Source organism: Dromiciops gliroides, chromosome 1 (genome assembly GCF_019393635.1).
Source record: "Dromiciops gliroides isolate mDroGli1 chromosome 1, mDroGli1.pri, whole genome shotgun sequence".
Lineage (NCBI taxonomy): Eukaryota > Metazoa > Chordata > Mammalia > Microbiotheria > Microbiotheriidae > Dromiciops > Dromiciops gliroides.
Window position 1 is genome coordinate 385293344 of NC_057861.1, and position 144179 is coordinate 385437522.

General features: G+C 40.2%; 1 protein-coding gene across 1 annotated transcript; it reads left to right on the top strand.

Moving 5' to 3' along the window:
* The first annotated feature begins 390 nt into the window (after positions 1-390).
* On the top strand, positions 391-64759 carry TNFRSF11A (TNF receptor superfamily member 11a). Its single transcript, XM_043995971.1, is given in 14 exon segments — positions 391-420; positions 1048-1182; positions 7910-8015; positions 8595-8620; positions 8623-8638; positions 9397-9522; positions 18597-18740; positions 32872-32962; positions 34803-34894; positions 39749-39862; positions 45638-45702; positions 49620-49707; positions 49710-50432; positions 63235-64759. Coding segments are annotated over 14 exon segments (2166 nt in total). The 3' UTR covers positions 63645-64759.
* Positions 64760-144179: the final 79420 nt, after the last annotated feature.

Consider the following 144179-nt stretch of genomic DNA (forward strand, 5'->3'; position numbering starts at 1 on the left):
TTGAAGATATAAACTCCCAACCTCCTAATATCTAGCATATAATCAATATACAATAAGGGCTTAATAAATGTGTGTTGAATTGAATTGTTGGTAGACATCTACCTGATGCGCTAAAAAAAAAATCTCTCTTGTTACCTGTCTACACATGCTTAAAATATCTGTTTTTTTCTGGGTTTGAACAGACAGTTATTTTGGAAAGGGTTAACACAGTAGCGTCCTAGCACATCTACAACGATTATTTCACCACAATCAATATCTTTTGAGTACTCTTTGTAACTTCAAAGAGAGCACATCCCTGAGAAAAATAAGGAAGGAAAATAGGGAAATGGAACACCCAGAAGTTGGAGGGGGTGAGGGAAACTTGGAGAGTTTTGGAGGGGTACTGGGGACATGGAGTGGGGTGGACCATGCTTGAAAATGGTAGGTGCGGGCACTAAAAATAGACATTTAAAATTCTGTCTAGAGCTCTCCTGAATACTAAAATTGGTCCAGATTAACAATGCTTCCAACTCACTGTCAAATGTTTCAACCTCAGCAACTGATATGATTTAATCAGTAGAAATGCTATTAAAGGGAAAAGACATCACCATCAGCTTTGCCACTGCACCCTTAGGATCATGGGACCTTTTTATCTAACTTGTAATTGAAACCTTCCACATGTGTTGCCTCCCCCATCAGAATGTGAGCTCCTTGGGAACAAAGTCAGCCTTTTTTTCCTCTTCTATATGTGTCTCCAGTACTTGGCACAATGCTTTTCACATAGTGAGCACTAATAAATGTTTTATTTATTCATTCAGTATTTCATAAAATCCACAGGGAGTCATGCATTTCTTAGCTGTACATACATACATACATATATAGTATGTGTTACACACACATCACCCTATAAACTAAGGGTTTTCCCATTGAAGGATATGATCCCTATCCTACAGGAAACCATAAAATGAGTAACTTGAGGGAAGGACAAAATATTTTTTTTTGTTTTTACAATACCTTCAGAATAGAAATGTGGATTGTTCCACTTTATGTTGGAGAATTGACCAATAGCAAAATTGCTGCTGCTGCTGCTACTGCTGCTGCTGCCTGGAAAATGATCTTTCAGATCTATCCATCTGCCAATACTACTATACTTTTTCCAATACATATGATCTCAGTGAGAAAATCCTGGTCTTCCATATGGAGGTACCATTGAAATATCAGTAGTAATAATGATAATTTCTAGGTAGCTGTTAATGGGCATCTAATTATTACTAAAGGCAATAATTCTTCCCCGTTTTTACCCATCTGTGTCATGTTAGGCTATTGGTGTGAGCCTGTAAACATACTGAATGAGTCATGGACACAGGCTGGGGAGTTCATGATCAACATATTGAAGTCAGGTGATGTTTTACAAGCATTGTGATTTGATGTCACTAAGATACAGTCAGAAGTGTTTCGCAGAATTTTTCAGATGTGTTGGGGTCAGTTCTTTTACCAAATTCCCCCAGAAAGTACCTTCATGTATATAAAGCACAAGACAATATAATCTTATCTTATAAAGACTCTTCTAAATTTCTTATGAGTTATATAGGCAGTTGGTAACTTTTAACATCTGAAATACTGCTATTAGTTTGATATTTTGGAGGGGATATGAGCATCACAGTAATTTTCAAAAATCTGTAGGTCCAGAGCAACCTTATTAATCATATAAAATTTGCATTGGCCCCAACCACGTTATCATTCTTTTCCTACTACTGTTTTTTCTTCTGTTGTTTCCAAACACTCCTCCCTAATCATTGAATTAGACTGAGAAAAAATGGGCTATCTACATAACGAAGAAATTTACCTTACCATGAAAATGAGGAAAAGAGGGAAAAGAGGCAAAGGCCTTGACTATGTGAACCAATACACAATTTTTACAAATGTGAAAAAGACATAAAGTTAATATTTGCACATGGATTTACATGCAAGGCATTAAATAACACAGCCTCTGGTAAATCTTGCCACTGTCCATTTATCTGATTAAAAGTGTAAATAAATCCTTTTCCGATTGCAAATTTTGAAAGTAGTATGTTGGGATCTTCCTGTATCCTCAGTGTCTGGCATATAAATAGACACATAAATGCTAATGGATTGGTTAATTTGATTGAGGTTAAATTACAATATAGTAATCCTGGAGGAATTTATAGGGTCCCCGAGGAAAGGTGATAATCATTGTAGAGGAAGCACTGGATTGTTTATAGGATACTATGAATACTTTATGTGTTTTCTATATTTTCTGTGGGATGAATTTAAGGGTGTCAAACTCACATAAACTCAGTCAATTCAGTGGTATCAAAGTCAATAAGAATTCAAATTCAAACTCATTCAGACTCAGTGGTGTCAAACTCAAATAAACCAGGGCTACTGTTCCATACATAAGGATCCCTAGTGGCCTTATATTAACTTAGAAAACCACATATTAACATTGTCTATATTTTATTACATTAAATAATCTCCCAATTACTTTTTTTTGTAGGGCAATGAGGGTTAAGTGACTTGCCCAAGGTCACACAGCTAGTAACTGTCCAAGTGTCTGAGGTCGGATTTGAACTCAGGTCCTCCTGAATCCAGAGCGTTACTTTATCCACTGCGCCCCCTAGCTGCCCCTCCCTCTCCCCGGCCAATACATTTTAATCTGATTCTAGCCTTATGTCAGGTTCACTCCTTGACTACCTTTTCCTGGATACTGTAAGCATTATAACCTGAGTGTTTGTGTGGGAGCTGGGGACCTGTTTTTCCACATTAAGGGAGATCTAGAAATGAGCCATATAGTCAAGCTATATTCAGAGATTTCCCAGAAGGATCTTTCAATTGATGAAAAATGAGCCAAAGAAATATGTTTTGTTATCAAAACTTAACTTGGTCCATGTAAACCCAGAATGGACTACAGCTCACTGGGTCATAGGTTATATATGTCAAGTGCTATATACAGTTTTGCTATTATTCTTGTGGTGGAAAGATGGACAGAAGTGGTGGTTTTCTAGAGAAAATTAATGAGTCTGACATTGATTACATTTTTCATTTTATTTGTTTTATTATACTGGACCTTATTTCACAAATTGCTCTATCCTGTTTAGGTAGTGTTTGTTGTAGAATCTGGAAGAGATCTGATTGATCCTTTAATCAAACCCTATACAATACATATATGAGGAAAATGAATTACTGAAAGATGAAAAACATCTTATCTGACACTTTACCATATGCTCAAAATATCCCCAGTTTTCTGTAGAGATTACAGCTTAACTAAAGTGACACAGCTAGTTGGTAGTAAATCAAACCAAGAAATCAGGTCTTCTAACCCCTAATAAACTCACCAAGCCAGAAGTGGTTTGTGCTGCTTAGCCCATGTTGTCAAAGATATTCCTTGGCCCTATGTAATCATTAAATTCCTTTCCCTTCCTCCCCGACTATTTATGTTTCTGTGATCTTATCACCAGAGTATACCATATATTGGTCTTATGTTGACTATGAAGTAATGTGATTGAGTTTGAGATGTGATTCAGTAAACATTATATTAAGTATCTCCTGTATGTAAAGAAAGCAGCTAGGTGCTCTAGGGCATAGAGTACTGGGCCTGGAGTCAGACCTGAGTTCAAATCCAGCCTCAGATACTTATTGGCTGTGTGACCCTGGGCAAGTCACTTAACTACTATTTGCTTCAGTTCCTCATCTGTAAAATGAGGACACACTGGGAAGGAAATGGCAAAACACTCCAATGTGTTTGCCAAGAAGACCCTATGGACAAGTCCATGGGGCCATAAAGAGTTGAACATAACTGAACAATTCAACGACAAACAATGCTCAGAGAACTGTGCAAAATTCTGAAGATACAAAGTCCAAATACAGTCCATGCCTGTGTGGAACAACTAGTAGGCCAGTTCAATTTTGTGTGTGGTGTGTGTGTGTGTGTGGTGTGTGTGTGTGTGTGTGTGTGTGTGTCTATATATCCATAGACATATATAGATATATAGATAAATGTATTCTAACGTATCGATTTATATATATATATTACATATATAATCCCAAATACATTACCTTACTTATGATTAATTAAAAATTTTCTTTTTTGCTATGAATGTCACAATTACAAACAAACATTTCACATACAAAGAACATGTACAAATAAACACTAAATCTCTACTGCTTACAGCTATTAAAAAAAACAAACAAACAACCACCTATGTATTAAATGTAACATTGTCAAACCAAAATAGCCGGGTTTGGTGTGAGGACCCCTTCTGAATCTCCTTCTGTTTTCTTTTGTCATTTTTAATATAGCAGCATACTACTATCCAACTGTAGATAACATCTCTCAAGTTATTTATCTTTATTTCTGTAAAGACTGTTGGGGGCAGCTAAGTGGCGCAGTAGATAGAACACGGGCCCTGGAATCAGGAGGACCTGAGTTCAAATCCAGCCTCAGACACTTGACACTTACTAGCTGTGTGACCTTGGGCAAGTCACTTAACCCTCATTGCCCAACCAAAGGAAAAAAAAAAAAGACTGTTGTATAATTGTATTCATATAATTCTTCCGTGTTGTACTTTGATTAAGTGGACTCCCAGATATGTTATACATTCTCTAATTTTAAAAAAAAATTATTTTTTTGTGTGTGGGGACTGCAGTGAGGGTTACATGACTTTCCCAGGGTCACACAGGTAGTAAGTGTCAAGTGTTTGAGGTCATATTTGAACTCAGATCCTCCTGAATCCAGGGGCCGGTGCTTTATACCACGCACCACCTAGCTGCTCCTCTAATTAATTTTGAATGGACTTTTTCCCCTGGATTTTGTTGGTAATATACAGAAAGGCTAATGATTTTTGTGGACTTATTTTATATCCTGTGTCTTTACTGTAGTTTTATTTCAATGAATTTTTAATTAAGCCCTCAGAATTGTCTAAGTAAACTCTTATTGTTTGTGGGTTCTGCTGCTCCAGGAATTGTCATGGCATTGTTTGGAGGTTTGGGGCATGATCGTGTGGGGAGCTCCAAGAGGTTACTGCCTTTCCTCCTCCATCTTGGCTCCACCCCCATCTTTATCAACTCTCTTAATTGTTTGCAGAAAGTGATAATTTTGTCTTTTCTTTACCTATGTTTATTCCCTCATTTTCTTTTTTTTTTCTTCTTTCGTTGCTGTAGCTAATATTTCTAGAACTTTATCCATTAATAGAGGTGACAGTGGCAATCTTTGCTAAACCCATTGATCTTATTAGAAAGGCTTCTAACATTTCTCCATTATAGATGATGCTAGCTCTTAGTTTTAGAACGATACTTAGATGTTTATAATATTAAGAAAAACAATCTATTCTCATGCTTTTTAATCACTAATGAGGGTGGAGGGGCAGCTAGATGGTGTAGTGGATAAAGCACCATCCTTGGATTCAGGAGGACCTGAATTCAAATCCTGCCTCAGACACTTAACCCTCATTGCCCCACAAAAAAAGAAGAAAGAAAGAAAGAAAAAATTAATGAGAAGGACAGCTAAGTGGCACAGTGGATAAAGCATGGGTCTTGGATTTAGGAGGACCTGAGTTCAAATTTGGCTTCAGACACTTGACACTTACTTGTTGTGTGACCCTGGGTAAGTCACTTAACCCTCATTGCCCTGCAAAAACAAAACAAAACAAAACAAAAACAAAAACAAAAACATTAATGAGTGGTATATTTTCTGTAAATATAGATTAAAAAATCATATGATTCTGTTAGTAATATAGTCTATTATGTTTATAGTTTTCAGTATATTTAAACAACTCCATATTCCTGGTGTAACTCCTACTGGACAAAATTAATAATCTTTTTTATATGTTGTTGTAGTCCCTTTACTAACATTTCATTCAATATTTTTGTATCAATATTCACTAGATATTGGTCCTTGTGCCATAAAAGGCATTTGATATAATGCCTTTATCCATTTTTGCAAACCATTTATATAGTATTGGAGTTGTTCTTTGAACATTTGATAAAATTTACCTACAAATAATATAGTGGTAGGGTTGGGTTTTTTCCTTTGGGAGTTCCTTTGTGTTTTGTTCAGGGTTTGTTTGTTTTGGTTTTTTCCTTCCAAAATTGAGATTCTGAAATTCTCTATTTCTTATGTTAACTGGATTACTTTAGATTTAGGTAAACATTCATCTATTTCATTCAAAGAATCAATATTGTTGACATATAATTTGGCAAAATAGTTTCTAATCATTTCCTTTATTTCCTTTTTATCAATTTTGCATTCTCCTTGGTCATTTTTTATTTTTGGCAATTTGTCCCCTCTTTTTGAAGTACCAAATTATGTGATTGCCTGTCTATATTTTTTAGTTTTTAAGTGAAAGGGCACATAGTTTTAGTTATTGATTCAGTGTTTTTAAATTTTTAATCTCTTTTTCATTTTTAGAATTTCTATTTTCAGATTTAGTGGGATTTACATTTTTTGCTTTTCTGTATTTTTAGTTGTATGCCCACTTTATTAATCTGTTAATTTTCACTTTTGTTGATTAATATTGATGTAGTTTTTGATGAAATCTATTTTTTGTTTTTATGATTTGTTCTTTGACCCACATATTCATTGGGACAATCTTATTTATTATCCATATAAATTTTCTTCAAATGTTATTTATTGATTATAATTTTTATTATATGGTATTTAGTAAAGGATTGATTTAATATTTCTGAGGTTTTGTATCTCTTTAAGGTGGTTTTAATGTCATAGTGCATGATAATTTTCCTGTAAAAGTGAGAACATATATACAGTTTAGAAATATGTATATACATAAGTAAAGAATTAATATTATTTCATTTTTAAGATGCCTTTAAAACATAATGTTATTTTACTGCTTATCTCCTTTTATCATATCCGTTTTCAGTGTTTCCTTTTCTGAGATCATGATTGCTACTTTTGTTTTTTTTAATTTCACCTGAAGCCTAATACCCTTCATTTTAATGCTGTGAATATTTGTGTTCCAAGTATGTTTCTTGTAAATAACATACTGTTGGGTTCTGCTTTCTCATCCATTTTGTTCCTCTCCCCTGTTTTACAAGTGAGTTGACCTCATTCATATTCAATTATGATTGTTGTGTTTTCCCTCAATTATAGCTTCCTACTTTTCCTCTTTGTCTTCTATCCTTCTATTTACAGAGAAGAAGAAGGTGGTGAAAGATAAGGAATGAGCTCAGTGCTAATAATCTATAATGTAAATACTGTGATCCTACTCCTCTTCCTAAGCCAAACCCTGTTCATTTGCTTTTTTCTTTTCTTTTAATTACCACTTAACGAAATTTATTTTGCTTGTAATTAACCCTCTCCACCTTCCACTCTGCACTTCCTCTTAAGTCTCCTCCCTTTATCACTGTCCCTGTCAATTTAACTGTTGAATTAATGTATTTCTGTACCAAACTCTTTGTGTGTGTGTGTGTGTGTGTGTGTGTGTGTGTGTGTGTGTGCATATAGGAGATTAAGTGTGCGTGGAGGTTTAAGTGTGGATGTGGGTTATGAAAGTGTGTATTCAACCCTCTGATGGTTCACTGGCCTTGGTCTCTGATGCCTTCTCCTTTCACAATCTCCAGTCAGAAGATGGATCCATCACCTCTTGTTGCCCTGACAGGCCCCAGTCAGATGTCAAGAGTAGGTGTTAGTCTCAGTTTCTGCTGTGGCTCCCAAATCTCCAAAGACTATTCTGCCAAACATTTTCTCCCTGCCTAGTGAGCGACTTTGGGGTTCTGACTCTTTTCCTTGATCTCATTTCAACAGGCCTGGGCCCAGCTCTTTTTGGCTTTGAGTTTCATTGATGAGATCTTATATTGGCTTCATGCCACCTCGGGGCATCCCCAGTCTGAGCTCCATAGGCTTCAGAACCCATTTCCCTGAGCTCATTCTCATTTCTGCCTTTCCATGGTATAGGCCTTCTTTGGGCACCAGCAGGCTCTGGCTGTCTTCTTGCAGAGCCCAAGACTAGATGGAAGAGTAGTTGATTCATCTTTGATCTTTTTGATCCGTATTCCATCTGGTACCCTCGTAGATCTTTGATGAGGTTTTTATGGGAGAGCTAGTATCTCTAGGACCTTTCATGCTGTTATCTTAACCATGTTTTATGTATTGTTTTAAATGCTTACGCTGACATAGAGGGCCATAGCATTTAACTTAATACATTCTTAGGGAGAGGATGGGCACATCCTGGAAATTATATATCAATTGTGGGGGGCAGCTAGTGCCACAGTACATAAAGCGCAACCCTGGATTCAGAGACCTGAGTTCAAATCTGGCCTCAGGACACTTGACTTACTAGCTGTGTGACCCTGGGCAAGTCCCTTAACTCTCATTGCCCCGCAAAACACACACACACCCACACACACACACAACACACCCACACACACTACATCAATTGTAATGATGCACTCAACAGAAAGCAGAATTTAGAGTCATTCCGTGTATTGCATGGTGTTTCCTTGTTAGGAATGTAACAAAAGGATAACTTTTTAGGTTTTGATCTGAAATAAACTGCTGTACAATCTTTTATCTAATGTAATTCTCTATTCTCATTTTAGTTATACTCTCCAAATCACTCTTCGGTTGCAGCAGTGAGAAGATTACGAGCACCTTGGACGATGGTTGACACCAAATGTGATCCAGGTATATTACTCATTTATCCTTTCATTTTCCCCAAACATAATTGCTTTTCAATCTAAGGAATCGCTATGGGGCAGCTAGGTGGTACAGTGAATAGAGCACTGGCCCTGAAGTCAGGAGGACCTGAGTTCAAATCTGGCCTCAGACACCTGACACTTACTAACTGTGTGACCCTGGGCAAGTCACTTAACCCTCATTGCCCCGCAAAAAAAAATAATAAATAAAATAAAATTGGGATAGTCAACAAGATTGTTAATTGCCTCCTATATGAGAGAGAGGTGATGGTCCACCTCAAATGCACTAGAGCATAATTTTAAGTGAAGTTATCCTTTGGGTTTGAGTATGACAAGGTGATTTCACCTTATAATATTATCTTATAGGTATTTCACTAACAAAACCCTCATAGATGAACATCTAAAATATCATGAAATTTTGCTGTTTAGCAGATAGTGTTACCACAGAGTGTTAGGGAAAAAGACTTTCTCCTTAACCTGAAAGAACTTGAGAATGTCTGAGATTATACCAAGGATGTTGGGCTGAGACAAGAATCAACTGGTCAGTGATACATGAATGCAGTTTCACCCATTACCCAGTCTAGGTGACATAGCCACCAGTTACAAGCTATTGTCATATTTCTTAAGTATCCTGTCAAGCCATTCCAACTAACTCATAGTGTTTATCAAGCTTGAAGAAAAGCCTTTCCTGTGATGCATCTTGGGGCTTTATTGATAATCTCATGGATTTTTTGTTTTCTTTTTAAGGAAAGTATATGTCTGCAAAATGCACTGCCACCTCTGAAAGCATATGTTTACCTTGTGGCCCAGATGAATACTTACATACCTGGAATGAAGAAGATAAGTGTTTGCTGCATAGAGTTTGCGACAGTGGTGAGTTGGTCTGTATTTCCTCTGAAGTAAAGCAACCAACCCAACATTCAGCTTTTGCTCTCAAAATGATCTTATTGGGACATACTTTATTCCTAGGATCTATCAAGATAACTTCTTTCACATTTCTGTAGATGTATTATTTTTTTCTAGCATTAATGAATTATGACTGTTATTGACCAGAGATCTCATTTGGGGTCACCATCAAAAAATACACTGTATTTATTTCTTGTGAAAATTTAGTCCTGGAAATTTAACTTAGGTTCACTGACATTGGTTCTAAAGGGCGTTTATGTCTCCACCTAACTCCAGTGTCTTTTAAAGGGTGAGAGACTATTAAAAACTAAAACATCCCAAATTACATGAGTACCCTCAATAGATGCAGAAAAAGCCTTTGACAAAGTACAAACACTCATTTATGCTAAAAACTTACAAATAAAGACATAGGGACTTTTCTTTAAATATCATAAAAAGTACCTCTCTAAAGGATTAGGGAGAGCTTATAGGTTTTTGGCAGAGAAAACATGAACATAGAAACTCCACCTCTGTGAAAGCACCTGATTTAATTTTTTTTTATTCCTCATTGTCTAGTAATGACTCTGACTCATTGCTGTCTTCTGGAAAATGACGATTCATTCAATTCATCACCAAAATTAATGGAAATAAAGCATAATAATAACTAGCATTTATAAAGTGTTTTATGGTTTGTAAGCTTACAATTTCAAGACCTTTCATCACTAGTTCACTTCAACAAACATTTTATGAAAACTCTTAAGAGGCAGGGGATGTTTTCATGTTGTCTTTGTATCCTACGCCCTCATCAAAGTACTTGGCACAGAGGCATTTGATAAATGCTTGCTTCACTGAATGAATAGCACATACTGGGAACAGAGTGCTATGCCATGTCTTGAGAGAAATATAAAATTTACATGACACATAGCCCCTCCTCTCATGGAATTACAGTCTAGTAGGGTGTTATGACATAAGTACAGCTATACAATTACACATTACATGTACTAAAGAAAAGTAAAACAAAAATACTGGATAAGGTCCTATAAGATCAAAGGAAATTAACAGAAGGATCAGGGAAAGGTTCAGGGAGAAGGTGGCACCCGGTCTTGGCTTTAAAAGATAGGTAGGAATTCAGCAGGCAAAGGTTGGTGGAAGGGAAAGCATTCTAAATATTGGGTACTGTGTTATTGAAATATTGTGGGGACTAGCCTGTTTCTGTCTAAATTATGAGGAACTTGTCTGGAGTTTCTAAAATATTGCTATTTATAAATTAATGGCTATTGCACCCATTTAGGTAGTAAGCATTATTAAATCATATTAAATGTTAGGAGGGCATTGACTGCATTTAACAGAAAACCCCCCAGCACCATATTGTCTCTAAGAGAGAGCACATGGCCCCAAGCAGAGTTCAGAGGCACTACATTACTTAAAGAGTGAAGAGCCGCTACAACCTGGACAGTCTTCCCTGCCTAGTGTGTGATCCAGAATGGTGTTGCTTCATGGTCTGTCTTTTTCATCTTTTGATAGAGGTGGCTCTTACACACTCATCAAAGCTAATTGGCTGGAATCATTCAATTATGTGACTGAGGGTGGCCCATATTAAAATGAGTTTTACCTATGACCTAATGGGAAGTATTGCAAAAAGACCACCTCTGAAGGGCAAGGCAGATGAAGTCCAGGTGTGGCTAAATCTCATCTAGTTAGTCTCCATTTCTTTTGGTCCACCCCATGGGGCTCCTAGGCTGTCCCAAAAGAGATTAGCTAAAGTTTCTAAGAATTATGCTTTCTGAAGTTGGGGGTGAAGAGAAAGCTAAGACTAGGTCCCTTTGTTACCCAAGAAATCCATTATTAGTAATTATTTTCTCACAGTACAGCATGAGCAAAGACAAAAAGGGGGAAATAACTGGTCATATTGAGAGAAAGAGATCTCTCCAGTTTCGAAGAATAGTAGTATTAGATTAGGGCTGGAAAGGGGGAGTGGTGCCAGATTGTAGAGGGGTCTTGATATCTCGGGGAAAGGTTGAACTATACTTAGTAGGCAATGGAACCACTGAAGGTTTGGAGTAAAGCATTGCATGACCAAATGTGTGTATGAGAAATTATATTTTGATGATGGTAAGAAGATTAACTGGAAGGTAGAGACAGGAAGACCTGTTAGTAAGCTATTGCAATAAATCATGCAGGTAATAATCAGGGCTTAAACTCAGATGATAGATCTGATAAAAATTTTCTATTTCCAGAGATGGGAAGATGTGGGTGTGAGCAGAGCTGGAATTAGCATCATTTGATGAGTCATAGATAATACCAATGTTTTGAACATGGTAGTGCAACAGATCAAAATAATAGTCAGGGGGGCAGATAGATGGTGCAGTGGATAGAGCATCGACCCTGGAGTCAGGAATACTTGAGTTCAAATCCGGCCTCAGACACTTAACACTAGCTGTGTGACCCTGGGCAAAGTCACCTTAACCTCAATTGCTCACTAAAAAAAATAATAGAGTCAGAAGGATGAAGAAGGAAGGAAAAAGGCATTTATTAAGTGCTTACTATTTGCCAACTCTTCAAAAATATTATTGCATTTGATACTCACAACAACTTAGAGGTAGATGCTATTAGGATCTCCATTTTATAGATGAGGAAACTGAGATAAAGAAAAGTTAAGTGGTTTGCCCAGAGTCACACAGCTAAGTAAGTGTCTGAGTTCAGATTTAAACTTGGGTCTTTACCTGGCCTAGAGTCAGTAGGACATCAGTTCAAATCTGGCCTTAGAAACTTATTAGCTGTGTGATCCTGATCAAGTCACTTAACCCTGATTGTCTCAAAGAAAAATTAAATAAAAAAAGAAAGTTTGAATTTAGGGGCAGCTAGGTGGTACAGTGGATGAAGCACTGGCCCTGGATTCAGGAGGATCTGAGTTCAAATCTGACCTCAGACACTTGACACTTACTAGCTGTGTGACCCTGGGCAAGTCACTTAACCCTCATTGCCCTGCAAATAGATAGATAGAAAGATAGATAAATAGATATATAGATAATAGACAAATTAAAAAATTAATGAATGAATGAACTCAGGTATTCCTGACTCTAGGCCCAACACTTAAGGACTAAAAGCAATGGGCAAAAGTTGCAAGCAAGCAAATTTAAGTTCTTAATATAAGAAAAAAAACTAATAATTAGATCTAGGTTGCCCCTGAAGGTGCCTAGGCAAAGTCTAGTTGACCATTTGTCCAGTGTGTTGAAGAGGACATTCTTGTTCAAGTATAGGTTGGAGCAAATCATAGATCATACATTTTTTAAGTTGGAAAGGATCTTATAGATCATCTGATCCAACCTCCTCCTTTTATGGATGAGATAATGTGACTGAGTCCATTAGAAATGAATGTTATACAACCTCAACTGGGCCCTCACTGCTGCTAGGCAATTTTACTATACCTTCCTTATCAATCCCACTCTCCAGAGGCTCTTCAAAACCTTTTAACCCCTTCTCAAACCTCTCCTGGCTCTTCCTCCCTTCACCCATTAAGATGAGGGCCTTGCCTCATACTTAAGGGGGAAAAAATTGAGAACATTCACTATTAACTCACTCTTCTCCCCTCTTCCTCATCTCCCATCACTCAGAAGCCTTTTGCCACTATTTCCTTCACCCTTGTCTCACATGATGAAGTACCCTTACTTTCTTACCAAAGCTAACCCCTCTACCTCCTTAAGTGATCTCATTCCATCCCATCTCCTCCAACAGATTGCTCCCTCTATCATCCCCACTCACTTATTTTCATTCTTTCCCTCTCTATTATCTTATTTTCTCCTACCTACAAACATCCCCGTGTCTCCCCCATCCTGAAAATACCCCTCACTAGGTCCTTCCATACCATTTCTCCTTGTTCTTTTGTAGGAACTCCTCAGAAAGGCCACCTAGAGTAGGTGCCTCTACTTTCTCTCCTCTCAATCCCCTCTTAACCTCTTTGCAATCTGGTTTCCAACGTTATTAGGTAGCACAGTGGATAAAGCACCGGCCCTGGATTCAGGAGTACCTGAGTTCAAATCCAGCCTCAGACACTTACTAGCTGTGTGACCTTGGGCAAGTCACTTAACCCCCATTGCCCTGCCAAAAAACAAAAAAACAAAACAAACAAAAAAAAAGAAAATATAATTGAGAATATTATATATACATATATAAAATATTATATTACATATATGGTATCCCAAAAGTCTTAATGCAATTTTAAACCCTTATGGTTTAAACCTACATACACTAGGCTTCTAGGATACCCTGTATACTTCAGAAAAGGCTGGCTTACTTCTCATCTGAGTGTGCAGTTCAAAAGCACTCCACCCCTGAGCTCCAAGTGTTTTATCAATGTCACATTAGGGGAAGAAGTCAGGACCCTTACAACCTAAGTTATGGATTCACTTCCATGTCAATAGGTAGCAGCAGGGCTGAACCAGATACTACATTATGAGAGCAGGTTAAAAACGGGAATTCCCCACAGCCCTAGCATGACCCAAAGCCACAAATGGAAGCAGGGATTCCCCCACCACACCTAACATAATTTCAAGAGTGTGGCATTTGGGGACAGGCTTCTCTTTTCAGCTATAATTAAGACTTTTAGAACTTAGGGTACAAGAGTTGTGTGGCTTTCATTGGGGGAGTGTAAGGCAGGCAGGAGAAAGCCTCCCTTTCTAAGATCCCAGACTGAGAGGAGGGGAGGGGAAGGGAATAAGCATTGATACAGCTGCTACCGTGTACCAGACACTGTGCTAAGTGCTTTTTTTTTCTTTCTTTTTTTTTTTTTTTTGTGAGTCTATTGGGGGTTAAGTGACTTGTCCAGGGTCACACAGCTAGTAAGTGTTAAGTGTCGGAGGCCGGATTTGAACTCAGGTCCTCCTGACTCCAGGGCCGGTGCTCTATTCACTGCGCCACCTAGCTGCCCCCGCTAAGTGCTTTTATAAATATTATATTACTTGGTCCTCACAACAATCTTGATATAGGTACTACTATTATCCCTATTTTGCAGATGAGGAAACTGAGAGAAACAGAGATGAAATGACTCACCCAGGGTCACACAGTTAATTAAGTATCTGAGGCTAGATTTAAACTCAGGTCTTCCTGACTCCTGGCCCAGCACTCTGTGCACTATGGTGCCACCTACCTGTCTCAGGTCATCAAGTCCAACCCTTTTAAAGACAAGTTCTTGTTCCTCCTTCATTTTCAGAGGCCCAGTGACATCATGGGTGATGTCCAAGTAAAGTGTGGCCAGGAGAGATTAACTTCCTCACAAGCAAATAGGTAGAATCAGAGCTAAGATTTGAAGTCAGGTCCTCAGATTCCAAATCCGGTGGTTTGTTGTTTGTTTGTTTTGTTTTGTTTTTTCCCACTGAACCACATTGCCTTTGGCTTTCTCTCAAGGATTAGTTTTGCTTACAGTCATTTATCTCCAATCTAAACTCTGCCAATGCACAAATTGTTTCATCTTTTGGCTTTTCTCTCTCTGTTGCCTTGCACCTGGTAAGTGCTTAATCAATATTTATTGAATTGGATTGTTGAATTCTTATGTCCTTCGCATAAATATCAAGGCCATGTACTCATGAAGCTTACTACAGCAAAATTCAATTTATTCAAAATATAAACAGTCAAAATCAAATTCCCAGATTTTTAAAAAGCATTTTACTCTATAATTTGATGGAATAGATTCAGTGGAAAATAGATATCAGGAATTTAGGCCAAAAAAATGTAACTCAAGCATATGTCATGTCAATAAAATTTTAGCTTTATGTAGTTTAAGATCAATAGATCCTAATCCAGAGAATTGGGTTCATATCTAAGCTCTGCTCCTTTCTACCCTTGGGCAAGTCACTTAATATAACTATTTAATCTTTGGGACAAGTCCCCCCAACCTCAGTTTCCTCATCTACAAAATGACATATTAGGCCAGATGATCTCCCTTGTCCCTTCCAGCTCTAATTATTCTAATGATGCCATATTTTATATGTACACACCTAGGTAGTGATTAGTAATGAAGTAGAACATCTCAGCCTGAGGCAGTTAGTTGTAAGATCCTGAAGGCCCAATGTATTTTTTTCTAGCTCATTTTGAATGTTAAATAGAGAAACCTATATTAAGTACATACTACGTGCAAACACTAAGGATTCAGATGCAAATACAAAATCCCAATAATCCCTGACTTCAAGGAGTTTATATTTAAACTTAATCAAAATTGGATCTTCCCATTTCCCATTAACCGAAATGTTGGTGTAACACCACATTCTCTAACTAGTTTGAACAAGGGATACTTTAGCAAGGCCTTTGCTACATCTTGCTTTTCTTTCCACTCTACTCTGACTCTCTTCTACATTATTTCTCTTAGTGATTATCTTATCAAATCTCATTCTCCAACCCCAATGCTTATAGCAGCCTCCATACTAAGCTTTCTACTTCACTGAGAAGTTTAAGAGAAACTTTGATCAACTCTCTTCCTTGATACATCAAAACTTCCCAGCATCATCACCCACTCTTTTTCTTTCCCAGAAGTCATAGAAGAGTTATCCTTACTCCTTGATAAGGCTAGTCCCTCCCCCTATGCCCTTGATTCCATTGCCTCCCACCTCTTCCATGTTCTTACCATGATCTTGCTCCCAGAATCATGCTCTCTTTTTCATGCATCTTTTATTATATCTCCTCCACTGACTGTTTTCCATGTGCCTACAAATATGTTCATTTCCCCAATCCTAAAAAAATGATTCTGACTCTTCTACTCAATCTATTGACTGTCCCATCCCTCTCCTCTTCTCTCCTTCACAGCCACACTTTATCATCATTTAACTTGTGATCTCACTAAAGTGGGTACCACATCCACTGTGGCAGGTCACAATCCAACCATGCCTTCACGTGTTATTCTTGTCTGTCTCCTCTGTGGAGGATCTACCCAAGTAGCTAGAAGGCTTTGCACTAAGCTTTTTGACACAGTGTCACAAATTTGTTCAGGAGCACAAATTAAGTGTCAGAGCCAACATTTGAAACTAAGTCCTTGGGTTCTAAAATTTGTACATAGCACATATTATTTTTATAGATGATCTAAAAACTCTGTGTACCTTCCATCTCTTTTCTGTCATCAAAGGGAGATACATAGAACCAGGGACTTTTTATAATTTTCTTTGATTCATAGGTTGCCATGGCCAAAGAATGAACCACCTGAGTGTCAAATGCTTCCAAACCCCTCTTCTTGTTCTCCTCCTACCTATTTATCTATTCTCTGTCTCCTTTGGGAGTCCTTTATTCTCTTTCCAACCCTCCAAGATGGGTATCTCATAAGGCTCTGCAGTTCTGCTCTTGACTCTCTGTCTCTGTCTGCCTGGCTCTTTGTCTCCTTTTTCCTCCACTCCCCTCCCTTTATCTCTATCGCTTGTTGAAATCTCATTTGTTCCCATGGCGTCAACCATGAAGGCTATAAGGTTAATAGCCAAATCTAGATTTCCAAATTTCTCTTCCAAAATAAGGTCCACCCTTCCAAACTTCCCACAAGAAATATCTACTTGGATGTCCCACAGGTAATTCAAACAAACATGACCTAAACCAGGCATATCACTCTTCCCCAAACTCCAGGTCATCCTCCCTTCTTCACTATTTCTGTGAGTGGCACTACCATTTACTCAGTCTCTTATGTTCAAAACCTTGGCATTACCTTAGATACTTTCTTCTCCCTTATCTCTCATTTCCAATGATTTGCCAAGTCCTACAAATACTACTTCTGATATACCTTCTACATTTGCCCCCTTCTCTCTGTTCTCACTGCCGCCACTCTAACTGGAAGCCCATGTTACTACACATCTGGACTGTTGCAACAGTCTCCTAACAGGTCTTTCTTCCTTTGCTCTCTCCCTTCTCCTATCTATGATTTACACTACTGCCAGACCAGTAATCTTCTTAATTTATGTTAGGTCGCTCCTCAAAATTCTTCAATGACTCCTTTCCGTCTACCAAGTCAAGTTCAAGTAACTTTGACTGGCATGATCTGTTAACCCACCCTGTTTCTCTAGCCTTATTTCATTTGTTCCCTTCAATGTCCTCTTTGTTCAGCCAAACTAGACTTTTATATGCACCCTCTTCCAAACCCCCAATTCTGTGCTTTTACTTGTTGTATTCTCTGTGGCCTGAATGTCTTCACTCATGGTCCCAACTCTTTCACTACTTGTTGAATCTATCCCTTAAAAGTCCAACTCAAACGCCACCACCCCTTTAACCCTGTAAAACTTTCCCTAGTAATACTTTTCCCCATTCAGACCTCACACTGCACTTTGTACCCCCTTTGTACTCTTACCATATTCTGTTCTCTATTCCAGTTATTTGTATATGTGTCCCATCCCTCTTTTGGACTGTAAGTTCCATGATGGGCGAGGATCACATATTACCTGAAATTATTATCTCTTTATTTGCCTAGAATACTATACTCTGTTCAGATTAAGCACATAATAAATGTTTGTTGAATTGTATTGCGGTGAAAAGAGCACTGGTGTTGCACCATTCTTGGACTGAAGAAACCTAAGTTTGAGTTCCAGCTCTTCCACTTACTTATTGGGCTAATCACTTAACATCTCTGGGCTTCTGTTTCTTCATCTGTAAAATTGGAACAATACTGTTCTCCCTTCATTATTTTTCAAAGTTGTAAGAAAAGCACTCTGTAAACCTTAAAATGTTATATAAATATGAGGTAGTGGTAGTAGTAGTGGTGGTCATAGTGGTGGTGGTGGCAGCAGCAGTAGTAAAGTAGTAGCAGTAATGTTGTTTTAAAAACTTAGTCTTTTAACATTGGGGAAAACATTTCTGGAGACTTTTACAACAGAAAGTGTGAGGAGGTCAAGAGAATTTGAGTGTCTTAAATACAAACATATTGAATCCTGAAGCATTCAAGCATGCATCCCGTCTTCTAATACGGACTGGGGCAGCCTGCTTTTTTTTGATGGTTTTAGTTTGGGATTTGCAGCAATCGTAAAGATGCAGGAAGAATCCCCTTCTCCCCTCTGCAAAGGTTTGACTGGGATCCAGCCTTTACATCTTTTTCTCCCTCTCAGGAAAAGGTCTGAAAGTAGTTCATCCTGGCAATCGAACCTTCCCACGGCAGTGTGCCTGTACTCCTGGGTACCACTGGAGCGATGACTTTGACAGCTGCCAACGCAATGGAAAATGTGGCCCAGGCTTTGAAGCTGAAAATCCTTGTAAGACCATTTTATTTTATGGAATTGCCTGTTCTCGTTTTATAACAATATCATTGGGATACACTTGAAAAGCGGTGGCAATGACAGCCAGAGGTGGGCAGTGGGAGTTGGAGACCCCCAAGTGTGTTCCCTTGGGGGGATGATGGAGGAATAGATCTGAACAAAGGACAGACTTCAGAGATTAACTCACCACACCCCTAATCTAGTTAAGTTAGTTAAGACAAGCTCCAGTTAAGCAGATGGTCTGGGAATCTTTCATCTCTCTTCAAGGCTCAGTTGAAGTCCTTCCTCTTGATCCTCCCACTTGGTACTCTCTCTTCTAAATACAAATAGCTTTGTATTTATTTGGTCTCCATTTAGCATTTACTTGCCTGTACATATGTTGTCTTCTTCTAGTAAAAGGACTGGCAAACTATGGCCCATGGGCCAAATCTGGCTGCCATCTGCTTTTGTACCACTCTCAGCTAAGGATGGTTTTTACAATTTTAAATAAAGTTTTATTATATTTTAAAATGTAAAAAAAATTCATAATTTTCAGGTTGTACAAAAACTGTACTACTCTAGCAGATTACAAACTCCTTGAGGGCAGGGACTGTTTGGTTTTTGTCCTTATATTTTCAGTGTCAAACACAGAATCAATATTATTGAGTTGAACAAGTCTTGATAATGCCTCTTTGCTCCACAGCTATAGGAATCTTTCCCTTAGCACCTCCACATCTAAAGAAGTGAAGCCGATCCTGGCTTGCAAAAAGCAATAAAAGGCTTACAAATGGATATCTTAATTAAGCCTGTGGAAGAAATCTTTTCTCAAAATTCCCTGGATGTTTTCCCATACTTTTCTAAGTCTGGTTCTACATTAATTCAATTAAATTCAGCAAGCTTCAATTATGTACTTTTGATGTTGAAGGTGCCAGCATGAGGTACCACAGGGTATAAAAAAGTAGAAGGTGGATTCTAGTACTAGGTCTGGCCCTCATTAGTTAGCTATGTTACCTGAAAATGACCAACTAAGCTCCTCTGGATTTCCAGTGACCTCTGAGTCCACCCTTGGGGGTAATCTCTCCAATGTACAGAGAGCAAGTCATTCACACCTTTGCTCATCCTTTGCAGTTGCTGTCTACAACTTCCCCAGGAAAATCTACTCTAAACATTGTAGGCTGCCTTCTGAGACTTTTTTAGAGGCTTATGGGTTATGCAGAGAGAGTGCAGCACTTGGAATCAGAAAGATCTGAGTTCAAATCCTACCTCAGTTATTTATTAGAGGGAAAATCCTGGGCAAGTCACTCAAGCTCTCTCAGCCTCAGTTTTCTTATCTGTAAAATGAGGATAGTAATAGCCCTGCCACCCTGGATTGTTGTGAAGATGGAACGGGATGATAATTGTAAAGAGCTTAGCACAATGCCACCAGGTGGTAAATGCTATATAAGTGTTTTATCATCATTCTCATCAATATTATTATGATATTATGTTCTAGGTACCAGTACTGCTGGTACTTTCTGCTATCCTTTGCTGTTATTACATGAACGACCTATCACCTATTCCAATCATACATACATATCTTTGTAATGTTTTTCACTGCAGAAAATTTGTTGTTATCTTTTATTTTTGTATCACCTTTATTTCTGAGCATGCCCCTCATCAAATGTCCCTTATCACAAAGAACAAAAATAAAACAGGAAAAAAACAATTTAGCAAATTTAACCAACACATCAACTAAGTCTAATATTATATACAGTGTTCTATATATGTCTTCCTAAAGTACAAGTCTAACTATATTGCTCCCCTACTCAATAAACTCCAGTGACTCCTTGTTGTCTCTAGATTAAAATATAAATTCCCCTGGCATTTAAGGGCTTCTCCCTTTCCATTCTTACTACACACTACTCCCTTACACACACCATGAACCAATTAAATCGGCCTTCTTACTTTTCTTCATCCATGGCACGCTATTTTCCATATCTGTGCCTTTGCATTGTCAGCTCCCAGGGGTGTGCTGGAGTCAGCTTTAATCAACTTGCAAGAGCTAATTATTAAAATTTTGGTGTTTGCACCTCAGAAATTGGGCTACTAATTAGGGCTTGATTTGTTTTGTTGATTGTCCAGACTTAAGAAAATTTTAATAACATAGATAAAACCTAAAAATATGTGTTCATAAACTCCCCTCCCACTCCCCAGAACCTGATTGTTAAACATTTTCCAGCATACCCTTGTATTGCCCTATAAACCTTGCTTGAGCATAGCAGGAGTTCAGTAGAAAACTCAGACAATGATTGGATGCTAATAATAATGTTAATAATGATGATTATGATGATGGCAGTGGCATCCATTATCACTTTATATCCATTATCTCTTTGAACTTTAGAAGACCTCTGTCAGTCCATCTCTCTCCTCACTGTTATGTCTTAGAATCCCTAATTGTCTTTGGTGGCTCAGCTCAGGGAACACCTTCTTCACAAACCTTTCATGAGTCCCCCCAAGCTTTTAGTGCCTTCCTTCCAAGATAACTCTGGAGCTGTTTTCTGTGTTATATATACCAATGTATGTACATTCTGTCTCCCCTGCATGGATTGTAAACTCCTCATAGTCAGGAATTATGGCACCTAATAAATGCTCGTTAATTGATCCATAATCCCCCACTTCTGCAAGGAAGAAAGGGAGGTGCATTTTCCCATCTCTTTTCTGGGGCCAAACTTGGTCACTATAATTCCATACTATTCAGCTTTTTCTTGCAATTTATATCATTAGAGAAATTGTGTTTATTATGGGTTTTTTTTCTGTTTATTTCATTCTGCTTGCTTACAACCTGTGTAAGGGCAAGTCATTTAACTTCCTGGTGACTCAGTTACCTCATCTGTAAGATAAGCCCTTTAGTCCTCGAGGTCCCAATTTATTATTGTATGAGCTTAGGTGTCTTTCCATGCTTCTTTGAATTCTACAAATACATCATTTCTCGTGGCAGAGTAATAAGTAGCCTTTCATTGCATTCATATACCACTTTTATTTAACCACTCACAAGTTGATGGTGTAAAAAATTAATTATTAGCTTGAAAAGTTATATAATAGGACTTATGAAAAATTATAATTATATTAAAAATTATAAGTCTAGAGAAATTATAATTGGGCCATAAGTCCCTTCATAGTCGCCATTCAAATGTAAAAATATTTTAGCTAGTTTGCCTAATTTGGGGGCTAATCTGACTGGGGTACTTAATCTGGGACTTTTGACTAATTGGCTATCTGACTGCTATTAATTTAATATGGGCCATTTATAAAGTTCCACCACACTGCTCCCAAATTGATAAGCAAAATATTTAGAAGCCTCTTAACTAAATAATCAAAGCAGAGTTTATTTATGAGATACAATTTAAAATTAAGAATACAGGGAAATAAAATGTACAACCTGACTGCATTCAGGGTCTCTTTCCACCTGCTGGGCCTGGAACTTTTTTAATACAATAAGGGCCATAGCTGCCTCTTGCCTTAGGGTATGTTCTGCTTTCCCTTCTCAGCTACTTTCTTCTAACTGCAAGCCCCTTTCACTTTGTAAATCCCCCTGCTTCTAAATTTCCTTTCCTTACTGCCACTGCTGAACCCCTATGTTTCTCTCTCACCCTCCTTCCATTCTCCTAGTGCTCCAGTGTCCTGTTCTCTTAATCTTCACTTTCTCCAACCTGTACCCTGTGCTGACCGCTTCTGTACTCCGATGCCTCCTGTTCCGTCTGTCTGTCCGTCTGCTCCATCAGTCTGCCCTCTGCTGCCTTTGCTGCCCCTCTATTCCATTCTTCTAATCTTGTCAGCCTCCTTTAATCTTGTCCACCGGCCCCCCATCTTGTCCTTCCCCCTCCCCAAGTCTAATTCCCAGGTCTCTCTCTCTCTCTCTATATATATATATATTTTTTTTTTTTCCTTATCTCCATTCAAATCTCGGGGCTTTTTGCGCCCCCCCCCCCACACACATACACCAGGCTAATCTGCCAGCCAGCGCTGCGGCTGGGGCTGTGGGGATGCTTGAGCATCCCGTGCCTCAGCACAGGCTACGCCAGAGCCCAGCTGGGACAAGCCCAGGATCTCTGGGATAGATCCGCTCAGGTCAGAGGGAGCTGGGGGCTTTTCCCCCCAACTGTCTGACCTGGTGTCTCATACAGCCCATGGGGCTTTTTGGCTCAGCTGAAACGGGGGGGGGGGGGGGCACCAGCACCTCCCACACAGAAGAGACCCTGAGGGCCTAAGGCTTTCTAATCTCAGCCCAAAGGTAGGGTCCTCAAATCAAAATAAATTTCCACAATGAGAATCTCCTTTACTTTGTTTCCAATTTCTTGGTCTCAGAAAAAGTTCTCCCATGTGTATTGTGGTGCATATGGGAACATTGTTTTTCACTGGCTTATTTAACCTATATGCCTGGCAGTGGGATCTCTTATTTCAAAGGTTATGGACTGTTGTTTCTGTAACTTGTTTTCCTTGAAGGTATCTTTCATTCATGCTAGTTTATCACAGGCACATTTATATCCACCTTACATTTCTTCCTTGCCCTTGGGCCATCTGCAATTGTAATTGTTTCTGACATTTTGGTGCTTGGTGATTTGCAGCCATATAGCATCATTGAGAGTCTATTAGTATAAAATAGATGAGGGGTTTTTTTCTCTCTCAGGGAGCAGGCTATATCATTGAAAACATTCTACACTTTCTCTACTGCCATTCAGTCCTCTTTTTTCCCTATTATTTCCTATTAGTCTGAGTACAGTTTAAAAAATATTCTGGTAAATGTTGAACAACCATTTCCTCAAAAGAAAAAGTATGTATTAGACACTTTTAATTTTAATCTGCACTATTAACATTTTCTTAAGTCTAGATAATTTACAAAATAATAATAAACCCTTTTAGGTTTGTTGATTTCTGAGTTCTAAATGTTCATATTGAAAATTTAACAAAATTTGACATTTGACTCTCATGAGCTGGTTTGAGCTGCCTCAGCACATACCTGGTGCAGGTGTATACCTACCCAAGGTATATGTATTGATGGACTAATTTAATTAATTGTACCTTGAACCAAATGTCATGATCTAGATTCATCCACTTGCTTTTTCCTGTGTGTATTGCTAGGCTAATTTCTTTTGAGTAATCGTGGCTTTGTTGCATTCCAGGGCTTAGTGCAATTATTTATAATACCATCCAAAAATAGGACCATCTGTAGAACCTCTCCATTTCCAGGAAACCTCTTTTCTCTACAGATCATTTCTCTTAACAGTGGAGAACATATTTGGTGAGCACGTTTCCAGATTTTGGTTGCTTGGTGTTGAGAAACAGAGCACTATGGGACAAAACTCTCTCTAGTTGCAACTATCGAGGAATTTCATGTGACTATCACATTAGAGAAACTGGATTTTTTTAAACAGAGATTCTCATTTTGTATCATAGACTTCTTTGGCAGCCTACGAACCCCTTCTCAGAATAATATTTTAAAATAATTGAAGAAAATGACAAATTTCACTTAGACATTAATGAAAATAAATATATATATGTATATGTATGTAGGGATGTATATGTTAGAATATATGTGTATATGTGTGTGTATTTTTGGATGGGAATATATATATGTGTGTGTGTGTGTGTGTGTGTGTGTGTACACATATATTCCCATCCAAATTCTTAGATTCCATGAAATCTATCTATGGGCCTCTTAGGGCCCTATGGACCCCAGGTGTTTGGCTCTACTCAGTCAAATTCTTTTTGTTTGTTTGTATGTTTGTAATTAATAAGCAATAAAAAGTAGAAACTTGTATTCTCTATAATTTTTCAATCAATTGTGTTACTATGGAGATGCAGTTTGTTGTAAAAAATAGTCTATGAAAGCCTGCCTATCCCTATATTAACTAGTCTCATATTTTCACTGATAGATGGATACATGGCCCCTTATAAATACTTTATAGAAGTAAGAGAGTAGGCCTTCTATGGAACTCTTTTATTGTAACATAGATTTGGAAATGGAAAGAAAGGTCCTTAGAGGCCTTATGGTCCAAAACCCTCATTTTACAGATGAGGGAACTGAAGCCCAGAGGTGTTCAGCATCTTACCCAAGGTCAGACAGGTGACCAGTGGCAACAAGATTTTAATTTAAATCCTCTTATTTCAAATTCAAGTATTCTCTCCATGGCACCATCATAGCTGATGATGTTTTCTCAGTCACCTTTTGGAGTTAATCATACTGTCTATGATTTTTTTTTCCCTTTTCTATAGTTATCCTTTCCCCTCTGAGATTTTTTTTTTTTGGTGAGGCAATTGGGGTTAAGTGACTTTCCTAGGGTCACGCAGCTAGTAAGTGTCAAGTGTCTGAGGCCGAATTTGAACTCAGGTCCTCCCGAATCCAGAGCCAGTGCTTTATCCACTGCGCTACCTAGCTGCCCCGAGATAGTTTTTAAAAGTGATCCTTTGGTGCTTTCAAAATTGCATTGCATTATAACAGATTTCTTGGTCCAATCTATGTGCTATTCTCAGCTTCATTTTTTAGATGCTATTTCCATTTCCCCAAATTAGAGTTGGAATCCAAATACTTAACTGTCATTAAAGCATTTAAGAAATTGCTTTTGGGGCAGCTAGGTGGCACAGTGGATAGAGCACCAGCCCTGGAGTCAGGAGTACCTGAGTTCAAATCCGGCCTCAGACACTTAACACTTACTAGCTGTGTGACCCTGGGCAAGTCACTTAACCCCAATTGCCTCACTAAAAAAAAAAATTGCTTTTACCAAGTCCCCATTTTTCAGAGCTTGCTTACATGAATCAAGTTGTAGCTTTTGTAATTCCATATGGTGTCTTCTTAGCAGTCAAAGGACCTGGGTTCAAATGCTGCCCATGATGCTTTGTGACCTTAGACAAATTACTTTACCTTCAGAGGCCATAGTTACTTCATTTGTAAATTAAGGAGTTTGGAATAAATGGCCTCGGAAGTCTCTTTGTCCTATATCTATGACCCTATGATTTTAACTTGGTATCAGTTGTGATCTTTGCTCTAAGTGGTTGATGATCTGACTGTATACAGACAGTTGATTCTAAAATGACTCCCACATGAGTAACCACTACTTCTGATTTTCTGTGGGGGTGAACTGGTGAGGGATGGGAACCATCTGTGGGACTGAGGAGAGGGGCTATTTTATGGAGGGGATTTCTGTTCAGGAATGGGATGGATTGGAGTAGACAACCCCTGAGGTCTCTTCTCTGAGATTCTATGATACAAAGGAAGTTGACACTGGCTTGTGAGAGACACACTCCTGAACTATATGCAGACATAGATAGCCTGGAGTAGACCCTCTGATTTTTAGACAAATGGCACATTTTAAAGTTCAATATACTGTAATTATAATTGAGAAAGTATGCAGAGAAATCAGAAGTACCTTTCTGAAATCTTCTGAGACTCAGTTAGAAATGAGAACCAAAAAAAGTGCCAGTAATTAATTCATTTTAATGCCTCATTCATGAAACTAGTGGTTCTTTTTATGATTTCTTTTCAAGAGTAATTTGTGGCTTTAGCACCAGATAATTGCCTGGTTGCATCATCACATAATGCTGTTGTAATTGCTGTAGCTTGTGATTTTTTTTCCAGCAAAATTACATAGTGCTTACATGTGACATGTGTTGTTTGCAAAAACTTGTAATTAATTCACATAATCCTAGAAATCTTCATTTTTGCATTCCAGCTTTTGATAAATAGCAGAGAAATATATATCACTTCTTTCCCAGATGTGCTCTTGGTTTGTCCAGGGGAGCATAGGAGTTAGAGACAGAAGGGAGTTCATAGAGCCTTTAGTCCTCATTTTAAATATGATGCCAACTTAGTTATACAGGGTACCACAAAGTCTGAGTGCAGTTTTTAAGTCATTAAAGTTTAATAGCTATTAAAGACTATAATTGCACTCAGACTTTTAGGAAATACCTATAGTGCTCTGAAGTATGCAAATGACAGTTTTGTGAGGTAGGTTGTGCAAGTATTGTTGCTCCCATTTTATAGATGAAGGAACTGAGGCTCTGAGAAGTTGTGATTTGCCCTTGTACATAAAACTAGTAGGAATCTGTCTCCTGACTCCAAGTCCAGAGATCTTTCAGCTCTGGCCAACTGAGAGGAGGTTGAAGTCAAGAGACTTGCCCAGATCACACAGAAAGTAAAGAGCAGAAGGGGGCAGGTGAATGGTGCAATGGATAAAGCACCAGCCCTGGATTCAGGAGGACCTGAGTTCAAATCCAGCCTCAGACACTTGACACTTACTAGCTGTGTGACCCTGGGCAAGTCACTTAACCCTCATTGCCCTGCAAAAAAGAAAGAAAGAAAGAAAAGAGCAGAGCCAGAATTGGAACCCAGAGCTGACTCCAAGTCTAGTGCCCTTTCTATAATACCATGCTGTCTTCTAGCAAGATTGGAAAAAAAAAGAATGTAGGAGCAGGTAGATGGTGCAATGGATAGAGCACTAGTCCTGGGGTAAGGAGGACCCGAGTTCAAATCTGGCCTCAGACACTTATTGTGTGATCCTGGGCAAATCACTTAAGCCTTATTGCCTCTTCCCCCTCCAAAAAAAAAGTGATGTGTAATTATTTAAGGAAACAATGTGTTTTAATATGCTAAGATTTAAGCGGGGGGTGATGGGGATAGACCAAAGGGAAGAAAAGAACAAGCATTTGATTAAGTGCCTACTTTGATTAAATGCCAGGCACTGTGTTAAGCATTTTATAAGACTAGAAGTTTGGATCAACAGAAAGACAGGTACCAAGTATGTGATATACGTGGGCCAAAAAACCAATAGAGGTTAGCATAATTCAATAGAATAATTGAATAGAATTAGAATAATTCAACAGAAGGAGAAGTGGGTATCTACTACAATATAGGCCAGCAAGACTTGGTTCAGTCATAGACTCTTTTATTTATTCATTTATTCATTCATTCATTCATTCATTCATTTATTTATGTGAGGCAATTGGGGTTAAGTGACTTACCCAGGGTCACACAGCTAGTAAGTGTTAAGTGTCTGAGGCTGGATTTGAACCCAGGTACTCCTGATTCCAGGGCCAGTGCTCTATCCACTGTGCCACCTAGCTGCCCCCCAGTCATAGACTCTTTTTTTTTTTTTTAGTGAGGCAATTGGGGTTAAGTGACTTGCCCAGAGTCACACAGCTAGTAAGTGTTAAGTGTCTGAGGCCGGATTTGAACTCAGGTACTCCTGACTCCAGGACCAGTGCTCTATCCACTGCGCCACCTAGCTACCCCCGTTTTTTTGTTTGTTTGTTTTTTTCATAGACTCTTAAAATTGAACAGGACCTCGGATATCATCTCATTTACCTCCTACCTAAAACATGAATCCCTCCTATGACATCCCCCAAAAGCGGTTTCTTCATCTGTAAAATGAGTTAGAGAGGAAATAGCAAACCACTTCTATATCTCTGCCAAGAAAACCCCAAGTGGGGTCATGAAGAGGCAGACATGACTGAAAGAACTAGACAAGAAAAACAACAAAGAAGTGAGGAAATAGAGGCAACAAGTATTAATAGCCTTTTCTAGGAATTTGGCAGTGAAAGGGAGGAAGATGTAAGGCAGTGAACAGAAAGTCAAGTGAAGGTATTTTAAGGATAGGGAGATCTGGGCATGTTTGCAGACATCAGGGGAGTAACTAGGGGAGACATAGAGATCATAAATTAAAGAAAGTTATCAAAGAGAAAATCTCCCACGTGAGACAGGAAGGGATGAGATAAAGGGCACTAGTAGAGGGGATATTGTTGGCAAAGAGAAAGTCCATATTTTTCTCCCAAGATAAGTGAAAAAGAGTCAGAGGAGATTTGAAGTTTATAATTAGGGAAAAGAGGGTACTCATAATGGATGGCATCAGTTTTTTCAGAAAGAGTCTTTGCTGAAAGGCTGTTGTAGATGGTTTCAAAAGAGGAAGGGAAGGTTTAAAACAGATGCTGTGACTGGGATTCACAGGGCCCAACTGAGAGTAGATAACATAAATTTGTAGTGGACCTTGTTAGCTTGACTTCCTTCAGGAGCATTCAGCAACTCAAGTGTAGGAATGAAGAAGGCACATGGTAAAAGCAATCCAAGCTTGGAGATTGGAAAGAGATGAGTGGTGATAAGATGGAGGTGTAAAGAACAATAGAAAATTGATCTCAGTAAAGATTTCAAAAGTGAGGCCAGTACAGGGCTTATGACCTGGGAAAGCAAGGAGAGGTGGGGTGAATAGAGATTGTGAGGAGGTGGAGAATACCAAGGGTGAGGCACAGGAAGGGATAGAAGGATAAGAAGATAAGGCCACAGGAATTTCAGTGTTCTAGGTCATGAAGGTGAAACACTTATAGATGATACAGAGTTCAGAGTATGAGCATCCCTCTGTGTGGCTGTGGTTTGGAGTGTGAAATTGAAGATCTAAGGATTTAAGGAGGTTGATAAAGTGGGAAACTGGAGTATTTGAGAGGACATCAAAATACATGTTGAAGACCCCAAGTATAAGGACAGGGTTGGGATGAAGAGGAAGACTGAGAAACAGGTACCAAATTCCTTGAGAAAGGAAAGAGAAAGACCTGATGACCAGTAGATAAGACCCTCGTAAGGATCTGAATGAGGTCATATATCTAGATGGAATGAATCTCAAGTGCTAAGTGATGCTGGTAAAGAGAATGTCTGGAGGTGGCACTGAGGATCCTGGCCCATTGTATCAGGGGACCTAGAAGACAGTACATTCAATGCCTTCAGACTCTCTACCTTTACTAGAGATGGTGTCTTCTAGGGGTGGAATGAGCTTGTTTTCATCATTTCCAGGTTATGGAGAGCACTTGAGAGGAAGAGGCCTAAGGTAAATGATAGGTTGGTATCAGTTGAATGGGTTTCCATAGAAATAGTTGGGGAGAGAGCTGGATAGAGACCTGATAGGGGTCGGATTGGTGTAGATGGTGATTAAGATATGAGAAATAGTAGCAAGGGAATCAAATTTTTGCCTAGGCAGCTTTTAGATTTGAATCACAACTTCAGAGTAGAGGGGAGTTTGCTGGCTGTAGGACAATGGATCGATTGTCACACCCTTCCCATTAGCAATGGCATCTGTGCCCAGGTCTCAGCTCATAATTGATTTGATTATCATGCCCTGAGGAAAATATGGAAGGATGGGAGTGGGAGTCTTTGGTCCTGGGCCAAGTCTGGTAGTAAGGGGTGGTGGCAGTAAGCCAAGTGGCAAGCAGCCTGGCATCTAGAGCCTTAGTGGTTATAGAAGGCTGAGGCATGGTTTAGTTATTTACCCTTTCATCATCAGCAGAGTCAGTTGTATCCTAGGCCCTAGCTTTGACATAGATTTGGTTTTCAAATCAATGGGAGGCCACAGGAGTTTAAGGCCATATAGCAGGAGGTCTAGAGTCTGGTAATTTGATGGTTATTGAGGGCCACAACACCATTCATGTAAAAAAAATCTCAATATTTGAAGGTATTGAAGATCTACATTAAGGTCTGACTGATGCTGGATTAGGAGCCTAAAGACCTGGGTTAGAATTCTGACACTGCTTTTAATCTTGCCCTGGTATTGATTCTGAGTTGTCTCAGACTATAACAATGGAGGCAGATTTTGCCAACCTGAGAAGGCTTCAGAGATGGGTTTAGTGACCAACTGTGCATCATCTGAGGACCAGCCTAAGTCATATGGGTTTATCACAGTGTTGGCCCCAGTGAGGTGAATTTTCTGACCATAATAATTCTCCAAGACCAAGGCCAGAGGGATTGCAATCTACATTGCTGGAGGGGATACTCACAGTAACAAAACTGGAGATCCTTGGTCTCCTGAAGAAATATTATATGAAGGGTTTTGTTGATGGTTTACAGGTATTATACTTTAATGTCGATAGGAATATTGCAGCACAAACATTTTAACCATCTACTCTTTGAAATATAAATTTAGTAATTCAACAAAAATAATCATTCATATAAGCAAACAAAAAATTGATTTACAAAAAACCACAAACTCCAGTTATTTAGAGTTTGTTTTAAAATATGTATATTAACGAATAAAATAATGACAATAACCTGGTTTGCTTCTATATTCCCTTCTGATCTCTTTTTTCCTCTGTATATTTTTTCAGATTCTTTTTTGCTGTTGTTATTATCATCATCATGAATATTATTATTCCTTTTTACATGGTTGTTGTCCACGCGCTTACGTCTCTTTTACACATGCTCTCATTATTCTACATTACTTCATCTGTTCCTATATTTCTTTGTGTTTATATTTGTAATTTCTTATGGTGCAATAATACTCTATTATATACATACATTATATACATATATACAGTGTATGCATTCAGTCATTCTCCAGCCAAACACATGGGTTATTTTCAGCATTTTACTATTACAATAAGGTTCCTATAAATCTGTTGCCCAGGTCAGTTTCTTTTCTCTCTTCACAGCATCCATGGGGTATTGTCCTTGTGTTAAGAACATGTTTTTTCTAAAGGAACCGAGGTTGGCCTAAAGCAATCATAACTTCCCTCTTTAATTTCTATTTTGTCCTTTCATAATGTCTCTTAAATCTCTCCTCTAGCATAAGATAGCCTAAATTCTTATTTTTAGTTTTCTAACCTAAAGCACATTTCTGGGAAATCATAGGAAATGCATATTTTCAATTCTGGAGTGATTCCAATACGAGACACAAGATTTTGTTTAATTTTACTTTTACTTGATCTTCTGGCCCATTGCAATCACATTAATTCCCATACTCTATTCCCTTAGTTTTTAGGGGGAAAATTATTTCTCTTTCAATAAGCCACCCTGAAAAGTCTCTGTTTTAGTGGGTTGGGGAGAGGTAGAAAGTAGAACTCTGTATCAACTTATTTCTCAGTAATTCCTCTGGGGGGAAAAAAGAAAAGTTTTAGTAGAGAGCAAAGTAAGAGGGATCCTTATTACATCCCTCATTTTGAAAGTGCAGTTCGTTCTACACATATGGCATAAGGAGTGAAATCTTTTACAAGGGGCAAAACCCAAGAGCATGAGAACTAGCCACTGAACACAAGCCCCCACATTGGACAGTATCACACGAGAATAGATGCCGTTATAGTAGAAAGAGCTCAGTATTGGGAGTTGGGAGGTTGCTTAGCTTTGTACCCTGCTTTTGTTACTAACTGCTGTAGCTGTGTAGTCTTTTTTGTTGTTGTTGTTTTGGTGGGGCAATGAGGGTTAAGTGACTTGCCCAAGGTCACACAGCTAGTAAGTGTCAAGTGTCTGTGTGTAGTCTTAATCAAGTTGGTACCCCTCTCTAGGTCTCAGTTTCCTCATCTTTAAAGTGAAAAGTTTGGCTAAGTACTGAGGTCCCTTCTACCTCTAACATGCCTTTAAAAATACTTATTTATTTTTATCAAGATTTTCTTTTGAAATTTTGAGTTCCAAATTCCCACCTCCTCCCATGCCCTCTGAGAGGGTAATCAATATAATATCACTTATATATAACACGCCTTTTAGAATTTAAAAACTGGCCTATTGACATGACATTTAGGTCACACTTGATATTATTTTCAGCTACTAAACATACGTACTGTTTCACAAGTAGATCATACAGTTACCCAAGCTCCAAAGGAACCGTAGAGATCATCCAATCCAGCCTCTTCCTCTTGCAAACAAGGAAGCTGGCCCAAAGAGATTGAGTGACTTATTCAATTTTACATATAGAATATATGGAAATAAGTAGCAGAGGAAAGTAGGCATAATTCAGAGGCAGGATTCAAAGCAATGTTTTCTGACTCTCAGTTCGCTGTTTTTAACTACATATACCAGTTTGGGAGATTGTGGCTCAGGGGATTAGGGACCCAGGCACAGAGGTGAGACATGAAAAAAAGATAGCAAGAGGGTCAGAGAATCTGTGTATCAGGCATGGGGCAATGGCAGCAAGAATAGAGGTTGATATTGAGCCAGAGGTTTTCTGCAGCACAAGTGAGAGAGTTTGTCTTATAATTCCTGCTCAGAGCCAGAACCGAGGTGGCAGAAGGTCTGAATCCTCAGGTGGAAACAATTAGACACACCTGGCTGGAGTGCTGGGGGAGAGAGCTAGAAAGAACAGCAATGGCGCTGAAGTGTTATGATGTGTCAACTGAATAGGTTTCATTGTGTTGTTTTTTTATGCCGCAGTAAAGCCAAACAAGGACCCGGGATGTAAGCCATGCCTCATGGGCTACTTCTCCAATGCTTTTTCTTCCAACAAGTGTAAATCCTGGACCAAGTAAGTGAACTTCACAATGAACTTACACACAATTGCGAATGAATACACAGAGAGAAAAGATGGGAGGAATTGAGAGTGCTACTGAATGTAAACAACTTGATCAAAGGAAGGAAAGAAATAAGAAACTTCTTAAGTACCTTCTGTACTTCTGTCCAGCACTGTGCAAAGTCTTTATAAATTTTATCTAATGTGATCTTTTCTAAGGGTATGTTATTCCCCATTTTACAGGTGAAGAAAATGAGACATATGGGTTAAGTCATTTGCCCGGGGTTACATAGCTAGTCAGTGTCAAAGGCAGGATTTGAACTCAGATCTTCCTGAATCCAAGAGAAATGCTCTTATTTGTATTGATAGATTGTATCTTAGTCAGTCTGTGTCCACATGATGTCCAGACAAGGGATTAATTCAGTTAACTCAATGAAAAAGGATTAATTGAACTACTATTTTTCACTTTAGTTGCTTAAAACAGGAACTTCCTATCACTCCATCCTCACCATAATAGGGAACATTTTGAAGAATTTGACTTAGTGGCTCTTTTCCTACTTCTTATTGAACTTACGTTTACACCTCATCTTACTTAATTTGTCTATTTCCCTTTAAGTTATTTCTTAGAGCAGCTAGGTGGCACAGTGGATGAAGCACTGGCTCTGGATTCAGGGGGACCTGAGTTCAAATCTGGCCTCAGGCACTTGACACTTACTAGCTGTGTGACCTTGGGAAGGTCACTTAACCCTCATTGCCCTACGCAAAAAAAAAAAAAAAGTTATTTCTTAGTTTTTCCTTGGTATACCATTTTCCCTTCTTTGATTATCATATGTTTATCATGTGCCACTTAGAAGTAATAGAAAATAATAATAAAAAAATAAGGGGGGCAGCTAGGTGGCACAGTGGATAGAGCACCAGCCCTAGATTCAGGAGTACCTGAGTTCAAATCCGACCTCAGACACTTGACACTTACTAGCTGTGTGACCATGGGCAAGTCACTTAACCCCCATTGCCGTAAAAAAAAAAAAATAAGGTATTAAAACTACCATAGAAAGATGGCTATCCCCTGGTGGGCAGACTACTGATGATGAGCCTCTTGCAGCTGAAAGCTGCTGTAGTGACTATTCTTGAAGCTTTTTCCTACTAGATGGGACCAGCTTGAGTTTGAGCTCCACTGGCAGAGCTTGGAGAACCTAGGGTCAATATTCAGGGAAGATTTTGTAGAAGAAAAATGTGAACTGCTTCCATGAATTTGCATTTTACGTAAATATCTCTTAAAGATATATTTTTATTTTAATTATTTTTAATAAATCCTTATAAAACATAGAGAAGGCTTTTAAGTAGTTGTGATTATTAAGGAGTGTTGGCAGTTATGTACTGTAGACTTTTAATAATTTTCCAAAAAACAATCCCATTTTTGGATGAGATCTTCATACTTTTTTTCATAAGAAGACTGCATCCTCAAGGGTTAATCACAAATTATATCGTGATTATTTGTGTTCCCCAGGCACTCATTTCCATCTGATTTTTTTTCTGTTTCAGTCCTCTCTCTCCCTCTCTCTCCTCTCCCCTCCTCTCACTTAGCCATTTTGTAAAAGCCTCCTGTTTCCAACTTGTCCGTCTTTTCATAACCATTGGAATTTGTCACTGATCCACCTTAATTCAGGAAGGAATAGTCAGCATTTCCTTTACTAAAAATATAAGACCGAGCTATAAATAGCTATATTTAAATATATTTCCTAGGGAAACATTGACTGGAGTTTTCATTGTGTTTCTTCTTTTTTTATTTAAGAGCATAATGTAAAGGCATGAATTTACACATCTGTTTCTAATTTTTTTATTTTTTTTTTTACAGCTGCACCACTCTTGGAATGGTAGAAAAAACTCCTGGGACTGATAAGTCAGATGTAGTTTGTGATGCTTTGCAACCTGAAAATCCAAAACATGGTATATGATTTACAAAAGTACATGGTGGTTAGAAGACATGCTGCAACACAATAAACTATTTCACATTCCAACTAAATTAGGTGCTATGTTTTGAATAGAACTGTTTACTTTTCATTTTGTGTTTGGAATGACACCAATTATTAGTACAGTAATTAACTTTCCATCATTATTATATATAGCATGAGTCATTCTGAGTGTATTGACTCAGAATTTTCTAGGTTGGTACTTGAGAGACAATGTTTTACCAATGTAGACAGGAAAAGAAAAAAGATCTAAGTATGTAAATGGGCGAAGACAGCTTTGACATCACAGTGGAGGTGGGTAGGGCAGAGTGGAGCAACACTGGGAGTCATTCGGGGGCCAGCAATGTGTTAGAATCTAACTCTGATTAATCAGGAAAAGTAAGACATTTTTGGAAATGGGAGGTACTTGGACCAGTAGAAAGGAAGTGGGCAATGGTACTTAAATTCATGGAAGGGAAGTGAGTAAGATGAACTTCTTCCTTGTCATGTTTGTCTTAGGTAGAGGTCAGTCATGGCCAGCTGTAGGGATGTGTATGTCATAAGCAGAAATGGAAAACTTAGTAGTCAGGTGTGAGGAGTTAAAACTGGAGCTAGATATATGAGCAAACTATTTGAAGACAAATGAGGCAGAGAATAGTGGAAAGGAGTAGATCAAGCCATGTTGGAGCAGGGATTGGTCACCCTAGGTGCCCACAGTGAGCAGATAAAGAGATAAAGGAACTAAATGATCTTCAGCTTGTCAGTTATGATAATAACTAGCATTTATGTAGTGTTTTAAGGTTTTCCAAGCACTTAAATATATTATCTCAAAAAAAATTTTAAATGTTATCTCATTTCATCCTACCCTGTAGGGTAGTTTTTGTTATCATCCCCACTTTATAGATGGGGAAATGAAGACTGAGAGAAATTACTTGTGTGGGGCCACATAGCTACCAAATGTTTGAGACTAGATTTGGACTGAAATCTTCCTGATGCCAAGTCCAGCACTCTCCCCACTGTGACACCTTAGTTATCCCTTATTCTGTGACTCTTGATGGAGTTTAAAAAGGGGGGGAGTGCAGCTAGGTGGCGCAGTGGATAAAGCACCCGCCCTGGATTCAGGAGGACCTGAGTTCAAATGCGGCCTTAGCAATTGACACTTACTAGCTGTGTGACCTCCTTTTGGGTGAAGTAAATCATTCGAAAGCTTTTCTGGGCAGCTAGGTGGTGCAGTAGATAAAGCACTGGTTCTGGATTCAGAGTACCTGAGTTCAAATCACACTTACTAGCTGTGTGACCCTGGGAAAGTCACTTAACCCTCAATTGCCCTGCTTTAAAAAAAAAAAAAAAAAAAGGTATTGAAAGCTTTTCCTTACATCAAACCTAAATCTACTCAGTGATTCACATCTTATTCTGGTTCCCTGTCTCAGCAGAATAAGTTTAAAGTTTTTCCAACAAATATCAGCTCTCTAAATACTCTAAGGTAGTTAATACCTTCCCCCTGAGCTTCTTTAAACTAAACTTTACTTATTTCATAAACCCATGCCCCTTTGACATGTCTCTAATCTCTCTAGGTCTAATTAGACATCAAGGTAATATAGCAAATTGACTAGGGGCCTTGGAGTTTGGAAGACCTGAGTTCAAATGTAACCTCAGACTCTTAATAAGCTGTGTGTCCCTGGACAACTAATTTAACTACTGTGGGCTTTGGTTTTCTCATCTGTGAAATGGAGGAGCTGGACTCAGTGTAGTCTAAGGTCCTTTTTAACTCTAAATCTAGTACCTGTGATCCCTCAGTAACCTAACTGCCCTCCCCTGGATAGATTTCAGTTTGTCAATGTCCTTCCCAAAACATGGTACCCCAAACTGAATATCTCAGATATAGCCAGACTAAAGCATAGTGGGACAGGACTGCCAGTCAACAATCAGTCAACAAGTCTTTATTAAGTGCCTACTATGTGCCAGGCATCTCACTTATCCTGAACATTCAGTTAGAGAGAATATTCGATATTTTGACCAACATGTGGACTGATGACTTATCCATCCTACAGTCTAATTTTTTCATGAGAACTATTGGCTAGCCATGCCTACCCAGTCCCAGGCCTTATAACCTTGACTGTTTGAATCCAAGTGTAGGAAGATATACTCATCTCTACATTTCATCTTATTTGGTCCAGCAAATAATTTTAGACAGTCAAGATCTTGTAAAGTTCTGGTGCTGTCTCTAACATGTTGACTATCCCTCCCATTCATGTGTTTCTTGAAAGTCTGACCATTATACTTATCCTTTATCCCTTTTCATTTATCCAGGTCATTGGTTTTAAAAATGTTAATAGGACAATACACAGAGCTCTTTTTAGGTTGACATCAGACCATTAGTTATTACTCTCTGGGTCTAGACATTCAACCAGTGACAGATCACCCAGCTCCCATCTCATCTTATCTACAAGAATGGCATGAAACACTTTATCAAATGCTTTGCTAAAATCTAGGTAAACTTAAACATTCCCCTCATCTATTAAATCCTGTCGAAAAGGTAAATTAAATTAGACTCTTGAGGCAGTTCTCTCCCTTTTCTTTTTCATTGAGATCATTTCTCTTTGTGTGTTAAGAATCTCATTCTTAAGAGCTTTTCATTTTTCAACCACCTTCCCCTGTAAATTCTGCCTATCATTTCCTTTAGAGCCTTTAAAATCTGCTCTCTTAAAATCTGGGTTGCAAGTTGCTGTGCCCAACTTTTCTCTCCTCCATCACAAATTTTAAGACTGAGTGGTCACTTCTCCCTGAAGTTCTTGTCATTTTTAACCCCAGCAACTTGTTTCTATTTGTTATTAAGAATTAGACCCAGAATAGGTATTCCCCTCATTGGTTCCCACACCTTTTGAGGGATAAAATTTTCTTTTAGGAAAGACATGAAATTATTAGCAGCTTTTTTTTTTCTCAGGGACAGAGAAAGAACTCCATCAGAAATACAGATGACTGGTCTCCCCACACTACTACTGTGTTATGCTTCTGTGTTCAGGATTGTTACCCATTTTCTGTACTTATCTATTTCCTCCTTCTGTCCAAGTGGTCTGTAAGAGATTCTGATGACAGTATTATTTCTGTTTCTGCTGCCATTGATTTTCATCCAAATGCTTTCCACCATGCTTCCATACTTTGTTTCCTGCATTTCATTAAACACATATTAATGTACATTTGTACTTACATACTTCCCATTTCCTTGAACTTTTTTTTAATAAGACATACTCTTCTGAAGTAACATCAGATTCTGTTATTGTTTTTGAGTTATGTCTGACTCTTCCAAGACTCCATTTGGGGTTTTCTTGGCAAAGGTACTGGAGTGGTTTGCCATTTCCTTCCCCAGATCATTTTACAAATGAGGAAACTGAGGCAAACAAGGTTAAGTGACTAGCTCAGGGGCACAGATCCAGTAAGAAGTGTCTGCAGCCAGATTTGAACTCAGGAAGATGAGTTTTCCTGACTTCAGTCCTGGCACTCCATCCACTTTACCATCTAGTTGCCCTGTGATATCCACCAAATCAGTAACCATGTCAAGGAGCAACAGTAAGAAAGGAAGCTATGTGACTCTGGGCAAGTCACTTAACTCTGTTTGCCTAAATTTCCTCATCTATAAAATGAGTTGGAGAAGAAAATGGCAAACCACTCTAGTACCTTTGCCAAGAAACCCCCAAATGGGGTCCCAAAGAGTCAGACACAACTGGAAAATGACTGAAGAACAAGATTGGCAGATATTGGTAAATTTTTTTTCATCATTTTACAATACTCATTTTAAAGCCTTCTTGTTCTATGTTAGCAGTGTGAGGTAAAATGGATAGTTTCAATTACATCAAATTTAAAGGTTTTTTTTTTTTTTACAAATAAAACAAATGTAGCCAAGATCAGAAGGATAGCAAAAAATTGGGGGTGGAAATGGGGGGAAGTTTTATAGACAGATTCTCAGATAAAGGTCTCATATCTCAAATATATTAGGAACTTTGTCAAATTTGTAAGAATATGAGTCATTCCCCCATTTGATAATGATCAAAGGATATGAACAAATTTCCAGTGAAGAAATCAAAACAATTTATAGTCATATCAAAAATGGTTCTAAATCATTATGTTCTATGTTGTAATATTCTAGGGAAATATATATTTATTAGTCTCTATCCCTAGACAAGAACCAATCACCTCTGTATCTTAAACCATAGTCTAGAAATCCAAAGCCTGTATTCATATATTACCTTTAGGGGGACGAGTGAGAACCAGACCTGTGCAACTACTTCCTCAATGTAGGGATCTCTTGGTGAAGAATGTCCTCCATCAACAGGACATTGGAACCTTTTAGAGAGTTTCCTGAGACCCTGAAAGGTTAAGTAACTTGCCCAGGGCCAATATATCTGGTAAATACCATCTTCTTAAAGACCCGTTCACTTCCCAAATTTGCCTTTCACTTTTGATGCCCCTATAATATATTGTAGGAAATCATGAAATATCTCCTTTACCCCTACGGTCTTCAGTTCTTGCCCAGGACTTTATAATATAATCCTTAGCAAAGCTCTGTGGTCTCCACCAGTCATCCAAGTACCAGCCCAGCTAATTTGGAAAGGTTCACAGGCCTTTGAATGATGATGAATTGCTTTTGTCACAACTAATTGAGTCACTTGCTAATGTCTGGCAAAAGTTTTGTTTTGTACTACACTGGCAAAATTAATGAGGTCTTTATGATGGTTGTTATTCTAGAAAATATTGAATTATATGATTTGGGGCATGATGAAGAGATTCTTTGAAGCTTATGGAATGATGATGCTTATAGAATAAAACTAATGCATCTTTTTTTCTCCCCATACAGATTCACCAAAGTACTTACACAGTATAATCTTTCCACTTCTCCTGGCATGTCTGGCAGTAATTACAGTCATCATCATTGGGATCTACTATAGAAAAGAAGGGAAAACACTAACAGGTATTGTGTCTCTGAGCAGTTGTTCAGAAGCCATTTCATGAGAAAACTTGCATTTCTGGATGTATGTTTTCTTAGTTTGTCAAGTCAATTCAAGTAAACCCTTGATTAAGTGTCATCTATGAGCTGGACACTTGTGCGAAAATTGTCATGCTAAGGTATTTTTATTTAAATCAGCCCAAGCAGGCCAATCATATCTGATCGATTTTCTCTAAATGCAAAGAACATGTTATTTGTTGAGCACATAGATTCCCAAATATATCAAACTCTTCTGGCCTTCAAAGAAATTGTAGGTTTTAGAGGCAGCACGTGTTCATGTAGAAGACTGTGCATACATTTATTTGTTTGACAAGCATTTGCTAAATACAAACTCTAAACAGTATCAGAAATATGACTGTGCTTATTATATATATGTATACCATGTATATAGATATAGAAAATATATATACACACACATATCCATATCCACATATAAGTGTTTTCTCTCTGTTTCTATCTTTTTCTCTCCCCTCCCTCTCTTCCCTTTTTCTCTCTTCTTTTCCCTCCCCCCTCCTCTCACTTGTGTTCTTTCTCTTTCTATCTCTCACTCTCTATCTCTTTTTCTTGCTTCCTCTCTCTCACTCTATTTCTCTTCTGTCCCCTTCTCTTTCCTTTCTTCTTTCTCTGCCTTCTATAGCAGAGCAGTACCAAAGCTTCCTTACTTTCATGTAAAAAAACGAATAAATTAAGAGTATTATGACTCTGCTCACATCTGTTGACTAAATGTGACCTCTTACTTCTCCATCTGCTGTGGTGCTTAAGGCCACCTCACTTTACATGGTAATTTATTACATGCTGGCTCTGTCACCAACATAGTATTTATTACAAAGAGCCTATTGCACTTAAAGAAACATTTACTAAGAATATAGTATATACAGAGGGCACTATTTTAAACACTGTCCTGGTTTGCAGCCATGTCTTATGGAGAACCTTGTCTCAGGTAGCTTTATAATTATCCACAGCACCCAGCATAGCAACTTGGATTTATTAGGGACTTAACAAGTATTTGTTGAATAAATGAATGAATGAATGGGCATTTATTCCCCATTGTTCTTTTTTGTGAGCAAAGCACATTTGATTTTAAAAAAATGTCTTTCTGAGAAGGAGCCAAAATGTTGTCAAACTCTCACCATTAAATAGGTACTAATATTTTAAAAAGACTTTTGGGAAGTAATCTCGTGATGACAATAGAATTTGTTCATGATCTCATTTGGATTACTTTAAAACACTTGTACTCCTAGAGGGAGTACATAGGCTTGTTCCCAACCTACTTGTCTTTGGAGGAGTTGCTCCCACTGTCATCCACTCTCTTTAATCTTCACCCTCTCCCTATTTACTGGTTCCATCCTTGCTGCCTTTAGATGCATGTTGCCCCCATCCCTAAAAACATACAACACAACAAACAAAATCCCAACTTTCACAATACCTTACCATCCCCTCAACTACTATATTATACCTTTGCTCTTTTCTGAAACTCATAGAAAAAAGCTCACTATACTTGTTGCCCTTCCCCCCTCCTTAGCCTTTTGCAGTCTGTCTTCCCAGTCATCACTTAACTGAAACTTCTCTTCTCCTAAAGTTACCAGGATTTCTTAAGTACCAAATCTGATGGTCTTTTCTCAGTCCTCATCCTTCTTGACCCCTTTGCAGCATTGATACCGTTGACCATCTCTTCCTTATTTTTTCCTTTCTGGCTTTTCATGGTTCTTCTTCCTGTTTGAGCTTCCCTTTCAGTCTCCTTTTATGGTATCATCATCCATATGATGATTATTTGTGGTTCTACTCCACACCTCTGGCCTAGATTTTCTTCTTTTTCTCTCAGTACTGTAACGATCAAATCATATAAGTGTTAGTACCCACACTGTAATGCCTTAATTCCTTCATAATGGGTATGTGGACACCAGCTTACTCTCTGGGTTGGGCTGGCTATCTACCTCCAACCTAATCTCACAATATAGTTCTAGATTCCCAGAGAAGTAACACCAGCCCAGTTACACTCAAATTCTCTCAGTCTAGGATTAACCCTGTTTGGGGAAAAATACTCATCACTTTATCTCTTGAGTCCCAACTGTTGGCATTCCATTTATACAAACCAGTCACTCAAAATGATAATATTTTATATCATAATCTTAACTGTTTACGAATCAGTGAAGCAAAAGAAATTATAATACATTCACAAATAATCATTTTATTGAAGCAAATGGAAGGATCATACATCATAATCTACACATAAGCACTCTCCACCAATGCATTCAGTATATGTGTGGCAAGTATGGGCATATGTAAGAAACCAACAGGGAAATACCTAAGGGAGTAAAATCAGTTAGGCTTGAAATTCTGGATTTCAGACATTGGTCCCTTTAGAATCATTTGCACCACACAAAAGCACTTTTCTGCCAAACTGCTTGTCTGCTTACCCTCATTGCTGTTCAGCTTGGCAAATCCACTTCTTTTCCATTTTTTAACTGACATAGCATTTACAAGCTCTTTCAATCACTCTACAAGAGCATTTGAATAGTGTTTTGTATTATTTTGGATAATGGTTAGTTCCCCTTTAAGCCATAGATATTGTAAAACCCATCAATCTGGCTATAGATGAACACAGTAGTTCAGTTCAGTCCAGCCAGCTATTCAGTTACCTGGATGCTGTGTTGTCCCGTCCCATTATAGTGACAAATTTAATAGCAAAAAGCTGAGGTTGGCTCTTGGGGCAAGGAAAACAAGCTTCAACAAATCTTCATTCACCAGGTATTCTGTATCCTTCAGTTATATTTCAGCATCTCTTACTATACCAACAAGAACAACAACAACAAATTTGTTTCCCCTTTCTGCTCTTCCTCAAACTAAAGAGGACAAAAAAAGGACAACAGGCAATTTTGAGAGGCTTCAACCTTTTTAAGCGTCTAGAGGGCAACCAAAGAATAATATCTGGAATCGAAGCTCTTATCCATTGAAGTTGAGCTCTCTAAATAATCAAGAATCATGATGATGCCTTCTGTTGGCTGGACTGCTCCAGGGCCTCTTCTTTACACACAGATTGCTTTTCAACCTCTGCTGTTGCTTTTGGCTCCACTTCTCAAGCACTTTCCCTCTTCAGTTTCAGCTTCAGCCTAAGACTCAGCCCTTTCTGTGCTATTTATTTTAATGACTTATATCAAGCTTCCCTAGCATCCACTGGCTCACTTTCACTTCAAAGGCAGAAAGAAGCCAACTTTCCACTTGGTAATAGCAAACTTTAGTTTAATCCTCAGTCTTCAAATTATTTCTGTTTTAATTGTGTGTGTGTGTGTGTGTGTGTTGTTGTTACGCTCTTAAGTCTTAAAACCATTATTTGAAAATAAGCTGAGGCAATCGGGGTTCCCTGCAGCTTTGTTCTCACATGGTCCACCATCTCATTTTGTATACTACAAATTGTGTTTCTTCATCCTCACATCTGGTCCAGTTTTTAAATAAATAAAAATTCTTTTTCGGCTTCCCTTTAATGCATCAATCTTCACATACAAATGAAGCCTTACTTTACATCTTTCACAAGATGATTTAAGTTGTCATATTTTTTCTGAAGTTCATTTTCTGTTGTTCAAATCCCATATGACAACCATGGTTTGTTTGTTTGTTTGTTTGTTTGTTTTGGCGGGGCAATGGGGGTTAAGTGACTTGCCCAGGGTCACACAGCTAGCAAGTGTCAAGTGTCTGAGGCCAGATTTGAACTCAGGTACTCCTGAATCCAGAGCCGGTGCTTTATCCACTGTGCCATCTAGCTGCCCCCATGGTTTTTTTAAATACACTTTAGCAGTTTTTATTAAACAAAAGCTTTTCCCTACTCTTTTCACGAATCAAAATATTCGAGACAACACATTACATCCTTTGCTAACTGATTACAATCTTTTTTCTTCATACAAAAAATACTTTTTTCCTTCCCTCTCAGTACTAAACTAATCTGTGTGAAAACAGAAGTAAAGGGGATGGCACCTAACAAAATATTTTCTCACTCAGTGACCTTTTCACCTCATTTAGTTTAGCCATTTACCTTTTTGCAAAATATCTAGGTCCTAGTTTCCAAATTCCAGATATCCAGTCCTAGTCTCTCTCCTGAATATCATTCTGCATCTCAGGTTGCCTGTGAAATTTTCATACTGGATGTCATGTTAGAAATATCCAACTTATTAACACATCTAAAATACTGTTCATTATCTTTCTCCTCATGCTCACCTGTTTTCCAGACTTTTATGTTTCTGTCCAGCAAGGGTACCACCCTCCTCCCAGTCTTCGGAATTCTCAGAGTCTCTATTACTTTTAGCTCTTTTACTCTCAAGTTATACCACATATCCACTTATCAGAGCTTGTCATTTGTACCTTGGTGACACCTGTCACATGGCATCCCTTCTCTCTTCTCACACTGGTGCTCCAGTGCTCATCACCCCTCCTTGGTCTATTAGACTAGTCTCTTAATTAATGGCTGGCCTCAAGTCCTTCCCCAATCCATCCATCCTCCACACTGCTGCCCGAACAATTTTCGTAAAGTGCAGATCTGACTATGTCACTTCCGTTACTCGATAAATTCCAAAGCACTCTACCTCCTCTGGATCAAATATGAACTCCGCTGTCATTGAAAACCCTTTTGCAACCTGGCCCTGAGCTACTTTTCCAGACTTATTGCACATGCTCTGCTTCATACAACACACTACAGTCCAGCTAAATTGGCCATTGACATCTCATACATAGCCCTCCATCTTCCAGCTCTGCCTTTTCACTGGCAGGTCCCCTTTGGTTGGAATGCAATCCCTTCTCATCTCTGGCTTTTGGGAATCCCTATTTTTACTTTCTTTCTTACTCTTTCTTTCTTTCTTTCTTTCTTTCTTTCTTTTTTCTTTCTTTTCTTTCTTTCTTTCTTCTTTCTTTCTTTCTTTATTTTCTTTTCTTTCTTTCTTTTTTGGTGAGACAGTTGGGGTTAAGTGACTTGCCCAGGGTCACACAGCTAGTAATTATTAAGTGTCTGAAGTCATTTTGAACTCAGGTCCCCCTGATCCAGGGCTGGTGCTCTATCCACTTCGCCACCTAGCTGCCCCTGGAATCCCTATTTGCTTTCATTAACTCGCCTTCTATAGGAATCCTTTCCCCATTCTCCCCACCCAATATGTTACTACCTCCTCCCATCCCCCATTATCTTTTATTTATTTGGTATCTACATATCAAGGTGTCCCAGAAGTCTTAGTCCTGTTTAAAGCTTTAATAGTTCTTTTTTTTTTTTTTTTTAGTGAGGCAATTGGGGTTAAGTGACTTGCCCAGGGTCACACAGCTAGTAAGTGTTAAGTGTCTGAGGCCAGATTTGAAATCAGGTACTCCTGACTCCAGGGCTGTGCTCTATCCACTGCGCCACCGAGCTGCCCCAATAGTTCTTTAATCACCTTATGTATATGTTTTCTCTCTCCCCTCTCTCTCTCTCTCTCATCTCTCTTCTCTCCTCTCTCTCTCTCCTCTTCCTCTTCCTTTTCCTCCTCCTCCTCCTCCTCTTTCTCTTCCTTTCTCCTCTTTCTCCTCCTCCTCCTTCTTCTCTTCCATCCCATCTGTCTCAATGATCCTTCTCAATCTCCTTTAATTGGATCATCATCCATGCCCCGCCCCCTAACTGTGGACATTTCTTAAGACTGTGTCCTGCAAACCTCTCTTTTATTTATTTATAGTCTGTTTTGGTGCTCTCCATGTCATTGATACTATTTTTCCTTTTGTTACTTATTCCAGCTGATCTGTGGCTCTGGATCAATGACACATGCAGCATCCTAAGACAAAAAAGGTAAAGCCAGTGTGTTTTGCATATTTATTTTGTACTTTTTGAACCCAGTTTCACTAAGTAGCAGAAAGAGCATTGGTTTTGGAGTCAGGAGAGACTGGAGTAGAATCCTGATTCTTTTTTCTTTTTCTTTTTTTTTTTGGTGAGGCATTTGGGGTTATGTGACTTGCCAGGGTCACACAGCTAGTAATTGTTAAGTGTCTGAGGCCGGATTTGAACTCAGGTCCTCCTGAATCCAGGGCTGGTGCTCTATCCACTGTGCCACCTAGCTGCCCCAAGATCCCGATTCTAACACCAACCAGCTGTATGATCCTGAGCAAGGTACCGGATCTCTAAGTCATTTCCTTATCTCCAAAATGGGGATAATAATGCCTTCACTACTTATCTCACTGGTTTTGTCATGAGGATCAAACAAGGCCATATTTACAAAGCATTTAGTAAGCATTAATGTGCTAAGTACAATTATTATTATTATTATTATTATTATTGCCAAAAACAAGGAATGACATTTTTTTCCATAGTTCCCTATCGGAGTCACTCTTTTTTTTTTTTGAGTGTGAAAGAACATAAATGACTCAATTTTTATTTACATTAAGAAAGAATCTTTTGGAACCTGACAAATTAAGAACATTTCCATATACCTCCACAGACCTGATTCTACCTCATTCATTTGCTTAAATTTATGGTGACTTTAGATGGAACTTGACTAATGAAGCATGCTTATTTAATGAGGTGGGGGGCAAAGGGGGCAAAGGATTGAAGAACACTTAACTATATGTGAGTAGCCATATCTTTTGAATATAATTTTCTGTTCAGCTTCAAAATCCATTTTTTTTTAATATTTCTGAAATATCTTTAGATAAGGAAGACACTTGGTACAGAATTTGTGATGTCAAATCCCGCTAAATATTGTTTGTCTTAAGTTCTACCATCTGTTTCTTTATCTGTGACATAAAACATTAATCACCACACACACTCACACACACACACACACACACACATAGACACACACTCCAAAGAATCAGGGCTTTTTTTAGTGATCTGTAATGTGGTGTTGTACCAAAAGAATTAGGGAAAAAAAGATTTGAGTTGCATCTTAAATTATAAAATCATCATCATTATGAACAGATGCTCTTTCTCACAATGAAATGTTTCCTCTTCTTAATTAAACTTGATGAATATTTTTAGCAAAATGACAATTTTTTTTTTTCTTAAGGCTGGTACTAGTAGAAAGAAGGAGAAATTGGAAGTCAAGAGACCTAGATTCACTTCTTGGCCCCAGTCCTTCCAGGGCCTGTGACTAAGGGCAATTGCCGTAACCTCTTTAAACCTCAGTTTCCCCATTTGTGAATTGAAAATACTACTCATGAATTATTGTGGAGAAAGTGCTCTGTAAGCTATAAAACTTTATATAAATCCACGTTGGTGTTAGTCTATACATATTTTATCATGTGAGTTATTATCCTAATTCTGTACTTTTGGTATAGCCTAAAACTTTCTCTCCTAAAGATTTTTAGGCTTGGGGTTATTTTCACTTTATCTTCACATTGTTAAGCTCCCTCGTTTTTTAAAATTGTGAACAGAGGGGCAGCTAGATGGAGCAGTGGATGGAGCACAGGCCCTGGAGTTAGGAGTGACCTGTGTTCAAATTTGGCTTCAGACACTTATACACTTACTAGCTGTGTGACCCTTCGCAAGTCACTTAACCCCAATTGCCTCACTAATAAAAAAAATTTGTGAACAGAAAGGAAGAGAACATAGTTGACTAGTGCTGTTAAACCCCTTAGTTTCCTGTAACATCCATATAATAGTAATGTCCATATAATAATGGCTGGAGTTTTTATCACCTTGGAACTCTCAGCTCATCTGTTCTCTCTATCCCTGAAGACCCTCCCTCTGATAGGAGAATAGAGAGCTCCTTCTAGAACCTCCACTTAAGGGGAGCACCCACACCAGCCACCTCTTCATTTCCCAGCAGCTCCATTCCTTTGGACTCCTCTGTCATGTTTGGTACTTTCCTTTCCTCCCCCAACCCTCATGGCCTTTATAACTTCCTTTTGTGTTTTGTCTTTCTCTATTAGAATGTAAGCTCCTTGAGGTCTTTGCCTATATTTGTATCCCCAGCACTTAGCATCACTGCCTTATCTGAGCCTCATAGCAAAAGGGTTAGATAAGTACTTTGGGCATTATTAGAATATTCATTTTCTAAGTGAAGAATCTGTGGTTCAGAGACATTAAGTGACTTACCTATTTTCACATGGCTAATAAGTGTCAGAAGGGGTAATTTGAACCTGTGTCTTTCTGATTCTAAATCTAATACTCTTATCCATTACATCACACTACCACTCACACAGGAAGACAGCACATTTCTGGTGGCATTATAACTATGACTCTTAATTTTTTTAACCTTTATGGGAGAATGTTTAAATTTGTTTGATTGGCAGACATAGGTATCATGACAGTAATACAAGGTGTCCCAAAAGTTTTAGGGCAGTTTTAAGTTATTAAAAGCTTGATCAAATGTGAATCCCAGGGGGCAGCTAGATGGTACAGTGATAAAGCACTGGACTTGGATTCAGGAGAACCTGAGTTCAAATCCGGCCTCAGGCACTTGACACTTAGTAGCTGGTGACCCTGGGCAAGTTCACTTATATAAATTGTCCTGCCCAAAAAACCAAACCAAACCAAAACAAAAATGTGAATCCCACTGTTTAAAGGAGTATTTCTTTTCTTTTTTTCTTTTTTTAGTGAGGCAATTGGGGTTAAGCGACTTGCCAGGGTCACAAAGCTAGTAGCTTAAGTGTCTGAGGCCGGATTTGAACTCCTGACTCCAGGGCCGGTGCTCTATCCACTGCGCCACCTAGCTGCCCCAGGAGTATTTCTTAATATCAACAGTTCTCAAATCTTAGAGTCCCAGTGTTACTCAACAGAGGATGACCCAAGGTCCATTACTTTTGTGTTCCAAATTTTTTTCCTTCCTCCCTCCCCCTGCCCACCCTTCCCCAAGAAATCAAGCAATTCTATACAAGTTATACTTGTGCAGTCATGCAAAACATCTCCATACTAGTCAGCTGTGAAAAGAAAACAGACAAAAATAACTTTAGAAAGAGGAACTAACAAAAAAAAAATTATACTTCAATCCTGTATTCAGCCCCATCAGTTCCTTCTCTGTAGATGGATTGCATTTTCTTTTTCTTTTTCTTTTTGGTGAGGCAATTGGGGGTTAAGTGACTTGCCCAGGATCACATAGCTAGTAAGTGTCAAGTGTCTAAGGCCAGATTGAACTCAGGTCCTCCTGATCAGGGCTGGTGCTTTATCCACTGTGCCACCTAGCTGCCCCAATGGATTGCATTTTCACAAGTTCTTCTGATAGCATCCTGCTCATCATTTTCTTTCACAGTTACTATTGCTAATGTATTACCCTCCATCCTCTTCCCTCCCCTTGGTCCCATTACTTTTTTTTCTTATTTTCAGGGCAATAAGGATAAAGGACTTGCCCAGGGTCACACAGCTAATAAGTGTCAAGTGTCTGAGGCCAGATTTGAATTCAGGTCCTCTTGAATCCAGGGCTGGTGCTCTATCCAGTGAGGCACCTAGCTGCCCTGTCCATACTTTAAAAAAAAATCCATTCACCCTTTACTATTTTAAGGTATAAACAGTTTGTACTGGGGTGCAGTTACTCTCCCTTTATGCTTTTAATAAACTCCTTGCTGTTAGAGATTCTGTGTTTTCTATACTGAATTAAATAAATTCTAAAGTAAATTCCTGTAGTAGGCAATACAATGCTATGCATTCATAGGTGCTCTCTGTGTATGTGTATTGATTATGACCAAAAATGGCTGTAATTTTCATTTCTGATGTTTGCTCAGGAAGATATTAGTGGTCTGAGGACTTGGATAACATTTTTTTAACCTTCCGGGTTTAAATTGGCAGGAATCCTCCAGTGATAATTTCATCAGTACACACATGACATCTAAGGCTAGCCAGGCTTATGAAGATGTTTTCATGACGACCCAAGAAAAGATTTACCTGAAGACTCGTGTTATCCACAGGGACGTGTTGTGTGTGGGGAAGCAGAGCCGGGTAAAGTGGAAGATACTGCCATGCTGTCCTTGGTCATTGAGACTGAAGAAGATAACTTTAGGCAGATTCCCACAGAAGATGAATATGTGGACCGAGCTCCCATGGTTTCTGATTGTTTATTGTTATTGGGTCGGCCTGGAAGCAAACCAGCTTCTCCTTTTTCAGAGCCCTTGGAGGTCGGGGAGAATGACAGCTTAAGCCAGTGTTTTACTGGTACCGAAAGCACAGTGGATTCAGAGAGCTCCTATTGCACTAAATCCTCATGCAGGACTGACTCCATCCATATTTCCTCTGAACCGTACTTGCAGAAATCTTTCCACTGCAATGACAGTATCCTTGCAAAAGAGGTAGAGAGCAGTGACAGGAATCATTGGGCAGCCAACCCTGACTTAACAAATGGCTATGGGGGCTGCAAGGAGCCTCTCAGAAAGTGCACTGAAGCTTCTGAGAAGAAAGCCGAGCACATCATATCATCCTTTGAGAATGGACCTTTCCCACAGTGCACCTGTGGCTTAGACCTTCCTCCAGAAAGTCAGAATATCCTGGCAAGTGATGCTGAGGGTGAAGACTTGTCCTTCGATGGGACTGAAATGAAGTTCCCTAGTACAAAAAGAGGCAGTTCTGGGTCAGGTGGTACCTCCAGTGACTCACCTCTTGCATCTGGTAAGTGACCTTAGGTCCTGTTCACCTCCTTACATAAAAAGGTTATATTCTTTTTCAGAGTCACATATATTCAGAGAAGAAGGGAGATAAACTAAGAGATATTTTAACTTTTATTGACCCTCCAGAAAGTGTAGCTGATGGTTCTTCACCAACCTTCCCTTTTCTTTCACCATGTACATCTTCCCCCTACCCTCGTGATCACTTCTATGCTTATATAGACACCTATATTTCTGTGTATACTTTTGTGTTCCTGCTAACCTGCAGCAAAATTGTGATGTAAGCAAAATTCACTGCTCTCAAAGTCCCCATTCTGTGGCATCCCAGCTAGTGCCCTCGGGCACCTGTACCCTTCTGGTCCTTTGTTCCACTCTTCAGTCAAAGCTCTTCTCATCTAAGCAATTGATAAAAGCTTAAAACGGGAGGCTATTTACATTTTAATGAGTATGTGTGCTTTTCAAGATGAAGCTCTGTTGGTAGAATTTCAAACAGGTAGAAGATGGGGGTAGAAAGACCCAGGTCTTTCCTGTACCCCTAAAGTCATACTCAGTGGTTTTCAACCACTTGGCCTACCATGGAAATAGTTGCATCAATTACATTCCCCATGGCTCCTTCCTAGTGAAACCCTGTACTTCAGTTCTCCCTGTCTTCATCTGTTCATTTCCTTTTCAGCCAGAAATCAATACCTCTCCCCCTCCCCCCTCACCTCTTAGAGTTAGTATGCTACAAAATGGATTTGAAATCAAATGATCTGGCTTCGAATCCCATTTAGAATCTCTGATGACTTAGGGCAAGTACCTTAACTCCCCTAGGTCTGAGTGTCTTCATCCATAAACTGAGGGAGGCAGGTTGGATTTAAGGAACTTTACAGATCTACAATCGTCTAGTAAGCCTGTTCAGTCCTGGAACTACTTTGAAATATAGGTGGTAATTGGCCAGTATTTGTTTTTAGGACATTCAAATGAATTGTTAGGGGCTCTGAGAGTTGCCTTAATACCCTTTTGGTAGTAGGCATGACAAAGAAAGATCAGCTAGCATGGGTTATATCCTGAGGACCTGCTTTCTCTGCCTTGGGGTGTAGGTGTGTTTGAAAGGTTTTATATTTGGTGGCTTGTTTTAAGTAAAGCACAGGCATAAAAGGAGGGGGAAAGAGAAAAGTTCAGGATCAGCTCTTTTTTTTAAAATGTTTTTCAGTGGGGGTGGACATCAAATGAATGAAACAACTTTTCTATTCTCCATTTGTCATCGTGCCCTCAATCTATTGAACTATCTAGCCTATATTACTATCTGTTACCATGTGGTATTCCTTCAGTAAAATGGAAGCTCTGTGAGGTCAAGACTTCTCTTACATTTGTATTTGTACCCCCAGAGCCCAGCTCAGTACCTAGAAGTTAGAAAGTGTTTAATGAGTGTTATGGATTGAGAATTAATGTTGGGAACCTACACTGAGGACTTAGGAGTACCTCCGAATACTCAGAGCACAGCCCTAAGAGTGACAGTTTTTAACGTCTAAACTTTTGAAAGAAAAATTTAGAGAAGAAGGGAGAAAAGGCCTAAGCTTAGATTTCTAGGATTAGTAGATTTTTTTTTTGCAGGGCAATGGGGGTTAAGTGACTTGCCTAAGGTCACACAGCTAGTAAGTGTTAAGTGTCTGAGGTCAGATTTGAACTCAGGTCCTCCTAAATCCAGGGCCGGTACTTTATCTACTGCACCATCTAGCTGCCCCAGTTAGTAGATTTTTTAAAAACTCATATTATCCTCTAAAATTTATTCTAGATTCTAAGAATATAAATAAGACTGTAATTAATTTTTTTTGTCTGTCATATACTTTTATATGGTATTGACTTCATAATACTTGTTTTAGGTCAATTTATTATGCCAATAAAATATCTGTAATTTTTTTTCATTTCCTGAGTCCCTTTATATATTTTATACATATACCATTTTATAGGATTTGGGTCATAATTTCACTACTCTGAGCGATTATAGAGCCTTATAATTGTATTTTTGCTTTTTAAAAACTTATTATTGGCCATATCTATGATTCATTTGATGCTGACTCTGGCCAGGTACACAAATGACAATTACAACATTGTTCCTACAGGAAATTTGTCCCTGCTTTACAGAGGTCCACTTTATGAGATAGCTTCCCAGGAATGCACTGGGGCATGGTAGAAAGCTTTGGGTATGATTGGGGTGGGGGGGGCGGGGAAGGAAAAAATAAGAAAAAGGAAGAAAGAAAACAAGCATTTGTTCAGCTCCTACCATGTGCTAGTCACTACAATTTCTCATTTGATCCTCCCAGCAACCCTGAGGAAACTGAGGCAGAAAGAAGGTGAGCTACTTGCTCAAAATCATATGGCTAGAGGGGCAGCTAGGTGACACAGTAGATAGAGCACTGGCCCTGTATTCAGGAGGACCTGAGTTCAAATCCGGCCTCATACACTTGCCTCACTCCCCCCCCCCCAAAAAAAAAAAAATCATATGTCTAGTAAGTGTCTGAGGCCAGGTTTGGACTTGGGTCTTCCTGACTCAGGACTCACCTTGTTGATTCTAGGTAGAAGGGAGAGAGAGGAAACAAGTAGGAACTTCATTTACTGTTTCTTACTCTCTTATTATTTATTTGTTCATATTTCAAGTTCATTCTGGGTAAAAAAAAAATTATTTTAGGGGCAGCTAGGTGGTGCAGTGGATAGAGCACTGGCCCTGGAGTCAGGAGTACCTGAGTTCAAATCCGGCTTCAGACACTTAACACTTACTAGCTGTGTGACCCTGGGCAAGTCACTTAACCCCAATTGCCTCACTAAAAAAAATATATAAATAAAATAAATTATTTTGAAGCCCCTTGATGTTACCTAGTATCCAAAACAAGGAACTGCTTTGAATAATAATAATACTGTTAGGTTATCTCAACATAAACCTGTTTCCTGAAGCTCCCTGTTCAATTCAATTCAACAACCATTTGTCAAAACCCTATTACATTCAAGGCAAAGGCAGAAAGAAAAGAGCCCCTCTCCTCAGAAGCTTACATTCTATCAGGTGCAAGTACACCGATAAGTCAATATGAAATCATTTGTAGTTTGTGGTGAAAATTCCCACAATTTCACTGAAGTATAATCCCCAATTTCAGTTTAACTGAGATCAGAGAATCTGATATCCAAGGGGATGCAGTGGGCTCTACTTATGTTGTTATGTTTGTTGTTAAATCATAGATTTAGAGCTGGAAAGGGGATTAGAGGTCAGGCCAAACCCTTTCATTGTACAGATGAAGAAATGGACCAGAGAGGTTCTGGGCTTAGCCAGTTAGTAAGTGCATGTGTGAGGCAATATTTCACTCCAGTCCTTCCTCCTATAGTCCAGTGCTCTCTCTATTCACTACATTATTCTGCCTCTCTAGAAACTATCTCCAAAATAGCACCCCCCAAATTGAGGACGTTTTCCTCATTTATTCTATAAAATGTAGGCAAAAATGTACTTTTACATATTTTAAGAGAACTTCTGTCACTCAAAACTTCATGTCTTTGTTTCTTACCAAGGTTACTTTTTCCCCCTAAATTCTAATATTCTTTCTTATTAGGGGAAATTAGCAAAAAACTCCATCCCATTAAATAATAGATCAATGGAGCCAAGAGATCTGAACTTAATTCCTGCTTTTACTAGTGACTAATAGCATTACCTGAAGCAAATCAATACTTCACTCTGTGAAATGGGCAAGGGGAGATTTGCAAAGAAGTTATAATGGGGTTGAGATTCCTGGAATAAAAATGCTAGGTAAGTGCAAAATGGGATTTGCTTTGAAATCATGAATTAAAAATAAAATCAGCTTTCTCTGAATCTTAGCATTGGAGTGAATGTAGAAGCTACCTAGTCAAATATGTATCTGAACAAGAACCTAATCTGTAACATTGTGGACAAGTGGTCATCCTTCTTGTTGTTGTTGTTGTTGTTGTTGTTGTTTGTCCTTCATTTTAGAAGAGGACCGTGACATCAGGGTGATGTCATGACTTGCACTGATTGGATTTAAGTGAGGGAGGGCTGTGTAAGGTCACCAACCTCACTCTCTCCTCCAGAGCCATCTGGGTCCAGTGGCAAGATATGTATCAGGACAACTGGAGATGGCCCCAGATGTTTAAGGCAATTGGGGTCAAGTAACTTGTCCAAGATCACATGGCTAATAAATGTCTGAGGTGAGATTTGAACTCAGGTCTTCTTGACTCCGGGGCCAGTGCTCTATGCACTGTGTCACCTCACTGCCTCACGTGGTCATACAGCCTTTGACCCAAGACCTCTCCTAAGGAGAAAGCTCGTACTTTCTCAGGCAGTGTGTTCCACTTTGGGGCAACTCTGATATTTAAGAAGTTTATCTTTCCATAAGCGTAAATCTTCCCTGCAACTTCCACTGTTGCTCTTATCTCTCCCATAGGGGGCTGAGCCAGCTGGGTTTGGAATCATTCAAATTCATCTTCCTGAGTTCAGATGCAGCCTCAAATGCTTACCAGCTGTGTGACCCTAGGCAAGTCACTTAACTTTGTTTCCCTCAGTTCCTCAGCTATAAAATGAGCAAAATAAGGAAATGACAAACTGCTCCAGTGTCCTTGCTAAGAAAACCCCAAATGGAGTCACAACTGAAAAAACGACTCAACAGCAACAATGAGGAGGAGAGCAGAACAAATCTAAGCCTTCTCCATGTAATGGCCCATCAAATACTGAAAGACAATTATTAAGTCTTCTCTAAACATCTCAGGTCTCTTCAATTAATCATCACTGCTTTCTAATTTGGCACTGATGACAACTCTTGGGTCTGGCCATTAAGCCAATTCCAAATCCATATCATTTGACTATCATCTTGCCCAAGGATCAGCAAATTATAGCCTAAGAGTCATCTCCATCCCTTCCCCTCTTTTCGTGTGACCTTTGAGCTAAGGACAGTTTTTACATTTTAAAACTTAACGTGTTTCATTTGCAGCTAGCCCATACTTCTCCATCCTTTCCCCAAGAACAATATGAGACCCTGCTAAAACTAAAGCATAGCATTCACCTGAATGCCTTCTTGTGTGTTGTTCCATTGTTTTTCAGTTGTGTCCTACTCTTTATGACCCCATTTGGAGTTTCTTGGCAAAGATACTGGAGTGATTTGCCATTTCTTTCCTCCAGCTCATTTTATAGATGAGGAAACTGAGGCAAACAGGGTTAAGTGATTTGCCCTGAGTCACACAGCTAGTAAGTGTTTGAGGTCAGATTTGAACTCAGGACAATAAAAGTCTTCCTGACTTTTCCTGGCACTCTATCCACTGTGCCACCTATCTGCCTTCATCCCTTACAATAACGGTATTAAAAAGAAAGAGGAAAAAGACCAATTTGGCAAAACCAAATAACCTGTCAACCCAGTTACACAGAGTATGTGCTCCTCACTCTAAATCTAACCCTAACCCCTCCTCTAACCCATACCCATAGTCCCCCACTTCTGGAAAAAAGTTAAAGTGGTGCATGTTCTCAGCTTTTCCCAAGGGTAAAGCCTCTTGGTTATGATATTCACACTATGTTCCCTTTCCATTTACATTGTTGTAGTCATTGTCTTATGTTGCTTTCTTGCTTCTGCTTACTTCACTCTGTGTCTGTTCTTAAACGTTTTCCCATGCTTCTCTGAATTCTTCATATTCATCGTTTCTTATGGTGCAACAATATTATATTACATTTTTATGCCACAATTAACCATTCCCAGTCCATGGGCATCTACTATTTCTAATCCTTTGATCCCACAAAAAAACTCATAATGAATATTTTAGTATATATGAGATCATTCTTTCTGTCTTTGACCTCTTTCAGGTATGTTCCTTCCCCTCACCGGTATTTCATAGCAGCATTTTTTTTTTTGTGATAGCATCTTTTGTTTGTTTGTTTGTTTTTGTTTTTTGCAGGGCAGTGGGGGTTAAGTGATTTGCCCAGGGTCACACAGCTAGTATGTGTCAAGTGTCTGAGGCCAGATTTGAACTCAGGTCCTCCTGAATCCAGGGCCGCTGCTTTATCTACTGCACCACCTAGCTGCCCCCTTGTGATAGCATCTTAAAAGTCATATCTGCCAATCCTTTTCAGTACTTTGGAGTATAGTTCATCTGGGCCTGGTGACTTCAACTCATGAAGCATAAATGCTCTCTTACCACATTCCCATCTTTCTCTAGCAAAGGATTATACCCCTAGTTTTGTTCGGCTTTTTCCTCTCCTAATTCAGTAAGCACTTCGGACATAGGGACTAGTTTTTTCATTTTGTCTTTATATTCCTCACACCTGTTTCCTTCGCATGCAGCAGGTACTTAATTGTTGAATGGACAATCCCATAGCTGGTGGAGAGCTTCCAAACCAAGATAAAAGAATAATGGGTGGGAAACCTAATAAAACAGTAGCATTTTTAATTTTCAAAAGTTTTACAACGTTCTTTCTGCAGTCTCCTAGTGCTTGACAGCACAAAATGTCTATGGATAGATAGTGCGGATGAAGAAGCTGACACATTGGCTAAATTAATTTTTGCCTGATGAGGAGAAAGGACAGACCAGATGGATTTTTGAGGCAGTACAGCTCTTTCTACAATTACTTCTACATGAATAGACCTAGTTTTTTCTGGCTGTGCAAAACACCATTTTCGCATGAGTACTTTCTTTAATTGTTATAATTCATGTTCTATAAAATGTGATGAAAGGGGAGAGAGTTAGGAGGGGAGGGGAACAATAATAGAGCCTGATCTCATAGGCTTTCCTAAAAGCCAATTTCAGGACTCTCAGTGAGGTGGCCTACATTTGGACTCCTGACCAGTCAGTGGGGACCCAGAGTAAATGTTTTTCTGGCAATTATTTTTAGACATTTTTATCAGACAAGAGTGTTTCTTTTAGGGTAGCCATCTCTTTTGGAAAGAATCCTTTAAATAGCTCCTACTGTGAAACACATTCTCATTCTCTCCTTTTCCTCTTATTTACCTTTCAAATAAAGGATTCTTGTTTCAAAACTTGATGATCATATTACAGTATTTTAAGGAACTTTCTACCAAGGGAGAGAGCAACCCTTGTACGACTTAGAAGGTGGTCTTTGAATTTCCATGGCTAGTAAATTCATCAACCTGTGGTCATTGGGTGATGCAATTTTCTGAGCTTAGCCAGGCTGGTTCTTGGACAGGAGGGCATGCACCCCAGGCTGGTGCCCCAAGGCTTTTCAACTTGATAATATCCCCTAGAGCTGGTGCTCTCCTGGCATAGCCTTTGAGAGCCCAAGATCAACTCCATGACAAAACCAAGCATCAGGGTCAGAATTTAGTAGAGGAGATAATGATAATGATAATGATGATAATAATGATAATGATGATAATTAATAATATATTGCATGACCATCAAATTATAATTTTTGAAGGACTGTGACTCGTTTTGTCTTATAAACGAAATGAAAAAATTTTCAGGAAAATTGGACATATAATCATGTGTGCCCTGAAAATTGTTATGAAATCAGACTTCAAAGCATCGTAATCGTTCATATCGACAACAATCCTTTTTGGTGATTTCCCTTAAACAAAAATTTGGAAGAATTCACACAGTGCCATCTAGTGTGTAGTTAGTTATTCAAGGACCCTGGTTTCTATATAAGGTCATCAAATCACTTCTGAAGTATAGATGTCTCTAAGTTAAGGGGAATTTTCCATGTCAAGTATGTAGACTTTACTCCTAGGTTTCATGATTCCATTGGAGTGGGTACTCATTCCACCTATCTAGATTGCAGCCTCTCTACAGATTAGTAAATAGTCTTTGTAAGCTGCTGTTTGGGAGCAGTGGGGGGGGGGCAGAGATCATCACCTGGTGGCTAATCTTCTGGTGTTAAACTTTTCCCAACTGAAGTAACACAAATATTAACTCTGGTCTCAGACGTCACACACACAGCCTCATACTCCAAACTGAATTCTCCAGCTCGATAGGTCTTGTAAGGAATGGAACTTTCTAATTCTTCTATAACCCAAGGACTCATTGCCACATCCCAGTGAAGCATCAGAGTCAGATGTTAGTGGAAGAACAAGTGTGCATGGTGCCTGAGTAACACTACCAGATTATAGTGCGGTATAACCAACACTGAACTTGAGGTGAGAAGCCTCAAAACCGGGAGTTCAACTCTTGATTTTGCCTTTCCTTGAACTAGGTAGCCTAGTGATAAATCTATGAAAAGATTTGCAAAGCGTAGAAAAGTCATGATCCTGGATATCAGGAAGAATTTATCATGAAACACCAATAAAGACTGTTAAACTTATTTGCCTTGTTTTTTCCTCTAATATAGTTACCTATAATTGTCGCCCATTGTTGCCTATTCGTTGGCAGTCAGTTTCTTAGCTTCTCTGCTTCAGGTTGTAGCATGAGCTTGGCTGTGTGGGGAAAAAATAGACAACTCTGCATTACTCTCTCTTTTCTACTTGCTTTCTCATCTCATTCTTCAGCTTTCTGGGCACAGGAGTGGCAGTCTTAGCTTCAAGTACATTCACTAGAGAAGATTGGTTAGCCAGAGGGTTGGGTGAGCCTGCTCCTCCCCCCAGTCTAAGTAGCAGAAAGGAGGCTAAATGATGACATGTAGAGGCAGCCAGATTGGTGAAAAGGCCTTCCTTGGTCTTTCTATTCCCCCATCCCTGCCATGACAGCCCCTATCCACTCCTGCTCTCTCTTCAATGTCTTTCCTTCAGGGCATTGAAAGGTTTACCCACTTTCATGTCCTCTATTCTGTTAACTAACTCCCATTTATAATAGCTAACTTCTCTGACAAAAATTGATTCACGTTTGCTGTTATCCTTTTGATGAAAAAATGATATGTTATAAATCTTGTTGATGGATGCCAAGGCTTCTATATAACCTAATGCATATAGTATCTAGATATTATTTCAGAATATGTAAAAAATGTTTTTCATACCTACTGCCATTTTTTTCTTTGCCCTAGTGTTCCCTGCACTAAAATGGCTTATTTGTTACAGTTTGGACATAGTGCTAATTCATCGATGTGGTTCTATAAGTAGGAATGGAATCATCTTTGCCTTAATACACACACACACACACACACACACACACACACACACACATACACACACAGAGCTCTTCCTAATTAACCAAAGTATATTTAAGATTTCTATAAAGAGGAAAATCATATGAATTTAAATGGGAAATTTTTTCAAGTTCATGGTAGAACCTTAAGCTAGCCTCTATATATATGTGTATACACATGTATGTACATACATATGTGTGTGCATACACACATATATACATACATGTATGTATGTATGTGTGTGTATGTATATGTGTGCATGTGTGTATATATTTTGAGCACCTTAAAATAAGTTCAATGTGACAGGATGATAGTAATACTATTTTCCATAGTTCTGATGAGTTATTTCCCCATACTTTACACAATACAGCAAGTTAGTTGAACAAGATAGTTTGCATTACATTTTTGAAAAGGGCACAAACTCAGCCTTATATTGAATAAATAAAACTAAGACTTCCATAAATCATAGAATCATAGATTTAGAACCAGAAGGGACCTTAAAGGTTATCTAATTCAATCCCCTCGTTTTATAGATAGGAAACTGAAACTTAAAGAAATTGTTACTTTTTATGAAAAATAATCTATGGAAGACTTCTAAGAGAAAATGGGCTTTGTTGCTTTTAGAATCATAGACTAGCAGAGGTTAAGGGAATTTGAAGTCATTTAATACAACCCCTTCCCAAGTCAGGAATCTCTCCTCTAATATTTCCAATCAATGACCCATCTAGTTTCCACAATTTAAGATCTGTACTGATAAATACCTCTTGACATTGCAAGGCATCCCTTTCTATGCATTGACTATTAAAAATCCCTCTTCCACATGACTGCCTTTCAGATATCTTATCCTCGCTAAGATTTTTCTTCTGTAAGCTAGTTCCTTAGCTTATCTGTGCTATGGCTCTAAATTTTAAATTTTTTAAAAATTTCATGGATTTGCAGGCAGTTCCAAATTGTCTCCAGTTCCTTTTAAATCTGTTCATTTCGAATGTTAGGTCCACATGAAGACCTTGTGCCCCATTTCAAATTCCAAATTTCCACATAAATGAAAATCAAATATGTTTTTATGTCATTCTTCCTTTTATACCAGACTTCACAATGCGCTATTTCTAGACCTTGTACTTCAAGATAAATGCAATTCAATTAGATAAGCATTTATTAAGCACTTACTATACGGTAGCTACTATGTTAGAGGTTGAGGAATACAAAGACAAAGATGAAAACAATCCCTGCCCTCAAAGAGCTTTGATTCTACTGGGTGAAAAAACATCTGGGCAGATAAATGCAAAATGATTCCAGGTGTGGGAGTACTAGTGGCTGGCAGATCATGAGAGGCCTAGGGTATGAGATGGCACTGTAGCTGAACCCTGAAGGGAGTTCAGGATTGTAAGAGGCAGAGTCAAGAAGGGAGAGCATTCCATACTCGAGACACAGAGTTCACAAAGGGACAGGGATGGCATGTTGAGCTTGGGGAATAGCTAGTAGTACATACAGGATATCTGGACTGGAGACTATATGAGAGTAATATGAAAGGGGTCCAACAAGATAGGGTGGAGCCAGAGTGTGAAAGGCTTTAAATACCAAAAAGAAGAACTTGTTTTTCATCCTAGAGACCATAAAGTAATCAATCAAAATGCTAGCATTTATTAAGTTCCTATACCAGGCACTGGGCTAGTTATTATAAATACAAAGTCAAAAAACGAAATAGTCCCTGACCTCAAGGAACTTATTGTGGCAGACAATATGTGTATTTATAGACATATATCATGAATCACTGAAGTTTTCTGAGCAGGAAAAGAACTTAGTAAACCTTCTTTAGGAATATCAATTTGGCATCTATGTGGATGACAGATGGGAAAGAGGAAAGATTGGGGGCTGGGAGACCTATTAACATACTACTGCAATAATCCAGTCAAGAGAGGATTATGGGGGGCAGCTAGGTGGCTCAGTGGATAAAGCACCAGCCCTGGATTCAGAAGGACCTGAGTTCAATTCTGGCCTCAGACACTTGACACTTACTAACTGTGTGACCCTAGGAAAGTCACTTAACCCCCATTGCCCTGCAAAAACCAAAACTAAACAAGAGAGTATTATGGTCTGAAAGAGGGTAGTGGTCATGTGAAGGGAGAGAAGGAGATGGGGACAAGATACAAGTGTCATTTAGCTTTCAGTTTCTGTATTACTGAAGATACACCTGTATTTAAGTCAGTGCTAGGACATCTTAGAGTAGGAAGGGACCTTAGAGGTCATCCAGTCCAGTCTTTAAGCTTACTTTGCACACAATAATTTGTATCGATTCAAATGTGCCAAAGTAAAACATTTTCGAATCTGATGTCTTTTGAATTGACTCCCTTCTTCCTACAATGTTCTGTAACTTGTGAAAGCAGGTTCATTCGTTTCTACTAGCTGCTGAGCCATTCTGCTGGCCCCTGTGCATCCAGATTCTACAATACTTTCTTCCGTTATCTAAACCATGATCCTTCCCTGGAACATAACATGATATGACATGATCATACTCAGGGTCACAGAAAGGTCAAACATTTAAGGGGAAAGAAATAACTGCCATCTTTCCCCAAGTCCTACAAACCCTTTTTATTTTATTCTCTTTTCTCTTCTTCTTTTAAAAAAAATCCTTCCCAAGGGCAGCTAGGTCATGCAGTGGATAAAGCACCAGCCCTGGATTCCGGAGGACCTGAGTTCAAATTCGGCCTCAGACACTTGACACTTACTAGCTGTGTGACCCTGGGCAAGTCACTTAATCCTCATTGCCCTGCCCCCCCCCCAATCCTTCCTAGTCCAACCTGATGGACACTTATTGAATGCCTGCTATGTGTGAGGGATGATGCCGAGTATTAGGATATAAAAACAAAAAGTCTGTTCCCTCAGGGAGCTTACATTCCCCTGGTAGTGAAGTTGTATAAGAACTGAATGTAAGCTTTGTGAGGGCAAAGACTTTTGTTTTTATCTTTGTATCCCAGTACCTAACACAGTGTCTGAAACAGTGAGTACTTAATAAATGCTTGTGGAATGAAACCATTATTTCACCAGGGATCAGTCATCAGAGGGTCAGAGCACAGCCACTGAACGATGATCCCTTCCCTCTTTCATGACTTCTGCCTCTTCTCTATGCCCCTGCAACTGCATTGATCATCTGGCTTTTTTCTCTTGGGTCAAAAATAAATAAGCTTCTGATTTCGGGGGTTTTCCTTTGTTTTATTTTGGTGAGGCAATTGGGGTTAAGTGACTTGCCCAAGGTCACACAGCTAGTAAGTGTTAAGTGTCTGAGGCCGGATTTGAACTCAGGTCCTCCTGAATCCAGGGCCGGTGCTCTATCCACTGCGCCACCTAGCTGCCCCTAATAAGTAAGCTTCTGGAGATCCTCCCTGGTACCTGGATTTATTCACTTAGAGTATTTTCCATTCTCAGAGGTGTTTAGAGGAAAGAACTTATATCCCCTGAGTTTGCCTCTGGCTTTCAAGACCTCATTGGCAAAGAGACATATTTCTCTGCTGCCTCCCTTCAGCCAGCCCCATTAAGATGACAAATTCGGTTCTTAGATAGGAAATATTGGGCGTTAATTAAGGGGCTTGATAGGAAGCATCCATCATGAGATTGCCTCTGTAGTCTGCCACAGGAATGGCAAAACTACCACCACAGGATTCAGCTTGGAAATATCCCCCTCACAAGACAGGATTCTCACTGAGAAAATATTAATCATGTCTATGCCTGTTTTTTTTCTTCCTCTCCATCCTAGGAAATGTGACTGGAAACAGTAACTCTACATTTATTTCAAGTGGGCAAGTCATGAATTTCAAGGGAGATATCATCGTAGTCTACGTTAGTCAAAACTCCCAGGAGGGCCCCGCTGTCCCAGGAACTTTGGGGGAAAACGTTGGCAGCCCAGTGCAAGAGGAGAACCTGAACCGCTGTGATACTTTTGCAGGGAATGATCTCAATTTCAAAGAGAAATGTGCTGAGAGCTCTCTGGGGGGCTCATCTGAGGATAAAGCGCAGAACTACTTAAGAGAACATACAGGAAGATCAGGGCCCAGGATTCAAGAGGAAACCCAACATGGTCCTGATAGAGAGAGCAACCAGAACACAGCCTCTCAACCCGTGCAGGAGGAAGGAAGACCCAAATCCTGTTCCCTGAAAGCTTGGTAGTGATGGGAACTTAATTAACACTGCCACTGTCTCTTCCCAAAGGGTGTCAGAACTTCAAAAAGCACCAGCCCCAGAGTCAGGAGACTTGGGATCTAGTCTCAGGTCCGCTACTAACTAGCCGTGTGACCTCAGACAAGGAATTTCCCTTCTCTGTATTTCATTTGCTTCATCTCTAGAGTAAGGGGTTTGTTCTAAATGACTTGTAAAGTCTCATTCATCTCCAGGGTTCAGTGATTCTAATCATTCTCCCTGTTTATCCTCAGTCACGCACAGACCCATACATATAATGTAATAAGCATAGAGCAGGGATGTCAAATTCAAATCTACAAATGGACCAATTTTCATATTTGGAAAATATTAACGCACTGAACAAATATTAATTCACAAGTAGGGTCAGAATTAGGAATCTAGGGGATAGAGAATAGGTAAGAGTTGACCTATAGATTTATGGGTCATCCCCTGGAAATCCTTATATAATTTGATAGTTTGTTATTTGGCTCATCCCTAATCTGTATCCTCTGTGTCCTTTTGGTCTTTTCCCTTTCATTTTGAAATCTGTGGCATTCTTTCTACCTTACTCATCACAGACATGGTTAATTTTTAAAACTCTATTTTTGTATTTCTGGTAACGAGCTGTGCCATTTGAATTTATTGTTCTCATGACAGTCAATGCCATCGGCACATGCTGCTCCTTCATCCACATTTACCCCATCCTCAGCTGCCTATATCTCCCTTTTGTTGTTTTCCCTATCATTTCTCCTTTCTCCTATTTTGTCTCTTTGACTCCTCTTGGTGACCACATGGCCTTCTTCTGGGTGTACATTTGTACATTTTCTTTCTCAACTATTCTCTATGTTTTCACTCTTTACTGATCATTTCTCAATAATTCTAAGTGGTGCCTTCTTTCTGTTTTAATACTCTCCTTTTTATATAGACAGGCATCTTCATGTTTTGGAAACAGCTTTTTGAGGGGTCAGTCATGATTAAGTGGAAAAATCACTTTCTGTGAAATCAGAGGGTCTACATTCAAATCCCACTTCTGAATACTTCCTACCCGAGTGACCCTTAAATCACTTAAATTACACAGCCTCAGTTTCCTCATATGGAAAATGTAGGAGTTGGTAGATGCCTTCTGAGGTTCATTAAAGCTCTAGATCTATGATCTTGTGTGTCTTGTCTGTGATAAATTCTTTGGGGGCAGAAATATTAAAAATAAGTTTTAGAAAAATGCTGGAAAAATTGAGAATAACAATTTTTCCCACATGGGCTTTTTTCAGTTTTTTCCACTTTTTTTAAAACAGGAGAATAACAGAAATTGTTTTCCTTTGAAATGTTCAGCTCTTCCACACTCTAAGCCAAGCTTTCCTATCTCTCGATAGAACTAACATATAGGCATTCTAAAAGATAATTGAATTGTTGAGTGTCACTTTACACTTAGTCTAAAGGGTTTTTTTGTTTGTTTGTTTTGTTTTTTAGCAATTAAATGGCAAGAAAAAAATCCAAGTCACCATGAATTATGACCCCTGAGTATCTTTTTGGAAAGATACTCAGGGGCCATAAAATGATGAAGATGGTCTCTTCAAGCCTCCTTACAACTCTAATGTCAGGATGCCAGGGATATTTTTATATAGTCACTTTCATCCAATTAGTGTGAAGTATAACTCTATGCCTCCATTTTCTTTTTTTTAATTTCTTTTTTTTTTTTTTTTTGGTACAGCAATGAGGGTTAAGTGACTTGCCCAGGGTCACACAGCTAGTAAGTGTCAATTGTTTGAGGCCAAATTTGAACTCAGGTCCTCCTGAATCCATTGCGCCACCTAGCTGCCCCCTATGCCTCCATTTTCTAAGTTGAAAGGGGAGTGAGAGAGACATGTATGGCATAGTGTCCAAAAAGTCAACCCTCTGAGACAGAAAGACCTGAGTACAAATCCTGCTTCTGGTACATTACTGACTGTGAGATTCTGGGCAAGTCCCTTAACTTCCCAGGGCCCCTGGTAGTTCTCTAAGACTCTGAAGTTGCAGAGAAGCTACTGATCCTCATTGGTAGAATCTCCCCACCAGGAGTTCCCTACATGAAACCACTTGTCTGGACCCCTCAATGGGGACAATGATGCCTGTCAAATGTTTTCCCTATATAGAATCATCATGAGGATGCAAGAGGAATATTAGGAAAGCACTTTGAGATCCTTAATGGAAAATTCTATAAAAGATAGGAGGAAAAAAGGAGGTAGGACTTTCCTTCTTGACCTGTTCGTTCTTCATGTTGATGCTAAAAAATAAATGAGAAATAAGAGCTCAATCATTTGGGAAAGGTAAGTCTTTGCCTGACACCACTATATATATCACAGAGATGGGTACTACTAATGTAAGCAGAATGAGAATAGGAATCCTTGAAAAGTGATATCAAAATTACCTTTGACCCAAAATGTTGCTTTGTCATAACTTGATGAAATGTGAATCTTTATGTGATCATTTCCTAACTTCTTTCACATACGGCATCTTTTTTCTTCCTATCTCTATTAACCTCAGGGGTTCACTCTTGGTCCTCTTCCCAGAGAAACTGGATAGAAGATGCTGCCGTGGCGACATGATCACCTCTTCTGTTTAACTAACATCTTTCTTGACCTTACCAGATAACTCCTCAAAGTTCATCCTATGAAATACTGGAAGGGAAGAAGTTTTTTCTATATGCTCAGCTCCAATACCAGGATTTTCTTTTTTAACCCAAAGGGAAAGAATGAGCCAGCCAGATTTCAGACTCAGAGTAGGCACCCTCCCCCCACCCAGCTCTAGTGTTTTTATAAAATAAATTCTATGATAATGCCCCTATATTAAATCTTTTCATAAAAATAAGAGTATTATAAAATGAACACCGAGCCCTTAGCATCCAGTAGGGGCCATTGTCCACCCTGTGGTCAGAAGTTGAGACTAGGGGTAGCTAGGTGGAGCAGTGGATAGAGCACCAGCCCTGGAGTCAGGAGGATCTGAGTTCAAATCTGGCCTCAGACACTTAACACGTACTAACTGTGTGACCCTGGGCGAGTCACTTAACCCCAATTGCCTCACACGAAAGAAAGAAAGGAAGGAAGGAAGGAAGGAAGGAAGGAAGGAAGGAAGGAAGGAAGGAAGGAAGGAAGGAAGGAAGGAAGGAAGGAAGGAAGGAAGGAAGGAAGGAAGGAAGGAAGAAAGAAAGGAAAGAAAGAAAGAAAGAAAGAAAGAAAGAAAGAAAGAAAGAAAGAAAGAAAGAAAGAAAGAAAGAAAGAAAGAAAGAAAGAAGCTAAGAATAGTTTATGAAGCTTAGGAAGGCAGAGGAAGCTGATAAAGGGAACCAATAATTTATAAACAATGGAATAAAGGTTGGGAAGGACCTTAGAGGGGGAACATTTCCAGGTCCTCCTGAGTTAGGATGTTGTAGTGGCCCTAACCAGTTTTGTTGGAAACATTGTGAATTCCTAGAACTTAAGTGAAATTATTTATATAAACACAAAATTTCATTCTAAAGCCAAGTACAAATAACATTTAGAAATACAAATGATGCTTGGATTCCTTGTGTTCCAGGAGGTTGCAGGACCACTTGTTGGAGCTTAATCTACTGGGCATGTTACCAAAGGGGATGGCTTGGAAATTCCTTCCCAAATTTAGAATTCTATTATCTATAATAAATAACCAATCCCTTCCATTTGGGCAGATAATCAGAAATTGCTTATATTTACATAAAACCTAGAAGATTGATGGAATTGTTTTATACTTGGGCAGAGTGAGTAAAGGGATTTGTCTATTTTTGCATGACTGGGTTAGACATTTAGTATTTACCAGCTGACTAATTCAACAAATTAGTTTGTTGGCATTTACAATGTTAGGAGAGAGCAATGGCCTTCAACAAGTTCATTTGGCTTCAAGGAAGAAATATGGTTGTTTTGAGATTTTTTTGGTATGTGGGAAGTTACGATGATATGATAAAGGACTAGGTCTATTATTTCATTGGTCTAGGGAATTCTTAAATGAGGGGACTCCCTTTACCAAGGTAGGTTAGTACCTTTAGCACCTTCTCTGCAAGCTAGAATCTAAGAGAGTTTCCTAGACTACAGAGAGGTTAAGGGACTTGTCCAGTGTCACAAAACTAGTGTGTATCAGAAGAGGGCCTAAAACCTCAATCTTACTGCCTGGGTTAATGTGACAAGAAACTCTATACTTAGAATGAAGATGATCATGAAATGTTGTAAATTTTGGTGGAAGTGGGGAAAGGAAGGGGGAAAAGTGCAAATAAATCATTGAGCAAATTTTCTTTAATTAGCAAGGACATTCTATTTTGATGGCAGAGAAAGAAGCAAACTTTCTAGAAGAGGCCCTGAGCAGAGAAAGAAGGGCCAAACTACTTGAAAGAAACCAGACACAGCAGCAACCTTCTTTTTTCTTTAAGCTTTGTATAAACACAAGAACAGGGAAGCAGGGCAATAGAGTTTACCTCATTTTCTTAGTGAATCAGCCTTTTGAATCCTGTTTCTCAGGCTACTGAGAGGAATAATCAATAAAAACAGTGTTGAAGTAGTTTGCAAACATAAAGCTTTATCGAGCTGCAAAGTAATGATAATTAGCCTGGGCAAGATGTAGGCAGAACAGTTTTACAACATGGGTAACTGAAACTTAGGGAGTAACTGAAAGTGCCAGTGAAGGCATAACTGGAATTTGCATTAGTCTCTATCACAGCCCGAAGCTTAAATCACAGCTGTGGTAATAATCCTTTTCTACTGATGTCCTAGGGAGTTGAATGCACCAAGAGTCCAAGGCCCAGGAAATACAAAAGTGTCACATTCTTCAATAAATCAAAAGGTCTCTGGTTTTATTGGTGAGGTCATTCAGTCTATCTCTCCACACCTTAATAAATGATTTCATGAGATGCTACAGCCAATGATATCCATTGCCCAATAAGTGAAACTTCTAGGGATTGCTTCTTCAAATTTAATGAACTTGGTCCTTAACACACAGAGTCAAAATTCAGTCTTTTCATCTTGTTAGGACTTATGAGAGCTTACTTTCTACTAAGATGTGGTCATTCCATCATTGTACTAATCAAAAATCTTCAATACCTCTTAGGTAAAGCCCAAACTCCTTTGTATTCAAGGTTCTTTTTAACTTGGATTCACTGTCTTTCCAGGTATACCTCACAATCTTCTCTTCATTCTATTCTAACTAAATTTGTCAAGTCTTTATTCTCTAAATATGCTCAATTCCCACTTCCACACATTTACTCATTCTTAATTATATGTTATACTTGGAATCAGTCAAGTAAGCATTTATTGACTTCTATGTATTAGAAAATGAAACAATTCCTACTTCCACAGAGTTTACATTCTAATGCTCTCCTTTCACATTTGCTGTTGAATTTCTACCACTACTCTCTTCCTGCCTCCAACCCGTCATTGCCAGAATTCTCTCTCACATATATAAGCTTGGTTATACCACCTTTTGTTCAAAAAACTTTAATGATTTCCTTTGCCTACTGAGTAAAATCCAAACTCCACCACTTGGCATTCAAATGCCCCCACAACCATTTCCATCCTATTATTATTTCTCTCCATACTCTCTTGCTAAACCCAAGGATTCTTAGTCTCCCAAATCTATTCCATGCTTTCCGACCTCTTTGCCTTTGCTAATGCTCTTGCCTATGTCTAGAATTCTCTGTCTTCCTCCCTTCTAATAATTTTTTGTTGTCGCATCATTTTTCAGTCATGTCTGACTCTTCATGACCCCATTTGGGGTTTTCCTAGCAAAAATCCTGGAGTGGTTTGTCATTTCTTTCTCCTTCCTATTTTACAGATGAGGAAACTGAGGCAAACAGAATTAAGCAATGTGTCCAGGGTCACACAGCTATGAAGAATTGTCTGCTGCCAGATTTGAACTCAGGGAGATGAGTCTTTTTGACTACAGGTCTTGGCTCTCTATCTGCTACACCACCCAGCTGCCTTTAAAGTCCAACTCAAATGCTGCAAGCCTTCCCCGAATGGGGATATTTTAGGGGGTACGGGGATAAGAGCACTGACCTTAGGGTCAGAAGGGTCATTACTTAGGGCCATTACTGGGACTTCTTGAAACTTAGCTTAAACATGCAGCACATTCATAGATCTACAGGCTCTCACGGAGCAGAGCAGACCATGTCAGATGTCTTATATTTGCATCCCCAGCATCCCGGATTCAGTAAGTGATTAATTAATGTATAGAGAATAGACTACCTTGAAATGGGTATAAAATGAACAGCATAAATAATTTATAACTGACTCCAGCTCTTCATGGTTTCCTACCCCAGAATACCAGGGGCTTAGGTTGAAGTTCCCACTTCAGTCTTAGTTGTGTGATTATGAACAAGTCATATAAATCTCTGAGCTTCTTCTGCATCTGTAAAATGGGGTTAATGATATTGGTACCACCCACCAGGGTTATGAGAAAAGTTTCAAGCCATCTATTGCTACATAAATGTGAATTATTGCAATCATTCCCACTTTAACTTGAATTCCACTTCCCCCAGATGTACTATTTTTCTAAAGGGGGGGGGGGGAGGAGCAAGAGACATTTTCACAGCAAAACCTAAGAGGCTTCTCTCTCTGCAGGAGTCCCTCTAGTCAGTACTTCCAATCCATGAAAGCCAGAAAGCTGGATTCTTACACAGCGATGAGACACACTGAAACCATTTCCATAAGTCAAGCATGCCAAACATATAAGCTTATATAAGTTTACCACTTATATAAGAATGTATAAGCTTACCACCGGGCCCGTGGAAAATCTTTAGAACCTGATGCTATTTCATAGAAAGCAGCTATAATTTAGTGGCTCTTTCATGAGGTCATAATTTGTCCCTCTGGGGAACCTGTTTGATAGCCTGTTCATAAGGAAACCATCCAGATTGGACTTTCAGATAGAATCTGACTACTGTTGTTTTTAAGTTCTGTACCACCCCTCCCCACTAGCCCCCACCCCCAGCCCCAACTCTTTTTTTATGTACTGTCTCCTGATTACATTAAATTTTCCTAATTACAGACAGGTCATAATTTGTGAACACAACATAATTAAGGATGTATCCATACAAATAAGCAGCAGGAAAGTTTGAGTTACCCATAACCCATACATAGAAGTGGGCATAATGGGAGTCCAAGTATGGTTCATGCCCACTATGAGAGCAGCTGCTGTTTGTTCCCCAACTCATAATTTAGGTATCTAAGCAGAGACTGATTTAGAAAGACATTTTCTCATCTTTATTTAGGGGGGGGGCATAGAGAAATATTTTCCCTTCTGCGGGTATAAAAAAGTAATAACAGTGCTCCAGAGTGCCTGTCTTCCTTTCTCTCTCATTTTTCCTCCATTTCCCTCCACAGATTCCCCCAATACCTATCCCATATGGATGCTGAGGAAGGAAGATGTATCCCTGGCTTTAGTTGGAATTCAATGTTTCCCCTTAGAAATACTGTTTTAAATGGTGGTTAAGAGTAGTTTAAGATCCAAAGTGTGGACTTCCGGGGCGGAGCCAAGATGGCAGAGGAAAGGCAGTGAGCTCCCAAACTCATGACACGATCACTCCAAAAAACATCTAAATAAGGTCATAGGAAAATTCCCGGAGCAAGAGTAGTTTAAACAGCCTATGAGAATGTTTCCAGCATATTGCAGGTTAATAGACTTTTGTGGACAGATCTCAGACCCAAGCTACTATTTATTAGTAGTAGTTTGTACCTATGAGAAAATGTGTTCTAAATGTCAAATGACTGACTTTAAAAATGACTATTTATAGCACAACCTGTTGATAAGTTGGGCCCTTCCTATAGCCTTCTCTGAAGAGGTTTTCATTCCAAGTCTCCTTCAGATACTTTATACTCTGAAACCTTATAAACCCATCTCTCTTACAGAAGGAATCCAGAGACTGAGATAGAGCAGGGTGAGCTTTGGTTTCAAATGGGCCAACAAGTTCAGGCTTAAAAAAATACTTCCTGCTGCCACATGACCTTTCTCAACAGTGACAGCATTGTTCCCTGAGGCTGTGGACATAGGCACTGAGCCCAGGAGAACAGTGTTGCTAGACTGACAGCACTCATCAAAGCTATTTTAGACTGTTAAAAATGGCAACTTGGTAGTGTCAAAAATCATCACTGCATGCTTGCTTTCAAATTTTCATCTTTAATAAGGCTACTGGAGACTAGAATTTATTTCTTTGTCTTGAGTTCCCCTCTATCACATGAAGGAGAAATCAAAACTAAATCCAAGTATCCAAAGAATTGCATTCTAATAGGAAATTTAGACCTGGTTAATGTGTTTGAATGTTTGAAAATTTTAGTTGAGTTATCCACAACCTGGACACATAAATACCACTGGTCCCCAGGCTTAGAGTCAAATGACTTCAAAGGTCATCTGTGCCTACTGTAAGCACAAATCTACCAGCAATGCAAAAGATTCTTGGGCTTACCTGGAATGACTTTTTTCTCAAGCAGCACTTAAATAGTCAATATCTGGAGGATCTGCCCCATAGGGGAAAATAGTATTTCCCTTTTGATGAGCTTCAGGGACAAAGAAAGCATATTCTTCCCAGATTAATTTACCATGGAATCGAATCCAACTGACTCCCAAGATTAGATTAAAATGAAGGAGGAGAAAAAGGAGAGTTATATATTTCATTATGAGGCAAGGGGGAAAGTGAGTTTCCTGAGATAGGTTAGCCTATGTTTTACTTTATAGCAAGATTGCTTTTATAAAACGAGACCTTTCCTTTGGTCGTCAATGAGTCATGTTTGTTAACTATCCCATTGTATTGTCAAATCAATAACAGTCCTTTAGGAATGCTAGGTGGTATTCATTACAGCTCAAAGGAGAGAAGCTCTGAAGACTAAACAAATGGATTCATACACACAAAAAGCAAGGGAAGGAAGGAAGAGAGATGTTCTAGAAAATTGTAGTATCTCCAAAATCTTTTTTAATTATTTATTTTATTTTATTTTTTGTTTTTCCAAAATCTTGAGAGAATTATCCAAAGTCCCATTAACTGTTTGATTGATAGGGTAGTCAAATGCTATTCTGATGTGTGCAGGCTCAAAGCGGATGGCCCCAGGGAAGTAGGATCCTCTCTACTCAAGAGTAGCTGATATTGGGGGCAGCTAGATGGCGCAGTGGATAGAGCACCGGCCCTGGAGTCAGGAGGACCTGAGTTCAAATCCGACCTCAGACACTTAACACTTACTAGCTGTGTGACCCTGGGCAAGTCACTTAACCCCAATTGCCTCACTTAAAAAAAAAAAAAGAGTAGCTGATATTACATGGCACTTTATAAAACATCTTAATAGATATGTAGGTGTTCTTATTCCTATTCTACAGATGGGGAAGGAGAAGTACAGTGAAATTAAGTGGAGGAAGGGGAGGGAAAGGAATAAGACATTTATTAAGTGCCTTCTATGTGCCAGGCACTACAAAGTACATTACAAATCTTTCATTTGATCTTCATAATCACTCTGGGAGATAGATGCTATGAGTATCCCCATTTTATAGCTGAGTAAACTAAGGCAGACAAGTTAGGCAACTCGCTCATGGTCACACAGCTAGTAAGTGTCTGAGGCTAGATTTGAACTTGTCTTCCTGACTCCAGGACCAATGCTCAAACCACTACACCACCTCACTACCTTGACTTAACCAAGGTTAGGGCTGATCAGTATCACAGTGGACAGTCAAATGCATGCCTTCTCTCTCCAATCTCAATCCTCTTTCCTTAATACTGAAGCTATTTCCCAAAATATCTCCCTCACACTTTCTACCAATTAGGGAATCCTTTGGCTAAATAAGCTCCTCTTTTTAAATACTAGTATGACTTGGAATATTCACACTATAATATGAATTTCTTTAATCAGACTTTTTTCCAACGCCACCTAACTGATACCTTGCCCACTAAGAGAAAAGGAGTTTTGATAAGGAAATAGGACTCCAGGTGATACCTTAGGGGTCAAATGGTCCATCCCTCACATTTTATAGGTGAGGAAAGTGAGACCTAGAAAACTTAAGTGACTTGCCTAGACTAGAGTGTTATGGGTAGTTAGAGGGAGAGCTAGGCTACAAAGCCATGTCTTCTCACTTCAAATCCAGAATATTTTTTTCACGATGACACTGGAGGAGACAAACATCAGGGGAAAAAAAGGCTGGAATCAAGTTGGGTGCTCTTTTCCAGAAAGGATCCAAATTCCATCTCTTCCATTTATCCTTGGGTGACCTAGGCCAAGTCACCTAACCATTCGGGCCTCAATTCCCTAGTATATAAAATGAGGGAATTGAATTATATGAACTCTTAGATCTTTTTTTTTTTTAAAGTGAGGTAATTGGACTTGCCCAGGGTCACACAGCTAGTAAGTGTTAAGTGTCTGAGGCCAGGTTTGAACTCAGGTACTCCTGATTCCAGGGCCAGTACTTTATCCACTGCACCACCTAGCTGCCCCGCTCTCTTAGATCTCTTATACCTCTGTCAATAACCCTAAAGTTGCACGAGTGAACATCTAGGGGAGCAGAGAGGGAGGTGAGAGCATGCCAAGTTAAAACCTGGCCTACTTTCCAATAGGATCCTGGGGGTGACCGCTGATAATTGCTCCTATATGGCTGGGATGATGCTCATGAGATGAGAATGTGACCCAGGACTTTCACTTTGATATTCCCTAGGCTCTGGATTATTTCAATAGTTATTATTTTTATACTCTTTCCAGCTTTGGTCATCTTATTATTATGAAAGAGTATTTCCTGCCAAACCTTCATTCCCAGAGTTGCCTGATTAGAACTGAGCTAAAATTCCCCAGCATTGCTGTCTCCGTGATTTACCGCAGCTTGCTGTGTCTGGAGAACTCAGTGCATAGCAGCCCTGAGTGTGGGGGAGCTCCCATCAGGCTTCATCAGCTCTGACTTTGCCTTTTCCTGGAGGACTTTCTAAATAGGCTCCAATTTTATATGCGCTCGGTGCTGGTTATTGTTTCTTTGGGGTGTTGTTACCTTAGGCTTATCTATATTAAATCTCATCTCCATTTCTGGCTCCTGCTGCCATCTCCCTCAGCTTGCCAGATCATTCTGCTGTTTTCATCTTTCTCTTTTGTGTTGGTTTCCAGATTTTTCTTTTTGGCCAACCTGTGAATTTAATCAGTGAAAGGGGTTCACTTTTTTCAGGTAAATGGGCTCCTGGGGGTGTAGCACTTGCTATAGGATGGGCTCAAGGACTCAGCTTTAACTCAATTTAGCAAACATGTTTAAGCACCTGGTGTGTCCTGAGCACTGTGCTTGTTGTTAGAGTTTTTAATGGGGGAGGAGGGGAAGGGGTTGTGATCAGTTCTACTTCTACCATAGCCTTGTTCCTAAATCTTCCCCACTTTGCTACCTATTCAGAGTTTGTGTTTAGCTGTGATTTGGCGGGGGGGGGGGGGGGGGGGAAACAAACAACGAAAGCACATTCTTTTTTTTTTTCCGGGTGGGGCAATGGGTGTGTGTGTGTGTGTGTGTGTGTGTGTGTGTGTGTGAAGTGACTTGCCCAGGGTCACATAGCTATTAAGTGTCAAGTGTCTGAGGCCAGATTCGAACTCAGGTGTTCCTGAATCCAGGGTCTGTGCTTTATCCAATGAACCACCTAGCTGCCCCTGAAAGCACACTCTTAACAGCCATACATCATGTTTCACAGGCTGGGAATCCCCAGTAATGCCTTGCTTTAGGAGCAAATGAATGATAATTCAACATGTAGCCAAATATGACAAATACATGCAATCTAAGTGTGGATAGCACCACGAACCTAGAAAGTAAGGGTTTTTCTTGGCCCTGCACCCTAGGGGTTGGACCACTATTTGAAGGAATTTTGTTCTATAAAATGAAAACCACTGTCATTTAGAAATTTCTACTATAAATGCATATGGAAGGAAAATTGGAAATATTTTTCTTTCTTCCAGTGACAAATAGGAGCATAAAATCGTGTGGTATTTCTATTACATAAATGACTTATAGAAGATACAGCTTTTGTTCAGAGTGTATGTATTTCTGTGAATAAGCTCCTCAGGCAGTCATTTTTCAGTTGTGTCTGACCCTTCATTACCCCATTTGGGGTTTTCTTGGCAAAGATGTTGGAGTTGTTTGCCATTTCCTTCTACAGCTCATTTTACAGATGAGGGACTGAGGTGAACAGGGGTAAGTGATTTGGCCAGGGTCACGCAGCTAGTAAGAAGTGTCTGCAGCCAGATTTGAACTAGGGAAGATGAGTGTTCCTGACTCCTGGACCTGCACTCTATCCATTGTGCCACCTAGCTGCCAAGTGAGCTCCTCACCTGCAACAGAAGTCTCCTAATGGCTCACCAGGGCATCTCATGTCTCTTTTTTTGTCTAGAGGCAGTCTTTAGACAGTTATTAACTTGCTTTAGGGTTACCTAACCTAGAGGAAAGGTGAATGAAGGTGAGGGGTCAGGGAGGGAAGAAGAAGAAAGCTAACATAAACTGATATGCAGTAAGTTAAAGAGAAAGACCCTCAAAGGGTGAAGGTAAATCATGGCAGCTAATCTTTCAGTTAAAAAAAAGTTTTTTTCTTTTTTGCGGGGCAATGGGGGTTAAGTGACTTGCCCAGGGTCACACAGCTAGTAAGTGTCAAGTGTCTGAGGCCAGATTTGAACTCAGATACTCCTGAATCCAGGGCTGGTGCTTTATCCACTGTGCCACCTAGCTGCCCCATGGCAATTAATCTTTAAGTCCTGGCTACCCAAGAAGGCACATCTGCTATTTGCAGAACTCAACAATGACCATCTTCTTGCTCAACTTCTGGCTTTTGACTCTGATCTGGAGACCCACTGAATAACAGAATAACAAAGTTGAAAAATGCCTCAGAGGCTTCAAGAATACTATCTACAACTACCTACCCAACAAGTCATCACCCAGCCTGCACTCGAAGACCTTTGGTGAGGCCCCAAAGCAACCAGATCTACTAGATTTTAAGATCCTTGAGGGCAGAGATTTTGCCTATATATTTCTCTCAGGGATAGTTCACTACAAAAGTAGGTAGTTAGTAAATAATTATTGATGAGCTCTGGCTCTGGAGTCAGGGAGAGATAGAATGACAGATAGATAAACAGTAGGTGATAGGTAGATAGTAGATAGGTTGCTGTTAGATGGTAGATAGTTGATGATGGATAGATAGATAACATTCATTACAAACTTACTATGTGCCAGACATTATGTTAAGTGCTAGGAATACAAATAAAAGAACATTGGACAGTGAGCTTTCTCAGGACATAGGCAAGAGTCACATAGGACAGGCAGGCATAGATAGACTGTGATCTCCACTGGTGGAGAGAACTCCCCAACTGATGAGATCACAGATCATTTGTGTATTTATTTTATGAGGACAGCATGGCAGAGTGGATATCAGGTCTTAGATGTCTGGCCTCAGACTCAGTAAGACTTGAGCTCAAAACCCGCCTCTTTCATACATTCCTTGGTCTTGGGCAAGTCCCTTAACCTCCCAGTGTTCCTGAAAACCCTTTAAGAAGATAATTTGCAGAGCAGTTGCCCATCTTCTTTGAGAGGAGTTTCCTTACCAGAAGTTTCCCACACTAATGAATTTTTAGGTCTGGACCAATATACACATAATTACACACATAGATACATAGACACATATATAGTCCATGGGTTTATTCCCTGAATATTGAATATATATAATTATATTAGAATCCATATATAAGTTTTGGTGTCAATGGACAGAACCCTAGCACTTTACTTTAAAAAAATTTTTTGGGGGGCAGCTAGGTGGCGCAGTGGATAGAGCACCGGCCATGGAGTCAGGAGTACCTGAGTTCAAATCCAGCCTCAGACACTTAACACTTACTAGCTGTGTGACCTTGGGCAAGTCACTTAACCCCAATTGCCTCACCAAAACAAAAAAAAGAAAGAAAAAAAATTTTTTAAACCAGGAGGCACTAATTCAAGGGCAAAACTAGGTCATTGGAACAGTTGCTCATCAAGAAAGGAATGCAGGCTTGAGAATTAGTGCAAAGGCAAGGGTAACAGTGGGGGACAATGCAGCCAACCTTATGGGATTGCTTTCTTTCCATCTCTTCCTAACCACCAATCATTATTCTGCTTGTCCCTTCTCCAGAGAAAACATTGTTTTTTCTCTAGCTGGAAGTCAGGACAAGATGTAGTAATAACAAGACTCTGGAAAGGTGGGGAAAATAAGATTATCCAGATTAATATAGTCTATGTTTGCTTGTGGGGGATGGGGGATGGAAAAGAGAGATTATTTATTTATTTATTTATTTATTTATTTTTAAAATAAAGGCAGACCTTCATATTAAGGCAGAGCTGGGTTTTTATATTCATTGTTTTCATATGGACAGGGCCAGAGATTCAGGTTTCAGGGACTTCCTCTGAAGATGGAAGAGTTTTGGAGTTGAAAGGGACCTTAGAAATCCATATCACTTTACAGAAAGGTACAGCAAGACTTCAAGTATGGTTGTGTGTGGTCCAGTTGGTAAAAAACCACAAAGCCAGAGGCCCTAAATTATAAACCAAAATAATCCTCTGACATACTACATGACCTTGAACGTGTCACTAATACCTGCCTTAGGCCTCACCTCATTGAAAAGCAGGTTCAGCATCTGGCCTGAAATTACAGTATAAATAAATTACTTATGGTATGTAGAGAAGAAGGAAACAGAGTGATTGCCTAAAACTCCCCTATATGAAGAAAAAAAGAATGGACATTTGGTTGATTTTATTCAAAATAATTGATGGTTTCTTTTGGCATCGCTGTGGATAAGCCTAGGTGCTGTCCTGAATCTTCACTGGACTTCATTTGATGGGGACTTTGTCCACTGGTGGTCCTTAACAAGATGTGAGATCCCCTTGACCAGGTTACCTCCTGGCTACCTTATCATGGCCTCTAAACACACTGAGGATGATCAGTCAAATTAAGGCCACATACCCATACTTGGCTTTTAAAAGGGAAAGCGGAGAATGATCTGTGGATAACCTGGGGAATGAGAATTTGGATTGAGAAAAGCCAATTAGACACATATGAACTCTGAAGCCATGCTACCTCCTGTCTAGGGAATCATATATTCAAAGGGACTTTGTGCTTCAAGCACACAGTGCCCAAGTGTCAAAGAGTTCCCAAGTCAGGTTGGTAACCTCAGAAAGACAAAATGGCAGTGAATGGTGGGATGGCAAAGGGAATGAGTGATTCCTAGACCAAATGACAGAGTTCCTAAACACAATGGAGGAATTCCTAGACCAAGAAGGAACTGTGCCTGAGGAGCAGAAAGGGACAGAGCCATGTTGTGGAAGACCTTGCTCTTCAGTGGTTCTGTGTGTGAGTCACATGGACTGTGCAGGTCCATGTAAGGGAGATTAATGCTCTATCCATCCTGAATGTTTTCCTCATATGGGGGGGAGCAGGAAACTCATAGAGAAGGGAAGAGCCTCAACCCCAGGGCAGCACAATGAGTCTGGAAAGTTGTCTGGGTCCCTGGGAGGTGGGGGGGTCCACTAGAAGAGACAATTATATGGACTATTTACAGGCTGAGGGATGAGTCTTTGTGGGTATTTTGTTGTTTTGGGGTTAAATAAATCATGTTTCTATTCAGTGTGTTAGCCTGAATGTTTTTGTGGGAACCAAAGGCACTTCCTTTTTTCTAAAGACCTAAACACAAGCCAAATTTTGATGTTCCCAAAGGAAACAAACCCTGGGTGCAGGCATTGCCACTGTGGAGACACGCCTAAGGTTTGAACTGTTCTGTGTAAATACAAAACTTTAGTTCTCAGCCGCAGATTCTGTACTCTCATTTACTATAATAGGTATCAGAAAAAATGGACTATTCTATCGGGCCACTTCTCTGTGGGGAACGAATGGAAGAAGCTCCCCTTCCATATCACAGGATAAGGAGATTGTAAACTGGAGCAGTAAAAGAAGGGTGGAGGGAGGTCAAAATATAGGTCCACCAAAGTATTTTTTCTTTTTTTTTTTTTATGGCAGGGCAATGAGGGTTAAGTGACTTGCCCAGGGTCACACAGCTAGTATGTGTCAAGTGTCTTGAGGCTGGATTTGAACTCAGGTCCTCCTGAATCCAGTGCTCTAACCACTGCACCACCTACCTGCCCCCCCACCAAGGTATTCTTAAAGTACCAAGGGACAGTTTCAATTTCATTCTGCACAACTGAGTTATACATTTTACATTTGGAAATCAATAAAATTCCTGAATCTCCTCACTGATGGTCATTTGTGATCCATTGTGTACCTTTCCTCACTCCAAGAAATTCTGTTGTCAGCAGAAAGCAGTAAATCTGGAGTAGAGCTGGTCTGGGACTGTTGTTCTTATCCTGGGGTCCACAGACTCCTAAGGGGTCCATAATTTGGAACAGGGGAAAGAATTACATCTTTGTTTTCATTAACTTTCTATTTCCTTTGTAATTCTATATAGCATATGCACTCAGAAATGTTATTTTGAGGAGTCCATGGGCTTCACCTGATTGCTAAAGGGGTTTATGGCACAAAAAATCGAAGAACCCTTACCCTAGGATAAACCATCTCATTGGTGAGGTCATTTAACAAATGTAATAGCAGCCTGTCAGAACGCTGTTCACTACACAGGTTCAGAGACATTAACAAATCAGACTATCTCCCCACATGTGACAACTCCATGCAATAAAATGATGTTCAGAACATAATTAGCCTTTATTGTGGGCATTAGTCCAACACTTGAATACCATCAATATAACAGGATTCTGCTCTGATGACATGGTGGGTGTTTCATGTTAACTTAACATCTAGAAAAGGCTCAGCTCTGCTTCCAAAACACTTCTGAAGGGTCACAATCCCTGCTCCTCTCTTAAAGGTGTGCCATAAATTTATACCATAATGTGTCCAGATGTACATGCATAATGATGTCTGTGCTATTACTGATGTGTACATTATAAATAAACCAGCTTTCACAGAATGAATTAATAGACCCTTCAAGCTCATCAAACACATTCAGTTCAGGCAGTTAATCTCTATTTTGTGGCTGGGCAGTCTTGGATTGTGTAGACAATGAGCAGCCTGCCCTGGGTCAGGGTATCTTCTCCAAATGGGACAGATGGCTGCCATTATTCTCAGTTAGCTCTGCAGTAAGTTATGGACAGCAACAGTCAACTGCGTCTGTCCCTTGTACTGACACAGGAGAAAGGTAGCTATGAAAAGGCATCTGTGATGATTGTTTAAAGGAGACAGGAAATGACAATCAAACCCATCTCTCCTCTGCCTGCCCACCTCTACTGCTCTTGTGTTCACAGAGTGTTTCCCAAAAGGATTATCGGGAACCCAAGTGATTTTCAGAAAATCACCTTGACTCTTGAAGAGAGAAAGGGATTGTTGTTTTTTAAAGTAGCTGCTAGTGATGGAATAGTTTCTGTTTGTTTTTAGAAAAAGAGAGTTTCTGCTATCCTTGGGCCTTAGTCCATAGGTATACAGTGCTATGCAACTATATAGAAAAAGGAAGGAAATTATTTTTTAAAGTAAGTCTATAAGTGAACTTTTCATTATTCACCATTCTTCCTTCAATTAGCACTTTCTGATCCCTGAATGTGGAACTACCACCATTCATCCCATACAGTGACCTGAGATTCCTAAAGTGGCTCTCCCTCTCACCTTCCTAGGGAGACTGCCACATTTTCAACTGTCCAGACCCTGAGTTGCAGGCTTCAAGAAAGTTTGAGAAGGGGCAGCTAGGTGGCGCAGTGGATAGAGCACCGGCTCTGGAGTCAGGAGGACCTGAGTTCAAATCCGGCCTCAGACACTTAACACATACTAGCTGTGTGACCCTGGGCAAGTCACTTAACCCCAATTGCCTAAAAAAAAGAAAAAAGAAAGAAAGAAAGTTTGAGAAGCCAGAGAGGGCAAAACTTTGGTGGAAGGAAAGGTCCCAATGTTCAGAAAGGGAAGAAGCATGGTATAGTGCTGGATGCATTTGGAGAATGAGATATGGAAAATGAGAACCTGTATTTGAATACAGGCTCTGTAACCTGTATGACCTTGGACAAGTCACCAATTCATTGGGCTTTTGTTTTCTCATCTGCAAAAAGAGGAAGTTGGATTAAATAGTCTCTACATTCTCTTCCAATTCTAAATTTATGATCCTAATGTGAGAGGTGTGTCCTATATCCCTCAACTCCAATTAATGTTGCAAACAAGATGCTCTATGCCCTGATGCTTTTGTAGGTGAATTACATAATTAATCAAAGTTGTAAACTAGGTGTGAACAAGTCCTTAAATTTGAGAAGACTGAAGAGCTTCCAGGCCACTAGATAAACATTAAATGAAGACACAGGAAATGTTTTGGGATTGGTTGAAAGTAGATATACCAGGGGTGGCTAGGTGGTACAGTGGATAGAGCACCGGCCCTAGAGTCAGGAGTACCTGAATTCAAATCCGGCCTCAGACACTTAGCCGTGTGACCCTGGGCAAGTCACTTAACCGCAATTGCCTCACTAAAACAAAACAAAAACAACAACAACAACAACAAAAAAGAAAGTAGATATACCTGTTTAACATGATTGTAATGTATGACCTATATCAAATTGCTTACTGGCTTTGGGAGCAGGGAGGGAAAGGAGGGTGGGAGAAAAATTTGGAACTCAAAAAATATCTTTGCATGTAATTGAGAAAAATTAAAATAAATAAATATATATTTAAATAATTTTAAAGAAAAACAAAAGAAAGAAAGCAGATAGATCCTCGGGTCTATATATGAATATAATCACTTGTCAGAGGTCCTTTAAATTTCCTAGCCTGATGCAGATTTCCACCTCTGGAGCAAAACCCTGGATTCAGTTCTGTCTGACTTCCCAATAGACCAAAAGCCATAGCGGGGAGAGACTCTGTCTTGTCTAAACTTTTTATCTTCCCTTAGCACTGTTCTCTGATCACAGTAAGTGCTTAAGAAAGAATTGTTGAATTGAATTAATTGAAATGCTAGTTGTAGGATTTTATTTTGTTTTAAACCTGCCTCATTTTCTGTGTAAGAGAGGCCCTGATGCTTCCTTTGAATTTTTTCCAAATAAACTGACCCCCTTACTCCTGGCAGGGAGTTATATCATACCTGTACCTTTCCCTCTCATAAGAGCAACATTTTGTTTAGAAATCATGATTCCCTTAAGCAAAAGTTTCAGAGAAGACTGTCTTAGTCTTCGCTTTTTCTAGTGGCAAAATGAGCCTATCCCCAGACTCCTTGCAATAATGCAAAAAGGAATTTGATTGCCACTCTCAGGAACACCTACTCTTCAAAAGGCATATAAATTGTGAGTCCACCGCCAGGAGGGGTCTTTGATCTAGCTTTGATGCTAAGCATGCTGGCTTTATTTATTTATTTATTTATTTTTGGTGAGGCAATTGGGGTTAAGTGACTTGCCTAGGGTCACACAGCTAGTAAGTGTTAAGTGTCTGAGGCCGGATTTGAACTCAGGTCCTCCTGACTCCAGGGCCGGTGATCTATCCACTGCGCCACCTAGCTGCCCCAGCTGGCCTTATTAATAAAATGATTAAATTACCCATAAACTATGTCTATCAAACTTTGAAAATGCCTCACAGTTTTTTATTTTTATTGCTTTTTTTTTTTCCATTTACATTGTTGTCATCATTCTGTAAATGTCTTTCCCAGTTCTGCTTACTTTGTTTTGCATCACTTCATATAAGTTTTCCCATGCTTCCCCATTTTCTTTATATTCTCTGTCTTGCAGTGATAGATATTCCATGACTTTGCCTGACCTCTCTGGGATATGTGTCTAGCAGTAAGATCCTGAGTCTAAGAGTTTGGACATCTTAATCACTTTCTTAGCATCATTCCAAATTGCTTTCCAAAATATTTGGATCAATTCACAGTACCACCAAGAGTGTGCTCATATTTCCATAGCCCCTCCAAAATTGAGGTAAATTGTCTTCTTTGCCTATGTACTAGGAGTCAGGTGAAATCTCAAAATTGTTTTGATTTACAAGTCTTTTATCAATATCAATTAGGATATATTTGCTAATTTATAAGTAGTAATTTATATTAGTGGTAATTCATGTGGCTATAAATAGTTTGTAATACTTTTGGGAACCTAGGTCATATTCTTTGACTACTTATCCATTGTGGATTAGCTTTTGGTGGTATGCTTGTTTAAATACTCTATGTATCTTGAGGGGGCAGCTAGGTGGTGCAGTGGATAAAGCACTGGCCCTGGATTCTGGAGGATCTGAGTTCAAATCCGGCCTAATACACTTGACACTTACTAGCTGTGTGACCCTGGGCAAGTCACTTAACCCTCATTGCTCTGCAAAAACAAAACAAAACCCCAAAACAAAATAAATACTCTATGTTTCTTGTATATTGGACTCTCCTCACATATTTTATGGCAGAAAAAAAAAACCCTTTCCCCTGATGACTATTTCCCTCTTTAGCTTAGCTGCATTAATTTTGCTAGTATAAAAGCTCTTCAATATCATGTAATTAAAATGATCTATTTTATGATCAACAAACTTCTAATTATATCTTAGAACTAATGTTCTTGGCTTTTTTTTCTCTTTTATTAAAAAAAAAGGAAGAACAATCCATACAAATACATTAGTAACCCAAATAAGGCATTTTATCCATCTTTTGAAAGAATACCATCTGTTGCACACAGAGATCAATGTCTTGGGGAAAAATGATCTGCAATCAGCAAAGGAGGATTTGGCTCTTCCTGAAAACCAAAAGTATTAAATCATAGAAGGCTCCCAGGGGGCAGAGGTTCTCAAACTGCAGTACACAGAGATCTACCGGGTGGGCCATGGACTCATCTCTTACAGGATTAATTAGGATAGTGGTCCTCACTTTTTTTATTAAGTAAGGGGTGGGCAAGGATGAAATGGAATGTTACAAATCCTATCAAATGAGTTCAATGTATTAGTTTCCCTGAACTGGTTTTTCCCTTTTATTTAAACTTGATTAGAAGGTAAAGCACCAGCCCTGGATTCAGGAAGCCCTGAGTTCAAATCCAGCCTCAAACACTTGACACTTCCTAGCTGTGTGACCCTGGGCAAGTCACTTAACCCTCATTGCCCCACAAAAAAAGGAGGAGGAAGAGGTAAGGTTCATGGGGTACAGTAGGCAGAAAAGGTATGCTTGGAAATGAATGAGATGCAAAACCAAAAGGCATCCTTTTAAGAATAAAAAAAAGGACATTTTCTGGCATCTATTAATAATTTTTTTCAGATGTCTTTCACTTGGTGGCTCATCACAAACAATTCATCCTTCCCATTCATTCTGCAGAGGGAATTCTTGCTGTGCTCAGTGGGAAAGGCTGGGTTAGGTGGGGCCAGACTATGGGAGTCTTTTACCGAGCTGAAATGGTCCATGAACAGAAAAAGGGAACTATTGCCCTCGGACACTTCTTCAAGGTCATTTGTTAAATGCAGTCTCAACTTCTTTTACATGTGATCACAAAACTGAAATCAGAGCATACATGAAAAGCACGCATTACCTCTCATTTGGGGACTTTCTTAGGGCCACCTATGCTGAGAAGTGTTAACCAATCAGGCATTGCGTGGTGATTGGAAACAGAACAAGGAAATGCTGCAGTTTAACTCTACTTTTCGTATAAATCCCCACTCCTCTTTGTACTGAAGACCAGTTCATTAATTCCCTTGGAGTGAGGAAGAAAAGGAATGGGGCTCACTTGGTTCATGGAGCACCTGAATCAGGGACCCCCTGATCTGTCTCCTCCCTTCACTCCCATCCCTTGCTTTCACACGATGGCTCACCCTTAAGTATTCTAGTACAGGGAGGCCCAAAGAAGAATGAACAGACCTCCTTTAGATAAGTTATGCATCAATAGGCTTGTTTTTTCTCTAATCCATCCCCTTTTCTAAATGAGGGTAATGCAAGTTATTTTGTTCCAATTTGAGTTTGTCTCACTGCTGTCTAGAGCTACCAGTAGAAAGATACTTTTGGATCTAGAATGTAGATTTTGAACATCAGAGGAGTAAAATTCTCTAAATCTGTGAGTCTCCACCACATTCATTCTATTTTTATAAGACTAAACTAGAAGCCATGTTTTATATCCAATAACAGATCTGGCTTTGAAGTCTAAAAGCCCTGGGTTTAAATCCTTCTTCTGACAAACATGAGCAGCGTGACTGGGTAAATGACTTACCCTCCTCGGGCCTCAGACAATTCACTGGTACTTAACTGTAAAGTTATAGATGGGTTTCAGTCAGCATTTGTGGAGGAAGTTCCCTATGATTTTATTATTAAATTATCTGCACATTAGTACAATCTCTGAATTTCATACTTGATTTTAATTTTTTTTTTTTTTTGCTGGGCAATGAGGGTTAAGTGACTTGCCCAGAGTCACGCAGCTAGTAAGTGTCAAGTGTCTGAGGCCAGATTTGAACTCAGGTCCTCCTGAATTCAGGGCTGGTGCTTTATCCACTGCACCACCTAGCTGCCCCCCATATTTGAATTTTCACCCCAAACTCCTGACCTTCTAAATGAGTTTCTACCATTAAAGCCTGGAACTAAGATTTCAGTTCAGAAAGAGATTATCAATACATCCATAACTGATATAATGTTCAATGTTTTACAAAATGCTTTATTTCCATTCCTTCACCTAAACCTCAGCAGCCTTGTGAGGTGGGCACAGCAGTTTTTATCCCTATTTCACGGGTGTAGAAACTAAGCCTAAGTAACTGGACCAAGTTCATACGAGAAGTCAATGTGAGATCAAGGATTTGAACTCAGTTTTCTTCTGCCTCTAAGTCTATCATTCTTTCCACCCACAGTCACACACATTGCCTTTAATGTATTATTAAGCCAGCAAAGTGCCTTAAGACAAACTGTATTTAGGAATTTGGGGGCAAGGGGTAGACGAGGTAAGCAGGAAGGCATTCGAGTTCTACTTCAGCCAATATGCATTCACATCACTGCTGATGTCAGGCATCCCTTGTGAAAAGCATGATATGGAATGAGTCCAACGTAGAAAGGGTGGTGCCTTCTTCCAAAGAGTTTGGCTCACATCCACAAGACACAGCTGACAAACTCTACCCTTGACCTCCTTCCAACCTCTGGGTGGATAAAGAGTAGAGGTGGCCTGTGACATTTGGGAAAAGTGGCCTGGAGATATGACAGAACCCTGGAGGGGACAACTCCAGGGCCAAGTGTATGAGCAGAAGTGTCTGCGCAGTTATATCATGTGGTATAAGACTAACAGAGAGCCAGCAAGCGTGGGATTCTTGGGTATGAAAGGACCACTACAGGGAGTAAACATGACATCTAACGTTGGTGCTCTGTTAGAAAGCTCCAGATGCCCTACCCTAGTTATGACATAAGCTTTACACATAGCAGGAACTTATTAAAAGTATTGCTTAGAAATACTGCTGCTTTGCGTAAATGTGTTCATCTAAATGTCATGTTAAAGGGAATAATAAGTGAAAGAAAAAAAAATGACCACATACCAAATTTATGTTAAGTATTCAAAACAGGATATCAGTGAAACATTTAACAGATTCGTGACCCATTTCATTCACATTCCAAAGAGAGAACCTTGACACAGAAAAGAATTTTCTCCTGTGACAGTTCCCTCCATTTCCTTCTCCTCAATGCCAACTTACCCATCCTTTTGTAATGATTGGAATGATGCCACCTACTGGAGACTTGCTGTGGGAAAGCTCCACCATGAGGAAAATGCCTCAGAGACATTGTGGCTTTTCCTTGGCGTCAGGAAATGACGTTTGCTCATGGGTGCTGTCTATCAAGGCTACCAGCCAATCAACTTGAGGAGCCTCCTATTTTCTGGGAGGAGACAGGAAGGAGGAGAGGGAGCCTGCGCGGAGAGCGCTGGCACTTTTGGGTTCCTGACTTGATGGTGGTGGCGGCAGAGGACTTCACAGGAAATTTGAGGAAAGATAGGAATGCCAGGCTGTTGGAATTCTGTTCTCAATCTTTTTCTTTCTATTTTCCAATAAACCCTTAAAAACCTAAACTCGTTTTATCAGTGATTTTAGTCAGTTTCCCCCAAAACTGGGGGAACAGATTAGAATCCACATTTAGAATCTTAAATTACACACTTTCACACACATATATACCTCATGTATATGTGTATGCATACCATATGATTGTATGTAGACGTCATACCTACATATGGTTGCAAGTCATCATGTTCTTCATGTTGCCCTTGGCCTAACTATCCAACTGCAACTTCTCACTTCCTCTCTCTGTAAAATCAGAGAACTGACCTAGAATCCAGTCTCGATAATCTCTCTGCTGCCTTCCAGAGCTACATTTTGATAACCCTACTCATCATTTTATTTCTTTATTTATTAATTTATTGATTGATTGATTGATTAATTATCTCTTCTCCTCTTTGACCAGCCTCTGGGTGGGCCACCATGGAATGTAGGACAGTGCTGGGGAGAAGGTACAGAAGGAGCTTCGATAGTCATGAAGTCATAGCTTCTTTAAGCTGAAAGGTACCATGGTAATTACCCACAAAGTTCCAAATCTTACCCCACAACTAGAATAACTCCTTAAATACATTCCTAAAGGACTTTTTGTTGGTTTGTTTAAATAAAGGAATAAGGGGGGCAGCTAGGGGGCACAGTGGATAAAGCACCGGCCCTGGATTCAGGAGGACCTGAGTTCAAATCCAGCCACAGACATTTGCTACTTACTAGCTGTGTGACCTTGGGCAAGTCACTTAACCCTCATTGCCTAGCCAAAAATAAATAAATAAATACATACATACATACATACATACATAGATAAATGAATGAATGAATAAACAAAGGAATGAATCTGTACTTGTATCCTTTTGATCCTGACCAATGAAATCATTGGTAGAACTCCCAAGTGAGGAAACTCCCCTACTCATGAAGGCCAACAACTATCTAGGCCCCTTCCTCCAACCCCTCAAAAGTCTTTTTGCTGTTGTTGAGACTAGGGCTTCTTAAATACTTCCATTTGTGACCCCTTTTTGCCCGAGAAATTTTTACATGGCCCCAGGTATATATAAAATAGGTATACATCACCTTTTACTGTTACCAATTTTTTGCAACCTCCCCACATTCAGTTACAAGTGACCCACAGTTTAAGAAACTAGAATGTAGGGAACCTTCCTGGTGAGGGAAACTCCCTATCCCAATGCAGAAAAGCACCTACACTGCCACTTATAGTCTTGAAGAGTTACTGCCTTGGAAGGTAAATGACTTATCCAAGGTCACAAATCCAGGATGTATCAGAAGCAGGATTTAGGATCATAGATATAGGGCAAGAAAAGACTTTGAGGCTATCTAACCTTTCATTTTTACAAATGAGGAAACTAAGAAAAGTTGTGACACTCAAGCACACAGAATTAGTGTTGTAGGGTGGTTCTGGGCTGGGGTGTGTGTTGGGGGGGGGGGCGTGAACACAGGTCCTCTGATTCAATGTCAGTACTCTTACCACTGCACCATGCTGCCTCCTAAGAGCTTTTCCTGACTCCAAGGTTGGCTCTCTAATCCCTGTGATGGCACACAATTAACTTGTGTTAACTCATCAAAATAAAACACAAAATATTTATGTACCAGGAACAAAGAGTCAATGGTTTAGGAGCCAAGAAATTGGATTTTGAGCTCTCCTAGAAGCAACGTGGAATGGTGGATTGAATATTCAACCTAGATTCAAATCCTACCTTGGATGCTTATTAACTGGATGACTGTACACAACAAGGACAATAATACCTGTGGAACTGAATTCCCAAGGCATGGATCAGGTGTAAGTCAGATAATGAGTGGAAAATGCTTCATGAACCTGAACATCTATATAGATGTCAGTCACAGGATAATTTATTTTTAGCTAGAGATCCCATTCTCCAATTTTTTAAGTGAAGAAACTGAGTTCCAACAAGGTTAAATAACTTGCCCAAGGTCACACAAATAGTAACTACCAAAGGAAGGTTTTGAACCTAGGTTCTCTGACTTGCAGAGGCAGTATTCTTTCCTATAATAATGGGCTGCTGCCCCTCCCCTGTACTGTTCAAGGCACACAGCCCCTCTGGAGTTCATGGCTTGTTGGTCTCTTCTCTCCTCTTTTCTTTTCCTTTCCTTTCCTTTCTTTTCTTTTCTTCTCTTTCTTCCTTTCTTTCTCTCTGTCTCTCTCTCTCCTCTGTCCCTCTGTCCCTCTGTCTCTCTGTCTCTGTCTCTTCAGTATTAAGTGCCTACTATGTGCCAGGCACTATACTAGGGATACAAAAATAAGCAAAAGAGAGTCCCTGCCCTAAAGGAGCTTACAATCTAAAGAAGACAACATGCAAATATATAGAAAGCAAACTATCTACAGGATAAATAGAAAATAATTGAAAGAGGGAAAGCCTTAGAATTAAGAGGGGTTGTGGAAGGTTTCCTGTAGAAGATGGGTTATTCATTGGAACTTAAAGGAAGCCAGGGAAGTCATTAGTCAGGGTGGAGTAGGGGATGGGGGACAGTCAGAGAAAATTCCCAGATCCTAGAGATGGAGCATCTTGTTCGTGAAACAGCCAGGAGGTCATTGTCACTGGATCAGAAGAGTACATGTCAGGGAATAAGGTGTCAGAAGACTAGAATGGTAGGAGGGGGCTAGTTTATGAAGGGCTTTAAATGCCCAACAGAGCATTTTGTATTTGTTTCTGGAAGCAATAGGAACCTCCTGGAGTTTACTGAGTGGGAGGTGAGGGGGGAAGTGACATGATCCCATCAGCATTGTGAGTTGTAATCTTCCTTCTTCCTCTAAACCTCAACTCCCTCCAACCCTCAACTCCATCCTAGCCTATAGCTCAAGGCCAAGTTCTTTCTGCTGACAAAGTAATGAACTCAGTGTGCAAATGGGGGTCTATGGCTTCTCCTCAGGGCTTTCTTGTCTGCTTCTACACTGGTGAATTACAGCAAAGGCATTTTGAAGACAAATGGCAATAATTATTTTGCCCTTTCCAAGGTATTGCATTAACTTGTATAAATTAATAAAAATGTGTAAATCAAGACAAATGGGAAAAGTGTAAAAACTCTTTGGCATTAATTAAATATAATGTAGTTCCTCAAAATGTTACATTTTAAGAATATTATAGAAATGCACACCGATAATGTAGTTCTTTATCTTGGAGATAATGAAGCTGAAGGTGAGAAAGGTGAAATGGATTTACTTAAGGTCAGAGAGAGTTAGTGGTACTCTTTGTCAATTTAAAGATTGTAGTAGGCTCTAACACTTTTTTATCCTATGTCTCTATCAGTATAAAATTTTTGAGCATGCGTCCGTGATATATGTATATTTACTTATTTATAAATGATAATACTTCTTTTGCAGTACTGGGCCAAGTGGATAGAGTACCAGCCCTGGAGTTAGGAAGACTCATTTTCCTGAGTTCAAATCTGGCCTCAGACACTTACTAGTTGTGTGACCCTGGGCAAGTCTCTCATCCTGTTTGCCTCAGTTTCCTCATCTGTAAAATGAGCTGGAGAAGGAAATGGCAAACCACTCCAGCATCTTTGTAAAGAAATCACCCAAAAAGGATCATGAAGAATCAGACACAACTGAAAAATGACTGAACAGCATTATCATCATTGCAGAATGAATAATAATGTACATTATAAAACAAAAAAGACATTTAAAATTTAAATGAGATAAAGATGAAATAGTATTTGATCCTAAGGTCAATAGAGAGCCACTGGAGTTTATTGAGTAGGTCATACCTGCTCTTTAGGAAAATTATTTTGACAGTTGATTGGAGGATAAATTGAAGAAGAAAGACTCTGCAGTAAAACAGGCCAATTAGGAGGCTATTATAATACTGTCAGTGAGTGGATAAGGACCTTAGCTAGGGTGGTGAGGTTGTGTGAGGAAGGAGGAGGACGTAAAAATGACAAGATTTGATAACTGATGGGATGTGTTAGAGTGAATCAAAGATAACACTGAGATTATGGATATATGGGTCTCTAGAAGGATAGTGGTACCCTCAACAGTGATAGGAAAGTTTGGGAAAGGAATGAATTTGGAGTGGGAGTGGGGGAGGGCAGGGGAAGGGGGAATATAGTATCATGAGATCTGCAGAGCACAGCCCATCTATTTCCTGCTTATTTGGTGCAGTCTCACTGTCCCACTAGGAATGAAAAGTGAAGGGGTGGGGCTCTTACTAGTCACTGCCCAGGAATGCAGAGTTCACCCTCCCAGAGGCTTCTGCCTAAGCCAAGAGGTAATCTGGGGGGAAGGGATAGGTCTGGGCCAGGACTGCAGGTTGGATGGAATTTTCCCAATAGCACTTGTATAACTGCTGGTGTGGGTGCCTGGGTAGTAGTAAGGTAAAACTGCCTTGAAGAGTCTGCTCAGAAGGGAGGAGGTTGTGAGCTTGCACATAACATTAGGAGCGGGGAGGGGAGGATGAGAGTCAGTGTGGCTATGATGGTGACAAGCCCCATGATTAGCTATCCCAAGATGTTTGGGATGCTCCCATATTCCCACCCTCTGATTGGTTAGTCACATACTCCTAGGGTTAGCCCACAGCCACCCAAAAGTCTGTGGCTCTCATTTCAGGAGATACCCTACACATTTTATGAGATTCCAGCCGCAAATCATCAGTGAATGACATACAGTAATAACAACAACCACAGTTCATGTTTACATAGTGCCTGCTATATTTCTGGTACTTCTTCCTTTACAAATATCATTACAAGAATTTACAAGAATCATTTGATTCTTAAAACAATCTTGTCAGGTAGGTGCTATTATCATTCCCATTTTACAGTTGAGGAAACTGTGACAAACAGAAGTGAAGTGACTTTCCCAGAGGCTGAATCTGAGCTTCCTGACTCCAGGCCCAGTACTCTATCCACTGCCCACCTAGCTGCCTGCCATATGTAGCAAAAAATACCTCTTGGGGCAGCTAGGAGGACAGTGGATAGAAAACCGCCCTGGAGTCAGGAGGACCTGAGTTCAAATCCGGCCTCAGACACTTGACACTTACTAGCTGTGTGACCCTGGGCAAGTCACTTAACCCCAATTGCCTCACAAAAAAATACAAACAAACAAACAAATAAAAACACCTCTTGGCCGGTCCCAAACCATGCAACCTACTCTCTGGCCATGTTCCTCATGCCCCTCCTACCTCAAACTCCACCCTTCCCTATACCCTGTACTCTGAGAGGTGAACTATCACCTTTATCTTTCCTGGATCCAGACCACCATGCACTTCCTGCCCATTTCCAAACATGTTCATACCCTCCTCCTCCTTCTAGTTCCTGTTTATCTGCTGTCTTCCCCCTTTAGGATGTAAACTCCTTGAGGACAGAGACCCATGAGGTACTGGAACAAGCAGTTGCTAAGTTTTCAGTGTTAGAATTTGCATCTCAGAAATCAGTAAATGTTACTAATCAGAGTTTGATTTATTGTTTTGATGATTGTTTAGACTTGAGAAAGTGATGGAGAAAATGTTAATAATGCAAAATGGAGAAAAGGGTAATAATACATTTTTGGAGAGACTGTTGTTAAACATTCCCCAGCACACCACTGGCAGGGACTGTGTTGCTTGCTTGCATTTGTATCATAGTACTTAGCATAGTGCCTGGCACATAATAAGTGTCTCATTCATTAGTCATGATCAAGTCAAGAGATCATAGAATCAGAGATTCCAAAAAAGGGGAAAGGCATCAGAAGTCATCTGAAGGGGCACACAGAGAAACAAATCTTTGCACAAGTCTAAGCAAAAGTTTATTCCTTAATATCCCTATCATGTGATCATCTGGCCTCCCCTTGAAGATCTCTAGTGTTGGGGAGACTTATCACCTTATGAAAAATCTACCCACATTAGGGCAGCTAGGTGATGCAATGGGTAGAGCTCTGGGCCTGGAGTCAGGAGGACTCATCTTCCTGAGTTCAAATCTGGCCTCAGACACTTACTAGCTGTGTGATCCTGGGCAAGTCATTTAACCTTGTTTGCCTCAATTTTGTAATCTATAAAATGAGCTGGAAGAAGAAAAGCAATTGGCGTACCATCCCAACTCTTCTATTGGCTTCCTTCAATTTGTCCACACATGGCCTAACCTTGGGGCCCCTCACTCTTCTGGTCATCCTCCCTGGGATATTTTCCATCTGATTGTGCTTTCTAAAACTGTGGCACCAAGAACTGAGCCCCATTCTAAAGTTAGGGTCCCTGTTGGGGGCTCTGCTTTCTATTCTGTTTGCTGTTGTCTCTTACTGGAAAAGGATGAAGTTAACACTCTGAGGATGAGTCCTGTGCTTAGAGGAGTTCATAACAGCTTTCTCATTTGTTCTGATCTTTGCAGAGGTCAGTGGGAATTGCATCTGGTAAGTCCTTTGAGCTTTTTAGTGAGTCTCTGTAGTTGCTGCCTTTTGGGTAGCTTCTCTGTCTGCCCCTTAACAGAGTTTGTTTTATACCTTTCAAGTTATCTCCTCTTCTATAATAGGTGAGATTATTCTCTCTGCACCTTCTGATTTGTATGAGATTATCAGTACCTAGAAGACACATCAGTTCCAATTCCATGAAGATAAGGTTGCAGGGTGCTTCAAAAACCCTCTGGGTTAAGCTGATGTTGTTGCAGACAGGCAAGCAAGAAGCATACTATGTGGCAGGTCCTGTACTAAGCTCTGGCAATACAAATTGTTTGTACTTAGTTTTTTTTTTGTTTGGTTTTGGTTTTGGTTTTTTGTGAGGCAACTGCGGTTAAGTGACTTGCCCAGGGTCACACAGCTAGTAAGTGTTAAGTGTCTGAGGCCAGATTTGAACTCAGGTCCTCCTGAATCCAGTGCTTTATCCACTGTGTCACCTAGCTGCCCCCCTGTGCTTAGTTTTTGAAGAGGACCAATGGCATCATGGGGGCCAGGGGCGGGGAATGCCTTGACTCCTTCATGAATTGGATTTAAGTGAGGCAGAATTGCAGTCATCAGCCTCACTTTCTCTTCCAGAGTCATCAAAGTTCTGTGGCAGAACAAAAGTCAAGATGACTGCAGATGGCCTGGGATGGGAACTTGCTGTCTTCTGTTTTTCACCAAATTGTAAGCACTCCACAGCGCCTGCTTCATTCACCTTCATGGACATTGGAACAAATTGTTCTTATCTACCCATTCCACAAGGGGAAGTTTTCACATTCTTGGGGTAGACACCTCCCTAACTCACCAATGGGTATGAGGCCCAACAGTTACCCTCAACGTGGTTTAGCCTAATGGCTGAGAGGGGTTTGCTGGGATGTGGCCCTCACTCCAGAGGTGCTTGTCCTCCTTGAGCACCCCATATAAATACAAGGGAAATAAATCCAAGTAAAAAGAAAGACAGTCTTTTCCTGCAAGGAGCTTACATTCTAATGGGAAAGATAACACCTACAAGGGAGTTAAAAAGGGAATGGGGAATAAGTGGTGAAATCCACACAGTGAGGATATCTGGGAGGAGCTAGATGGAGGAAAGGGAGAAAGGGAAGGAGGGAGAGAGACAGATAGAGAAGGAGAAACAGACAGACAGACACACACACACAGAGGCACTCTAAAGACAGAATCTTGGGACATGCTTACATTTGGGGATGGGACGAAGAATAGAAGACATGGGAAACTTTTGAGAAAAGTTCTAGTAGAATGATGAGACCAGGAGCCAGTGGGCCAGGGCTTAAGGAGGGAGTATGTGTAGACAGTGAGTGAAGGGAGCAAGCTTTCTTGAAGTTTGGCATGGAAGAGAAGAAAAATGGGGAGGTAGCTGGAGAACATGGTGGAGGGAACTATCTATGTCTCTTCCCTCCCCCCATCCCACCCTATACAGTGAATGGTAGCTTGTTTGTAAGCACTGAAAAAAGAATCAGGAGAGAGGGAGAGATTGAAGAGGCAGGAGAGAAGGGGGATGATCAATGGACCAAGGTCCTGGGAGAGGCAGGAGGGCATGGGATGAAGAGCACAAGTGGAAGAGTTAGCCTTGGCAAGGAGGAGGGCATGATTAAATGCTCCAAAGGCATTTACTAGTGAGGAAATATTGTATGAGAAACATGGGAAGTAAATATAGTACAGTAAAACACTGTTATAAAGCTATGCTAGTCCACAAATTCTGCTATATTGCAGGTCAGACCCTATTCCTCTGTCACACAAACATATGCAGTGGGTGCCATCTCTGTCACTCGACACATCACAATCAATTTTTCCTAACGATATGACCAGAACAGTTTCCTTGTTTTGTAAGGAAGTGGGTCAGGATTGAACTGAAGATTTGCATTTTTATGCAGTGAATTACTACAAAGGGACCAGCATTGTGTAATGGGCTGACAGCTGGATCTGGGTCCCAAATGCAGAGGGATAGATCCTCTATCTTTATGACCTCAGGCAAGTCATTTAATGACTTTGGGCCTCGCTGTTCTCATCTGCAAAATGAGGGACTTGTGCTAGATGAACCCGAATATCTCTTCTGGCTCCAAACCCTATAATTTCTATGATAGACCTACAAAATGAATGTCTATATTCAAAGGATGGGAGGTTAAATAACTTGCCCAGAGTCACATAGCTAATAAGTGTCTAAGGCAGGATTTGAACTCCTCCAGATGTACTTCTGTCTTTCTGGATGTCCCCACCATGACTAAGCTTCCTTCCTTGAGCTCAGGGTTTTCTCACCCCGGCACATCCTCTGGCCATGCTGGCCCCCTTCTCTCATTGAGGAGTTCTTTGTAGGGCCTCTCTTTTAGGAATAGGCTTTAAAAGTGTTTTTATAGAAAGCAATCCTGCTGTACCCCCTTGTGTACTGCCCCCTATTTGGCTGTGCTTTATCTCATCTACTCCCACAGTTTCAGCTCTCATCAATATGTAAACAAAATTTTCTCTCTACTCCTGATCCTCTCTTCTAAAATTATTTCCTGGATCTCATCATCTGTCCATTTCCTCCATACCTCAAACTCAAGATGTCCAAAACCGAGTTCATCATTTTCTCTCCTAAAAGAACAAGCACAAAATACTGTCGCTCCTGATTTCCCTCTTCCAGTTCTTACCACCTGCAGTTACATAGTTACATAGGCTTAAAACCTTAGAGATATTGTAACTGTAATTTCTCCCTTGCTGTCACCCCTGCTCCTAGTCATGCACCAATCCCTATCTTTTCAAACTCCAAAATATCACTTGCAACTGTCCTTGCCCAAATCCTTCAGTCCTTCACTCTCTTTCACCTAGACTATTGAAATTATCTTCTCATTTATCTTCCTATCTCCAGTCTCCTCTCTCCAATTCATTCTTTGCGCTCTCACCGGATTAATTTTCCTAAAGCATATCACTCCCTTGTTTCAAAAACAAAAACAAAACCCCCCAAAAAGCCTTCAGTGGTTCCCCATTGCCTACCAGATAAGGGCCAAACTCATTAGCAGAGCATTCGAGGCCTTCCATGATCTGAAACCAACTGATTTTTCCAGCTTTATCTCCCACTTCCTCCTCTAATTATATTATCCTTCAGTCCCATGGGACCACTCACCATCTTTTTAATGTATTCTATGACTTCCCATCTCCATACCTTTACTCATTCTTGTCTCTGAATCTACAACATTCCCCTTGCCATCTTCACCTAACAGAATCCTTTAAGACCTAACTCAGATGTCATCTCTGTGAAACCCACCTTGACCACTGGAACTGTAAGCAATCTCTCCCTTCTCTGAATTCCCATGGCAGGTTTTTTGCACCTTTATCATAACACGACACATTCTGCCTTGTAGTACAGTTACTTGGATACATGTCTGATAGCTCTTCCTAGATTATAAGCTCCTTGAGGGTAGAGACCATTTCTTATTTCTCTTTTTATTTCCATCAGTTCCCTACACAATGAATTATACAAAGTAAGCCCTGAGTTAAGCTTGATGAATGAACACACAAATGACTAACTTCCAAAGGAGATTCCTTTGGGGAAAGGGCTCATTATATGCAACTCGAAGCTGGAACTTTGGGAAATCTACAGGGACAACTCCAAGGTTATTAGACATACTTTTCAGTTCCCTTTTATGAATTATCTTCCCCTACAAAAAATTTAAGTCATTGAGGGTAAGGACCATCTTTCTTTTTGCTTACATTCATATCCCCAGAGATTAGCACAGTGCCCGGCACATATTCAATTACAATACACAAATTAAATACTGACTAAATGCATGTGGACATGACTTTTCTGATCTTAAATATCTGAACTGTTAAGGAGACAAGAGCTTTGACACTTGTAGAAGCAATTGTCTGGTACCAGTTCCAAAAGTATTGATTCTCTGGGTCATGACTGTGATCCAGACTGCAGGGGCCTATTCTGTCTTCATATGGATTGGAACAGAGGTAGTAGTAGTTTGACTAACCCAGAACATGTCACCTTTAGTGTTTTCCTCAGGGTGCCTTGTTGCTTCACCTAGGCTTGGCCGGTTTCCATGAGGATCTTTTCATTGCTCCATCAGCCAAGTTTCTTAACATCAATTCAGATTCACAAAGCGTGTGATTGGCTTCCTCAGTGGTCAGTTATATGCCACAGGTAAGGATTGTTGGTTGCCTACAATACCATGCACATTCATAAGGAACACTGGGTTTGGCATTAGAGTACCTGAGGTTGAATCTTGACTATACCTATTAGGTGACCTTGAGCAAGTCACTTAATTGCTTTGGGCCTTAGTTTCCTTATCTGTCAAATGAAGGGGTTAGAATAAAGAATCTTTAAGGTCCCTTCTAGTGCCATGTTTATGATCCTGTGATCCCATAACATCAAGCCAGTCCCATAAATGTTTTATTATCCATGATAAACCTCTACCTCCAACAAAATTTTGAGGTTTTATATGTAATGTCAAAATCAATGATACAGTATAGGCAGTAAACACTGATATTTTAAACATAAATAAATAATCCAACACAATTCAAAGTCATTTTAGGTGATGAGAGTAAAGGTGAGGGATTAGACTTCCATAAGGCTTTTAAGGGCTAAGTAGTACAGTGGATAGAATGCCAGGCCTGGAATCAGGAAGACCTCAGTTCTACTCTAGCCTCCCTAGGCAAGTCACTTAACCCTGTTTCTCAGTTTCCTTATCTTCAAAACAAACTGGAGAAGGAAATGGAAATCACTCCAGTAGCAAGAAAATCCCAAATGGGAGTCATAAAGAGTCAAATATTACTGAAATGACTCAACAACAGCAACAAATAAATATATTAAATGAGGAGTACGTACTGAAGTGCAGAATAGTTGCTTTTGAAATCAGTAAACCCTTTGTCTTAATATAAATTCCCCTGCCCCCCAAGTAAAACTTTACAAAATATTTTCTGAAATATGTAGTCTTCCACCTGAAGAAATAGCCCAGGCCACTGACCCTTGCATAATGCATCTTCTTCCATGTGTTCTCTGTTCACCGGCACTCAGGCAATAGCTGTGCCTCAATTTGTTGCTGTTGAGTCATTTCAGTCTTGGCCAACTCTTCATGACCCCTTTTGAGGTTTTCTTAGCAAAGATACATTTCCTTCTCCAGCTCATTTTACAGATGAGGAACTAAGGCAAACATGGTTAAGTGACTTGCCCAGCTTACAGTTTGCCATTTACAGCTAATAAATGTCTGAGGCCGGATTTGAACTCAGGAAGATGAGTCATCCTGACTCCAGGCTCAGCACCCCATGAACTGAGCCACCTCACTGAGGAGATCTCAAACCTTAATGGAGGCTATCCTGTGGTGGAGTGGGGTAGGACTCTCTACTCTGAAAGGACCATTTTTGCAGTCTGAGGGTCTTGTCTTTAGTATCTATCAATAGGATGGTGAGTGGAGAAGAATGTTGGTTTTGATCTCATTTCTACTAGGGTCATGGGGGCAACTAGGTGGCACAGTAGATAGAGCACTGGCTTTGAAGTTGGGAGAACTTGAGTTCAAATCTCACCTCAGAAACTTACCCCAACTACCTTAAACATCCAGGGCCATCTCTAGGCATCCTGATGTATATCTTGCCACTGGACCCAGATGACTCTGGGGGAGAGAGTGAGGCTGGTGACCTTGCACAACCCTCCCTCACTTAAATCCAATTCAGTGTAAGTCATAACATCACCCTGATGTCACAGTCCTCTTTGAGAATGAAGGACAAACAACATGGTAACTAGAGCCATACATTTATCAGCCTTGAATAAGCATGGCTTCATTAATTACCAACTGCACTAGGAGTAAGGGTGTTAAAATATCAAAAACACTATTTAATTGTCCAAGTAATCAGAGTATGGTTTTCTAAAGGAGGGTCTTTGATTCCACTCATTCGTTAAACCAGAATTTATTGGGACTTCCTATTAACTTCATGACAATTAGAACTGTCCAATAGACTTGTGTGGTATTAAGTTTCCTGGTAATAGAGGTGTTCAAGAAGAGGTTGGGTGACCACTTTTTTAGAGATGACGTGGAACAGATAAATCCAGAGGGCAGAGAATAAGACTAAATGACCTCTACAGAAATCCATTCTATGATTCTATTTTTCCACATGCTAGGGGACTATGAAGGATAGAAACATTTTTAATCAAAGATTAAGTTTTGTGGTTACTGTTTGGTTCACTTGTTAATCTTCATGATTCAATAATCCATAATAGATAATTCTTTCCTTTGGGGGAACTGGTGAGCATTCATCATTCTGTGGTCATTCAAAAATAAAAGTTCAAAGCAATTTCTCTTGGCCTGCTTCACTACAGATGACTTCACCTTCCGAAGATTTAAGGACAATGTAAATATTTATGGTCCCCTAATGGGAAGACCCACTCTTGACTGCTCTTGACTGGAGAAAGAAATGACAAACCACTCCAGTATCTTTGACAAGAAAACCCCACGGATAGTATTGGTGTGCTATGGTCCATGGGGTCATGAAGAGTCAAACATGACTGAACAACTAAACGACAAATGGGAATTCTTACATAGGGGCCTCCTAATTGTTCCTTGCAGAGTCCCAAAACATATTGTTAGTTAAGGGAAATACTAAAGATTTGGGACAAGAATAACATAAATCAAGTTTTGGGTTTTGGATAGGGAGGCATTTTATTCCTTTAGAGTAGGATGCTGTTACTTTAATGATAGAGAAAAATTGCTGCCATTATCTAGCAGATGTCAATAATCTGAGTATTTCTCCTACCCATAATATCCCCTGCTACTATGAGAAAATTTGATCACTACATTCTAAAAATTCCAAGCAAGTAAATGGAATCTTGACTTTCAAAAAAAAACCTTTGTATACAGCATTTTAAAATATCTCTTTTGTAGAAGACCTTTGGAAGAATAGAATCACATGGGAAGAGAAGTTATGCCTGAGCTATAATCCAGACTGATAGAGGGAATGTCCACATCAATGGGATCATGGATCTGTTGAAATATTGATGTACATTTTTAAAGAGTAAGGTCACCTAGTGGTGTGTTTGAATTTTGAGTTAACAATTAGTGGACATGGAACTTTTCAGGGGTTGTATAACTATAGATTGTTGGAGTTGAAAAAGACCTTACAGCCTGACTTCCTCTTTGTACAGTGAAGTAACTGAGGCTCAGAGAGTCTTGGAGTGACTTTCTCAATATCATGCAGACTAGTCAGTGCTAGCTTCAGGAACACATCTAATGCATAGAAGGGGGGCATGTCTGAATTTCACTGAAATCAAGTTGTTGGTGAACTCCATTATTGATGAAGAGGCCTTAAGTTTTAGTGAAAAAGAAACCTCTCCATCTCACCCCAAGAAGTCATTTCTTTTCCTGTGCACTGGGAACATAAAAGCAAAGCACTTTGTAGGCAGAGGGAGAGAAAGTTTTATGATCTCTTCAGTTTAAATAGATTCTTTTTTCCCCTCTTGCAATTCATCATTTGCAGCATGCTCCAAAAAGGAAAAAATGGGGATGTTACTCAATATATCAAATGCAGAGCAGCCTTAGCTGGTCAGAGACCAGGGCAGGGAAAATTGCTGCCAAGCAAAGGATTGCAGCAACTAAACCCCAGGAACCTTGAAGGTGTCATTACCATGAAATGCTTGGAGAGAGCTGGGAAAGAGACTGTCTGCTCTTGTGTTCTCTGAGTCTTAGATGATATTGATACTTGCCTGATGTCTTGCTCTCATACATACTGTGAGTAGTAAGCAGCTCAAGGAAATCCCAACAACAGATTCTAGTTAAACCCTACCACTAACTTCTATGTGATTTGGGACATACCATCTCATATGTCTAGTCTCGTATTCCCTATCTATCTGAATATTCTCTGGTTTACAATATAAGCACAATGGTTTTGGGGAAGGATTCTGAGTCCACTTAACTCTATCTCCCTGATGAGACATTTCCAAGGAGCCAAAGCCTACAATGGGGATATCAACACTGGGAATTGTGGAAGGCAATCTCTGGCTGCTGCTACTACCTTTCTAGGTTTCTTACAGAAGTCTATTAGAACAAGAAAAGTCAACAATTTTACTGTTAAGAAGGTTCCTCATTCTGTGACTCTTTGCCTCCTCATTGATCACCCCAAGCAACACCCTTATTCTTGACTGAAAATAAGCCATCTGGTTTCAACAGGGCAAGTAGGAATCCTTAGTGGTCTGTTGGATAGCCTTGATATTTTTCATTTTTCCCACACAAAGTTCAATAATGGAGAGTAGGATTAAGGAGATAGAGAGTTGGGGAGAGGGAAATAATTAGACAACAGTTGGTATGAATAAGATTTGGGAGTTTGGGGAAATGGCAAACTTAGTATCAATCAATAATGTGACATGATAGACAAAAAAGGTCATAACATCCTAGGCTTCATTAAGAGAAGAATGTTATACAAAATGAGTGAAGTGACAGGCCCTTTGTACTTCACCCTGGTAAGATCATGTCTAAAATATTATATTCATTTCCAAAAATAACATTGTAAAAAGGACACCCATCCTCAATTGGGGAATGGTGGAACATGTTGTGGTATACAATTGTAATGAAAAATTGTTGTACAGAATGACAAGCTGGATGCTCTCTGAAAATCTTGGAAAGACATGAACTGATGCAAAGTGAAGTGAGAACAGGAGAACATTCTATATAATAACAGCAATAATATATGATAATCAACTGTGAGTTACATTTATTTTCAGCAATACAATGATCCAAGACAATTCTGATCTACTTGTGTCTTTCCCCATCTTCCTTGCATGATCTGATATGCCATGAGATCTTAGATCCACTTTTTTATCCGCTTTCTATTATAAGGGAAGTATTCGATCTCTTTTCTCCTCTCCTTGCCTGCCCTTCCCACTTCCATTCCCTGATAATTCTGTAAGAAAAGTCTGGGGACCAGTCCTCCATGGTATGACTTCTCAATGGAAGGAAATTCCCTCTAAAGTCAAAAGTCCCCAGAAACTTGGAAAACTGTGAGAATATGCATACTAACCTCTACGTCTCACTGCTTCTAGCTTATTTCCTTATTGAGTCTCTCTTTGAATTCTAAGAAGTCTAGTGGGTTGGCTATCTCAGAGATAATTAACATTGCAGAAATTCTCTCTAATCAGCTTGTACCTCACTTTATCCTGGGCTTTTAAATTATTTTCTTCTCTCTAAATCCCAAATTATACACTTACAGACTTAAAACACTCCTGCCTCACAGGGGTTTTGGAAATACTTTCTAAACCATAAAGTGTTATATACACCTGAGTGTTCTGGGCTGGGCCTGATTCAGGTCAGTCCCCTGATAGTTTATGTTCAGTACTGGGACAAAAATAAGACATATAGTTCATTCAACAGTTAACAAACAGAGATTTATTTAGCTGTGACAGGAGAAGGCTATTCAACAAGATTGCACATTGAGAACATCTTGAGTTAATTCAGCTGTCTGAAGCTCCCTTGCTGGAGTAGTCTATCATGACCCATCACCAGCCAAGCATCACTGAGTACCTGAAGCTTCTCAAGGCTGTTTTGTACTCAGGTGACCAGGAAAGTGATGCCAACAGCCCAAGCCTTTAATCCTCTGAGCCCACCAAATCTCAAGGAAAAATAACCTAACTTACCTGGGGGTTCGGGTTAAAATGTTATTCCTACAAAAAGGAGCTATTGTTCTTATTAGAACATTAGAATCCTTCCTTTCCTCTAGAGTGAGTTCCATGCTCCCTCAAGAGTTTCCCCAGGGTTATATTTTCCAGATGGGTGCAGTCCTGGGCCAGACTCCAGCCTGCAATGGCAAGGACCAGCTGTGATGTGCTCTTCTCAATTGGCTCAGGAGCAGGCTGCACCTGGTGACATCCTCCTAGGGACACAGACTGAAGTAGGACACTGACCAGCCTGAGCACCAAGGTTCCAGCCTTTGAGTTATAGAACAAAAGGCCTTTGGGCTTAAGGCAGATCAATCTGACCAATAATTAGCGATTTTTTTATTGAACCTGTGATTTCATCACTCTGAGGAACCCTGGCTGAGGAACTCTCTCTCCTCATGCAGATCAGCCCTGCTCTGCAAGTTATAGACTTTGAGTTGCCTGGGGCATTGAGAAGCATCCTGACTTGCTCAGGGTTACATAAGCAGTATGTGTCGGACTCTAGCTCATGTCTTCCTAACTCTAAGACCAACAGTCTTCACACTGGATTATGGCTGCTTCTAAATAATTATAAAGAATTGGCTTTTATCATTTCTCTTGGGCAGCCCACAGAAAAGTACCGGGATGCCACACCCTAGCCCTGTACAAATTTTGTAGACTTCCTCTGATTAAATGTGAACATTTCAGATATTCTCATTCAATGTGGTGTGGTATAAAATGCACAGGATGAAGATTCAGAAGGTAATGGATCCAGAGCTAAAGGGCCCTCAGAGATCATCTTGTCCCACTTCCTCATTTTGCAGATAAGGAAGCTGAGGCTGAGAAATGTCAAGTGTCTTGTCCAAGGTCACATGGGTAGCAAGCATAGGAACTGAGATTCAAACCCTGGCTCTTCCACTAGGATCTCTTTTCTGGACTTAACTTCCGCCTATGGAAAATGAGGGAGTTGTGAGATTGCTCTCCAAGGTCCTTTCCAGATCTGCTCTTCTGTTTCTACTCCTCTCTCTGTCCCTTAAGAGGTAGCTGTGGACTCTCTGTCGTTATCCCTCGCTTAACAGATGCAGAGCATGATGTACAAATTAAATTATCTTTCTATAGTGTTAAGGGCTAAAATTCTAGCTAGTCTGTCTAAAATATTTAATGAGTGGTCGCCAATAAATTATAAGCTTTAGCAAGAGTTAGACTTTTAGGCATTTATTAAGGAGAATAAGAATTTGGTAAAGAGAGAGAAAGGCCTACATTCATCTATCTATTAAAGGGAGAGCAGGTTTCTAGCTCCGCTCTCCACCAGAGTCCCCAGGAAAGAGCCTGAGACTGAGCGCCAATCTCTTCCTTCCTCCTCCCACTAGCCCACATCACTTCCTGATGCCAAAGAAAAGACTCCTGGTCTTGCCCTCAAAGACCTTCACTTCATGGGCAGAACTCTTCTACAGTAAGTCTCCAGCAGGTGGCGTAATTCCAATCATTACAATAGTCAATCAACAAATCTGTGCTGTAACTGGGATTAGAATTTGGGAGGTAACTCTATGTTGCTCTCCTCTAAGCTTCTCCACTGGCTGAGACTAGTACATTCAGTTCAATCCAATTCAATGGACCTTTGTGAAGGACCAGCTTTATGCAAGGCATTTGGGCCTTGAAGGTGCTGGCAACTGATGTAGCACTGTAGGAGGGGTGTATGTGCAACAAATACCCAAAGAGGTATAATAATAACTCATATTTACATAGCATTTTGAAGTTTACCAAGTCATTTCCTTAAAATCAACCTGTGAGAGACAATGCAAATATTTTTATTCCTATTTTAAAGATGGGAGGAAAGTCCCAGAGAGCTATGGTCACACAGCCAGGTGTTGAACCCAGGATTGAAACCGAGGTCCCCCTTGATGGCAGATCCATTGCCCTTTCCAATAAGCCATATGGCTTCTTACAGCACTTTGTGTTCTTTGTTAATGATTAGAGCAGAGGACTTATATTTATAGAATGTCCTCAGGGGCCATTTGTCAAATGATTTCATGTTCTCCACAAAGTGTTAATTCTATCTTCTAGCTGGAATATGAGACACGAGTGATGTCAGGCTTCCCCAGGGCACTATAGTCATTTGGTCTATTGACTGACTCATGGAAGATTAGAAATGATAAGGGCAAAGGGGACACTCAGACAGAGCTCTAAGAAAAGTTGAAGAGGGAGAGAGAAATCAGGGAAGGCTTCCTGGAAGGAGAGGCACCTGAGCAGGGCCTTTCTGAAGAAGAGGATAGCCCTGCCAGAACTGTGGAAGGAAGGAAATGTATTGCATTCATGGAGGATGGTCTGAGCCAACACACAAAGACAGGAGGGACAGGGTGTGACTGGGAAATAGCTAACTGTCCCATTTGGCTGGAACATAAAGTGCTTGGAAGGAAGTATTATGAGATAAGATGGGAAAGGTGGGCTGGAGCCAGATGCCTGGGTAATGAGATTAATAAAAAGAGGTTTATTAATTTCTGCCAAAGTTTGTTGGGTAGAGTAGATAAAGGACTCTGCCTTCTCTGATGAGAAGGCAATTTGATAAAGGGGCAGTTTTATTAATGCCTTAGGGAAAATTTTCAGCAAAATCTATCAACCTCCCTAGCTACTTTTTTATTATCAGTTACTTAGACTCTATGTCATCTTGTATAAGTTAATGAGCCTCTCTGAACCTCGGTTCTCTCATCTGTCAAATGGGGATAATAATACTTGCACTGCCCAATGTTACAGGGTTGTTGTGAAGATCCAATGAGATATTATAAAAAGTTTTTAAAACCTTAAAGTGCTACATAAATAACTACAAGTATTAAAATTATGATTGTCAGTCCTTTATTCATCTAGCTTTCCCATCCAATTTCAGATTTTCAAAATCTCTAACAAACTTTGGCAGATCACTGGTAGTTCTTAAAGTTCTAAAATACAAAGAAATGATGTCTCTATGAGATACAAGTAGAATTCATATTGCAGAATCCCAACCCCTTCACACACACACACACACACACACAAGTAGTTCAGGTCCACAATGAAGAGCTGCTGTTCTGCCTGAGTAACACATGGCCAACAGCCATACATTTCTCTCTGTGTTTCTCTCTGTGTCTCTGTCTGTCTGTCTGTCTCTGTCTCTCTCTTCTCCCTCCTTCCCTTTGTCTTTTGTCTATTTATATCTGTCTTTCTGTCTGTCTGTCTGTCTGTCTGTCTGTCTCTCTCTCTCTCTCACACACACACACACACACACACACAGGATTTAGGATAAGACTTGCCTAACCTTCAACTCTAGGACCAAGGCTCCCTGAAATTAAGTTCTTCTCTTTCCTGTCATTTTCAAGGCAGCTATCCTAGTGTCACCTTCATCGGATGTGATTGGTTCTTACTTCAGGGCAAATGGAGTATTTTTTTCACTCTGGGCCTTTTTTCCCCTCCCCTCCTTCTTCCCTTTCTCCTCCTCCTCACGACAACAACAACAATAACAATAATTTATATAGCACTTTAAGGTTTGCAAAGCACTTTATAAATATCTCATTCTATCTCCACAGCAACCTTGGGAGATGGTTGCTATTATTATTATCATCATTTTACAAATGAGGAAACTAAGGCAGACTCAGATTCCTGAGTTCAGATCTGGCCTCAGGCACTTACTAGCTATGTAATCCTGGGCAAGTCACTTAACCCTGTCTGTCTCAGTTTCTTCATCTGTAAAATGAAACAAATAAGTGATGCCGGCCTCCCAGTAGTTTACACTCTACCAGAGGGGTTACAAAGTGTATCTATTTATCTATGGACCTGTTGCTTCTTCCCAATAGAATGTAAGCTCCTAAAAGATAGGGACTGTTGTCACTATTCTATTGGCAGCCCGGCACCAGGCCTGGACCATGGTATATGTTGAATAACTGCTTGTTAAATAGAATTGAAGTGAAAATGGAAATGAAGAAGATAACACAAGGTCATCTCAGGAAGGCAAAAGTGGTAATAGCTGGGGAAGATGGGCAGAAAGGGTCTCAGTGAAGTCCGTGAGCTGAGCCCCATTCTGAGCTCAGGAAGCATGGGGCTCCTATTTCCCAGGCACCTCGGAGGCCATCTAATTTAGGCTGTACCTGAATGGCAATCCCTTCCCCAGATTTCTCCTTGAAGCCTTTCAGCAGAGGGAAATCTATTTACTCTGGAGGCTGCCCGTTCCATTTTTGTGTAGCTCTAATGTTAGGAAGGACAGCTTAGGTGGCATGGTGGATTGAGTGCCTGGCCTGGAGTCAGAAAGATATATTCCTGACTTCCAATCTGGCCTCAGGTACTTACTAGCTGTGTAATCCTGGGCAAGTCACTTAACCCCAGTTTGCCTCAGTTTCCTCTTCTATAAAATGAGCTGAAGAAGGAAATGGCAAAGCACTTCAGAATCTTTGTCAAGAAAACCTCAAATGGGGGTAATGAAGAGTCAGACACAACTGAAGCAACTCAACAGCAAATGTTAGGAAATGTTTACCTACCTCAAGCTTGAATCTGACTCTCTTTAATATCCGCTTGTTGCTCCTAGTTCTAGCCTCTAAGGCCAAGCAAAACAATAATGATTCTTCTATATGATATCTCCTCAAATACTTGAAGACAGCTGTCATATTTTTTGGGGTCTTTTCCTCTCCAAGCTCAGTGGCATTAGTTGCTTCTTGTGGTTTAGTCTTCAGTTGCCTCTCTGTCTTATTTGCCCTCCTCTGGATGCTTATCCAACTCATTGATACCCTTCCTAAAATGTGGATCTAGAATTGAGCAGAGTACCCCAGAGGTGAATCTAACCACAGAGATGGTCTAACCACAACATAGTGCTCTGCTCACTATCACTCTTAATTCTGCTTGAGATTCTGTTTGACTTTGGGCTACCATTTTGCAATATTGATTATTATTTAAATTAGAATCACCTAAAAGCCCTCTCTCTTTTTCACATGTACTACTCTCTAGTCATACCTCCCCCTTCCTGAATTTGTGCAGTTTATTCTTTGAAATCCAATGTAGCACGGGCAGCTAAGTGGCACAGTGGATAAAACACTAGCCCTGGATTCAGGAGGACCTGAGTTCAAATCCAGCCTCAGACTCTTGACATTTATTAGCTGTGTGACCCTGGGCAAGTCACTTAACCCTCATTGCCCCACAAAACAAACAAACAGAAATCCAATGTAGAACTTCACATTTATTCCTGTCACATTTCATCATACTGATTTGGCCCATTGTTCAAAGATGTTGAGGTGATTTGGGATCCTAACTATGGATCCAACCAATGTGTGAACTATTCCTCTGAACTTTGTATGACTTACCAATTTGATAAGCATGCCATTCATTACTGCTGTGAATACTATCAGTCCAAGTATCTCTGTAAATCCCTTGCTAAGTCTACTAGAATCCTTTTACTTTAATGTCACTAGCCTAGTCATTGGGTCCTGTCAGACAACAAACACTTCTTACGTGATTATTATGTGTTCAGGCACTGTAGTAAACACTGGAGATAGATGCAAGAAAGGCAAAAATGCAGAACCAGCCCTCAAAGAGAGTATATTCTTATGTCATTTAGTCAATTCCAAATCTATCCCACTCTACGATCAGCCTACATCTCTTCATCTTGGCCATACTTATAGCATGAGAGACTTGGTCAAATGCCTAGCAGAAATTTAGGTCTAGTATATTTATGTCATGTTTCTTATTTATTTCTCTAATAACCTTGTGAAAAGAGAAATGCCTTACTCTTGAAGAAAGCATGTTGACTCTTAATGATTCTCTTTTCCTTTATAAATGCTCCCAAAACATTCCTCTAATTCCTCTAATGATGCAATCTAGAATTTCACCAGTAATCAAATTCAAACTCCCTGATCTAACATTTGAAAATGTCATCCTCTCCCCTTTTAAAAAAAACTGGAACACTTGCCAGTATTCAGACATGCCTGAAGCACCCTTTTTCATTACCTGTAATTTTTCTGAGTTCACTGACTCAGCCATCAATTCTTCAAGGTCTTTCAATGCCCTGGGATATAATTCATCCAGGTCTGGTGATTTGAAGTTATTGTGGGCAGTGAAGTACTCACTATCACCTCACATTTATTGAGTTACAACTCCCTGTTCATAATTTTTAATTTATCCCTCTCAATTCAAAGATCATTCTCTTTGTTGAGAAAATAGAAGCCTTCTCTCCATTATCTAGTATCATCACCCCATTGTTCTTGTTCCCAACATAGCTAAAAAAGGATATTTTGCTCTTCTTAGCATTCATGACCACCTTCAGCTCATTCTGATCTTTAGCATTCCTGATATTAATCTCTTTTTTTATTTAGTTGATTTATTAAATTATTTTTTTAATTTTAATTCATTTTGAACTCAAATACAAAAAAATACCAAGAACATTTCTGTGTATATAGCACAACGTAAAAAGAGGATTCAATATAAAATCATGAATTTCCATTTCACACTCTACTTTAAAAAAACTATGTAATAAATATTACATATTGTTTTCAAAGCTACCCTGCTTTTCTGTGCTTCCTTCTAAGTTTTGGGGGTGTTTTAGGGGGATTCTCTGCTATGCATTTTCCTCCCTCCCTGCCCACCCTACCCTAAAGAAGGTATATGGTTCCTCCACAACCAAAAAGTGGATTTTCCTTATAAGAGAACCAGAAAAACATAAAATGACAAGCAATTTGGCCTCCTATTCTTTGTCCCTTGGAGTTTCTGGGAATTCTTAAGGAAGAAAGTGGTAAATTTGTTCGATCTCAAAGTCCTTGTATGCAGAAAAAAATAGATAGCTCTGACTGTTGTTGTTCAGTCATGTCCAACTCTTCATGACCCCATTTGTGGTTTTCTTGGGAAAAATACTGGAGTGGTTTGCCATTTCCTTTTCTGGCTCATTTTATTGATGAGGAACTGAGGCAAGCAGGGTTAAGTGTTTTTCCCAGAGTCACACAGCTACTAAATATCTGAGGTTAAATTTAAACTCAGGAAGATGAGTCTTCCTGACTATAGGCCTGGTACTCTATGCACTGTACCATCTAGCTACCCTGTAGAAAAATGTAGGAAAATGAGTATGATGATTAGAGTTGGTTAACTTTAGCCTGCAACCCCGACAAGATCTTGCAAATACTTTTCTTTTCCAGCTAATTGGGTTTGGGGATCAGTACAAATCTATCTCACCTACTAGAAAACTTGTAAAGCTTATAAAACTATAAAAGCTTATGAAATCTTTCTTAGAAGTCGGTGGGGGTACAGATAGGTGGTGCAGTGGATAAAGCATCAGCCTTTGATTCAGGAGGACTGGAGTTCAAATCCAGTCTCAGACACTTGACACTTACTAGCTGTGTGACCCTGGGCAAGTCACTTAACCCTCATTGCCCTGCAAAAAAAAAAAAAAGTCAGTGGATTCACCCTCTTAGAAGTAAAGGCATATTTCACAACCATTCTCTCTATCCTTCATGTCCCTTCCCACAAATGGCAATTTCCTATGTACCATGGAAATCAGACTTTTTAACAGATATGTATAATGCACCTTTCCCTGTCCCCACCTTCATCTTGATTTTCTTGTACAAGTAGAAGTTCAAAGTCAACAGATCCTTAAAGACTTTCTCAGAGTCCTGGTACAGCCTTTTATAGGATCATAGCAGGAGATAGGCAAGGACTGGAAGGGAGAAGTTCGAAGAGAAGCAGATTCATGGGGTGCAGATTGTTCCTGAAGGAACCAGGATTATCAAGGTCTGCTGTACAGAGTTGTGATTTGTCCTGAGTCCATGAGTTTCCTCACTCATGTGACTACCTGCTAGCTTTCTATAAGTGTGTGCCCTCTCTCCTCCACAGGCACTGTGCACATTGATTGGAAAGTGTGGCCCAGGAAAGAGTGGACTGTGATGTTTTGATTATTTTTTTATTTTGTTTTGTAATGATTGGAATGACGCCACCTGCTGGAGAGTTACTGTAGAAAAGCTCCACCATGAGGTGAAGGTCTCTGAGGGCAAGACCACACGTCTTTTCTTTGGCATCAGGAAGTGACATTTGCTTGTGGGAGGAAGAAGGGGGAGGCTGGTGCTCTGACTCTCTCTCTTTTCCTGAGAACTCTGGTGGAGAAAGGAGCTAGAAATGTGCTCTCCCTTTAATAGATAGATGAATCTAGGCCTTTCTCTCTCTCTCTTTACCAAATTCTTATTCTCCTTAATAAATGCTTAAAAGTCTAACTCTTGCTAAAGCTTAAAATTTATTGGCAACCACTCATTAGATATTTTAGACAGTATAGCTAGAATTTTAGAATTTTAGCTTTAACAGTTTTCTATCGAGTAAATGTTCCAATTATTTTTGCTTTAGATGTCTGTTTGGTCCCCATATTGGTTGTTTTTGCTCAACTGTTTTTCTTTGTTACAAGGAAAAGTTCCCTGAATGAGGGCAGGGTATAATAGGTGAGAGGAGGGAAAAGAGTCTACCTGGAAATGAATATGTGGAAACAAGAGGCATCAATAAAACTTTTTTAAAAATAAAATAAATATATAAGATGGGATAGGAGTAATGAGTATGAAAATTTTTATGCAAACTATACTCTGAGTCAGATCATAAATCTCCTTCAGCATTTTTCTTTACATTTTTCTGCATACACTAAATCAAGGAGGGAGGGGTGGTGCAGAGAAAGAGGACTGATTCTGGAGATTCTGGAAGACCTATGCTCAAATCATATCTCTGATGCTTGGTTAAGTTAATTAATCTCCATAGGCCTCAGTTTCCTCATCTGTAATATGAGGGTGTTGGATTAGATGACCTCTGAGGTCCCTCCCAGCTCTAGATCTATGATCCTATAAAAGGATCTGACCTGGGATAGTCATCTCCCAATAGCCAGTGACCGGTTCCTAAGCTGTGAAACCTCATTGTTTTGTACTTCTGTTTTCATTAGGGCAACTATAGGAGATAATCTACAAGGATTTATCAAGTGCCTCCTATGCACCAGGTACTAGAGATACCAATAAGAGAGTGAGATGCTGTTCTTCTACCTAATTCCCACCCTGCCTTTCTTGTACTCTTAACACCATTCTCTTTCTTTCATGTCCCTTCCCACAATGGGATGGGGGACTGAGGGGGCCTGATTTCAGCTCACTCACCCTCCTTTCTAATATTATGAATGGATTCCAAGTTGTTAGGCTTTAGAAAATAGAGGCCCTAGTCAAAGCACAAAACATGATATGTCTGGAGTGAGGGCATGCCTAGATCTCGTGTTGACACAGCTGGTGTTAATACATGTTCAGGAGAGAGAGAGAGAGAGAGAGAGAGAGAGAGAGAGAGAGAGAGAGAGAGAGAGAGAGAGAGAGAGAGAGAGAGAGAGGGAGGGAGGAGAGGGGAGGGGAGGGGAGGGGAGGAGGGAAGGAGGGAGGGAGGAAGGAAGGAAGGAAGGAAGGAAGGAAGGAAGGAAGGAAGGAAGGAAGGAAGGAAGGAAGGAAGGAAGGAAGGAAGGAAGGAAGGAAGGAAGGAAGGAAGGAAGGAAGGAAGGAAGGAAGGAAGGAAGGAAGGAAGGAAGGAAGGAAGGAAGGAAGGAAGGAAGGAAGGAAGGAAAAAAGAAAAGAAAGAAGTGTCTTTGGCTAGACATAGCTTCAGCTCCTTGGTTTTCTAAACACCATGTCCACTAGATGGGGCTAATTGAAAGTTGTACCAGGACTCTGAGAAAGCCTTTAAGGACCTGTTGACTTTGAGAACTACTTGTGCAAGAAAATCAAGATGAAGGTGGGGGCAGGAAAAGGTGCATTATACATATCTGTTAAAAGTCTGATTTCCATGGTACATAGGAAATTGACATAAATATATAACAAGGGTCATTTTCCAATACATGAGTGGACAATGGCTGTGAATAGTTTTAAAAAGAAAAGAAAAAAATGCTAACTATCAGTGACATTATGCAGAAATGTTCCAAAACATTAGTGAGAGAAATTCAAATTAAAACAATTTCACACACATCAAGTTGGCAAATATGATCAATGCTATAAACAGTTAATACTGGAAGGACTGCGGGAAGATAGGCATACTAATATGTTCTTGGCAGAGCTGTGGATTGTTGTGACAGCTCTGAAAAACAATTTGGAATTATGTACAAAAAGTGACTAAACTGTTCATACTATAAGGAAAGTAAAGACAAAAAGAAAGGTTGCATATATACCTACATATTCACAACAGTACTTTTGTGGTAGCAAAGAATTGGAAACAAAGTAGATGCCCATCGATTGGGAAATAAGTAAGCAAACTGAGGCATGTGAATGTAATGGAATACTGTTGTGCTATGAGTAATGAAGGTTATGAGGAATTCAGAGAAATATGGGAAGATTTGTATGAAATGATACAGAGTAAAAATATGCAGAACAGAGAACAATGACTACAACAATGTCATCACTCAATTGAAACCGCTCTCTCCAAAATTGTCAATGGTCTCTTAATTGCCAGATTTAATGGCCTTTTCTCATTCATCATGTTTTTTGACCTCTCTGAAGCCTTCAGTGCTGTTGATCACTCTCTTCTCCTTGATATTCTTTTCTTTCTGGGTTTTCATGACACTGATTTCTCCTATGTGTCTTCTGAGTCTTCTTTGCTGAATCTTCATCCAGGTCAATCCCACTGTCTGTGGGAGTTCCTCAAGGCTCTATTCTGATCTCTTTCCCCTTCTCCTCTATACTATTTCACTTGGTGGACTCATCTACTCCCATAGATTCATCTCTGGAAAGGATTCTCAGATATACTTATCTGGCCGCAACCTGGATGTCCTATAGATGTCTTAAATACCTGTTCAAAAACCAAACTCAATAGCTTTCCCCTCAAACCCTCCCCACTTCCAAACTTCCCTTTTACTTTTGAGAGTAGCACCATCCACCCAGCTCACAACCTAAGTGTCAATCCTAACTCATCTTCCTTATCCAATCTGTTAATATCTCTTGTATACACCCCCTTCTCTCTTCTAACACTGCCAATATCTTGACGGTCTCCCTACCTCAAATCTGTCCTCTGCTCAGCTACCGAAGTGATCTTACTAAAGCTTCCTAAAGCTGACCATGTCACCTCACTATTACATAAACTCCTATTACCTTTAGGATCAAATGTGAAATCCTCTTTTTAGCTTTTAAAGTCCTTGATAACCTGAATTCTTCCTACCTTTCCAGTCTTCTCACGCTTTATGCACCTCCATATATTCTATGATCTAGGGACTCTCTTCTCCTTGATGTTCCATCTCCTGACTCCATGCCTTTCATTGCTTGTACCCAGTGCCTGGAATTCTTCCCCTCTTCCCTCCACCCTCCTGATTTCCCCAGCTTCCTTCAAGTCTCATCTAAAAGCCTATCTTCTACAAGAAGCCTTTCTTGCCCCCTCCCCATACCTGTGCCTTCCCTCTGAGATTATTTTCTTTTTATAATTATTTTTTTTGAGGGGCAATGGGGGTTAAGTGACTTGCCCAGGGTCACACAGCTAGTAAGTGTCAAGTGTCTGAGGCCGGATTTGAACTCAGGTCCTCCTATATTCAGGGCCAGTGCTCTATCCACTGCACCACCTAGCTGCCCCCCCCCCCAAGATTATTTTCTATCTACCCTATATTCCATCTACTCCATCTTGTATGTACTTAGTTGTTTGCAGGTTATTTCCACTATTAGAATGTGAGTTTTTTGAGGGACAGGCCCCCCTGCCCCTGATTTTCTTTTTATTCTCAGTGCTCAGAACAGGGTCTGGTGCATAGTAAGTTCTTCTTCTTTTTTTTTTTTTGGAGTGAGGCAATTGGGGTTAAGTGACTTGCCCAGGGTCACACAGCTAGTAAGTGTTAAGTGTCTGAGGTCGGATTTGAACTCAGGTCCTCCTGACTCCAGGGCCCTTGCTCTATCCACTGTGCCACCTAGCTGCCCCGTATAGTAAGTTCTTAATAAAAGTTTGTTGACTGACAACAATAATGTAAGTAAAAATAACACTAAAATTCATGATGGCTAATGACCTCTGTTGGATCCAGAGGTCAGATGACTGTGAATGCCTATAATTGCTGTGTCGGTCAGTTTTGTTTGACTGTTCTTATTTATTACAAGGGAAAGATTCTGGGGAATGGTCTATAAAAACCTAACAGCATTAATACAATTTTAAAAAATAAAATAAAATTGCAGGTACAGGAAAAGTCGCTACCTGTGACTCAGAAGAGGAAACTGGCAGCTTACAGCAAGTGAGCTGCTGCCTGACTTTTGTCTCAGTTAAAATCTCCTTCTGCGACTTCACTAATTAATTCTTTCAGCAAATTGCATCAATGAGCTTCAGGAGACTTCCCCTGGCCTTCGGGTGAGTCAAAAGCATATTATAAACAACTTAACTGAATGGAGAAATACACTAGACATGGAGCGTTGGGGCTCATGTGCTTAACTAGGAAAAAACCCAAAGAGGCAGAGCCAATGCCCTGGCCATGTCCTGCCATTGTATGCAAGCAGAGGAAGTCTTGTGAGTGTCTCATCAGCAGATAAAATCAGGAGGTGGCCAGTCTGAGGAGTTCACTCAGTGCACAGCAGCACTCGGCCGAATACTTGGCTAAACAGGTATTAGATGAAAAATCATAGGCAGCTTCCCTACAGGGGACTGACACCATCCCAGGTCAAACGTTTGAGCTTATTTCTGTAAAGAAGAAGGCGTTAGGAACATTGTAAAATATCATGAGTTTGCCAGTGAGGACACTAAGAGCCTTTCTTCACACCATTTCTTTATTTTGGAATGCTCCCCTTTTCCTCCCAGCTCCACCTATATACCATGTTTCCCTGGTTGTGCTTCAAAGCCCAGATTCAATTTCACTGGCTCCAGGAAGCCTTTCCTGGTCCCCAGAAGGGACCTCTCCCTCCTCTTTCCTCACCCTGTACTTTATATTATCTCTTACTGACTTGAACAGTCTCCCTTAATTTAAAGTATATATTGTAGACCTGCTATTATAGCTAAAATGCATTCATTCATTTGTGCAGCTAGGTGGTGTAGTGGATAGCGTGCCAGGCCTGGAGTCAGGAAGATTCATCTTCCTGAGTTCAAATCTGACCTCAGATGTAACCTTGGGCAAGTCACCTAACCCTGTTTGCCTTAGTTTCCTCATCTGTCAAAATGAGCTGAAGAAGGCAATGGCAAACCACTCCAGTATTTTTGCCAAGCAAACCCCAAATGGGATCACAAAGAGTCATACACAACTGAAAAAATGACTGGAAAAAAATGGAATGGAAGGCTTTGGCAGCTGGGGGAGTAATAGGAAATTAATCATCCATCATTATGACCGCTTATTGGGGATGTTATACATGGAATTCATTATTTGAGAAGGGGTTGGATTACCACTTCAGGCACCCCTTCTAATGCTAAACTATGATTCAAACATTGCCGTACAAAGTAGGCACCCAGGAAATACTTGTCAAATAAATGAATGAAAGGATGAATGACAATGAGGAAAATTCATGATAATGAATACGGCTCATTATTTCCTTGTCTCTCAGTGATAAAGCCACCATTCAATTACATGTTACTAGTACTCTGTGTCATTTGGAGGAAAGGCAATTTATAACCCAGGCACCGACATCACTCTTATTTCATAAGAGACACTTCAAAAACATTTCTGCCGATACTGACTAGTCAGTCAATCAATCAACCAGCATTTATTAATCACCTATTTTGTGCCAGACATTGTTCCAAGCACTTAAGATATAATTACGAAGAATGAAACAACTCCTCCTAGATAGGGCCTTCCATTCTCATGGGGAAGGCAGTAAGTACATACATACACACACATACACATGCATGCATAGATGTGTGTACACAGACATACATATGTAGAGAATAAACACAAATTAATGCAGAGTAGTTAAGTACAAGGTAGTATGAAAAGGAAGGCACTGGCAGTACTAGGAATAAAAGAGACTAGGAGGAAAAGTGAGGAAGAGAAGTTCAATAAAGAGGTGGTGGGAGTTGAGAGTTCATGTGGAAAAAACAACTTTGACCTGGACCTGGGGAATGGGCCTGAGGACAGGCAAGAGAGAACTTCTAAGCATTCACTGCCCACTTAGGATCTTAAATATGGAGCTGAAAGATACCTTAGAGGATATTTATTCAAAACCCACCAAAAGTTGAGGAAACTGAGTCCTCAAGACCTCAAGTGGCTTATCCAGAGTCACACAAGCGGTAAGTAGCCGAGGTGGGATTTGAACTGAGGTCTTTTGACAATAGAAGATTAAACTGAGGAAACTTCTGTTCCCACCAAAGGAGCGGTCTGGCCTAGGGGGAAGCAATGTCTAATTAAAGCAGTATAAGCTAAGTGAAGCAGTTTTAGGTAATGAGACCATGTGCCTGCTATTAATCAAATTGTAACCCAAGATTTCCACATACTGTTGTAAGGTCCTTGTGTACCCTGACTGATTGAAACTGCTGTTGGATTGAAGAGACCCTGTGGGGGGAAGTGAATGGTGTTGGGGCAGCAGAGGGGGGTTTAGGAGAAGTGACTAGAAAGGACACAGTTGACTAAACACATTTCAGAAATTCACAGTGTGCTTTGTTTTGCTTAACTATACTGATTTGTTAGCGGGGAGGGTTCCTTTTTTGGAGGGAGGAGAGTTATTGGGAAGTGACAGTGATAGAGAGGAGAGAATATCCATATCCATATATATATATATATATATATATATATATATATATATATATATATATATATATATATATATATATATATATATATATATATATATATATATATATATATATATATACATATACATATCCCTTAACACAATCATCCAGGGACTCATGAGACAGTTCCCTGGAGAGAAGGGAGTTAGAGATCTTGGCTGTGTGGGAACAGAGAGAACAGCACTGACTCTTCCCTCAAACTCTACTCCCAGCATCTCCAGCACCCAGGTCACCATGTACAACAAAAGAAAATTCAAGTATGTGGATGCTCAGGAGCCAGAGACAATCTCAGAAAAATCCTGAAATGACACCTATCCCATGGACCAGTCAGCATCTTCAATTGTGTGTGTGTGTGTGTGTTTTATTTTTAAATTTTAAAAATTATTTATTTAGTACTTCATTTCTCTCCAATTACATGTTAAAACAATTTTTAATATTTGTTTTTAAATTTTTGAGTTCCAAATTTTCTCCCTCCCTCCCCAGCCAGGAGACAAAAATTATGATAATAGGTTATATTTGTGTAGTCATGCAAAACATATTTCCATACTAGTCACGGTATCTTCAATTGTTGCCAGAGGTGAATGGTTCTTGTAGTCTGCAGGGGAGGGGTGGTTTCGTGCCCACACCTGGCTGAAGGGGATTTACCAAGTAGCAGCAGCAATAGTACTTAACGCACTATGCTAAGCACTCCACAATTATTATCTGATTTGATCCTCACAACCATGCAGGCACATAGGTACTATTGCTATTCCCATTTTAGAGATGAAGAAACTGAGGCAAAGAGGTTAAGTGACTTGTCCAGGGTCACATAGCTAGTAAGTGTCTGAGGCTGAACGTGAACTCGGCCCTTCCTGATTCTAGACCCAGTGCCACCATTGTGCCACCTAGCTAACCAATGTGACATTACTTATGTAACCTTAATCATGTGACTTCATCTTTGGGGGCCTCAGTTTCACCATCTGTGGAACTATATGAGCCCTAAAGTCCCTTCCAGAGCTGCTCCAGCAGTTGCCCATGGCCATGAAGATAAAATAAAACTTCTGTTTGGTATTTGGAGGCCAGGATAATTTGGCTCAGGACGACCTTTCCCGGCTGATTACACATTTCTCTCTGTCACTCACTCTATGCTCTTGCCAAATTGGCCAGCTTGCATTTCTCCATGCGTGACATTCTCTCTCTTGCCTCTGTGACTTTGCACTGGTCATCTCCTGTATCTGCAATGTTTTCCTTCCTCACCTCCACCTCCTGGATCTTGGGAGCTCCCTTCAGCTTAAGAGTCACCTCCTTTGTAGCATTTTTAGTATTCCCTTTGCCATGAATTTACTTTGGATAGATCCTGTACTTATTTATTTGTGAAATTATTGTATACCCTACAATGTGAAGTTCTTGAGGGTAGAGATTATCTTTTCTTTTCCTTTGTTTCCCAGTGCAGGGCACATAGTAGGTGCTTATTATATCTTTGTTAATTGATGATTTGATTGATTGGTTCCAGCTCTAAATATCATAATCTTTCAAAATCAGGAGTTCTGTGTTATGGTCCCAACTATGTGATCTTAGTTAAGTCACTTACCATCTCCTAGAGTTAATTTCCAAATTATGAATGCCCAATGTGGGCACCATTGGCACCCTTCTTTGTGGGTAGAGAGACAGAAATATATTTAATTGAATGGATTCAGATGGTGCTAAATAAAATCTCACCTTTGCCTCTTAGGTGTCCTTCAAGACTCATCTCAAGGGCCACCTCCTGCATGAGGCCTTTCCTGGCCCCCCACCCTCCTACCCCAGATGCAAGTGTCTTCATCTTCAGGGTCACCTTATTCTGTTTTCGATGTGTCTTGTGTGTGTATATATAAGCATGTGTTTTCTTGCCCAAACTGAGACCTAGGAATAACCAGGAGCATGGCCAGTCATTTTGACCTTTGTTTTGCCACTGGACTCAGATGACTCTAGAGGAGAGAGAGAGAGAGAGAGAGAGAGAGGCTGCTGACTTTGCCTCACTCAGATCCAATTCACTGCAAGTCGTGACATCACTCAGACGTCATTGGGCCTCTTCGAGAATGAAGGATGAACAATAGCCTTGTCCAATCGACTGGAAGCTTCTTGGGGATAGAAACTCTCACTCTTATCTCTGTATGCCCAGTGTCTAGCATAGAAGTGTGATTAATACCTGTGTTTTGATTGACTGGCAGCTACATATGGCTTGTGTGGGCACCAAAGCATGAGAAGCCCTGAACCCTAACCAGCCTAATCATCCATGGACACCCCCACTCGCCAGCATAATGACTCAAGGGTGAGAGCCCTGAAATCAGTGCTGTGGGAACTGCCCAGGGCTGCATCTCCCAGCCTCCACAGACCTGGCATCACCAAATACACCCCAGCACTCTGTGATTAGCAAGGCTGGTCTCTGTCTACCACCACTGCCTCCTCAGCTTCTGTAGGGAAGCCACAGAGGGAGCTATCCCACATCTACCCTGAGCAGTGAGTACCTTAAGGCACTTTCCACCATCTTGTCCTGCAAGGACCCCAATCTTCTCACTTCTAGACCTCAGTTTCCTCACCTTTAAGATCTGGTGGGAGGGAGGTTCCCACCAGATCATCTTTGTTTTTTTTTTTTTTTTTTTAGTGAGGCAATTGGGGTTAAGTGACTTGCCCAGGGTCACACAGCTAGTAAGTGTTAAGTGTCTGAGGCCGGATTTGAACTCAGGTACTCCTGACTCCAGGGCCGGTGCTCTATCCACTGCGCCATCTAGCTGCCCCCCACCAGATCATCTTTAAGGTCCCTTCCACCTCTCCCGTACTGCAGTAGTAAGTAGTAAGTCAGGGGGTGATGCTGGACACCTTTGGCAGGATCTGTTTTGGTCTTTCTGAGATTATACAACATAACTGAAAGGGTATGTCACACCACAACCTCCTCATGTTGAGCTCTAGGCCTCTGCTGGTGCCAGTGCCTCAATGGTGCAGGATAGTAGTGGCAGCCTAGAGATAGCCAGCTGTCTCTGTTTTAATATGCAGAGGAGTTGTTGGGCCCTGCTGATTCTTCAACAACCTTCTTTGTCCCTCCTCAAAATAACAACATGTGTTTCTCTGATGTTTTATAGCTTGTATTTATATAAGATTGAGAGCTGGAAGGGACTTCGGTGGCTACCGAGCACAACCCTCTTATTTTTCGCATGAAGAAGCTGAGACTGAAAGAGAGTAAGGGACTTGTCTAGAGTCCTTGTTGTTTAGTCCTTTTCAACCTTCATGAAAACCCCATTTAGTGTTTTCTTGGCAGAGATACTAGAGTGGTTTTCCATTTCTTTCTCCAGCTCATTTTACAGATGAGGAAACTGAGGCAAACAGGGTGAAGTGACCTGCCCAGGGTCACGCAGCTAGGAAGTGTCTGAGGCTGGATTTGAACTCATGAAGATGGATCTTCCTGATTCCAAACCCAGCACTCTATCCACTGGGTCACCCAGTTGTCCCTGCAGGAGGCACATGGCCAGTAAAAGTCAGAGGCAAGATCTAAACTCAGACCTTCCCCATTCCAAACCCAGAGCACCATCCAGAAGCTTTTGATGGCTATCAAACACTTCAAAGTGAGCTGGCATAAAGGAGGAATCATGGCACAGTAGAAAGAGCATTGCCTCTGGAGTCTGAGGAGCTGGGTTCAAATCCTACCTCTTCTTCTCACTATACTTAAGTGACCTCAGGTAAATTAACCTTCTGGGTCTCAGTTTTCTCATCTCCGGAAGGAGAGGATTAGATTAGGTGGCCTCTCAGATTCTTTCCAGCTCTGGCTCTATGATACTGTAATCTTCTTGGGTTCTCACCACAACCCTTGGAGGTAAGTAGCATAATCTCATTTTTTTTACAGATTAAAAAAAACCTGGGCAATAAAATACCTTATACATTAAAAAAAAAAAACCTGGGCTCAGAGAGGTGCTTGACTTCCTCGATGTCACCTGTCCTGTAAGGGATGGAGGAAGGCTTAATTCTAGATCTTCTGACTTTAAGTCCATTGTTCTTTCCTTTAGTCTGCCATATTGACTATTTCCAATTCCTTTCCACCATATATTTCACTTGATTGAAGGATTGGTCCTCTCCCTGAATCCATGCCTCTCATTTCACTCCCACCTCCAAGTAAACAAAATGAGGTATACTCTAGAGTCAGCTTTTTCATCAGACCACTACCAGCCAAGTAACTCACAACAGAAGCAGAGAGCAGAGCCCAAGGGATTTTGCTTCTCCAAATCATGGCTTAGTCTCTGACTGGGCCTCTAGGTCTAGGACCATTGGCTAGATCCAGAATTCTTTTTTTAAAAAATAATATTTAATTTTTTACATGATAATTTTTAACATTCTTCTTTTTTGAGGCAATCAGGGTTAAGTGACTTGCCCAGGATCACATAGCTAGCAAGTGTCTGGGGTCAGATTTGAGCTCAGGTCCTCTTGACTCCAGGGATGTTGCTCTATTCACTGTGTCACCTAGCTGCCCCTTAACAGTCATTACAAAAAATAAATTTGAGTTCCAAATTTTTCTCCTTACCCTTTTCCTTCCCTAAAACAGTAATCAATTTGGTATAGGTTATATATGTACAATCATGTAAAACATATTTCCATATTAGTCGTGTTGTGAAAGAAGAAACAGACCAAAAGGAAATACACACACACATAAATACAGAAAGTGACAATAGTGTGCTCTAATCTGCATTCAGACTCCATCGGTTCTTTCTCTGGAGGTGGAGAGTGGTTTTTATTATGAGTCCTTTGGAATTGTCTTGGTAGATCCAGAATTCCTTATGTTCCTGCTTGACAGCTGAGCTTGGGCAGCATTCACAGTTTCCTTCTCCCTGACTGTCAACCTTTGGCCTGACAGATTGTATCACAGGATCTCCAAGTCTAAGAGTTCCAAGGGGATCTTCTAATATTCTGGACCAGGACTGACTCAGGCCAGGCCAGTGGTTCAAGCTTGGGAAGGAATCAATTGATATAATGATCAATAATCTAACATTTACTTTGTCGTTGTTGTTCAGTCCTTTCAGTTGTGTCTAACTGTTTTTTGGGGTTTTTAGGTGAGGCAATTGGGGTTAAGTGATTTGCCCAGGGTCACACAATGACCTGTTAAGTGTCTAAGGCCAGATTTGAACTCAGGTACTCCTGACTCCAGGGCCCGTGCTCTATCCAATGCACCACCTAGCTGCCCTGTGTCTAACTCTTTGTCACCCCATTTGCAGTTTTCTTGGCAAAGATACTAGAGTGGTTTGCCATTTCCTTCTCTAGCTCATTTTACAGATGAGAAAATTGAGGCAAGCAGGGTTCAATGACTTGCCCAAGGTCACACAGCTAGTAAGTATCTGAAGGAAATTTAACTCAGATCTTCCAGACTCCAGGCCCTGCATTCTATCTAATGTGTCACCTAACTGCCCTAACATTTATTTACATTTACTTAAAGTTTTTTTAAGCCATAGCATGGAAAGGATACAATAATGATTAGTTTGGATGCTGCTCCCTTGCTTCTGTATATGCTACAGTGGTATGTCCTGATTGGCAGCATAGGTCAAGCCTAACAAACTTCAGACTCCTCCTGCACTAGGTTTTTGGATTTTGGAAACCAGGAAGCTAAATCAAAAGTTTAAGCTGCAGTCTCTTGGCTCAGTTAAGTCCTAAAGATGGCTTCATTACATTTTGCGGGGGGCAGGGGGGAAATAACCTAGTCTATAGTCTATGTAGAAAGTGCATTAGTAGGGCAGCTAGGTGGCACAGTGGATAAAGCACTGGCCCTGGATTCAGGAGGACCTGAGTTCAAATCCAGCCTCAGACACCTGACACTTACTAGCTGTGTAACCCTGGGCAAGTCACTTAACCCTAATTGCCCTGAAAAAAAAAAGTACATTAGTAAATTCTGTTCCCATTATCCAGTGTAACTGAAATGTGTTTCTGCCACAGGGTAGGCATCAGAGGTTGTGGGACCTGAGGGAAGAAGCTCTGCACTTGCATAGTCTCTCTCCCACCCCAGAGTGGGCAAGGGAAAAACAGCTTTGTATATACACTATTCCCCATGGCCTTCTATCCAATATATATCCATATGCAGCCTCTTACACAAACATCCAGGACAGAACACTCACCCATTCTTTACTCTGGTGCTCTTTGATCTATGCTCAACTTTCTCTTTCAGGGAAAAAGGGGACCCTTTAAGCAGGGTAAAAAAGGCCCCTACAGGTCTGTCATCACCCTTTAGATGCCCCACACAAAGGGATGACTCTGACCCACAACAGCCCGAGTCAACCAAATCAGCCCCAATCACTGAGATTCAATCACTCATCCCCAGAAAGATATGAATGGGTCCTGAGCCCCAGTAGACATTTCTATACTCTCTATGAGGACAGATCATGGAAGAGCCAAACAAAGGCCCCCCTCACTGTAACTTCATCAGACTGTTCAAAGAATTCCCCTAATCAACCCATAATTTAATATTTATGTCACATGCTTCAGGTACTTTGGGGAAAAATGACATTTTCCTACTTTTTTTAAGACTCCTGAATACAATCCATGAGCTACTCCTGGGAGAAGAAAATATTTGTCACATAATTTTTTTTCTTAATGCACAAGTGTAATTAGAAATAAGAAGTATTAGCCACCTGAGCTATAAGTTTCCATAAAGTTCCTGTAATCCGCTGGTCAATAATCCTTTATACCATGAAGTAAAAGACTTTCTCCATTAAAGCCATGCCATCATTAATGATGATTTAAATCTTCATCATGCTACTTCTTCCCCCTTTGGGGGGTGACAAAGAAGGAGCTGTTTCTTAGCCATTGATACTCTCCAGATGGATTCAAGATAGACCCATTACTTACCATCATTTGCATTTCCACAACTAGGAATGTTTCCTGTTTGAACACAATAAGCATGAAAGGAAAAAGATACAAAGCAAAAAAGGGAACGAGGACACTTGTCTGATGTCGGCATCCTTGATTCTTTGTATTATCTTGTGGAATCTCTTTTTCTTCCTATCAGGAATGGATGTCTCTCTTGTGGGTGCGTTTCTCAGAACGATTGCCGAGGGGCTGGGGCAGTAAGTAAGTAGCTGTACCAACCACCCTGGCTGGAAGGGTACTTGATACAGTCAGGAATCTACTCAAGCTGTCATAGCAACCATTTGGTCTTGGCTATAACAAAAGGGGGATGGTGGGAAGTGGCACCACAGTTTGTATGGGAAACAACCAAGCACTTGGCTCTAGATGTTTCCGAAGAGTGGAGCAGGGTTAGGCATGCAAAGGATCAGTTGACCCAAATGATTATATCATTCTGACTGATTTCCTTATAGATTCCATCACTTACTGTTAACAGTATAAGACTTCAGGGGCAATAGTGTTGAACTGGACTCCGGACACTTCCATTTGAATCTGCCTCAGCTATCAGCTGTGTGATGGCAGATGAGTCATTTAACTTCTCAGAGCCTCAGTTTTCTGATGTGTAAAAATGGGTATGATAATACTTGCTCTATCCACCGCATAGAGTCCTTCTGAGGATAATGCTTTGCAAACTTTAAAATGGCCTATAACTGGGGCAGCTAGGTGGCACAGTGGATAGAGCACTGGCCCTGGATTCAGGAGTACCTGAGTTCAAATCTGACCTCAGACACTTAACACTTACTAGCTGTGTGACCCTGGGCAAGTCACTTAACCCCAATTGCCTCACTAAAAAAAAAAATGGCCTGTAACTCTAAGTTATTATTATGTGCTAAACAGCAACGTGAAGAAGAGCTAAAATACTATTAATCACCCAAATGGGTTATTTGAGGTGTCAATTATGTGCACAAAATATCTCCTTTCTTCTCATTAGAGTTCTTCAAGATTTCTAAATTGCCCATACTCACCATCCTTCTAGGCATCACATTCCCGTGAACACTATGCAACAGTACAATAATTCCAGGCATATGGGCCCTGCCTGGAATTCATCAGACAACCTCTCCACGGTTGCCTGGCAAAATTCCCATGAAGCTAGGCCATTATGTTGTTTCTGCAGGTTGTAGTGTTGATTTCTGCCCTTCCCCGCCCCTTACTTTTAAACCATTATGGCAAACTGAGAAGAACATTGGCTGGAAGACAGGATATCTGGGTCCTGGTCCCAGTTCTGCCACCAATTAGCTATATGACCCTGGGCAACTTTGACTTTCTAAGTCTTGGCTTTCTTATCTGAAAAGGAGGAGTTGGGCCAGTTGACATTTAAGAACTCCCTAGTTTTAACATCCAATAATCTATGAACCCACAAAAAACTGTCATAGATTACAGAGAAGAGGGTCATTTGTCCTTTGGAGTGGGTCTACACTAGCTCCCTGCCTTTAAGAAATTTATAAACTAAAGACATTAAGGAGTTGATGAATTATCCAATCAACTTCGTGAGATGATAAAGGCCTTCGTGTGTATCTCAAGGGCTCTTCTCCGTGGCATATGGGTATGCCATGGGGAAAGAAGTAATCAATCTCTCTCTCTCTCTCTCTCTCTCTCTCTCACACACACACACACACACACACACACACACACACACACATACTATCTCTCTTTCCTCCTACAGAAGGTACAATTTGAACTGATTCTTAAAGAAATATAGGAACTCCAAGAGATGGAGGTAGGAGTGGCAGAGCATTCTGGACATGGAGTAGAACCAATGAGAGGAATAAAGGTGGGAGATGGAGCGTCATGTTTAGGAACTATAACTAGGTCAGTGTAGCTAGAACATACAGTATATGAAAGGTGTGAGAAGTCTAGAAAGGCAGAGAGGGGCCAGATTCTGAAGAGCTTTGAATGTCAAACAAAGGAGTTTACATTTGATCCTGGAAGTAAAAGGGGCCACTTAGAGATCAGTGAGCTGAGGAGGGGGGCAGGGTGAGGTGATCAGGCCCACTAGAACCATGCTTTAGAAAAATCACCTTGGAAGCTGAATGGAGGATAGGTTAGAGTAGAAAGAGATTTCTGGCAGGGAAAAGACTATTGCAGTAGTGGAGGAGAGAGGTGAAGAGAGCCTGAATTAGGATTATGTTTGTGCTAGTAGAAAAAAGGGAATATGTATATGTGTGTATGTGTACACACATGCAATACATGTATGTACATGTATATGCATGTATACTCGTATGTGTGTATGTATGTAAAATGATGTGAAGGTAGAAATGACCAGATCTGACAGTAGTTTGTATATATGAGGTGAGTGAAAATGCATCAAGGAAGACTGAGGGTGTGAACCTGTATGAATGGTAGGGTAGAGAAGTTTGGAAAAGGACAAGATTTTAGGGGAAAGTTCTGTTTTGTATGTGTTAGGTGTGAGATGCCTACAAGACATCTAATTCAGGATGTTCAGAAGATAATTAGACATTCACTACAGTGTCATGGGGCTGCCCCAGTAGCTCCTGGGAGCTGATAGGGCTCTATCAGCTCTAAGTGTTTCTGTACCTGCTCATGAATTCTTGTGAATCATTGTGTTATGGGCTTGGGGTACCTCAGAAATCTTCTGGGGGAACTCAGGCAACCTTCTCCTTGAGAAGCTAAACCAAAGGACAGACACACCTAAAGAGATAAATTAAGTCCAGGACTACCACCCTTCACTCTAGTCTCCCCCACCCCTCTGGGAAATAATCCTATTAGGCATGGCTTCTGCCTCAGTTGTGCCTAGGGGACAGATGACTCCAGAAGTCAGGACCACTTCCCCTCATTCCAGCTTCTCCCACCCCCAAAGAGAACTTTCCAGTCAGATGATCACTCCATCAGTCTCTCCACCATTAGTCCACTATAAAAGTATTTGCCTTTCTCCTGCTCGAGGAGATAGGTTTCTCAGAGAACCACATCTCTATACGATGCCATCTCCCCAGGAGGTTTCCTTCCTCTAGCGCCTAAATAAAAGATTATTTTATTCTAATTGGATTTGTGTGCGAGAGGATGTAATTCTTTAAAGAGGACTACCTAAGGACCCCCAACCCCAAACCAACCAATTTCCCCTATAATTTTCCCTGTAACAATTGCATCTCTTATATTTTCTATGAGGTAAAGTGAAGAGTGTACCACGTCTCATACCATATTGTACCTTGAGTTCTTGTATAGGATCTGAGCAACTCTTTAACCAATATTTTTGGAAAACTAAATATGAGCTATACCATAAGTATATTAGTTTTTTTCTGAATTAGTTCTAGGTGGTCCCAAGAGAAAAATGGATCCTCTTTGGGCCAACCTATTGGACCTGGTCTGCATAAGCCCAAGGGTTATGGGGAGGGGGAAAGTGCAATGTTTTAACCACGGGGAAGAAAGGGAAAAGAGATTAGATATGATCAAACATAGTCTTGGGGAGGGGGAAGTTTCTAAAGTATAAACTTGAAGAAAACGTTTTTCATAATGGATAGAGATGGCATGTAATTCAATTCAACAATACTTTATACAGGATGTACTATAAACTAGACATTTTTCTAGGTGTTGGTAATAAAGGTACAAAAATCAAACAGTCCTTGAGGCTCAAGGAGCTTACATCCTGCTGGGAGGGAAGAACATGTGCATATATTAAATTCAAAATATGTACAAAATGAACTCCTAATAATGGGGAGGCAGGATGCTTTCATAATTGGTAGAATCAGGAAAGACCCCTTAGAGGAGTTGAAGGCAGATAGGGATTCCAGGAAGTGGAAGGAAGAGAGAGTATCCCAGGCAGGAGGAGGTGAATGATGCAAAGACGGAGAGGCAAGAGATAGAATGTTGTAGACAATGTTAAGGAATATTGGGGTAACAAGTTTGGAGGAGAGGCAAGAGATGTGAGCAAGGGAGATTGTAGCTTGTTGATTTATTCTCCATAAACTATCACTTAAACTACCAGAAGCAGACTCATACTCATACTGTCTAATACATGACAATGTCAACTGCATCTGGGAAGGGGTGTGGAGAGAAAAATACCAGCCTCAGACTCTAATTAGGCCATGATAACTCTCTAAATTTTATTGAGTTAATAATTATCTCTGTGGGCTTAACAAAAAGACAAAACAAACTATAATACCCATTAGTCATACAACTTAGATAAGGCTTAAATATAGATTTAAAATGTGAGATTTTATCCAATGCAATTGTTTAGAGTCAAGGATACAAATGTATCTCCTTAAAGGGTAAGTGGGTATCCTTTTTTTTTTTTAGTAAATTGGGACTTTTGTTTTTACATCCTATTGGTTGGTGTGTCTTTGTTTTTGTTTTTGTTTGTTTGTTTTTATTTGTTTTAATCTATTTCCAACTAAATGGAAGTTTCTAAAGGTTCTGGGAGTTGGGCCATTCAGGTTTGTCAAGGGGATGTGTGAAAGAATTGAGCACCGAGGACAATAGGTAAAAACAACCTGGTGTGCTCGCCACAGGGCCCCTTCACAAAAGAGCCTGAGAGAGATGCTGACTCAGAACAAATAGGAAAGCAGATAAGTGGTTCTTTGGACAACGTATCTGCTTTCCTACTCTTCAGAGAGAGAGAGGCTGGTAAGGCCTTGGGCCAGAATAAAAACAGAAGCTGTGGAGGGGTTGTGGTGGCCTTCAGGATCAGAGGAAAAGCTAAACAATGTTGTTGATGGTAGTTTTTAATCTGCATAAAAAGTGTGCTATATTTCCGGAATCCCTCTGTGTATGTGGGGGTGGGGGGAGAGGAGAAGAAATGGGGATGTGTATGTGTTGCAATTTCACCACAAGAGCAGGATTACATCTTTGTCTAATTATAAAAGAAAAGGAACAAGATCATCATCTAGTGGACCAAAAACTGACATCAAGTTTTTGAATTTGACTTGTGACTGTATCCAGCTTCCTCACGTGTTCTGTACATACTTAGTTTTTGGCACTAAAAGCATCCTCGCCTGATGTAGACAGGTGCTCTGGGGCTAAACAAGAGGAATTCTGCCTCATGCTTCCACAGGTGTGGGAGGGAGAGTGAGGAGGCTGTAGCTGATGGGGGGGTAGTTCTTGGTAGAATCCAGCAGAAAGAGAATGGAGATGAGGTCAAACTCTGATATTTCCTCTTTAGGCAGGAATCTGCTGGATCTAAGGGTTTGACTTGAAGGTGAGAAAGGCACTTCTTATGTTGTTTAGGTAGGAATCCAGTAGAGTTCCCTCTATTACATACATAGGAAATGAGACCAGTTGTGTGACTCACTATCCCCAAAGAATCCTATTGTATATTATTTCTGTTCATTTTTTTGGCCTAATTTCCTGTAAGGGAACAGGATGGGGAGGAGGGAAATACAGAAATATACTGACTGTGTTTCTTTCATCTTAGGAGAGGGAAAGGGACTGCACCTGTGATGGCACTGGTATAGGGAACCCCTAGGGGAGAAACTCCTTCTACTGATGCAGATTGACAACTTCTCTGCAACTTGGACAGTTGCCTAAAGAATCAAGAGGTTAAGTGATGTTTCTAGGGTGACCTTGCCATAAGATATCAGAGACGGTGGGGGGGGGGCAGCTAGGTGGCCCAGTGGATAAAGCACCAGCCTTGGATTCAAGAGGACCAGAGTTCAAATGTGACCTCAAACACTTGACACTTGCTAGCTGTGTGACCCTGGGAAAGTCACTTAACTCCCATTGCCCCACCAAAAAAAAATCTATATATCTATATCAGAGACAGGATTTGAACCAGATCCTTCATTTTAGTAATCTTTTTTATTGTATAATACAGATTGAGAAGCAGAATCTCAGAGCTAGGTATTATGGGAAATGATTGAGGACTAGAATTATAGCTAGTCTGGGAACTAGGGTTTAGGTCTCAGGGTCCCTGTCATGCCCATTGACAGTTTGGCTATAGAGTATACTACAGGCTTGTACCGCTCATAGCTTTACAGGCATACCTCAGAGATATTGTGGGTTTGGTTCTAGACCACCATAATAAAGTCAATATCACAATAAAGACAATCATGAATTTTGGGGGTTAACAGTGCACATAAAAGTTATGTTTACACTATACCATAGTCTATTAAGTGTGTGATAGTATCATGTCTAAAAGAACAATGTTTATACCTTAATTAAAAATTACTTTATTGCTAAAAAATGCTAATCATCATCTGAGCTTTCAGTAAATCATAATCTTTTTGCTGGTGGAGGGTCTGCCCTCAAAGTTGATGGCTGCTGACTGATCAGGGTGGCAGTTGTTTAAGGTCGGGGTGGCTGGGGCAGTTTCTTAAAATAAGACAACAATGAAGTTTGCTTGCATAAATTGACTCCTCCTTTCACTTGGACACAGAGAGGCCAGTGTAGGGTTATTAATTGTCCTAATTTCAATATTGTCATGTCTCAAGAAATAGAAAGGCCCAAGGAGAGGGAGAGAGAAAAGTCAGAACACATACAACATTTATTAATTAAGTTCCCTGTCTCATATGGGTGCAGTTCATGCAGCCCCAAAACAATTACAATAGGAGCATCAAAGATCACTGATCACAGATTACCATTACATACATCATTATCATAATGAAAAAATTTGAAATATTGCAAGAATTACCAAAATGTGATACAGAGACATGATGTAAACACATGACATTGGAGAAATGGCACTGATTGATTTGTTCGATATGGTGTTGCCACAAACCTTCAATTTATAAAAAACAAAACAAAACAAAACCCACAATATCTGTGAAGAGCAATAAAGATAAACACGATAAAATGAGGTATGCCTGTACTAGGATATTAAATCCAAATAGTTATTATGATTCTCTTAAATCTTCAGGAAATCTAAAGTTTCATTAACAGAAAAATTAAAAATTAGAATTGTCAAATTCCATTCAAGAATTTTTAATAAACTGGACAAAATATAAAATCATATATCTTAGACAGTTGAAATCAGAAGGAACCTTTAAGATGCTCTACAGTAGTCCAGCCCCTTTGATTAACAGACAAGGAAACTGAGACCCAGAGAAAGGAATGACTTGCCCAAAGTTCAACTATTAACTAATGTGAAAAAATAATGGGGTTCTATGAAACCCAGAGAGCCTGGCTGACCTTTTTTCAGGTCATTCCAGAGTCAGGAGAATTTCAAAGGAAATGTAGATTGAACTTCCTGACTACCTAAAGGAAGTTAATTCATGGACCACCCTCCTCAAGTCCAGTAAACCAATAGATTTGAATAATGCTAGCCAATTAGCTTTGAGCACTGTGGAAGGGCTGCCTCTCCTGTGACCTGCAGGAGGCTTCCTCTCTGATATGCTCTTTTGGCTTTTTATGCTCAAGGAGGCAGGATGCAGATCTTCTCTCTCCCCTCTATCCTAGGTATGTAGAGCTTCTGATCTTTCTGAGCCATGTGCTCTCTCTCTTTACTAATATTTAATATGCTTTAATAAATGCTTAATGCCCCAAAATGGTGAAGTAGCCTCTAATTTTTAAGTAGCAATATATTAGAACCCCAGCTAATTTTCCCTAAAACTTGGGACAGTTATAGGGCAACCCCATATAATTTTAAACGCCACACTAATGCAAAGCCAGAGCAAGAACCCAGGTCTCTTGGACTTCTTTGCCACATCACAGCAACCAGAGTAAAGCACTGGATTGAGAGTTCCCATTTCCCTGTGAATGAGTCAGTCATTTACCCTTAGTATCTTAACTGATAAAGTAGAAATATAAGATGTAGCCTCCCATCCCTCACAGAAATAGGAGAATAAATGTAGTGGTCCGAAGTTCAAATATGTGGGATTTAGCCAAAGGATAATGCCATGATAATAATAAAGTATTACATTTGTATGTGCACATCCTGACAGTCTTTTCTCCCACACTCCAGGAGAGAGCCTTCAAAGCATCAATGATTAGAACAACATCCAGGGCTCCAGCCTGAGTTCCCAAAGGGCTTCTCCCCCAAAGAGTAACACCTTTAGACCTCAGATATCAGCTATAGAGATGTTGCTGACCTTAAGAATTTAGCTGAAAAATACCCAGGGATCAACAATACTCAGAGACCTAAACTAACCTTCAACTAGCTAACTACAGGAGATCTCCCAGCAGTGATCAAGGTAAGGGTATCATCCCTGAGGAAGCAAATCCTGAGACTGCTGGGGAGAGTGTTTCCTGAACACCCTTCCAAGGGAGATCTGTCTGGCCTTGAAAAATCCAACTTCCCAATACCAGCGAGGAGATGGGTAAACCAGGTGACCCAAATACTTGAGAAGAGAGTTGGTTCAGCCCATCTTTCCACAGCATAGCCCAGAGGAAGAGGGAGAGGAAGAGGAAATGGCTGTTGAGTGCCTGATAGTCACTTCCTAGGAACCACTGACTTTCAGAGTTGTGGCCATGCTCTGCACCTGGGAGGAGTTGGGGCACCTGGACCCTGCTCCAAGGGACCTGACCTGGGATGTGATGGTAGATATTGACTGGAACCTTGGCAGCCTCCCCTCCTATAACTCAGAATCTTCCTGCCTTTGCTTCCTGGATTCTGAACCTTGACATGATCTTTGATGTGTTAAGCTGTCATTGGATTTGGGAAACCAGGCATCAGTGATTCAAATGGTTATGGATTCAGAGCTGGAAGGACCTTAGACATCACCTAGTCCAATGCCTTCATTTTATCGAGGAGGAGCTGTGGCCCATAGAGGTTTAATAACTTAACAAAATAGCTATTAAAGGTTTTAATTTCCTCTCTAGAATGTAAGCTCCCTGAAGACAGGAACATTTCATTTTAGTTTTATATTCCTAATGTTTGGCATTCTTCCTGGAACATCCTAGACACTTAATAAGTGCTTTTCAGTTGATTGATTTCTTGAATGCTTTTATATACATTATCTTACCCAATCCTGCCCCATACCTATGAGGCAGATAGAATTATATCCAAGTTTTAAAATGAGTGTACAGAGGCTCATAGACTTGCCTAAGATCACACAGCAAGTGGCAGTAAAAGCAACTCCCCATCCAGTGCTCCTGTGTACTATTCCGGTCACTTTCCTGCAAATCAAGGCAGCTGACATAATAAAGAAAACACATTATAACAATAAATGGCTTCATTTACCAGCAAACACCACTGGCAAACCTTAAGAAAAAAAAAACAACCACCTTGACTTATTACTGTTTCTCCATCATAAATAAAATATTGATTTACATTCAGCATAGTGCGTGAATGATGGTATAAAGACAAAGTGGTACAGATCACTGCAAATATTTACCATTTAGAGCTATTTTAAATTTTGAAAGAAAAGAAAATATCTTTAACTACAAAAAGGGACAGTGGGATGGAGTGGGGGAAACGTCAAAGGATTTGGAGAAAACCTTAGTCATTAGAAAGTGGGCACACACTTTGAGGGCAGTGACTGCTTGCTTTTATATTCCCCCAGTGACTGGTACTTAATAAATGCTTGTTGACTTGACATAGATTTGAATTTTAGTTCCTCTACTTACTACTTATATGATTGTGGACAAGTAATTTTCCTTCTCTGGACCTCATTGTCCTCATCTGCAGAATGAGGGGATTGGACCTGTTGGCTGCTGGGGACCCTTCCTGGTTTAGATTTATAATTATATGAAAAAACTGAAGGGATTGTACTTGGATGATCTCTAAGCTCACTCTTAGCTCTAAATTCCATCATTGGATGATTATAACAAGAAAGAAATTATTTTATAGCTGATTAGTCTGTAATACATGTATGTGTGCATGTAGATATGTATATAGATATAGATAGACATATATTAACAACATAGGCCTTACCTGTGAGTGTAATAGGTAGGAACCAAAGAGCACCAGATTTAGGGACAGCCAACCCAAAATATGTTCCCTGGAAAAGAATATTCCATCTTTTCTGGTGTCTTGCCTTATGGCTCTCTCCATTAAAATATTAAAAGAGAATGACACATTAAATCCTTAACACTTTAAAGTGAATGATTGGATTTTAGGAATTAAAATTGGAACAATGTAGAGGTCATCTATTTGACCTTCCTCATTTCATAGGTTAGATACTGAAGCTCAGTTAAGTGACTTGCCCAAGGTCACACCAGTAATAAGGGTTAGAGCCTGGATTTTTAATGGGGTCCTCTGAGACCAAAAGCACAGCTCTTTCTACCACACTAAAGAAAAAAGCAACTTTTTTCCTTGCAGTATATACAGAGAATAGAAGATGCTGAAAAAGACACCCCAGACACCCTTTGGAGGCCTAGGACTGGGTGCTCTGAGTTTGGTATTATACAAATGAAAATGTTGATGGTGGTGGTCCTTTGTTTTCTTTCTTCTTTTTTTGGGGGGGGGTGAGGCAATTGGGGTTAAGTGACTTACCTAGGGTCACACAGCTAGTAAGTGTTAAGTGTCTGAGGCCAGATTTTAACTCAGGTCCTCCTGAGTCCAGGACCTGTGCTCTATCCACTGTGCCACCTAGCTGCCCCGGTCCTTTATTTCAAAGAGGAGCAATGAATTGGATTTAAGTGAGGCAGAGCTGCACAAAGTTTTTGGCCTCATCCTGTCTTCCAGAGTCATCGAAGTCCAGTGGCAATCCAAAAGCCAAGATGACAGTCATTGGCCTGGGATTGCAATGGATGCAATGGATGTAATGGATGATGCCTGGCCAAGCTCTAACTACTCCACAGAGCCTTTCTCAGTCACCTTCATAGCCATTGGAACAAATTGTTTTCAATCACCCATTCTACCAAGAGAAGCCTTCATGTTTGGGGTGGACACCCTTTTAACTCACCAGTGGATTTGAGGCCTATTGGTACCCTAGTGGAGGCTCACTATGAATTGTCCTTGGGATTCTTTCCAAGTGACCAGGATCTGGGTGAAAGTCTCATAACAAATGATTTCTGGACCACTCTGCACAGAGAGCAGAGGCTTAATTCCACGAATTAGTGAATAATGTCACTGCAGTTTTGGCACCTGCTGGCGTGTGTCCTTGGTGGCCCAGAATGCTTTCAGGCTCCCTCCTTCCCCTCCTTTTCCCTAACCTTCTTTCCTAGGCTCCTCCCCATTCCCCTGGAGAGTCACTGTGTGCTCAGGGGATGAAAACTAATTCTAGTTTTAAAGAGATTTGGTTGGAACCTGCAATGTCATCAGCATAGAGAATTCCCAATGAGGAAACTGCCTCTGGTAGCTGAATATCAGCTCCTGCTTTGAAACTTAGAGTAGCCAGGAACCTTGAGAAGTAAAGTAATTTGCCCAGCTTCATGCAGCTAGGTTGTGGCTATCAAAGGCAAAACTCGAACCCAGCTCTACCTGATTTTGAGGTATCTCTATCCACAATGCCACTCAGTAGTATCTATAAGTGCTTTCCTTCAGTATATTCTAACATGCTAAACAAAATACAATTAGGAAAATAAATGTTTTATTAAACATATTCCACATTCTAAATTAAAATCTAAATGCTTTATATTGTTTGTTTGGAAATCACCATTTTCTTATTCATGATCAAGAATGATTAATTGAGAGGATTATAAAATTAGTTCCATAGGCATTACCTAGTCTATGAGCCCTTTACACCTTATTCCCAGACATGTACCCTTCAATCCAGTGACACTGACCTCCTGGCTTTTCCACAATCAAATCACTCCATCTCTCAGTTCCAGATATTTTCTCTGGCTGTCTCATACCTGAAACATTCTCTCTCCTCTGCTCTACCTATTGACCTCCCCAGCTTCCTTTAAGTTCCAACTAAAATCCTACCATCTACAGAAAGCCTTTCCCAACCTCTCTTAATTCCAGAGCCTTCCCTCTGTTAAGTGGGGGCAGCTAAATGGTCCTGAAGTTGGGAGGACCTGAGTTCAAATCTCACCTCAGACACTTACTGGCTGTGTGACCCTGGGCAAGTCATTTAACTCCAATTGCCTTAATCATCCTGGGCCATCTCCAGTCATCCTGATATATATCTTGCCACTGGGCCCAGATGACATTGGAGGAGAGAATGAGGCTGGTGACCTTGCAGAGCCTTCCTTCACTTAAAATCCAATTCACTGCAAATCATGACATGATTCCCCTAATGACAAGCAATAATCCCTTTGTTAATTAGTTCCTATTTATTCTGAATATATGTGTTTGCATGACTCTCCCATTAGATTATAAACTCCTTGAGGGCAGGGACTATCTTTTACCACTTTTTGTATTCCCAACACTTTTCACAGTGCCTGGCACATAGTAGGCACTTAATAAATGTTTATTGAATTGAAATGTTTAGCCTGGAAGGTAGAATTTCTGACTGAAAGTAAGAAGGCACTGAGCTGGGAAAAGTAGGGTAAAACCAAACAACAAAAGTGAAACAGAGCAGCTGGTAATGTTATCCTGGAAGCAAGAGAGAGCCACTGGAGCCTCTTGAACTTTATTCCTCCCTAAAGTAGGCTGCCACTAAGACCCTTAGCTGATCTTCCATGGTCCCCTCCACCCCATACGGTTTCCCTCCTATTATTTTGACTCCCCATTATTGTTCCAGACATTATTTTCTCCGTGGCTCCTGGCAGTGTGGGACAACACTCTTCTCCTCACACTCGATGTTTCCCTGTCCACCTGCCCATCTGGCTGAGTCACAAATTTAGCTTCTGTCACTGTTGGCGCATGCATCCAGCACATGGTTACTGGGGGAAGGCAGAAGCCAGGAAGGAGTAGGACTGTGCTTATTTAGGTGGGGAAGGGAGCTTTTCCTGGATTCACTCACTTCTGGGGGAAGAAGGAAAGGTACAAAATATGTTCCCTCTGGTCTTCTCCTAATCTCTACTCCCAATCTTTTGCTCCTTCACAGTCCCTTTTCTTTCCTCTTTCCATTTAGCACAGAAAACACTAAATACATGTGCATTGATTTCTCCCCTCTCCCTCAAAGTGGAGGGTTGTGTCGTTGTTCTTTTTTAAAACCTCCAAAGGCTTGTTTTGAGGATTATAGTCATATTATCCATTATGATGTTTCTTCCTTCCTATCACTTCTAGGACTTGTCAGGAAACAAACTGCTCCTAGCACTGCTAGTTCAGATCCATTTTCAACTATGTTCCCTGAAGAGGGCTGAGAGAGGATCAGCTAACACAAGCGGAAGGGAGTACCTATGCCCCCTTCTGTTATCAAAGCCTCCCTTAGATTTTTAGAACATTTAGTAGGGATTCATTTTGGTCCATCCAAATGCACACCCTTAAACTGATTTTCCTTTTTTTTTTTTGGTCAGGGCAATGAGGGTTAAGTGACTTGCCCAGGGTCACACAGGTAGTAAATGTCAAGTGTCTGAGGTCAAATTTGAACTCAAGTCCTCCTGAATCCAGGGCTGGTGCTTTATCCACTGTGCCACCTAGCTGCCCCTCAAACCGATTTTCCTTATGACTAAACAAGATGCATTTGGGAAGTGGCTCAACATAGGTTAGGGGATGCACTTAGGGAACTGAGAAAAGTCCTCTGATATTTCAGAATTACGCAGTGTGCCTCCCTCTGTAAAAATAAAAGTTTATGATTCAGATAAATTGGGCTTTAATTATTTGTTTTACTACAGGATTTACCACCACATTTTAAAAAAATATGCCCATCTATAGATTTTCAAATTGAAAATAAACCTATTATTTCATTGGTATGGAGAACTTCCAATTGAGGTAACTCCCTCTTCCAAGACAAGTCAACATTTTTTCTGCAAATGATAGTCTTCAAGAGCACTGAGAAATTAAGTGACTTGTTCAGGGTCACATAGTCAATATTTGTTAAAGGAGGAACTTGAAACCAGATCTTCTGAGCCTTGAGACAATTCTCTATCCACAATGCCACACTATCTCTCAACTTGATTATAAGCCCCTAGAAGTCAAAGATCCCCCATCTTAAATAGTTGATAGCTATTGAATCCAGTCCTGTGCCTTGCACAGTTAAATAAGTTTATTAATTGATGACAATTTTCTTCATGATCCTTTTTGAAGTTTTCTTGGTGAAGACACCAGAGTGATTTGTCATTTCTTTCTCATTTTTTAGATAAGGAACTGAAACAAACATAGTTAAATGACTTGCCCAGAGTCATACAGGCTGAGGCCAAGTCCAGGCTCAGTGCTCTGTGCATTTATGGCGCCACCTAGCTGCCCCAACAACAAACCACTGAACCCAGTACTGTGCCTTGCACGTTGAAGATGCTCATTTAAATAATCGTTTATTAATTGATGAAAATTTTCTTTAATCAAATCCGGGTGGGATGAAGCTCATGATAATTATTTTAATATTTTTTTAATCTCTACTTCCTTTCTCCTTGAAGCTTAAGTTCTGTCTAATGAGAAAATTAAACTTGATCTCTAAGTTCTCTTGGTGGGGCAGGGGAAGGGTGGTATGGCAAAAGGCAGGAAGGTGGTTCAGTGGTTAGAGTGCCAAGGCCTGGAGTAAGGAAGACCTGAGTTCAAATATGACTTCAGATACTTACTAGCTATATGACCCTGGGCAAGTCACTTCACCTTATTTGCCTCAGTTTGCTCATCTATAAAATGAGTTGGAAAAGGAAATGGTAAACCACTCCAATATCTTTGCCAAGAAAATCCCAAAAGGAGTCACAAAGCATTGGATATAACTGAAAACCAATTAAACACCAAAAGGTTCCCTTGTAGCTCTAAAACCTATGAGCCTATGAGGTTTTCTTCTCCCAGACTAACACTTTATCTCTATTTTTATAACTTTCCCCTCATTATTCTTGCTTAGTTTTCCTTGTCAAGTCTCTTCCTTTGACCTACACATGGTTAATATAATATTGGTGGTGAAATTTCACCAGCCACCATCCGCAAAGCTGCTGCCAGCCCTGGTTTTGAGTGGTTGGTTCGGCCTGAGTCCCAGTGGGCTGTTTGGCTCTCCTCCCATCTCCTGCCAGTTGAAAGCTATTTATATCAAATTAGGGAAACTGGGATAAGCTCTGTGGTGATAATTCACAGCTTTACAGTGTCTTTCATTTCAAAGGAATTTACACATGATATCCTTAGAGGAAATGCTGCCCCAGTGACCCAGGGGGAAATCCTCACTTCCTTGGGATATGTCAGGGGTTGGCTCCATTCATGCCCTTGCAGCAGAAACCTCTGTTTCTATAGCATCAAGACCATCCTGGCCCACAGGAAGGAGGCTAACACTTCACCATGGAAGTCCTTGAAACTGGTGTGTGAAACCACATCAGGGAAGTTCAAATACCCAATGAGGCCTTAGGCTGTAGGTCACCAAACAAAAATTTACTAAGAAACTGGTTATTGGGCAGGTATTGAGGCTGGGAAGATTTAAAAGACAGTTCTGGCCTCTGCCTCTTAGAAACCCTCATTTCCCTCTAAGCTCAGTTCAAGTGTCACCTACTAGATGAGGCCTTTTCTGATGCCTTGTGCTTTTCTCCACTGGCCCAAATTATTACCTTGTATTTATTTCATATGTACATGTGTACATGATCTTCTCTGATAGACTATAAGTTCCTTGAGGGCAGAGGTTATTCTATTTTTGTCTTTTCATGGCCTAACTTGGACCACAGTGCTTAACATATAGTAGGTATCTAACATCTCATTGATTGATGAACTTATATCCTACAGAGGGTTGAGAGTGAAGATATGACATGAACACAGATGAGTATAAGGCAAGGTAGAAAATGGTGAGGACGAAGGAAAGATTCAAACAAGGTATTCTAAGAAAAGTTAAGGAAGACGAGAAGACTTTGACGGAGGTAGATCAGGGCGGGCTATATGGAGGAAGGAGCAACTAAACTGAGACTTGAAGATGAAGCTGTTGAAAGGCATAAATGAAAATGTACATTCCCAGTGGCAACAGATGCAAATGCACAGATGCAGGTGATGCCATGTTAAATTTGGGGAATAGTCAGTAATCCAGTTTGACTAGAATTGTTGTTCAGTCATTTTCAGGCACTTTGGCAAAGATAATGAAGTGGTTTGCCAATTTTTTAACAGATGTAGAAACTGAAGCAAATGGGGTTAAGTGACTTGCCCAGGGTCACACAGCTAGTAAGTGTCTGAGACTGGATTTGAACTCAGGAAGATGAGTCTTCCTGACTCTAGGCCCAGCGCTCTGTACATTGTACCACCTATGTGCCCTATAAAGCTATTATAAAAGCTCAGAAGACAAATAAGAAGGGCCCGAACTAGGGTTGCGGCTTTGTCTGTGAATGGAAGGAAGAGAACAAATGCAAGAAATGGTGTGGTGATGGAATCAACACTGTCTGGCAACTGATTGTACCTGGGGATGAGGTATGAGAAAGGGTCAAGGATGACTCCAAAGTTTTGATGGAAAGATGGTGGTGCCTTAAAGGAAATTAAAGAAGAGTGAATTTTGCATTCGTTGAACATCAGGAAAGAAAGGTGCTGGTGGGACGTTTAGGCAGGAATGTCCAGCAGGCAGTTTGGAGATGTGGACATGGGCTTTCTGGGTAGAGATCAGGTGGGGGATGGAGAGTTGCAGGGTCATGCTTCTCAGAACTGCACAGCTCAGTGCATTTTGAAACTTCAAGGAGAGGTGATGGTATTTCCCAGTGACCAACCTCTTCACTTGGAGCACTGACATTTGGGTTCCTACAGCTTCCAGGGAGAAAGGACATTCCCCTTTTGGATGATTTACTGCCATCGATTTCACATCCAGGCTGCAATTCATCATCTCCCATTGTTCCATCCAAAATAATTCTGTTTAAACCAATGTTTCATTGTTAGACACAGTCTGGAAACTAAAGAGAAGGTCTGCCAGTACGCTGGCAACACTCTAACTCAATTAACAAATTATTGGGAGCCCACAGGCTTGGGCCCTGGAAGAAATTGGGGCAACTCTAAACAGGCATCAGGTTGCAAGCTAGTGGGGAGTAAGAATGTGAAGTGTAATTGAAAAAATAATTGACAGTCAAGCCATGCTTTCCATAGACTCCTGGCACTTGCCGACAAGTATGCCAGTGCTGTGATTCTGGTCATAATGGGAAGAACTGGGGGATATATGATGGGCTGGCAAAAATGTGTGCTGGACATGTTTCTGCACCTCTCTCTGAGGTACCTGTTGAATCATTTAGAAGTCACGGAACAAGTAGGAGGCGGACAGTGTCTGCAGCAGTCTTTGTCAGCAGGGCTTTCATCAGGGAGGTGGCAGCAAGGTACCACAGTTGACAGATAACTGAGGAGACTCAGGTCTCTACAGGTGCAGATGGTAAGTGGAGTTCTACCTAGGAATCTCTGCACCTAAGTCAAGTATCTTGAATCATAACCAGGGCATGCAAGGTGAAGCTCAGGTTGAAAGAGCTGGGCCAGTGAGGAGTTCACTCCAGCCCACCATCTGGTAGCTTCATATCTGCGCTAATTATTCTTGCTAATTAGGTGCTAAACTCAGTGCTGCTGAAGGATGGCCAGAACCGTCCATACCCTCTAAGTCTGGCCCCTTGGGGAAAAACCCCAGTGATGTCCTAGTTATTATGACTCTGGGGTCAATTAGTCTCCAAGACAGGTTTGAAACACCTGCTGTCTCCTGCACAGCAGGTTCTGCTGCTGGGTAGACCTCTTCTGCTTCTCATGTAGAGAGTTAACTGGTTTCCCTGGTTGGGTGAGAAGACCTTTCCCATCAAACACTTTAAAAACAAAAGTTCATCTTGGCCCCTTGCCTTCTTCTGTTACTCCACTGTGTAGTCATTGGCAGAGTCTTTCACTTCCTTATCACCTCTCACTTTCTTTCTTTTTTTTTTAGCGTGAAGGTTGATAGTATTTGGGGAGTTTCTTATATCTGTGGGTCACACATACAAAGTACTAAGAGAAGTACAAAAGAAAGATTAAGAGAGCCTGGAAAGAGCCAGCCACTGGGGGGTTGGAGGACGAAGGAGGGATAGAATAGAAATCAGTGACTCAGGAGTCAGAAGACCTGGGTTCAGATCCCACCTCTGAAACTTAGTACCTGTGTCACTTTTGGCAAGTCTCTTAACCTCCCTGGGCCTCGATTTCTCTACCTAGAAAAGGTGAAGGTTGGATTCGATAATCCCTAAGCTTCATACCAACCCTATGTGATCCTTCTTGGGAAGAATGGGCAGCCACCAGTGTTGAGTCACAGGGACCCAGGAAGGATTCCTGGGGCCATCTTTTCAAATGACATTGAAAATTCTTTTCACAGGGACAGAGCCCTACTCATGCCAAAGGGCTAGGAGTGAAACACAAGTACCCCTGGGAAGGAGACACAGCATCAAATTCATGCTGTGCTCAGAATGACTGGAAGATACTTTCTAGAGAAAGGTTTTGACAGAGGGGGAGACACTGGGAACCCGAATTAGGGGGAAATAGCTGCTAAGTAGGGGCTGAAGATAGACTTTGCCTGCTTCACAACTTTAGCCTTGCCCACAAAAGAACAACATTTACATCTTATCCCAATTCTGGAAGATCGAACCTTTAGGCATATATCAATTGTTGAACATGCCAAGTCATTTGGCAGTCTAATTTTCCACCCTTTGTGGCCTGTATTCCTGATGGAAACCCAGTCTTACCTAGCACAGAACAATCAGGGCTTTGGCCCAGGGTACCTTCAAGAGGGTCACATTTCCTCTTGGTACCTAGGTGCACAGAGGAGTTTGAACTCAGATCTTCCAGGCTCCAGACTCTAGCACTGGGAAAAAGTCAGGAAGATCTGAGTTCAAATCTAGCCTTAGACATTTACTAGCTATGTGACCCTGGTCAAATTACTTAACCACTATTTGTTCCAATTTCCTCAACAGTGAAAGGGAATAATAATAAAAATATAACAACAATAACAACAACAATTATGATAGGACCTACTTCCCAGGGCTGTTGTGACAGTTAAATGAGGTAATATTTGTAAAACAGCACAGTACCTGGCACATAGTAGACACTATGCAAATGCTAGTTATTGTTATTATTACCTCAGACTCTCCTCTCTGCTGTGACCACAGTGAAGTTATTTTTTGGCTGAGGCTGAATTCCATGTTGCTGGCAAAGTGGTTTTTCTAAAGAGTATGTCTGGCAGTGTTATTTTACCCTACACAATAAACTCCAGTGGTTCCCTGTCACCTCAAGGGTTAAATCTAAACTCCTCTGTTAGGAAT